We start from the raw sequence: 118,438 nt of genomic DNA, 5'->3' as shown, positions 1-118,438 counted from the left end.
AATGAACAAAATACCCAGCAAGGGGAAATTTGTAAATTAATGACAAGACAAGATCGAGCGCAGGTGAGTTCAGGGTGGTATGCGGGAGGCAACCAGTCAATGTGTTTTTCTCACATCAATGTTTCTGTCTCTCTCCCTTCCTCCCTCCCTCCCTTCTACTCTCTGAAAAACAATGGAAAAAAATATCCTGCCCCGCCAGCGTGGATCAGTGGTTGAGCATCAACCTATGGAGGAAGAGGTCTCGGTTTGATTCCCAATCAGGGCACATGCCTGGATTGCGGGCTCAATCCTCAGTGTGAGGCGTTAAGGAGGCGACCAATCAATGATTCTTTTTATTGATGTTTCTATCTCTCTGTCCTTCTCCCTTCTCTGAAATCAATAAAATATATATATATTAAAAAACAACTGTGCAATAAAAAACTATTTTATTTGCTTTTAAAAAACAAGAGGAAAATTAAAAATTTACTGAAAAAAAAGTTTTGTAATTCAAAATCATTTTAGTCTCTTCCAAAAGTCGTAATTCTCTGCCCATCTCTGCATTTTGACGATTCCTCCAATCTCCACTTAGTTCTCCTTGCACAGGGACACAAACATACAGCATCTGACAATTCTTGACAAGCTTCTCTAGACTATCTGGACTTTCAAACCAGAATCTCAGCCTGACCCCTCTCTTGGTCCCCAGTCTCCCCACTCAGCTTCACCCAAAGAGCCAGACAAAAGGTGACAGCTCCAATTTGTGTTATATAGTTCCCGAAGTGCAAGGCCAACTTTCTGGGTGTTTAAGGGAAGGGCAGGTGGGCCATTAGTTAATTCCTCCCCAAGTACCTTCTGCATACTGCCAGGCACCTCGATAGCCAGGCACCAGGGATATAGGAGTCAACTGGGTAGATCTGTCTTCCCTCAGTGATCCAGGTAATTAAGTGATGCTGTCAAAGTTGTCGGATCACTCTTACTATGGTGAAAGGTTCAGTTTTTCAGCTTGGTGAGAATGGGACAGCATCGTCTTTCTGAGGTTTAATAGAAGGCAGAGAAAGGTTTTCAGTCAGGAAGTCAAGGGAAGAAGACATGAATCTGTTTTCTTGTTCTAGATAGGCGAACATTTATACTAGTACATTCTGTCTCCTTGCACAGGGATCATTCCAATGCAGCAACAAAAGCCTTCAGAGTCTGGGTAACTCTGCCAGAACACCTACTGAACAGGGTTTAATAAAGTCTTTTATTTATTTTATTTTATATTTTAAATATTTTTTATTGTTTAAAGTATTACATATATTAGTACATATATCTCCTTTTTTTCCCCCATTGACCCTCCCCTACCACCTGTCGCATGCCCTCATCCCACCCCCCCCAGTGTCTTGTGTCCATTGGTGTGCTTATATGCATGCATACAAGTCCTTTGGTTGATCTATTCCCCGCCCCCCGTCCCCAACACTCCCCAGCCTTCCCACTGTAATTTGACAGTCTGTTCGGTGCTTTACTGCCTCTGTATCTATTTTTTATTCATCAGGTTATAATGTTCTTTATTTTCCATAAATGAGTGAGATCATGTGGTATTTTTGATTGCCTGGCTTATTTCACTTAATGTAATGTTCTCCAGGTCCATCCATGCTGCTGCAAATGGTAAGAATTCCTTTTTTATAACAGTGTAGTATTCCATTGTGTAGATGTACCATAGTTTTCTAATCCACTCATCTGCTGATGGTCATTTAGGCTGTTTCCAAATCTTAGCTGTGGTGAATTGTGCTGCTATGAACATAGGGGTGCATATATCCTTTCTGATTGGTGTTTCTGGTTTCTTGGGATATATTCCTAGAAGTGGTATTACTGGGTCAAATGGGAGCTCCATTTTTAGTTTTTTGAGGAAACTCCATACTGTTCTCCACAGTGGCTGCACCAGTCTGCATTCCCACCAGCAGTGCACGAGGGTTCCTTTTTCTCTGCATCCTCACCAGCACTTGTCGTTTGTTGATTTGTTGATGATTGCCATTCTAACAGGTGTGAGACGGTACTGCATTGTTGTTTTGATTTGCATCTCTCGGATAATTAGTGACTTTGAGCATGTTTTCATGTGTCTCTTGGCCTTCTTTCTGTCTTCTTCTTCTTCTTTTTTTTTTTTTTCATGTATAGGGCATAATGTCACAGAAGGCCATAGTATTCTGCCACCCGTGAGGAGTAAGCCCCAGGTGCTGTTGGATGTGTTATACACAGAGGAGCCATTCTTCAGGCATTCTGCTCTCGCCACACCCAACCTTCTGTCTTCTTTTGAAAAGATTGTATTTAGGTCCGTTGCCCATTTTTTTATTGGATCATTTATCTTCCTTTTATTAAGTTGTATAAGTTCCCTGTAGATGTTGGAGATTAAACCTTTATCAGTGATAACATTTGCAAATATGTTCTCCCATACAGTGGGCTTTCTTGTTGTTTTGTTGATGGTTTCTTTTGCTGTGAAAAAGCTTTTTATTTTGATGTAGTCCCATTTGTTTATTTTCTCTTTAGTTTCCATTGCCCTAGGAGTGGTATCAGTGAAGAAATTGCTTCGGCATATGTCTGAGATTTCTCTGCCTGTGGATTCCTCTAGTATTTTTATGGTTTCTCATCTTATGTTTAAGTCCTTTATACATTTTGAGTTTATTTTTGTGTATGGTGTAAGTTGGTCTAGTTTCATTTTTTTGCATGTATGTGTCCAACTTTCCCAACACCATTTATTGAAGAGACTGCCTTGACTCCATTGTATGTTCATGCCTCCTTTGTCAAATATTAATTGAGCATAGTGGTTTGAATCAATATCTGGATTTCTCTATTCTATTCCATTGTTCTATATGTCTGCTCTTCTGCCAGTACCAGGCTGTTTTGATAACAATGGCTTTGTAATACAGCTTGAAATCTGGTATTGAGATCCCCCCTACTTTGTTCTTTTTTTGTTTGTTTGTTTGTTTTGTTTTTGTTTGTTTGTTTGTTTTGTTCTTCTTTCTCAGGATTGCTGTGGCTATTCAGGGTCTTTTTTTATTCCAGATGAATTTTTGGAGAGTTCTTTCTAGGTTGGTGAAATATGTCATTGGTATTTTAATGGGGAGTGCATTGAATCTATAGATTGCTTTGGGTAGTATGGACATTTTAATGATGTTGATTCTACCAATCCATGAAAATGGTATGTTTTTCCATCTGTTCACGTCTTCCTCTATCTCTTTTTTCAGTGTCCTGTAGTTTTCCGCATATAGGTCTTTTACCTCCTTAGTTAAGTTTATCCTAGGTATCTTATTTTTTTTGGTGTGATGGTAAATGGGATTACTTTTTTAGTCTCTCTTTCTGTAAGTTCACTATTGGTATATAGAAATGCCATAGATTTCTTGGCGTTAATTTTGTATCCTGCCGAATTCACTAAGTCTATTAGTTTTTTGATGGAGTCTTTCAGGTTTTTTATGTACAATATGTCATCTGCAAATAAGGACACCTTTACTTCTTCTTTTCCAATTTGGATGCCTTTTATTTCTTCTTCTTGTCTAATTGCAATGGCTAATACTTCCAGTACTATGTCGAACAGGAGTGGTGAGAGTGGGCATCCCTGTCTTGTTCCTGTTCTTAGGGGAAATGGTTTTAGTTTTTGCCCATTGAGTATGATGTTAGCTGTGGGTTTATCATATATAGCTTTTATTATGTTGAGGTATGATCCTTCTATTCCCACCTTGTTGAGAGTTTTTATCAAGAAAGGGTGTTGGTCCTAGCCGGTTTGGCTCAGTGGATAGAGCATCAGCCTGCAGACTGAAGGGTCCCAGGTTTGATTCCGGCCAAGGGCACATGCCTGGGTTGCGGGCTCGATCCCCAGAGGGGGGCGTGCAGGAGGCAGCCAATCAATGATTCTCGTCATTGGTGTTTCTATCTCTCTATCCCTCTCCCTTCCTCTCTAAAATCAATAAAAATATTTAAAAAAAGCGGTGTTGGATTTTGTCAAATGCTTTTTCTGCATCAATTGATATGACTATGTGATTTTTATCTCTCAATTTGTTTATGTGATGTATCACATTTATTGATTTGCGGATATTGTACCATCCTTGCATTCCTGGGATAAACCCTACTTGGTCATGGTGTATGATCTTTCTGATGTACTGCTGGATCCGATTTGCTAGAATTTTGTTGAGGATTTTAGCATCTACATTCATGAGGGATATTGGCCTGTAATTCTCCTCCATTGTGTTGTCTTTATCTGGTTTTGGTATTAGGGTGATGCTGGCTTCATAGGAGCATGGAAGTGTTCCTTCCTCTTGAATTTTTTGGAATAGTCTGAGGAGGATAGGTTTTAGTTCTTCCTTGAATGTTTGGTAAAACTCTCCTGTGAAGCCGTCTGGCCCCGGGCTTTTGTTTGCCAGAAAGCTGCTTTGATTTCTTCCATAGTTACTGGCATGTTGAGCTGTTTAGATTCTTCCTGATTGAGTTTTGGAAGGTTATATTTTTCTAGGAATATGTCCATTTCCTCCAGGTTGTCCAGTTTGTTGGAATAGAGTTGTTCGTAGTATTTTTTAACAATCCTTTGTATTTCGGCGGGATCTGTTGTTATTTCACCTCTTTCATTTCTGATTTTGTTTATTTGGGTCCTCTCTCTTTGCTTCTTGGTGAGCCTGGCTAGAGGTTCATCAATCTTGTTTATCCTTTCAAAGAACCAGCTCTTGGTTTTGTTGATCTTTTGTATTGTTTTTTTTTTTTTTTTTTTTGTCTCTATGTCGTTTATCTCCACTCTGATCTTTATTATTTCCTTCCTTCTGCTTACACTGGGCTTTTCTTGTTGCTCTCTTTCTAACTCTTTGAGTTGTAGGGTTAGGTAATTTATTACCATTGTTTCTTTTTTTTTGCAGTAGGCTTGTAGAGCTATGAACTTCCCTCTCAAGACTGCTTTCGCTGTGTCCCATAGATTTTGGATTGTAGTGTTTTCATTGTCATTTGTTGCCATGATGTTTTTTTATTTCTTCTTTGATCTCTCTGGTAACCCAGTCATGGTTTAATAGCATGCTGTTAGTCTCCATGTGTTTGATTTCTTTGGGTTGTTTTTATTGTACTTGATTTCCAGTTTTATGCCACTGTGGTCTGAGAAGATTCTTGATATGATTTCTATCTTCTTGAATTTGAAGAGACTTTGCCTATGTCCCAACATATGGTCTATCTTTGAAAATGACCCATGTGCACTTGAGAAGAATGTATATTCTGTGGCTTTGGGGTGAAATGTTCTGAAGATGTCAATTAATTCCATCTGGTCTAGTGAGTTATTTAGGATTGATGTTTCTTTGCTGATTTTTTGTTTAGAGGATTTGTCTAATGATGATAGTGGGGTATTAAAGTCTCCTACTATGATTGTATTGCTGTCAATCTCTCCCTTGATATCCTACAGGAGTTTTTTTTTATGTATTTGGGTGCTCCTGTATTGGGTGCATATATGTTTACCAGAGTTATTTCTTCTTGTTGGATTGCTCCCTTTAGTATTATGAAGTGGCCTTCCTTATCTCTTTTTATGTCCTTCACTTTGAGATCTAATTTGTCAGGTATAAGTATTGCTACCCCAGATTTTTTTTTCATTTCCATTTGCCTGAAAAACCTTTTTCCATCCCTTCACCCTCAATCTGTATGCATCTTTTTTTTCTGATGTACGTGTCTTGTAGAAAGCAGATATATGGGTGGTGTTTTCTTATCCAATCCATTACCCTATGTCTTTTGATTGGGGCATTTAATCCATTTCCATTTAAAGTTATTATTGATAGGTACTTATTTGTCGCCATTTTTATTCTTTACCCCTGTGTTCCTTCTTCACTTCCTATTTCTTTTTTTTACAGCAGACCCTTCAGCATTTCTTGCATTGCTGGTTTGGTGGTAATAAACTCCCTTAGTCCTTTTTTGTCTGTGAAGCTCCTGATTTCATCTTCAGTTTTGGTTGATAGACTTGCTGGGTACAGTATTCTTGGATTCAGACCCTTCCTTTGCATGACTTTGTATATTTCATTCCATTCCCTTCAGGTCTGATGAGTTTCCATTGAGAAACCAGTCACTAGTCTGATGGGGTTTCCTTTGTAGTTGACTTTGTCTCTCTCTGGCCGCTTTTTAAGATTCTTACTTTGTCATTGGTGTTTGCCAATTTAATTATGTGCCTTGGTGTCGGTTTTTTGGGGTTCATTTTGTTTGGGACCCTGTGAGCTTCTTGGATTTGTGTGGGTTTTTTCTTCCCTGTATCAGGAAAGTTTTCTGTCATTATTTCTTCAAACAGGTTTTCCATTCCTTGCTCAGTTTCCTTTCCTTCTGGAACCCCTATTATGCAGATATTGTTTTGTGTTGTCCCAAAGTTCCCTTAGGCTCTCTTTCTGCTTTTTAATTTTTTTTTCTAGAAGCTGCTCTACTTGGGTATTTTTCCTACCTTGTCTTCTAGCTCACTGAGCGGTCCTCTGCTTCTTTTAGTCTACTCTTGATGCTTTCTATTGAGTTCTTTACAGCAGCGATGTCATTTTTCATTTCTTCTTGGTTATTCTTCATTTCCTCTTGGTTCTTACACATATTGTCGAATTTGTCTTCCATTCTTTTCAGCCACCTTATGACCATTTCTCTGAATTCTTTCTCTGACAGGTTGCTTGCCTCTATTTCGTTTACTTCCTTTTCTGGTGATGCCTCCTTTTCTTTCCTATATGGGCTGTTTCTTTGTCTCCCCATGGTCTCTCTTCTCCGGGTGTCTGGTTATGTAGTTCTCTCTCTCCTTTCCGTGATGGAGTGTAGAGCTCCTCTGAATCCGCGTGTTTGTGCCAACTGGGGACCGGTGCTCTGGGGTTCACAGCTGTTTGGTGGGTGCTGCAGTTGTAGATTTTCAGGCTTCCGATAACATCCACTTTCCCCTTCAAGATGGCACGGTCTCTGCGTCCAAACCAGTCGCTCCGGGAGGGAACCCAGCAGCAGTGGGGGCTGCCTGGTCAGGGGAGCCCCATCCAGCAGTCACCCACCATCTCCTGGAATATAGCTGTCCTTCACCTCACCAACAAACACTCCCCGTGCGACCCTCAGCTGTTCTTTCTATCTGATCCGGGACAAGGCTCAGGACATGTCTGTCTATTCCACCGCCATTTTTTCTGCCACAAATGAATTTCGCTCTGAGCAGTTTATTTGGGGCTCTCCGAGTAACAGCCGCCGTCACCATCGCCATCAGTGTGGGTGCTTGCTGAGGTGGAGAAGGGAGGCCCAGCCACTCCTGCACCTCATGTAGGTCTTCTAAGGCAGTTGCTTTTCTGCAAGCTCCCACCTCTCGGTGGCCGGTTCCCATCTCTTACGTCACGGTCATCGCCTCCATCTGCTCCCCAGATGCTACCCCCACTTCCAGGTTGGGCTCCCTCCCTTTCTTCCTCACTCCCCCGGCAGCTGGCTTTTTCCTAGCCTTAATAAGGTCTTTTAAACTATAGGTCCCGGGATTTTAAAGCATGTTCCTGACCACACCCCTTGAAGTGGGCAGGCCCCTGCTCTGCAACTAGATCTAAGGCATACCGATATAGTGAAGTAGGGAGGTGCCAGAGGGGGTGGGATTTGAACCTGCACTTCTGGACCTAGCATTCCAAGGAGGTGGCAGTGGTGAGTCCAGCCCACATGTCCCCACTCCTCTACTCCCCCACCCCCCTACACTGCTCGAGTCTCCTCCCCCCCCCCCCCCCCCCGTCCAAGGTCCTGGGTCACAAAGGCGGTTGCCAGGCGCCTGGTGGAGAAAAGATGTGGCTGGGACCAGCAGCTGTCACTCTGGAGTGTATGGCCGTGGAGTGCAGCAGGTGAGCTCCCAGCCCGGATGGTGGGACCGGGCCTGGGCTCCCACTGCCACCTCCACCTCTTCAGCCAGAGCCCTCTGGCCCCGGCCCGGCCCGGGGTAGGGACTCCCAGGGAACAAGCCTGTGTTCCTACTGGGACGGGAAGCTCCCCCCACAACAGGCAGCTTCAGCCCCTCGGATTGCAGTTTACCAGGACCTCAGCGGCACTTTGACATTGCCTTCCTCTTTCCCAGGTGGGGACGTTGGGGGACCTGGTTCCTTGGAACCAGAGGATTAGTATAAAGGGGAACCCTTTTTGGCCAGAACACGGTGTTTCCTATTGGGGAGTTATTAGAGTAGCTTGAATAGACTTCCAAGGTTCAATCCCCCTTGGAGTAGATGACAGTGAGTTCTGGATGCTGGGAATGGGGATGAGGTGAAGGGGGTGTGAAACATCTTTATGTAAACCTTGCCTGAAAGTGGTGGAAAGACCTGGGATGAGAAGCCCTTCTCATCCCATGTTGGTTCTGCTGAATACTTAGGCTGGACATTTGACAAAGGCTTTTTTTTACTTTTTTAAACACCTCTAGCCACTTTTGCTCTTAGGAGGTGAGTCAGGAAAAGGATACTTATTTTGGTCACCCCACCTTGCCATGGTTGTGTATCAGAGTAGCACTGATCTTGGTTGTATACTCTCAGGGTCCTGATCTCAAGCATCAGACGCCTTTGGTAGTCTGTTTGGAATAGATAAGTATCCCTGGGGTGTCAGTTTCTCATCATAAAGCAGCCCAGACATTTGAACACAGTATGCAAAAGGGCCAGCATACGTCAGGAGACACCAGTTGGAGGAAATCAACAAATCTCTATACTAACCACTGTTAGGGCAGGTCTTCTGGCTTGAAACGTTACCAATTCCTTTTAAAAAATGAACTTTACTGTCTCACAAAGGATGGTGGAGGTGTTAATTTGTCACACCATTACTGGATGGAATCAAATCTGCTGCTGTTTCCTTTTGGAGAAAAGAGAAGGGACAGAGAAATACATTTGGATAAAAAGAAAAGGGATCTTCTATGTCCCTTAACATAATAGTGCATGCTCAATAAATGTTAGCGTCTCCTGAATTCAGGAAAAACCTTTCTATACTGACAATTTTAAGGTAGACTAATGGAAAATCCAAGTTCTACTTGAGTACATTTTTGAGTTAGCAGCATCCTCCCAGACCTTCATCTCCACAGGGAACAGAAAAATAATGTTCTTAGCCAGTGGGTCTCCTGTAGGTAAGAAAACAAAAAACAAAACACATCTAGAAGAACCAGAAAAATCTTTAGAAATCTTTAAAGATTGGCCTTCGGAAACTATTTTCCTACCAGCCTGGTTTACTTCCTCTGAGATGGTATAAGTAGCTCAGGGTTCTGAAAGAACAGCTCCCTTGTGTCAGAAAACAGGTTTTTAGGGCCAAGAGACTGTCTTGATAATTAAAAATAGTGAAAGCTGAAGTTCCTTAAGAGGAGCAGTATATGTTCTCAAACTGTAAGTACATCAGAAGCCCCAGAGGGTTTACTTAAGCACAGATTGCAGGCCCTACCCACAGAGTTTCTGATTTTGAAAGGTGCTAGTCCCGGGATCATATTTTGAGAATGACTGGTTTAAGTACATGGGATTCAGAGTCCCACATATTTGGTAAGATGGGGCCTTTCTGAGCTTCTAATCACAATTAATGTCTCATCATGAAGTGCCAGCAGCCTCTGCAACCTCAGAGGTGTATTTAGCAGTTATCAACACAGCACAGGTCCTAATGGTGAACTGGGATACTCCATTTAGGGCAAATATACAGGGGTGGGCAAAAGTAGGTTTACAGTTGTGGATACACAAGTTTATTCTTGTATTACTTATTAACTATTGTATATTTATTATTATTATTGCCCACCTCTGTATTCCTCATCTGTAAACTGGGTTAAAACCTACATTCAAAGACTTGTGATAAGGTTTAATAAAATTTTAGTACACATGGCACTTGACAGATTCAAGACTTGTTACCATCCCCTACTACTCTTTAGAAATACTAGTACCCTAATATCTATTGGACTCTGTTTATGGGGACTAGAGTAAGTTAAAGTCAATGTGAAAAATATGTGAATTTGAATGGCCATGCCCTCACCAAAACCATGCTAGGGAAATTCCATGTTCTGATTCCTTTCCTTTAGACTATCAATGGCAGGATACCAGCTCTGGTCACCATGGACCCCACTGGATGAGAGCTTCCAATGGCTGCGGCACACAACACCTACACCTTCTTCCAAGCACCCCTTTAGGGCTTCCCCCTGCTTCCCACACACCCCTTCTGACCTTGAAGTGCAGCTATGCTTTCAAGAGGTCACTCTAGTCCTAGACAGCCCATTCCTGGAATCTGGGGTGAGTCCCAAGTTACCCTGCCACACATCAGAGCTCCGAACCATAAACAACAAGAAAGGGCTGGTCAGGAAGCCCCAGCCTGTCCGCCTCAGTGGAGTGGATTCGGTCTTTGGCAGGGTCATCACGGCTCAGCCTCCAAAGTGGACTGGGACCTTCAGAGTTTCAGACAAGTCAGCCTTTTGCAAAATCATCAGCCGGGAGCACCAGTGGCCCACTGGACTTAAGGAACCTCAGATTCAGATGACAGTGACCATGTGCAAACAGATGCTGCGCTCTATCCTCTTGCTGTATGCAACGTACAAGAAGTGTACCTTTGCCTTGCAACACTCCAAGTAAAGGGTCCTCCACCTGTTCCCTTTCCTCACACCATTTCCTTGGCTATGTGCCTAAAGCTTGCAGAAACCTTTTCATGTAAAGGACACTGACATTGCCCCAACCATCTTGCTTTTCTGTAAAGTAGTGAAAATTCAGGAGCCTCTTTCCTCCCTTCCCCTCCAAAAAAGGGCCAGTGATAGAGCAAGGAAGAACAATTTCCATTGAAATGTTGAACAACTATTTAAAAGAGTCAAATTAACATTGACATGTACATGTGATAAAGAACCATTAAACAAACCATATAAATAAGCCTAGTGTGAACTCACTTGACCATAACGAACTGGGGAAACAAAGGTATGTCAAGGAAGGAGACATCAATTTTGATATACCTGAGAATGAAGGGGTCAAAAATCTATATGTGGGTTAAGGATTAATTTTAAAAACCAAAAACCTCCTCTACTAAAACAAAAAACCCCAACACCTAACCAGCCACTTCCTAATACCACTGGAGAATACCAAAGTGGGTAGAAATATTATAAGGAAGTACCAAAAAATGTTAACAAATATTAAACACTATTTGTAGCCTAGCAAGAACTTGGTAGCAGCACTGAAACTGGGCTTTCTGGCCGAAGATGTAAGACTTTCCATTTTAGCTCAAGTGTACCCCTAATGTTCCATTTCTAAGAAAATATAAGTAATTTTGTACATAGTTGTAACTAGGTAATTAGATTATAACTCAGAATAATGTGGAAATAAACATTACATATACAAATTCAACATGAGAGTTTGATGGTGCCTTTTCCCCCTTTGTCTTACATGTACATGATGAGCAAACTTTTTTTAAAAGCAGCCAAAATATTCACTTTTACCTTATTTGGGCATTGACAAGAAATTTACCACTCCTCTAAAAAGAACACAAAGATCTTATCTCAAAGAAAGAGAATTCTTACAATAGAAAACATGATTTTCATTGGTAGAACTAATGTTGGCACCGCTCTTATTTCTCTGCCGAAAACCCAATTCAATTTCATCTAATTCCTGACTAATTAAAGGAAATCCAGAAAGAGGAAAAGAAGTAGCTGAAGCAGAACTTAAAACAATTTATTTGTAAAACTGGTATAAACATAAATTATAAAATAAATTCAGAACTAGCTCCCCAAGTCCAGAATCATGACTACTCTGCAGTAGAGCACTGAATACTACACTGGAATCCCGAGCCAGGGCCTTTGATGTTAGACGATCTATAAAATTCACTATTAAGTTGAATGAATAAAGCCCTCACTTTAAGGAAAAAATAGGATAATTCTGGTGAGAAAGGTAGACAGATTTCAAATCCTGAACACAAAATGCTAAGAGGCTGGCAGAGATAAGGACACGGCATCCATCTTTGTGGTCTAGTCAGAGTCGTCGTCATTGTCACTCTCATCACTATCTTCATCTTTTTCTCTATCACTTGCTTCATCTTCTTCACCATCCTAAGGGCAAAGGATAATTAAATACTTTAGGTCATCTGGGTGAGCCTATATAATACTGCTCCCACAGGACTTAAAACTATACTGTATCAATGTTACCAAAATTAATAGGTTTTAAATCATTCATCTGAAAAATGAGTCATTTTTTATCATGACCTCTAATCTAAGACCATGGAGGGAGGCCGTTTGAAACTGATTATTGCCACTGTGCAACAACCAAATTTGCATAATTCAAAAATAAGCCATGGTTCTTCTGCACTACTGCACGTATGTGACATAGGAACATAGTGGGTATCTATATATATAAAAGGCTAATATGCAAAGTGTCCCCTCGGGAGTTCGACCAGGAGATTGGGAGTTCGCACGCTCGCTATGATGTGTGCTGACCACCAGGGGGCAGCATGGAACGAAGGAAGGACCTGGCTGGCAGCTGGAAGGTTCTAATTGTCCCTGATCGCCGGCCAGGCCTAGGGACCCTACCTGTGCATGAATTTCGTGCACTGGGCCTCTAGTTTAATATAGAATGAAATGTTTGTTAAAATTAAAAATTCTGGCCCAACCAGTGTGGCTCAGTGGTTGGGGGTCGACCTATGAAACAGGAGGTCACAGTTTGATTTCCGGTCAGGGCACATGCTTGGGTTGTGGGCTTGATCCCCAGTGGGGGACCTGAAGGAGGTAGCTGATCAATGATTCTCATCTTTGATGTTTCTTTCTCTCTCTTCTTCTCCCTTCCTCTCTGAAATCTGTTAAAAACCTGAACAAAAAAAATTTTTGAATTCTGGCCCTGGCCAGTTTGGATAAGTGGTTAGAGAGCATCAGTCCACGATTGAGGGCTCGAGGGTTCAATTCCTGGCCAAGGGTATGTACCTCGGTTGTAGGCTTGATCACTGGCCCCAGTGAGGGCATGTGTGGGAGGGAACCAGTCGATGTGTGTGTCTCACATCCATTTCTCTCTCTCTCTCTCTCCCCACTCTTTCCTCCCTTTCACTCTCTCTAAAAAAATCAATGGAGCTCTAGCTGGTTTGGCTCAGTGGATAGAGTGTTGGCATGCGGACTGAAGGGTCCCAGGTTCCATTCCAGTCAGGGGCACGTGCTCGGGTTGTGGGCTCAATCCCCAGTGGGGGGTTGTACAGGAGGCAGCCAATCAATGATTCTCTCTCATTATTGATGTTTCTATCTCTCTTCCTCTCCCTTCCTCTCTGAAACCAATAAAAATATAATTTTAAAAAAATCAATGGAAAAAATATCCTTGGGTAAGGATTAAAAGAAGAAAAAAAAATTGTAAAATAAAAATCTGGTGTACCTCAACAGTAATCCAGCATCAAATTTTCTCTGACCTGTAACTCTAATCTGGGAGGGATGTTAGGAGAAATAGGATATTGTCTGTCTCAATTTTTTTTTTTAATGAGAAAAAGGTATAGAGGCATACTATACAGAGGACCATATAATAAAATAATTTTTTATACTAAATGATCTTTCTGCAGCAGCCTCAAACTGCATTATAGAGATTCCACAACAGGGGTTCTTAAATCTGAGTTTTTTGGTGTCTATGACTCAGCTGAATTGTACCAGAAACATACTAAATCCGTGCACCAGTATGATCCCTTGGCCTGGTCCGGGGATCAGTGGACCTCCGTGCAGCCATAGCCCAGCCTTACCCGCCAGCTTGTAGGGCTCCAGCCTGCTGTCCGCGTTGATCCCGCACAGCACAAAGTAGTGCGGGAAGTGGCAGGCAGCCTGGGAGGAGCTGGAGCCCAGGCTGGGCGCCTCACTGCTCCCACTTATCCTGGCCCCACTGCACTCGGGCACACAGGGGGAGTGTCTGTGGGACAGGCTCACAGCTGCACTCGCCAGCTGTCAGCTGGGCGTCTGGCGCCCATCAGCTGAGTGGCACTCCCACTGTGGGAGTGCACTCACCACCAGGGGACAGCTCCTGCGTTGAGCATCTGCCCCCTGGTGGTCAGTGCATGTCAGAGCTACCAGCCGGTTGCTTAGGCTTTTATATATATAGACTAGAGGCTTGGTGCATGAAATTTGTGCACTTGGGGAGGGGGGAACCTCAGTCTGGCCTGCACCCTCTCGCAGTCTGGGAGCCCTCAGAGGACGTCCGACTGACGGCTTAGGCCACTGCCACTGCCACCGCGCTCACCATCCGTGAGCCCGGCTTCTGCTGAGCGGTGCTCCCCCTGTGGGAGCGCATTGACCACCACGGGGGCGGGGATCCTGCGTCGAGCGTCTGCTTCCCGTTGGTCAGTGTGCATCATAGCAACCAGTCATTCTGCCATTTGGTTGATTTGCATATTAGCCTTTTATTATATAGGATTCCTTTTTCTCTAGCTTTCTTTAAAGTTTTAAAAGTATCTGTATTATGCTGGTGTGGGTCAGGGCATATGTCCAGGTTGTGGCTTGATTGCCAGTGTAGAGTGTGTAGGAGGCAGCCGATCGATGATTCTCTCTCATCATTGATGTTTTTTATCTCTCTCTCTCTCTCTCCTTCCTCTCTGAAATAAAAAATATATATATATTTTAAAAAAGTATCTGTAGTAGCCCAGAAAAGAATAAGGACCCCTACTTTTATTTTAGACCTCAGTAGTGGCAGTTTTTTATTCTGTGCTTCTACCAAATGTATTCACATTTCTATTTTATATAGTAAAACAACATTTAAATGGTTTAACTCAATCTTCTCAATATTCACAGAACATTCTGTCCTTTCTCCCTTCTAAAATGATTTTAGACATGAGTTCAGGGAAAATAGGTTATAATGGAAGGGAATTTTCAACTCTGTAACACATGCCACAACTTGAGATACTCGAGAATGATTTTAATTGGGAGGGTTTTTTCCTGGCCCCCACAGAACTCATAGAAACACAGAAGCTTTTTTGGAGGGAGGGAATGGAGATAGGCATAGAAGCCTTTGATTATAAACAGAAACAGAGAAACTTCTGCACTTTACCAACTCAGAATAATTAAGGAAGTGCAACATCAATGCCACACTCTGGTTCCTTATGCCGAGATACCTCTGTTGCTTTGCTCTTGGAGACCTGGGATGATGTGTCATCCTCACTCTCATCTGCTCTGCTTTCCTGGGAATTCTGGGATACAATCTCTTCACCCTAAATGTGGATGGGCCAAGATTAATGGTGGGGTTAAAGTGATCACATGTGAGAGAAATGCTTAGCTTACGGGCAATACAAAGGACGATATTCTAGGCATTCAAATGTCGTCAAACATGGCACCAAACTGGGACTCAGCATCTAGAGAAGTGATCATCCACCCAAGGTTTCTGAGATATGTGTGGCTCTGATACAACATGCAGTTTTTACAAAAAGTCCACCTTTGTATTCTAATATCATACTAGATTTTACAAGGCCAGACTCTCAGTTAATGTTGAATATAGTTATAAAATTTCCCAAATACCTTAAGGCAACACACCAACCATGGATGGCCATGTAGAGGCTGAAGGAGAGTACACTGAAGTGATTTCCAACTCTGGAACAGGACTGTATGGACTCAAACCTTGAATCCACTCACCTATTGCTGAATGACTTTAGGTAAGTTACTTAACCTCTCGGAACTTCAATTTTCTCATGGAAACAATAGTATTTATCTCATAAGGTTGATGTGAAGAAAGGAAGCTAATCCTACAGGGTGCTATTTTTTTTCACATATAAGATTATAAAGCTCAGATATTATAAACATGATTAAAGGCTTGGTCCAGCCGGGATGGCTCAATGTTGAACACTGAACCAGGAGGTAATGGTTCGATTTCTGGACTGGGCACATGCCTGAGTTGTGGGCTTGATTCCCAGTAGGGGATGTGCAGGAGGCAGCCAATCAATGATTCTCTCTCATCATTGATGTTTCTATCTCTCCCTTCCTCTCTCTGAAATCAATAAAAACATATATATATGTATGTGTGTGTGTGTGTATACACACACACACACACACATACATATTTAAAAAAGGGCTTGAACCCTACTTCAAAACTGCTATAACTCCAAAGCAGTACTATAAGCAACACGAGATTTCAGTCAGTCAAGACAACTGAAAGACCTTGGAAATGCTCACTTGTTAAAATTAGCCAAAGAATACTTTTAGGAATAAGACTGGTTTAGAAAAAACCCCAAAACAATTTTTTAAAGTTTGTCCATATACAAAAATGTTATTATGAATCTACCCTCAGTAGGACTTATAGGTACCTCTCTGGCTGAGGAGAGAGGTTTTATGGATCTGGCTTCTCTATATCTGAAGCCTTATTTGTATCAATGGCATGTTTTGGTGCCTTTGCTGGCTGGGATGAGGGGTGCAGCCTGTGACCAGGGCCCATAGGCAATATACCCTAACTTAAAGAGCTAAATGGCCCAGACTTAAGAGAAAAGCACTCTTATTGACAGGGCAGGGCTTGGGCATCCTCCCTTACATACCTCCCAATGTTCTCTCAAAGAAAGGGACTAGGAGATTATCGCTGGCAGGGCCCAGGCTTACCTGCAAGTCCCGGTTTTTGAGATTACCCAGCCAGAAAGCCTCCCTGCAATTGTTGAGGATAAGCATGGCTTTCACTCTGCAAACTAACAGCTCCAAGGTCTTTTTGAGAAAAGGCACATGCTTGGTGAGTTTCATGTCCTGATGAATCTGAATGGAAATAAATGCACCTAACTCATCTGGTTTCTCATCATGCTTCCACATTTCCTATACAGAAACTTTTGCATTCCTGACATTCTGAATACTGGATAGAAGAGCATAAGCCTTGCCAGTATAGGCCAGAGACATGTCCCATCAAACAGCAGTAGTTTGGCAGAGTACTCCAAAGAGAGTGGCAGTTGTCTTTCAAGCTAAGAGAGCTTAGAACACATACCACCTCTAGGTTCCTCTTCATAACCTCTCATTGACTAATCATTAATGAACTGACCTAAAATATTCTTGAACATGTATTACACTGATATTAAACAACAGATATCAGCCCTGTTTAGCTCAGAGAGTTCTTAAAATTTCACTGTTCAGGACCTTCTAAAGTTAGAACCAGGGGAGGAGGTAATAAAAATTGAATCCAAAATCATTCGGTTTGCCAGTGACTGCAGAACTCTATGGTTAAGTATGAAGGTTCTGTGCTCCTTCAGACAAAAAGAGACAGTGGTTCAACTGTAGGCTGCAAGTGGAAAAGTCCTTTAATGCTAAAATGTTCTCACAGGAGATAGATGTGTTTCCTGACAAGCAGTACAGCTGAAAAGTGCTAAGGATAGCTACTTTTAGAACCACCTCTTGTCTCCCACCGAGTCATCACTTACATAATTCCTCCTACCCCATATATTTTGCAGCAGTAACACATACACCAATATTCTATCTCTCTCACCAAAGAAGGAAATAGAGCTATGGAGTTTGGGTCAAATTTCAGATGCAGAAAACTCTCTAAATGATTGTCCCTTCTTAACCAGCACCTAAAGATTTGATCACTTTGAAAAAACTGCCTTTGGGCAGATACGGTCCCAGAAATAAAGACTCTAGACATGTAAAAAAGGAAGAAGAAACTGAAGCCTCTGTATCTCCCAATCACAGCTGTTGTTGAAGCCAACAAGCAGGCGGGTGATGTGATCTGCTTTCCCTCTTACCTTGGAATGCCCACACAGGTGATGAAGCAGCCTTGTGTTCAACTGGAAGGTCCCCAGTAAGCTCAGAACATCTTCCTATAACCAACAAAATTCCCAAGTACCATTTGAAATACTCTCATTTCATTTTAGATGCAAGATACCCTTGCAATCAAGGGCTCTAAAAAGTATAAACTCCAAAAGTTCCAATTGTATATTAATAATCATCTTAATTTGGCCCAAAATAGGAGAAGTGCTTTCTAACTGTCCTCCCTCCTTTCTTTCAGAGTTGTGAGAGAGCAATCAAATACTGTAAGAGTGTTCTGCAAAGTTTAATTTGATAAATATATGTAAGAAATCATCTGTTTCTATCCTGATTTCACTACTCTAGCCCTGGATCCCACTTGGCTAAATTAAAAACAAAACTCTCAAGACTATCCATTATAACAGCAAAGAGTATGACACAAACTAGAGGCCCGGTGCACCAAATTCATGCACGGGTGTGTGTGTGTGTGTGTGTGTGTGTGTGTGTGTGTGTGTGCGCGCGCGCGCGTGCCCATGTCCCTCAGCCCAGCCTGCACCCTCTCCAATCTGGGACATCCCTCTCACAATCCAGGACTGCTGGCTCCCAAATGCTCGCCTGCCTGCCTTCCTGATTGCCCCTAACAACTCCCCTACCAGCCTGATTGCCCCTAACTGCCCTCCCCTGCAGGCCTGGTCCCTCCCAACTGCCCTCCCCTGCTGGCCTGATCACCCACAACTGCCCTCCCCTGCAGGCCTGGTCCCTCCCAACTGCCCTCCCCTGCTGGCCATCTTGTGTCCACATGGGGGCAGCCATCTTGTGTGTTGGAGTGATGGTCAATTTGCATACTACTCTTTTATAAGATAGGATAGAGGCCTGGTGCATGGGTGGGGGCCGGCTGGTTTGCCCTGAAGGGTGTCCCGGATCAGGGTGGGGGTTCCCTTGGGGCGTGGGGCAGCCTGGGCGAGGGGCCTGTGGTGGTTTGCAGGCCGGCCACGCCCCCCCTCCCCCCCCACGCGACCCAAGCGGAGGCCCTGGTATCTGGGATTTATTTATTTTCTATAATTGAAACTTTGTAGCCTTGAGCAGAGGCCAGGGCAGGCCAGGGCAGGCGGGAAGCTTGGCTTCCTCCACCGCCAGGGGCAACCCAAACCTCCTACTCTCTCCAGCTCTGTGGCTGCCGCCATTTTTGTTGGGATTTATTTATCTTCTATAATTGAAACTTTGTAGCCTTGAGCAGAGGCCAGGGCTGGCCAGGGCAGGCGGGAAGCTTGGCTTCCTCCATTGCCGGGACAACCCAAGCCTCCTGCTTGCTCCAGCTCCATGGCCGGCCGCCATCTTGGTTGGGTTAATTTGCATACTCGCTCCTGATTGACTGGTGGGCGTGGCCTGTGGGTGTAGCAGAGTGATGGTTAATTTGCATGTTTCTCTTTTATTAGTGTAGATGAATTCTTAAAAAAAATTATTCTTGAAAGTAGACCAAGAGAAGCACAAAAGAATAAGCAAACAACAGTTCCTGGGAGTGCAGCAACACAATAAAACCAAGCTATAGGGAACGACCACCCCAAGATCTGGAGTAGAAGTAGGAAGGTGGGTTTCAACCAGAAGGGGTCTCAGCTCAGCCTACTTTGGAATATTCCTTCTAAATGGGTGATAGGTGAAGTGGACCAAAGGTGCCCAGGTAGAACTGTGGCCCAGAACCTGGACAAAGGTACTGCCCCCATGCCCAGCCCAAGAGTCACCATGCATTTATCTTCTGAACAAACTGTACAGAGAATGTTTTAGTTCTCTGCCCTCAGTTCTTACCCGGTGCTTTCTAAAACTGAAGTCTAGGAGCGGCATACACTGCTTCAGAAATACTTCCACAAAGAGACGCCCATACTGAAGAAAAAGAAACACTGGTGATGACGCTAGCTGAGGTCTTTCACCTAAAAAGCCCCTGCCTGGAGCAACATAACACCATCCAAATACTTTATTTTTGTGCATAAGAAATAAATTGGGAGGTGTCCAAAAGGTTAATTTGGAAAATGTAGCTTAGTAAAACTAAATGGGCCTGCTAACTATGCCCAGAATTAGGGAGATTTACCTAACCTAGACACAGCTAATGGGCAGGGGCCTTGCTCACCTTAAGAATGAGGGTACAGAAGAACAAAGGGGAATCCCAGCTCCCTGAGGACAACTTACTACCAAGAAGAAAAAAATTGGGTAGAGCTAAGAAAGCACATGCCCAATTGCCAAATTTACCAATCAGATAAATCACTCCCCCTACTCACCCATCTCCTACACTAGCATCAGGATGGAGTAAAAAGGCAGAGGCCAGGAGATAAGAATGTGGTGACATCCACTTTGAAGGAACCATCAGGAATGGGGGAAAAGCATTCTCCCCATAACACTCACTAGCTCTTAATCCACTTTAATACCATCATATCTTGGGCTAATTTGGGCTACTCAATTGAGAGAGGAGTTCAGCAGTTATGAGGATATCAGCTCTCACATTCAAGAAGCCACCCATAGGCTTTAATTTTTATTTTATTTTTTTTACCCATGGCTTTAAAAAGAAGAATCATGTATTCCTCCTTCCTCCCTGTTGCCTGGGAAGGAATGGCAGGGAGTGATTATTGTTCCTGAAGCCGCTCCTCCTAGTTCTAAGACTTGAACCAAAAGTTTTCAAACTCATAGGAAAATTGGTTTCTCTTGTTATCCAACTAGTATAAGAAAATGTATCCACTGTCTTTTCTACACTACCATCTGTTAGCACAGATTCTGGAGACTCTGGCTTGTGAGCAAAGTATTAAGCAATTCTTCCCAGCTAATGCCCTGTCCAGAGAAGAGTAAATACCAAAGTGGGCTTTGGTCAACCTCTCACCTTCAGACAGACATGCAGAACAGGACGATTATCAAACACCTGGAGAGATGAAAGGCAAGAAACCAAAGCTGAGGTCTGCTCCATTGAGCACCCCAGCTTCTTTCTCATTGTGCAAAGCACAACTCTGGCTATGGTAGAGAATTCTAAAATGAAGAAGGCCTGTCAACAGTTAAATTAATCACAAAGAATAAAGTAATCATCATAATTAAAGTTTGAGAAAAGGAAGAGGGGAGCAAAAAAGAACAAGTAATTGATTCCAAGTGGGATGTTAAAAAGAGGGCATTATAGAGATTCAAAACCTTGATCTGAAGCCTTAAGAAAGAGTGGATGAGAGGTGGAAAGGAGAGTCCGACATTATAAGCTCAGAGAGTATCTTGAGCAAAATCCTCGAATACGTGAGAGCAGAGTGTGTGCCAGGTAATGAAGGCATTCAGGGTTGGAAGAGGGAGATAGTAGGGTATGTGGCAGATTACAGAGGACCCATGATGAGGGGGGAGAGAGTAGGGGAATGATATGTGCAAGGAGCCATTAAATAGCAAGTATTGTGGCACAGATGATAAGGAGGAAGGGACAGAAGGAAAAAGGTATCACCTGGGGAGAGAAGAAGGTGTGATCCAGGATGGGTAGGGCCACAAGGGAAGACGACAGAGAGAGCAGGTCCCCAAGGGAGAGGAGCAGGGACAGTCCATTTGGAAACCAGGACTCTTGTTGATTTCTGCAGTCAGCCAGTGAGATGGGTCAAGGAGTCTCCATACACACCTTTATCAGGTTGATGAGGATACTGAAGTCTCGAACAGCCATGTTCCAGTAGAGGAGCTTCTCTTCATGAATCTGGGGACAGCCAAATATACAGGCACCTCCGAATCACAACAAAATATGTCTCTTTTTGTATTCCTACTAATACATGGTTCTTGAATCATACAAATATTCAGAGATATAAGCCAATTATCCTGCTAAATAGATGTGACAACTAGTGCACCCCCCAGATGGATCTGAGGCCTGTGTATATATAATATAAGGGTACCTTATGAGACTTTCTAATAAAATGACTCCTCTTCAGTAATTTCCAGGTGGAGAAAAGCCTCTGAAATATACCTACTGGCCATCAGCTCCCTGTGGCTTCTGTGATTCCCTATGCTAGCCTGTGCTCTTAGTGGTTCTAGTTTAGTTCTGGTTAGCAGGACACCAAGGCCCCAGATGACTGCATCTCAAACAGGCTTGTTCACCTCAAGCCGGCTCACGAGCAGCACACTGCTGGGCACATGAAGCTGCAATCAGAGACATTTTTTTTCCACAGCTAGGGCCTATGGAGCAGTCCAGGCTTTTCCCTGTGCAGTAACCAGGGAAAACAGAGCCCAATTCTCACTTCCAATTAGAAGGAAAGGATATTAAGCCAGAAAAAAAAATCCTGGCTCTCAGTAAATCAAAGGAAATAGCTTAGGAGAAACCCCGGACCCAAGAAAGTACAGCAGATCCTTGAATAACAGAATTATTTTGTTGTAGCAATGGGGGGAAAAAAATCAATTCACAGCCAGGGCCACTTTCTGTGTGTCGTTTGCACATTTTCCTCATGTCTGAATAGGTCTTCTCCAGCACTCCAGTTTCCTCCCACATCCCAAAGATGTGCACATTAGCTTCATTGGAATATCTAATGTTCCAATCTGAGTGTGTGCGTGTGTGAGTGTAAGAGAGCCCTGATGTGGAAGGGCATCCTGTCCAGGGTGGGTTCCCTCCTTGCACCCTGAGCTGCAGGATTGACTCCAACCATCCTGACTCTGAACTGGTATACATGGGTTGGAAAATAATTATCTTACTTTTTTTTTTTTTTTTAATATATTTTATTGATGTTTTACAGAGAGGAAGGGAGAGGTAGAGAGAGTTAGAAACATCAATGAGAGAGAAACATCGATCAGCTGCCTCCTGCACAGCCCCCACTGGGGATGTGTCCGCAACCAAGGTACATGCCCTTGACCGGAATCGAACCGGGGACCCTTCAGTCCGCAGGCCGACACTCTATCCACTGAGCCAAACCGGTTAAGGCTATCTTACTTCTTTTTATTAGTCTTTCTTAAATATATATATAGCTCACATTCATTTCAATGTTTAATATTAGAAGTACTATAGGTCTTTATTTAGAAGTTTGGTTTTGTGATCAGAAATATGATGTAGAAACTTAACTCTTGTATATATCAATTAGCCTACGGTAAAATTGGTTTAGTTATACAAAGTTTCACTTAAAGGTGTAGTTTTGAAGAACCTATCAACGATATTGAGGACTTAGTGTAATCCAAAGTCTATTTCTTGGGGTGGGAGTATTTGACTCACCTGCTGAGAGTCTGCTGCTGTGCCAGCCTGAAGGCCTTTGACTGTCTTCACTAGTTCAGCCATCATCACACGGAAGAAAATGACAAAGGTGTGCCTAGGAGAGGGAAAGGCATGCATGACCACACAATGATGCACTGGTTAGAAAGAGCTACCTGGGAAGAAGCCAAGGAACCAAATGTCATATCCTTTCCCACCTCTCTGAATGTCCTTTCACCAGGGTTGACTGTGAGAGATTGGGGAATTAATAAGAATTTAGAAATGAGCCAAAAAAGATGGCTTGTGAAACAATGGAATTCACTTTATCAAGGGAGATAGTGTGGTGGTATGGAAAGAGCAGGTGAGAAGTGGTGAGAAAATCCAACTTTAGGTTCCTAGTTCCATATTTACTTTATTGCCCAAATAAGGTTAAACAAGTTCCTCCTCTAACCTTCCTTTTCCTCATCAGTAAAATAAGATTAATATACACCTCACAGAATCTTCAAAAAGATCATATGAGATAAAGAATGTCAAAAGTGCTTTATAAACTGTAAATACTATACGAATGTAAGATAACTATTAATATTACGAGATACAAAACCCATTAAGTGAGCCCTGGTCAGTGTTACTCAGTGGTTAAGAGTGTTGCCCGTGCACGGAAGGGTCGTAGGCTCGATTCCTGGTCAGGGCACATGCCCGGGTTGCCAACTCAAGCCCCAGTGAGGGGTGTGCAGGAGGCAGCGAATCGATGATTCTTTCTCATTACTGATATTCCTATCTCTCTCTCCCTCTCCCTTATTCTCTGAAATCAATAAAAAAAATCAGGTCCTCCCACATAACTAGGCTGAGAGCCCCTTAGAAAGAATGCATAATGAATATTCCATGTGTTAACTGAACCTACCACCTCTATCAGGATCAGATGAAGAGTAAGGTAGTTATTTGGAAACTACATATATTGGACAGCATGATTCTACTGTAAAGAACTGGAGGAGAGAACTCTCTTACCTGGTCAGTGTAGGGAATGTGGAAGAAGATGCATCTTTAGAAGAGTTGATCAGTTCTGGAACACCAACACCAGCAATCTCCTCTATGGCCTTCAGAACACTGTCTGTGTGCTCCAGATAGATGCTGCATTGAGAGCCACAGGAGTATGAACACATGTTACAGAATTTCTAAACCAAGATTTTTTTCTTGAGCTATTACCAGGTATTAAGCTTTAAAACAACTACTGACATTAAAAATATTTTTTTTAAATGTATTTTATTGATTTTTTACAGAGAGGAAGGGAGAGGAATAGAGAGTTAGAAACATCGATGAGAGAGAAACATCAGTCAGCTGCCTCCTGCACACCCCCTACTGGGGATGTACCCGCAACCAAGGTACATGCCCTTGACCGGAATCGAACCTGGGACCCTTTAGTCCGCAGGCCGACGCTCTATGCGGTTAGGGCTAAAAATATTTTTAAATAAAGTTAAGATTCCATAAACATGACAGGAGGCAAGAAAAAGATATCTCAATTAGAAATACAGTTAGACACCTTGGAAGTGATGAATATGTCTTGGATATGGTAGGCAATAAATAATTGACTTGCTGGTTAACAAAGGAGGATATAATTGCAGACTCCTCTTCCTCATAGACTCAATAATAATAATGATAATGGAAAACAGAACTAAAGGATCTTATGATCCACCTTTCCTAAATTTTGTTAATTTCAAATCTACTTCATTGCTTCCAAGTTCTCCCTAACCAAGGTAATTTCTTAGTCTTTGACCAGGTGAGGGACCCCAACAATGGCAAATGGAAGACTGCTTGGCTCATGGAGAAGAACGGAGCACCTCACCTCAGCAAAGCATGGAGCTGGTCATTAGGAATACTGCTCTTCTCTTTTTCCCCACTTGGCCATATCCGACAGAGGAAATGTCTGGCAAGGGAAGCTGTTGGAGAAACAAGACAAAGTTCTCATGCATGGAAAATAGACCTCTGTTTTTCAGGCTTTGGGGGATCATCATTGATCAAAAAAATTATTCTTTTCTACTTACTATAAGGTTCCTGATCTAAAAAACAATTTGAAAAAAAGTTGTTATGGGTTCCTGTTCCATTGACCATTCTATCAGAAATAAACACATTTGTCTAAGACCCAACATGTCCCACCCTATTACCCCATCTTAACACACACACAAATATGAACTACACAGACACATACAGAGAAAAGGAATGATGCTAGGCAATGGGAAAGCCTATTTTGTTCCTCCTGGACAGGCCAAAAAGCAGTAGCCTCATGGATTCAGGCTAAACTTTCCCCTTTTAATCAACAGGAAATAACAAAGGATTGTTTTGCATTTTCTGCCTGCTTTCTGTCTGTGTTGCCTATTAGGATGTGTGATCAATGAGTTGCATTCCAAGAGCTATGACAAAAGACAGTTAAAAGAAAAAAAAACATGGATGGGACCATGCCTTTTTTTACCCTTAATCATGATTTCTCCTTTTTCTCCCATTTTATTAACCTCATGGTTTATGTTCCTGTTTGTCAAATATCTCACATAATTATAAAAATAAAATAAAATGACATGAACAAATGGAAGTCAAACAAAATTAGCCAACTGAACTAACCAAATTCACATTAAGCAATGTCACCAGAGAGTATTACTAGTATATAGCTCTTTCTAGGGAAATGTCCTTGGCATAGCAAGCGGGCACATCTGCAGTTATGGAGGGATCTATATCTCTATATTTAAAAGCCTAAGCAACCATTACAACCAGTCGACCAGTCGCTATGATGTGCACTGACCACCAGGGGGCAGACACTCAACGTAGAAGCTGCCCCCTGATGGTCAGTGTGCTTCCACAGGTGGAGCACCACTCAGCCAGAAGCCAGGCCCACAGCTGGCAAGCTCAGCTGCAGCAGCAGGAGCCTCTCCCAACTCTAAATGGTGGTGGTAGGCGCAGCGGGCCGAGATGAGCATGAGTGGTGCAGCAATGGCTTGGGCTCCTCCCTGGCCTCCTGCTGCTTGGCGCACTGCTACATCCCCCGAGGGGTCCCGGATTGCGAGAGGGCGCAAGCTAGGCTGCAGGACCCCTCGCACCCTCCATGCACAAATCCGTGCACTGGGCCTCTAGTTTACATATAAGGTCCTAGGAAGCCCCAAGCTTACCAGCTTGAGATATTAATCCTTTTTGTGAAGGGGGGAAAAAAAAGAGGATCTGAGTACATCACCAATTTTTTCTTTGTTCTGAGTAGGAACTCTAGATTTCTCCAAAATGACCATCAAAAGTCTGATGAGATAAAGAGCAGATTGGAAACTAGGAATGCTGTGATGGAAATTCTGCAAGTAATGGAAACTTTGGCTGTAAGGAAAAAAGAAAAAAAAAAGGCATCACAAGTATTATCTAAATTCATGAGTTATCCAAGTCCATTTAAGTGATGGTTAATCAGAATCCTCATTTTCAGGTGCTTTAGTAGCAACGTTCTTTCCCTGTATTGATAAAGCCAGAACAGTACAGAGTCCAGAGGGTAGAATGCTGGCCTTGAAGGGGTCATGTATACAAAGATTCCCATGTACTAGTCTAGGCCATGTTTATATGTGAAACCCTGGATCAATTACTTGCTCTTTAAGGCCTTAAGCAACACATTGAAAAATGTTTAAATTCTGGGTTCATAGGGAAAAAGCAAAAGAAAATTATAAAGCAGAGCTTTTAATAAATATACCATATATGGTCAGCTTTCAATACACTGAGGTAACGGGAGATGGGAATCACAATTAACCCAAAATTTTAACTGACATAAAACTAAACTCAACTTCTGATTGATTGGTAGGAAGGAGGTCAAACAAATTTAAAAGTAGCATATTTAAAATGAAACAAAGTCCTGCCTTAAAGGTAGAGATGACAAGTATTGATTGCAGATCCAGTGATGGCCTAGGCCAGTGGTCAGCAAACTCATTAGTCAACAGAGCGGCAAACCGTGGCTCGTGAGCCACATGTGGCTTGTGAGCCGCAGTTTGCCGACCACTGGCTTAGGCTCTCAGGGGAGGTGAGAGAAAGAATCAATTAACTCTGGTTGAAGTTGGGATAAGAGTCTGGGAGTCATGCCCCTTAGATCTCCTCAGCTCCCTCCTCCACTGCCTAGCACCCAACCTAAGCTCTTTTTCTGCCAAGATTGGGGGAAGGATACAGGCAATCAGTGACAACTAGCTGCTATCTAATTACTCAACACTACTGGGAGACAGAGCAGGTCTCAGGATAGTCAAGAATTGACTGTAGATGGTCAGTGCTGTCATCGTCATTACCTGAAAGGCAAACTTTACATAATGAAAGATGCATGAAGATTTAGAATGAATCTGTTCAGCAGTTTATAATAATTCAGGATTTATCTGAATACTGTACATAGGAAAGAAAGCTTATATAACTAAGGAAAAGGAGCTAAAAATATCAATTTCTCTCTCTACCAAGCGACACCCAAGTTATTTCCAAGAAATCTTGTTCCTAGAAGTGTCCTGGGAAACTCTCTGGGATATGTAGTTGGACCCACCTAAGCAGTTCCTCCAAGGACTGGTCAGGCTCTCTCGGCTTCAGTCGGTTAGTAAGGACCTCGAGGGCTGAGTATAGTAAATTCTGATTTTCAGGCTGAAAAAATCCACTCCTAAGGGAAAATAAAGGTAAGATGGTTTAGCTTAGTTTTAGTAAGATTGCTTGGACATCATTTGAGAATCCTGGCCTCCAGTCTGTACCATCAGTAAGTCAAAAGAAGAAAAAGCAGAACTAAAGTACTGAAAGTAGTGAAGAGCCAAATTCAGTCACAGCTCTGAATATTAGACTAGAAGTTGAAATGTACCTAAAACAGTCTTCCCATCAAAACCTAACAGTTCACCTAGGTTTAATTTCAAGTGAAAATGTTCTTCTTCATTCCCTGCCTTTTAGGGCTAAGTAAGAGTCTTCTCTAAACAAACAAACAAACAAACAAACAAAACACCAGGAATAATTTTGTCAAATTGCGAAATCAATGTCTAATCCATTATAGGCACTCAATAAATAACTTATTCCTTCTCCAAGTCTTAACTATTCTATCTTCAGATTATCTTTCCTTCAGTCCCTTCCTTTCCAAGCTAAGGCCATCACTCTTGGCCAGGTCCTTATCATCACATGCCTAGATCATGGCAACACCTTTTGACTGGTCTTTGTGCATTCCTTTCCAGTCACCCTGAACAATGCTGCCAAAAGGATTTTCCTACAACACTGCTTTCATTATATCATGGTGTGATCATAAAACTCCAAAACGGCTTCCCTGGACAACATTCAAGTTATTCTGCCTAATCTTCAAGGCCTAGAACAATCCAACTCCCTAGATCTGCTCCTCTAGAAAAATGTCCACATCACCAGTGACAGTCAGTTTTTCTTCCTTTCAACAAGTATATTCTGAGGGCCTATTATCGGTCAGGTTCTTTTTTCTTTGGACAGCTTTATTGAGGTGCAATTGCCATACAATAAACTGCATATATTCAAAACATTTAATTTACTAGTTGACTTACATATAAACCCATGAGTCATCATCACAATTAAAATAATGAACATATCCATTACTGCCAAAAGTTTCCTTATATTCCTTTGTAAACCATCCCTCCCTCCATCCTCCCGCCCAATGCTAAGCAACCACTGACCTGTATTCTGTCACAATAACATGCTTTTTCTAGAATTTCATATAAATAGACTCAAATAATACATACTCTTTTTAAATATATTTTATTGATTTTTTACAGAGAGGAAGGGAGAGGGATAGAGAGCTAGAAACATCGATGAGAGAGAAACATCGATCAGCTGCCTCCTGCACACCACCCACTGGGGATGTGCCCGCAACCAAGGTACATGCCCTTGACCGGAATCGAACCCGGGACCCTTCAGTCCGCAGGCCTACGCTCTATCCACTGAGCCAAACCGGTTTCGGCTATACCTACTCTTATGGTCTTGTTTTTTTCATTGATTTCAGAGACAGGAAGGGAAATGGGGAGAAAGATAGAAACATCAATGATAAGAATCATCAATCATCTGTCTCCTACATGCCGCCTACAGGGGATCGAGCTGGCAACCCAGGCATGTGTCCTGAGAGGGAATCAAACCGTGTCCTCCTGGTTCATGGGTCGATGCTCAGCCAATGGGCCACAACGGCTGGGCTCTTATGGTCTTGCTTTTAATTCAGTATAATTCTTTTTTCTTTCATATTGTTGTATGTAGTATTCCACCACAGGGATATACCATAATTTGTTTATCCATTCACTGATTGATGGACATGGAGCGGTTTCTAGTTTGGAGCTTTTACAAATGAAGCTGCTATAAACACTTGTGCACAAGACTTTATGTAGACATATGCTACTATTTCTCTCGGGTAAATACCTAAGAATGGAATGTCTGGGTTGTATGGTAGGTGTATGTCTACCTTTTTATTTTAAAATTTTTTATTTGTTGATTTGGGAGACAGAGAGAGGGGAAGGCAGGAAGAGGGAGAAGGGAAGAGAGAGAGAGAAACATTTATTTGTTGTTCCACCTATCCATGCACTCACTGGCTGCTTCTTGTATGTGCCCTGACCGGAGAGTGAACCCTCAATCTTGGGAGTATCAGGAGATGCTCTGACCAACTGAGCTACCTGTCCAAGGCTAACTTCTTCTTCTTCTTCTTTTTTAAATATATTTTCACTGATTTCAGAGAGGAAGGGAGAGAGAGAGATACAAACATGAAAAAAATGACAGAAAATCGATTGGCTGCCTCCTGCATGTCCCTCCACCGGGGATGGAACCTGCAACCTGGGCATGTGCCCTTGACCAGAATTGAACCCGGGACCCTTCAGTCCATAGGCTGATGCTCTATCCACTGAGCCAAACCAGCTGGGGCTCCAGGGTTAACTTCTTTTTTATTATTATTTTTATTCTTATTGATTTCAGAGAGGAAGGGAGAGAGAGTTCTATACTTCAGTTCCTTGGTGACTGTCAAATAAAGCAAGTACATCAATGATGAGAGAGAATCATTGATTGGCTGCCTTCTGCACGCCTCCTACTGAGATTGAGCCCCCAACCAGGGCATGTGACCTTGACCGGAATCGAAGCCGGGACCCTTGAGTCCACAGGCCGACTCTCTATCCACTGAGCCAAACGGGCCCATGCACTGAAGGATTTCAGGTTTGATTCCCAGTCATGGGCAAGTACCACAGTTGGACCCCTGGCTCCAGTGGGGGCATATGTGGGAGGCAACCAATCGATTTCTTACATTGATGTTTCTCTCTCTCACTCCCGCCCGCTTCCTCCTTCTCTAAAAAAAAAAAAATGGGGAAAATATCCTCAGGTGAAGATTAAAAAAAAAAGGTAGCCCTAACCGGTTGGGCTCAGTGGATAGAGCGTAGGCCTGCGGACTAAAGGGTCCCAGGTTCGATTCCGGTCAAGGGCATGTACCTGGGTTGCGGGCACATCCCCAGTAGGGGGCGTGCAGGAGGCAGCTGATCGATGTCTCTCTCTCATCGATGTTTCTAACTTTCTATCCCTCTCTCTTCCTCTCTGTAAAAAATCAATAGAATATATTAAAAAAAAAAAAGTAAATCTTTTTAATTTAACCATGCAATGATTTTTAATTTGTATTTCCTAAATAATTAATGCTATTGAACATCTTTGCATGTGTTTATTTGCCAAAAATATATTTCCATGATGAAGCATGTATTCAAATCTTTGTCAGGCATTGTTCTTAAGTACTGGGGATACAACAATGACTGGTCTTGGCCCTCAAAAAACTCATAATCCAGAAGGGAAGATGAATGAACAAGTAATTATAATACCAAGTAATAAGTTTCATCGTAATAGGATACCAGAATAATAGAAGAGAACTGGGGGGTCAGAGAGGCAGGAAGGAGGCTTACCTGGCGTGGGGTCGGAGAAGACGCCTGAGGAAGTGAATGCTTTTCTAACTCAAAAATCCGAGTTAGAAAAGACTGGGGATCAAGGAAGGTGGGGATCCTGGTAGAAGGATGAGTATGTGTGAAGCCTTCCAGGTGAAAGCTATATAGGGTGTAAGACAAGTGGAATAGCAGTCAGATAATAAAAGGTCTTAGAATCTAGGTAAAAGAGTTTGAACTCAAGAAAAATCTAAGGGGGTCCTGGCTGGGTAGCTCAGTTGGTTAGAGCATCATTCTGATATGCCAAAGTTGAGGGTTTGATCTCCGATCAGGGCATATACAAGAAGCAACCAATGAATGCAAAAACAAATGAAACGACAAATCAATGTTTCTCTAAAAATCAATCAATAATAATAATAATAATAAAAAGTAAAATCTAAGGGCAATCAGAAACCAAAGTTGGGACAGGATAAGTCTGGGTTTGCATTGGGAAGATCACTCTGACTGCTGTGTAAAGAAAGGACCTTGGGAGGGCAACTGGAGGCAGAGGGACCAAATGTGAAACTAATCTAGTCCAGGTGAGAGATGATGGGAGTCTGGAAACAGTGGAGAATGAGATGGCTATTAAGATGCTATTTAGAACATAAAACAACAGGATTTTATGATCAGATGTGGGAGAGGAAAAATATGGACAGTAAAGGAAAGGACAAAGAATAGCTTCTGGTGTCTGCCTGAGACAGCTGGTGGTGCCATTTACCTAGCCAGGCAAAGCTGAAGGAGCGGTGGTAAAGATGAAACACTTCATTTTAGATGTGATGAGTATGAGGTGTTAATGACACATCTAACAGACTGTTGTGTAGGCAGTTGGATTTAAGTGCCTGTAGCTCAGAAGACAAATTTTAGCACAAATTTAAGCTTGGGTGAGATTGCCCAGGAAACTTATAAAATGAGGACAGAGGAGTCAGGGCCCAGCCCTGAGGAACAACAGCATTTAAAAACACACTTCCCTCATTTCTCCTTTCATCCATGCTGTGCCTTCCCAGAGGCCATCTACATTCAAGGGCCTGAAGAGGTCCCATTGCTTCCATGAAGGCACCTATAAATACCCCAGCTCCAACTGTGCTCATTTCCTTACCACATAATCTGGAATTTATCCAGAGCTTGTTTAATGACAACTTCTTAAGTAACAATCTCTCCAGTGTTATTACAAAAAGTTTGCCCCTACAAACTCAGCTAAGAATCTGATGGTCAAATTGGCTAGCCAAAAGCAAGTCATCTAATTTTCAAATAAGTAAATAATAGCAACTCCATAAGATACAGAGGATGCGAGATCAAATAAAATGATGCAGACAAAAGCACTCCAATAATAAGCATCATATTTACCTCCGTCTTTTGGAGCCTTTTCCTTCTTTTCTATACTTCAGTTCCTTGGTGACTGTCAAATAAAGCAAGTACATACTGGATTGTCTCTACCCTCCATACCTGCCACATACTCACCAAGCAAAAAGCCCATGAAAAATCTGCAGCAGCCTCTGATAACAGGAAGACATTAGGCGGTACTCCTGAGCTTGCATTCCTGGACCATCAACTACTCCATGATTCTCAGCTGGTAAGCACTTAAAGGAAAAAAATGCTTTTAGGACAGTTGCTTCAGCAATTGCCCTCATTTTCTTTCAGTATTTCTTAGCCAAAAATGAAGTATCTTGTTAACTTAGTAATTTCTAAGTCTCCATAATAATAAGATAGGCTTCTGACCTGAAAATAGTTGTGCATGTTCTCCAGATGGTTACACATTGGGGTCAGCAGTTGAACAATACAATGAACAATTTCTTGGCCAGTTCTCTGTTGGACATGTGACAACCCAATATTCTGGCTTCCTTTACCCTATAATAAATCCAGAGTTACTGGGGAAGAAACTGCTGGATACCTTCTCTGAAATTAAAAGTTCACTATGGGGTTAGTTAAGCCTACGCCACCAGGTAGGGTGGATAAACCACTTAATTGCTTGCCTAAGACTCTATTCTGAAAAAGGGATCTTTGTCATCAAATAACAAAGATATTAGCTTCTGTAGAGTACAAATACTGTTTGAGAAGTATAGACCCATAATTACTAATGAGATAAAGCTGACACAGAAACAGAAATAATTTAGGCTGATAAGAAAATAGAACAAATAGTAAGTACAAACAAGAAAGAATCAAGTAACTGGATGTGTTAATACTTAAATGTTTATACCTAAAATTTTCACATTTTGTTGTTTGCACCATCCAATTACTTCACCAGATGCTATGGCACATTTGTATGGACATGGACTTAGTTTGGGAAGCTGTTAAAACCAAAACCCAAGCACAGAAGAGGATTCAGGAATGCTTGGGCACTTAGAAATATACTTCCTGTTTTGGGTGGCTTTTTTGTTTTGTTTCAGTTTCTTTCTATACAAGGTGAATATGGTCTGGCAATGAGGCTGCCACCATGCTACCCAGTGACCCAAACACTATGCCAGAGAAAATGCCAACTTACTCACTACTAAGACATACTTGTTTTCAAGTTCACTAAAGTCAGGGCCTGTGCTTCTGCCTATACTAACCTTGAGGAAGGGGACTCTCCTGGCAACAGAAGGTGTCAGCATATTCTCCACCTTGTGGGAGAGATCTTCCAGCAAGAAAAGCAGCTCAGGGGGCTGAAGTTGCACAACTTCTGTAGCCTGTCACAAGGAATAAGGAAAGAATAACTACAACCATGTCCTAACCATCTACTTAGGGGAGCACATTTTTATGTTTAGTCTTCCCAATGGGTGAAGAACCTGACCATTAAAAACAAAGGGGGGAGCCGAAACCGGTTTGGCTCAGGGGATAGAGCGTCAGCCTGCGGACTGAAAGGTCCCGGGTTCGATTCCGGTCAAGGGCATGTAACTTGGTTGCGGGCACATCCCCAGTAGGAGGTGTGCAGGAGGCAGCTGATCGATGTTTCTCTCTCATCGATGTTTCTGACTATCTATCCCTCTTCCTTCCTCTCTGTAAAAATTCAATAAAATATATTTAAAAATAAATAAATAAATAAATAAATAAATAAATAAATAAATAAATAAATAAATAAAATAAAATAAAATAAAAACAAAGGGGGGAAATTTCCCCTACCTCAAATCAATAAATGGCTGTTGTGCTATGTCAACAAATCAAAAAGTCAAGCATTTCTAAAGTAAATTTCAAATGATCAAAGTAAAATTTTAATAGGCAGTATAGTTTTGGAAGACGTAACTTTTCCCTAGAAATAAATGCCTCTGTGCATCTTTCCAGCAGTGGACCCGAGGTACATTTCCTAAGTACCCTAAGATAAAAAATGACTAATTCAAGGGAATTTTACTTTTCTCTGTTCATTAAATAATTCTTTCATATTCTTTCTCCTAATGTTTTGCTGCTGTTAACTCTGGGCAGGATCCTTATAAGTGTAGTACATTTCCAGAAACAGAATAGGTGAAATACATTACTTCAAATTGTTCACTCAGTATACATTTATGGAAAATCTCCAAGTACAAGCTATGTAGAAAGATTGAAGAGTGGGGGGAGATATTGTCTATTCTGAAGGATCTTACCTTCTTGTAAAAATCTGCTATTTCTCAATTTACTAAACTTGGAGAACCTCTACTCTGGTGAAATCCCATATCAAAAATTAGCTTTTCTGTGAAAATGTCCTCCATTTCCAACTTCCTCATAAATACCATTCTCTCCTCAGTTTCATTGATACTCAGTTCAGTTCAGACCATCAACATAGCACATAGTGCTAGTTATGTCTACTTCCTTTATTAGATTATGAACTGTCTGAAGGCAAACATCATGTGGTATGAACTATTGAAGTGTCAATGTCTAGATTACTGGCAAACACAAAAAGTGTTGATAAGCATCTCATGGATACAGATCAAATACCATGAAAATAGCACTGACCTCTATAAATCAAGACAGAGCTGCTCTACAAAAGTAATCTAAACAGCTTATAGTTAGTAACTAAGTAAGGATCACCTCATTAGCATGATCTTTTATAACGTCTAGCACATTGTAAAAAACTCAAAACTTATAAACATCAAGATGACTATTCATCATTACTTTTACACGTAAAGGTTTTGGAAGCCAGGGTCCAACTATTCTCAATGTCATGGTGTTCTTTTTGAAATAAGAATAGAGCTGAGGCACTTTCTGAACGAAGATTAAATTCTGGGATCGCAACGCTGTCACTTACTTCAGTGTGCATTTCAGTATCTAAGATGAACTTGGTCAGAAGCCCACAACGCAGAATACAGAAGACCTCCATGTCCAGCTCTCGGAATAATAAATGGTAATTCTGTAGTGACACTGTCTTTTCTTCTTTCCCTTTGAACTCCTAAGGAGAAAGTAGCAGCAACCAACAGAATGAGGATTCTACTTAGTCTAATTTTTAATGAAGATTGTGAAGTGCAATTATGCATTCATCTTATGCAAAAAGTTACATTTTCATCATATCACTAATTTCCTTTCACCAAAGTCTCTAAATATTCCTAAGACAGAGCACCTAATTTATATTGGGATATACATCACACATCGAGGTTCTTGGTTGTTTTCTACTTAGAGATGAACTATTAGACAGAGCAAGGTATTATGGTATAGTACAGAAAACTATGAGCTTAATGGCCAGAAAGATTTGGCTTCTTCAAACTGATGGTCGCCAGATGGAGTGGGGGTGAGGGGTAGGGGAAGATGGGTGAAAAAGGTGAAAGAAATTAAGTACAAACTGCCAGTTATAAAAATAGTCATGGGGATGTGAAGTACAGCATAGGAATACAGTTAATAATAATGTAATAACTATGCATAGTGTCAAACGGGTACTAGACTTATTGGGGAGATCACTTCATAAGGTATATAAACGTCTATTTTGCATACCTGAAACTAATATAATTTTGTATGTTAACTGTAACTGGGAAATAAATTAATTTAAAAAAATGTTTTTATTGATTTTAGGGAGAGATAGATAGAAACATCTATATTGCTCAATCAGCTGCTTCCTGCATGCCCCCTGCCGGGGATCAAGCCTGAAACCAGGGCATATGCCCTGAATGGGGATAGAATTGGTGATCTCTTAATACATGGGTTGCTGCTCAACCACTGAGCAACACCAACCAGGCTAAATTAAAAAAAAATTTTTAAAATATATTTTTATTGAATTCAGAGAGGAAGGGAGAGGGAGATAGAAACATCAATGATTCTGAATCATTGGTTGGCTGCCTCTTGCACGCCCTCCCACCCCAACTCTGGGGATCGAGACCACAACCCGGGGGCATGTGCCCTAGACTTGAATCCAACCTGGGACCCTTTAGTCCATGGGCCAACACTCTATCCACTGAGCCAAACCAGCTAGGGCTAAATTAAATTTTTTAAAATAAGATTTTACTTCAAGCCCTTGATTAAGCACTTATTAACCATGTGACCCTGGCTAAGTCACTTACCCTCTCTGGGTCTTAGTTCCTCATTTATTAAATTTGAATATGATTATTAACCTTGGATTTTTTAAAAATTTATTTTTACTTATTTCAGAGAGGAAGGAAGAAGGGAGAAAGGGAGATAGAAACATCAATGATGAGAGAGAATCATTGATCGGTTGCCTCCTGCACACCCCACACTGGGGATCAAGCCCGTAACCTGGTTCATAAGTCGATGCTCAACCAATGAGCCAAGCCGACTGGGCCTAATGTTGAATTTTTAGGAGGATTAGAGGAATTATACATAATAAATACTTAATAAACATCGCTTCTCAGCTTTTGGCTAAGATCAAGTGTAATACTCAATAAACAGTAGCTAAGAAACAAATAATTGGGATCCATGTGGTTCAGGCAATATCACAAACACATAAAACCTACTTTGTGAGTGGCAGAGTTATAGGAAAAGGGAACTACTGTTTATTAAGTACCAGAAACTGTACAAAGTATTTCATGTTATCTCAATCTATCAAGAAGTTAACAATCTGGATTGGAAGGGGAAAAAAGCTAAAAGGAGTATATTTACAACTATGCCTAAAGACAGAAGCTGATAATTACTACAAGGAAGAATTCAAAGTACTGCTAGGATGCAAAAAATGAAATAAAATATTCAAGAAAATAATTAGGAAAACAATGTGGTTGTGGTAAGAACATGGAGTCTAATGTGAACTCTGCTACTGACAGGGACACTGTAAGGCCTACAGAAGCTTGTTTGCCTCTCCTTTCCCTAATTTTTCTCTGTGAAATGCAGACAATAACGCTGGTCCTCTCTTAATATCACTGGGCAGTCACACACCTTCATGGATATGCATCATTCCAATACCTTTTCCAGCTGGCCTCTATTAGATGGTGTAGGGTCGCATTCTGAACCATCCTCCTTTGAAATCATGTCATGGGGGGATGTTTTGTTGCCACCTGCTTTTCGTTTCCTTTTTCCTTATGTTTCAAAAAGAGAAAAGTGACTCAAGGAATCAATAATCATATTTAATAAATATCACTGCCTTTAGGAAACCACCTGCTAAAAACTCCTTAGAGGCAGAGGAGGTAAATTTCTTAAAAAACAGATTTCAGAGAGGAAGGGAGAGGGAGAGATAGATAGAAACCTCAATGACAAAAAAGAATCATTGATCGACTGCCTCCTGCAGGTCCCCCACTGGGGACTGAGCCCACAATGCTGGCATATGCCCGCATCAGGAATTGAACCATGACCTCCTAGTTCATAGGTCGATGCTCAACAAGTGAGCCATGCCAGCCAGGCCAGAGGAGGTAATTTTATAACCCCACACTATAGTTCATTATAAATGCTAAAGAAAGGGTTCAATTACATAATCTCTCCAATACTGATGCCTTGATGCATATAACCTCTTAGGTCAATTCAATGTGACTCACATGGAGACAATAATATGTAAGAACTTACCTGTAATTCCTTGTTTTTTTATTTTTGCTGAAAATACAGTGCTGGCATGAGGTGTTACATCTAAAGTTTCCAAGTCAAAGGCTGCAAGGGGAGGACTACAGTCTGATGTCACTGAAATAAATAGCAGGCAGAAACTCAATATATAACAACCATATACCACTGTTAGACTGGGAATGCTAATTACCGAATTGGCTAAAAACTAGTTTCTAGAACTACCAAGCATGGCCAACTTCCTATAAGATGCATTCAAGTTATCTGGCTGTTTTGGCATAGGAAAATGGCCATAGATAACTTAGGAAGCTCCATGTTTTCCCCAGAGAACCAAGCTAACACTTTAAAACGACAAGTTTACTTAATGGTCAGAGGTATTATGAACTTTCAGCTCTACTCCTGGTTCATAACTATGTTTAGGAAGTCAAAGGGCACTGCAACTTACTAGTTGACCTCCAAAGAAGCAATGTAACTTTACTAAAACCTAACCAATGTTTTATATTTTCTTAAGCAGAAAGAGCTCTTGGAGATAATGATGGAAGGAAAATGGACACACTCATTGCTATCATTAAGCCTGGCTTACAAGCTAACTTCTTTATCTCCTCACTGCTGTCCAAGTAGGGCTACCAGGATATTTCCCTTACCTGCCAAGTATTTTTCCAGGATTCCCTGCAGCTCTACAATGTGCTTTAACCGGGTGAGCACTTTCCCCTTCATCTCAGGTGACATTTGCTGGCAAAAGGCATTTACAACCTGCAAAAGTACAAATTATATTCTCATACATTGAACTATTCAGATTTTAACCTTATTCATCCAGAGCTAAGATGATGCCATTCAGCAGCAGAATCTGTAAGTTTAGTCTGTAATGTAAAAAGTGCTCTCAGCAAGATGCTGTAGAGGGAAAAGTCCTGGGCCACTACATAAGACCTGACTTTTAATCCTAGTTCTATTTATTACAAGTTAAATGACAAGGCAGAATAGCACAGTGGCTAGAGAGCATACACTTTGGTGAAACAAGTCTTATTCCACTACTTACCAGTTGTGTGACCCTGCCAAATTTTTAACCTTTCTGAGCTTTTATTTCTTCAACTATAAGATAGGAATGCAACTGTTGTATGAATTATACTATACGATAGGAATGCAGTTGCATGAATTAAATGAGTCCAGCATTTGGCATGGTAGAGTGCTTGATAAATTTTAATGACCAAATTCTCTGTACCCACAATTCCATATGTGTAAAAAGAGGATAATACTCATTGGTGCCTCTGACATAATATAATTGTGAAGATAAGAAGAGATAATTCAAATAAATAAATTTTCTCAGAGATATTATGCATGAGAAAAAAATGAGATGTAGATATAAGATGATACCATCATTTTCATCATTTCATTTTTCTTATATTTCATACTAGTGGCCCAGTGCACTAAATTCATGTACATTAAAAGGGAATTAACTGGAGGAAATATTTTAATATTGCTATTTAATATTTTAATATTTAATATTTGCCCTTTCTCTATAATAGAAGTGTCAGAGATGAAAGAAAATTAGCAAAATGTATATGGAAATCTTTCTCCTGTCAGAGTCTGGGGCGCCATGGGACCCAGACCCGGCTGGCCCCACCCCCGTCAAGCCCCGCTGGGTGGTGGGGCACAGCCTCAGGTCCCCGGTCAAGCCCCGCCAGGCGGGGGGGCGCGGCCTCAGGTCCCCTGCCCCAGCCCGGTGCCACGCAGCCTCAGGTCCCTGCTGATCGCTTGTTTCAGCTCCTTACGGGAGCCCCGCCTCCACTGTGGGCACAGCCATCTTGTGTTATGGGAACCCTGCCTCTGCTGTGGGCGCAGCCATCTTGTGACAGCATGATGGTTAATTTGCATATTACCACTTTATTATATAGGACTATTGTGCATTTCATTAAGCACAAATATGTTCTAAAAGAAGGGGGAAACTCATTCAATTGATCTCACTTATTTGAAACAGGTGTGTACTTAACCAAGGATAAACAGTATTTTTTCACAGTGAAGAAGATAACATTATTCCAGGCAGAAGTAAAAATACTGTGAGAAAGGGGTGGAGGTAGTAAAGCATAGGCAACATTAAGTGAATTCTAGTATTTATTTTCATTTGGCTGCATCAGACGATACATATAATTAGGTGGGGGGGACATACAGCAAGAGAAATACACTGAGGTTAGTGCATGGAAGACTTTTTAGGGCATCTTGTGGGAACCAAGAAAATAGTTTCCTTTTGAAACTAACTACAGATAATAGGTGAAATGTTCTAAAAACTCTGCTCACCTCTCGGAACCAGTTGAGAGTAAGACATATGAGTGAACATATGAATGAACGTTCTTTATCAGACATGGACTCCAGCCTCTCTCCAGGCTCCAGGTCAGTGAGCATTATAGGACAATCTGAAAGAAAACAGATTTTTTACTCCCTTTGGTTCAGGTTAACAGAACCTGGATGCTGCCCCTAGAGCTAACTTTCCTTCTGTGTAGTTTCCCCTTTAACTTGTATGTGAAGATCAAGTCCCCAAATACTTCCATATTAGCAGTAGTCAACAAATATAATTAAGAAGTATTAGCAACAACTATAGAAGCAAAGACCAGAAAGTAATATGAAACTATAACAATTGATTGTTAACATGTTGGGAGTCTGGTATGTATTATTTTGTCTTTGGAACTCTATTATTACTGCTATACTATTCTGCGAAGTTAGAAAATTCCTGCCCCAAATACCATATACTGGTCTGCCCCTTCCCTAAGTTTACCAAAGAAAGTTCACAAAGAGGACAGGTTGATAACTTTGTCCTATACCTAACAAACCATCAATCTCCTCCAAGTTTCCATTATGTTGTTTTTCCACACAAAGTCTCAGTAACCGGAAATAGGGAGCCAGGCACAATGGGGAGACCAACCTGGGAAGGAAAAATCCATTTCCATATCAGACTTTACAGGCATATTAGTTCACATTTATGGGGAGCCCCGCCTTATAATTAAAGGAATTTTGCCCAAAATAAGTGTCTACTTTTAAGAACATATGACAAGGAATTTAATGGATGCACAGCAGATACATAATGAGCTGAATTGGAGGAAGGCAGAGGTGAGTAGAATGAATGCCATGTGTTAGGAAGGGGGAAGTGAAAATGGCAGAGGTAGACAACTATGTCCCTGGGAGGGAAACAGAAACAGAAACAAAATAGCCTCACAAAAACCTGCTGGCTGTCATGAGGCAATGCAAATTCCAATCAAAAGGTCCAAGAGGAAAATAAAGATTCTGCTAACCCATCCAAACACTACCTGTCTTGGGAGAAACCCTTTTTAATTAAGTTCCCCACAGATTGCAAGAACTGTGGAATTCCTGTGAACATTCAAAACATCAGCAGAGGTTTTAGAAAAGAAAGTGTACTGACTTGTGGTCTGATTCCTGGGAAGTCCTTCTACCCTCATCTTCTGCAAAGTCCTGAGAGAACAACAGTGGCAGGAGGTTGATAGCAATCCCATCTTGACTACCGTATTCTTCTAGTCCATAGAGAGCTTTCACAGGAAATGGATAGTTACTGTGGAGAGAAACCAGAATCTGATGCCCCAATTCAAGGGCATACAAGTCTATAGGGGAAACCACTAGAACAAATCAATCTCCCTATTATGAGAAGAAATGAGAACCAGGAGAAAGGATAAAGTAGGGAAACATTTTGCAATTCTGGAGCCGGGAGTGCTGGGTTTGGGATGAAAGAAGTTGTGGGAATGGGCTAAATGTGCCTGAGGTCAAGGGCATTCTGATATCTGTACTAGCTACTGACATAATTTATTCACCAGTATAATCAAATCAGGGAGTAAATAGTACTTACCCTTGTGGAATAGCACACAAGTCAACCACAAAGGCATCTTGAAAATCGTTAAAGATGGTCTGCCCAACCCATTCCTTCAGGAAGCAAACAAAAGAGGCTGTGTAGCCCACAATGTACGTGCAGTGGAGCCCTAGATAAACTATTGACCTTTCTAAGCCTCAATTTCCTCATTTCTAAAAAGGAAATAACAATAATACCTCATTATTATGAAGTTGAAAAGACATAATGCATGAAAAGTGCTTAACACACTGCCTAGCACTATCAACAACATCATCAACACTATCAACACCTCATGCTTACTATTATTATGTGAAGAAAGCCTCAGAGGAGAGGTCTGGGGCAGGGGAGTCAGAACAGCCTTCCCACTTAGAACTCATAGGATAATTTATTTTTGCAGCACAACAGAGAGAGGTATTGAAGCAGCACTTATGCTTTCCTGCTTTAAGAAAAGATACCTGGGCCCTAGCCCAGTGATCGGCAAACTCATTAGTCAACAGAGCAGCAAACCGTGGCTCACGAGCCGCAGTTTGCCGACCACTGCCCTAGCCGGTTTAGCTCATTGGATAGAGCGTGGGCCTGTGGACTGAAGGGTCCCTGGTTGATTCCAGTCAAGGACACATATCCAGGTTGTGGGCTCGATCCCCAGTAGAGGGCATGCAGAGGGCAGCCCATCAATGGTTCTCTCTAGTCATTAATGTTTCTATCTCTCTCTCCCTCTCCCTTTCTCTCTGAAAATCAATAAAATATATTGGAAAAAGGAAAAGATACTTGGCCTTACCAGGACTTTTGGAGCCAGCTTTACTATTTGAATCATGTTGGCAAATTCATCATAGTATAGTACAGAGGCCTGAGGAGACTGCTTACTGCAGGAATGAACCAACTGCAACAAGGAGGTCACCTGGAGCACCCAAAGACAAAGAATGGTTCAGCCCTTGAGCTGCCACTGCTTCCCTAAAACCATTCACCCCACTTAGTGTGGTTTTTCCCTTTCCAATTTCACTGGCAAAATGCTTATTACCTCTCACCTAAGGTTTTCCTGAGCATCTGAACCAGTCTGTCTTTGTCTAATCTCATCTCATTTCCAATCCACAAGACACATGTAGCCATTTGTTTTTCTAAAGCAAAGCTTGGATTATGCCATTTCCAGGCTAAGAAACCCTTAAGGACTACCTTTGAGTAAAAAAGTAAAATGTTTTGGTTCACATTCAAAGCCTTGTTTACTATCTCTAATATAGCTTTCTTTCCAACTCTCCAATTACACATTGACTATGCTCTGATCAATCTGCTATTCTTCAAACACGGCCCATCTTTATCACTCTCAGGGAATTCATGATTTAATTGGGGAGATTAGACAGATGCAGAAATAAATGCAACGCAAGCCAGTAGATTCTAAGTGCCACAAGAGTGGTATAAATCTCTGTAAGTTCTGAAAAACATATATTGAAAAAAACCAGCACACTTTCTGATAAACTGACAGTGACCAGAATCAATTCCTCAATTACTCATAAACATATCTAATTACATTACAATAACTCACCTGTGTGTACTGTTCATTGCTCAGGTCTGCTTTGCCTTGGGTCAAACTTGAAAATCTACTTCTAAAAAGAAGAAATTTTAGCTTCACTTTTATAATATTTTGTAATAACCGGCAATTAAGTTTAAGAATCTCAACTTCCCCGGGATGAGGGTGATGACAAAAATACATGAAGGGCCCTAGCCAGTTTGGCTCAATGGATAGAGTGTTGGCTCGAGGACTAAAGGGTCCCAGGTTGCAGGCTCAATTCCCCTGACCCCTGGTTGGGGTGCATGTGGGAGGCAAGCAATCATTGTGTGTCTCTCAGATTGATGTTTCTCTCTCTGTCTCTCCCCCTCCCTCTACACTCTCTAAAAATCAATGAAAAAATATCCTCAGGTGAGGAATAACACAAAAAAAAAGTGCATAAAGGGACAGAGGAGTATTTATTTAGGTCACACAAAATGTGGATTAGAACAAACAACGGCTATCTTAGATTTTTTAAAAAATATGTTTTATTGATTTTGGAGAGAGGTGCACAGCAGAATGAGCTGAATTGGAGGAAGGCAGAGGTGTGTGTTTATTGATCTCTCCAAAATCAATAAACACACACACACACACACACACACACACACACACACACACACACACACAAATAAAAGAAACATCAATGGCCTGGCTGACATGGCTCAGTGGTTGAGCGATGACCTATAAACCAGGAAGTTACAGTTTGATTCCCGGTCAGGGCACATGCCTGGGTTGCAGGCTCAATCCCCAGTGTGGGGCGTGCAAGAGGCAGCCAATCAATGATTCTCTCTCATCATTGATGTTTCTCTCTCTCTTTCCCTCTCCCTTCCTCTCTGAAATCAATAAAAATATATTTTAAAACAAGAAAGACAGGAAGAAAGAGAGATCAATGAGAATCATTGATTGACTGCCTCCTGCACGCCCCTACTGGGGATCAAGCCTGCAACTCGGGCATGTGCCATGACTGGGAATTGAACTGTGACCTCCAGATTCATGGATCTATGCTCAACTGCTAAGCAACATCGGCCAGGCTTAGATTTTTCTTTTAAGGGCACTAAAACTAGTAATAATCATAAAGTGAGCACTTGGCATTATTCTAACCATTTAATGTTCTCAACCATTTAATGTTTCTCTCTAGAAAGTAAATACTATTATCTTTATTTCACAGATGTGAGAATACAAAAGCATAGAGAGGTAAAGTAACTTGCCTAAGATTATTAAGCTAATAAAAAATAGAGCTAGTATTCGACCCCAGGCAAACAGTATAGCTCTGGAAAATTAACCAGTACACTATTCAGCCTCTACAAATTACTAATGCTGATTCTAAGGATGTCTTTTGAGGTCTTAGGAATTCCTGACAAATCATTTCCAGGGATAATGAACTGAACTCCAATGTCATTTTGGCAGTGGCAATGTCTTATCAAGCGCCAAAACAAATATTCCTTTAGATGCTACAATTGTGGCATCAAAGTGCAGGGGGGAAGAGGCACCCACAGAAAGACTTTGTGTTAAACATCATGTCCCAGACAAGAATAACACAGCAATGAAGAAACCTATATTGTCTAGTGCCCAGACGAGCAGATACAGAAAAATGCACTCCAGGGGAATCAGGATTTCCCTTTTGTAGAAACATTTCTAGAACTTTATTTCTTGGCAATCCCTAGTTTTTAACCATTAGATTGCAACGACTATCATCACAATTCTGTAAAAATCATATGTGGTATATACAGTCAAGATTGGAAGGGAGTGCCCTAGCCGGTTTGGCTCAGTGGATAGAGTGTTGGCCTGCAGACTGAAGGGTCTGGGGTTCAATTCCGTTCAAGGGCACATACCTGGGTTGTGGGCTTGATCCCCACTGGGGGGGTGTGCAGGAGGCAGCCAATCAGTGATCTCTCATCATTGATGTTTGTATCTCTCTCTCCCTCTCCCTTCCTCTCTGAAATTAATAAAAATATATATCCTATGTAATAAAGAGGTAATATGCAAATTGACCATCACTCCAACACACAAGATGGCCACCCCCATGTGGTCAAAGATGGCCGCCACAAGATGGCCGGCAGGGGAGGGCAGTTTGGAGGGACCAGGCCTGAAAGGGAGGGCAGTTGGGGATGATCAGGCCTGCAAAGGAGGGCAGTTGGGGGTGACCAGGCCTGCAGGGGAGGGCAGTTGGGGGCAACCAGGCCAGCAGGGGAGGACAGTTGGGGGGAATCAGGCCTGAAAGGGAGGGCAGTTGGGGATGATCAGGCCTGCAAGGGAGGGCAGTTGGGGGGGGGACCAGCCCTGCAGGGGAGGGCCGTTGGGGGGGGGACCAGGCCTGCAGGAGAGGGCAGTTGGGGGGAATCAGGCCTGCAGGGGAGAGCAGTTGGGAGCAACCAGGCCAGCAGGGGAGAGCAGTTAGGGGTGACCAGGCCAGCAGGGGAGAGCAGTTAGGGGTGACCAGGCCTGCAGAGGAGGGCAGTTGGGAGCGACCAGGCCTGTAGGGGAGGGCAGTTGGGGGGACCAGGCCGGCAGAGGAGGGCAGTTAGGGGTGATCGGGCCAGCAGGGGAGCAGTTAGGCGTTGATCTGGCTGGCAGGGGAGTGGTTAGGAGGTAATCAGGCTGGCAGGCAGAAGCAGTTAGGGGCAACCAGGCAGGCAGGCAGGCGAGCGGTTGGGAGCCAGCAGTCCTGGATTGTGAGAGGGATGTCTGACTGCCCATTTAGGCCCGATCCATAGGACATACATCGAGGGGTCCCAGATTGGAGAGAGTACATACACCACCCCCCATGCATGAATTTTGTGCACCGGGCCTCTAGTATATAAATAAAAAGATTGGAAGTTAACATAAAAAAGCATAGTATGCAAATTGTCCCCTCAACCAGGGGGCGGGCCAGCCAGGGAAGGGAAAGAGTACCTGGCTGGCAGCCAGCAGCCACTAGGGACCCTACCAGTGCACGAATTTCATACCCTGGGCCTCTAGTGGTTTTAATATCTGCTATTACAATGATGTCTACACAATGTAATACTTTATTCTGTAAGGCAGCAACTTGGTTAACTGACCTTGAGTGACAGAAGTCAGAATTTCCATGCATACCTGTCTACTGCCATGATGCCAGCCATGGTGATAGCACCAATAATACCAATGAGTTTGTACTTGAATATGGTGCTAGACAGCTGCTTCCTTATCACCAGATGCATGTCATCCTACAAAGAGACAATGATACAGGAAAGAAAAAGAGGAATGGTACAGCAAAAGAACCTACAGATATCAGAGCCAAAGAACCTAGAATAGCAAGGGTTCTATCATTCACTAACTGTGTGGCCTTTGTCAAGTCGTTTCATCTCTCTGAGTCTCAATTTTTTTCATCTAAAAAAGGATCAGAGACAAATTATGAAATTTCCTAGAACAGTGCCTGGCACATGGTAGACATTCAATAAAAACAGTTACTATTGTTACTATTAGATAGTTGCTCAATAAGCATATGTGAATTGTCATAATGCTATTTACTGTTCAGCTAATAAAATAATGAAATAGAAATAGTTAAGATATGCACATTCAATACAATCCTTATTAAAATCCCAATAGCATTTTTTGCAGAAACAGAAAAATCCATACTAAAATTCATATGGGATTTCAAGGAACCCAAACAGCCAAAACAATCTTGAAAAAGAACAAATTTGGGGGCTCACACTTCTCAATTTCAAAATTTCTACAAAGCTATAATAGTTAAAACAGTGTGCTACCAACATAAGGACACACATATAGACCAATGAATAGGATCCAGAAATAAACCTTCATATTCACATACATGGTCAATTGATTTTCCACAAATGGTGCCAAGACCATTCAATGGGGAAAGGATAGACTTTTCAAAAAACTGGATACCCACAATTAAAAAAATGAAATTGACCCAGCCAGTGTTGCTCAGCATCAACCCATGAACCAAGAGGTCACCAGTTCAATTCCCGGTCAGGGCACATGTCCGGGTTGCCAGCTTGATTCCCAGCAGGGGATGATTCTTTTCATCACTGATGTTTCTATCCCTCTCCCCCTCTCCCTTTCTCTCTTTGAAAAAAAAACCCACCAAAAACAAGAAAAGGAAAAAGGCAACCCCCAGAATGGGAGAAAACATTTGTAAATCATATATCTAGTAAGGAATTAATATGCATAACACATAAATTATTACACATTAAAAAAATAAAAACACACCCATTTAAAAACTGAGCAAAGGATGTGAACAGATGTTTTTCCAAAGAAGATATACAAATGACCAATAAGCACATAGATGTTCACCATTAGTCATTAGGGAAATGCAAATCAAAACCACAGTAAGATACTCCTTCACACCCAGTAGGATGGCTATAACTTAAAAATTGAGAAATAAGTGTTGGTAAGGGTGCAGATGAATGGAAACCCTCAACTATTCATAGGAATGTAAAATGGTACAGTCACCGTAGAAAACAGTTTGGTGGTTCTCAAAACATTAAACATAATCACCGTATGACTCAACAAATCTATTCCTAGGCATATACAAAAGAATTGAAAATAGGGACTCAATGAGAGACCTGTACTCTTAATGTTCCTAGTATCATTATTCACAAGTCAAAAGATAGAAAAAGCCCAGTGTACATGAATGAATGAATGAATGAATGAATGAATGAATGAATGAAGTAAATGTGATATATACATTAATACACATAAAATGGACTTTTATTCAAGCCATAAAAAGAATGAAGTTCTAATATATCCTTCAACATAGATGAAACTTGAGCATATTATGCTAAGTGAAATAAGACAAACATAAAGACAAATATTGTATGATTCTATATAAATGAGGTACCTAATATGCAAATTCAGAGACAGAAAGTAGATTAGAGATTACCAGGGGCTAGGGCAGGGGTGGGCAAACTTTTTGACTCGAGGGCCACAATGGGTTCTTAAACTGGACCGGAGGGCCAGAACAAAAGCATGGATGGAGTGTTTGTGTGAACTAATATAAATTCAAAGTAAAGGAGCAGAGGGGAGAGCAAGAGAACCGGATAGAACAGCCGGATCTGGCCCGCGGGCCGTAGTTTGCCCAAGGCTGGTAGGGGGAAGGGAAATGGAAGATTATTGCTTAACGGGTACAGAATTTCTGTTTTGGATGATAAAAAATTCTGAATATAGGTAGTGGTGACTGTTGTACAACATTGTGAATGTACTTAATGCCACTGAATTGTTTATTGAAACATGGTTAAAATAATAAAATTTATGTTATGTATGTATCACAATTTAAAAAAATAATGACATAGCTCGATCTCCAAAATGTACTGCTACATGAAAAAGATGTTCAGGATGTAAAACAAGAGGGTAAGGAGTAGAATAATAGATAAATACAAATTTGTAAATGCTCAGAACATCTCAGAAAGCTATAAAATAGTAACGGTGATTGTCTTTAGAGAACTAGGTGTCTAGAGGACTGAGAGACTTATTTTTCACTACCTTTCCATACCTTTTGAATTTTGTATCATGTGCATATTACCTAGCCAATTTATTTATTTTTTAATTTTAAAAGGGTGTTGGTTGTTCATAATTTAGTATGGATTACTGCCACAGGGTGGCACCAAAGATACAAAAGAGCCATGTGTTATGATTCTACCTAATCTCTTATTTTAGTCCTTTGCCTGGCTTTTTCACAAAAGAAAACAAGCTCAGATGATGTAGAATGCTGTGCCCCCTAGGCACTAAGCACAGAATATAAATTACTTTTCTTACTCAGTTGCATAATTAGCTGATTACAGACCCATTTCCACACAGGTCTCAGTGCTTGCTCCACAGTAGGCACTTAATGTTTGTGGTAAGAAAATAATAAACAAATGCTGGGACTATGACTATGTACTCTATTTCTACTACAACATAGGCTGTATTGATTTTTTTCCCCCAGTAAATTGCAATTAAAAAGGTTTAAGATTCTTTCTCAACACACTGCCTCTTACCTGGATGTGACTGCTGCCTTCATGCTGTTTGCTAAATGCCAGTGTGCTGAGAATATAGAAGAGTTTCCGTATTTGCCGAGGGGACATTTTATCCAGATAATCTAAAATGCCCTGTGACCAAAAAAAAAAAAAAAAAAAAAATGCAAATGATATGGATAAGAACTAACATTTTTTTCCTTTAAAAAAAAAATTAAATCCTTATAAGAAGCATATACAGATAGCCAGACATCTATTCAACAAAAACCTCAGGTTCTCTAAAGCTATGCTAAGACCCCAAAGGGCAGAAATTATTAGTCATCTTAACATGTCTCTTCATTCTATTTTTTCTCTATTCTCCCTTTTTTCTTAGTGAAAACAATATTCTGCCAAAAGTTATATCTCTGACCTTTTCCCCGTATCAACTCAGGTTCTATTGCATAAATTATTCTTTCTGGAGAATCACAAAGGGATTATTTATTTACTTCTTCTTCTGTTTTTCTTTAATCCTCACCCAAGGATATTTTTCCATTGATTTTTAGAGAGAGTAGAAGAGGGAGGGAAAGACAGAGAGAAATATTGGGCAACAAATTAATGTGTTTCTTCTCTATGTGCCCTTGACCAGAATCGAACCCTGGACCCTTCTGTCCTCAGGAGCCAAACTGGCTAGGGCAGAATTATTTACTTTTTGACCTTGGGTAAAACCTCAGCATTCTCATCTCTAATATGGGGATGACAAAGCCTACACAGTTACCTTTCAAAGCCCAGACTTAACTGTGTTGGCTCTCTCATACAAACCTGGAATAGATTCCTACTGCCTGTAAGATAAAGTTGAGCCCAGCAAGCGTGTGGTTCAGTGATTGAGCAACAACCTATGAACCAGGAGGTCACGGTTGAATTCTTGATTGGGGCACATGCCTGGGTTTCAGGCTCGATCCCCAGTGTGGGGCATATAGGAGGCAGCCAATCAATGATTCTTTCTCATCATTGATGTTTCTATCTCTCCCTTCCTCTCAGAAATCAATAAAAATATATGTATTTTTTAAAAAGATAAAGTTGAAACTCTTAGCATGGGATTTGAGACTGTTCATAATCTGGTCCTGTCCTATGTCTTCTAAACCTCACCTCCCACGACCCCTCATCATATATCCTATTTGCCAAGCATGCTAATCTACTTGTCATATCCCAGGCACACCATGGACTTGGGTGCGAATCTGCTTCTGTTCAAACTGCCCTGTGCCTATATGCACTTTCTTCCTTTCCCTTATCAAATAATTCCCATCTTTCAAGAATCACTCAAATGTTATCTCCTCTTCGAAAACTTCTCCAGCTTCCCAGGTCAAATTAATTATTCCTGTTCTGGTGTATCTTTATTAGAGAATTCATCATGTATTTGTAATGACTATAAGTCTTACTTTATCATCAAAGGCAAGGACTGACTTTCGTATCCACGGACCAAATTAGAGCCTATCATAAATCATAAAAAAGTATTTGCTGGCCCTAACCGGTTTGGCTCAGTGGATAGAGCATCGGCTTGCGGACTGAAGGGTCCCAGGTTCGATTCCGGTCAAGGGCATGTGCCTTGGTTGCGGGCACGTCCCCAGTAGGAGGTGTGCAGGAGGCAGCTGGTTGATGTTTCTCTCTCATCGATGTTTCTAACTCTCTATCCCTCTCCCTTCCTCTCTGTAAAAAAGCAATAAAATGTATTTAAAAAAAAAAAAAAGTATTTGCTGAACGAATTAATACATAGATGAATTATTTTTCTGTATTATTTCAAATCATCTCACCTCCTTCTCACCTCCTCCTACCAATTATAATGCTCAATATTTAGAGTACGAAATAAATTATTGCTAACCAATAGCCGCTGTTTCTCAAATATCTGCAAGAAAGAAAAATGATTCGATATATGTCCATTAAGGGACTAGATACCTTCACAAAGACAGCATTCAGCCTCATAGCAGATAGGTTTATAACTACCAGCTCTAGGAGAACATCCAATGCAATATCAACTTCGGCTTCATTCCCACTGCAGATATGGGTCACGAGAGCACCAATCACTTCCTATATAGAAAAGAGTCAACAGGACAGTATGAAGCAAAAATATGGTAGAGCCATCTTAAAGGGGGTCAAGCCTGAGGGCTTCCAATCTCAACTTGGTCAAAATCTCAATCCACCCTATTCCAGCATCTAATTTTATTATCTGGTTTTCATTAATGTTGGATTCAGGAGGTTTAAGATTATGCCAAATCTAACTACACTACCATCCAGTCATTTCCCATAATTATCTAGATCAGTGATTCTCAACCTTTCTAATGCCTCGACCCTTTAATACAGTTCCTCGTGTTGTGGTGACCCCCAACCATAAAATTATTTTCGTTGCTACTTCATAACTGTAATATTGCTACTGTTAATGAATCGTAATGTAAATATCTGTGTTTTCTGATGGTGTTAGGCTCTACAGCAGCGGTTCTCAACCTGTGGGTCGCGACCCACAGGTTGAGAACCACTAGCAGGGTCGCCTAAGACCATCGGAAAACACAGATATTTACCTTACGATTCATAACAGTAGCAAAATTACAGTTATGAAGTAGCAACGAAAATAATTTTATGGTTTGGTGTCACCACAACACGAGGAACTGTATTAAAGGATCGCGGCATTAGAAAGGTTGAGAACCACTGATCTAGATAGTGAACATTATCTAAACCAGTGATTTTCAACTTGTGTGCCATAATAGCCGTCTGCTGTGAATGAATCAAAATTATACCTATTTTGCCCGGCTGGTGTGGCTCAGTGGTTGAGCATCGACCTATGAACCAGGAGTCGTGGTTTGATTCAGGTCAGGGCACATGCCCAGGTTGCGGGCTTGATCCCCAGTGTGGGGCATGCAGGAGGCAGCTGATCAATGAATCTCTCTCTCCCTCTCTGAAATCAATAAAAATATATTTTGGGGGAAAAAATTATACCTATGTTTTTGTCAGATTGGTAAAAAACATGTTTTGGTGTGCCACAGAAAAAGTTTGAAAATTGCTAATCTAAACCCTCCTGATTTTTCTCCGTGGCATAGTCTTTCTCTTTCTCATATGGGTTAAATATTACCCTTTATGCTGTGATTATATTTAACTTATTTAAATTTACTGAAAAGATGGCTTTTGAGGATCTAAAGATTTGGAAGTTTTTATCTGTTAAACTTCTATGTTTCAAGCAACATGTGCCACGATAGTGTTTTTAAGATGGTTCAAAAAAAAAAGTCTTAGATGCCATTCTCCCTTTCCTTTATAATGCTGCTCCATATAGAGTCATCTGGCTTCCTCAACTGCAATAGCTAGCTCACGTCAACTGAATCTATTGCTGGTGTAAATTTTTAAAACTTTTTCTTCATTTTTTTTAAAAGATCCATTCATTCAAATGTGTTTTAACATTTTAATCATAGGTATCCTATATAATAAAGAGGTAATATGCAAATTGACCATCACTCCAACACACAAGATGGCTGCCCCCATGTGGACACAAGATGGCCGCCACAAGATGGCCGGCAGGGGAGGGCAGTTGTGGGCAATCAGGCCAGCAGGGGAGAGCAATTGGGAGGGACCATGGCCTGAAAGGGACGGCAGTTGGGGGCGAGCAGGCCTGCAGGGGAGGACAGTTGGGGGGACCAGGCCTGCAGGGGAGGGCAGTTGGGGGGGATCAGCCCTGTAGGGGAGGACAGATGGGGGCAATCAGGCCTGCAGGAGAAGACAGTTAGGGATGACTAGGCCAGCAGGGGAGGGCAGTTAGGGGCAATCAGACTGGCAGGGGAGCGGTTAGGCGTGGATCAGGCTGGCACGGGAATGGTTAGGGGGTGATCAGGCTGGCAGGCAGAAGCAATTAGGGGCAATCAGGCAGGCAGGCAGGTGAGCAGTTGGGAGCCAGCAGTCCTGGATTGTGAGAGGGATGTGATCGGGCCTAAACGGGCAGTCGGACATCCCTCGAGGGGGTCCCAGATTGGAGAGGATGCAGGCTGGGCTGAAGGACACCCCCCCATGCACAAATTTTGTGCACCGGGCCTCTAGAATATATAACAAATACAAAATAAGACACTTTGTTCTTTGATTTCATAATCACTTCCTACAAGTACAGTCTTCCCTCCATGGATATGTGTTATTATATTTTGTGTCGGGGGCTATGCCCTCAGCCTTTCTCCTTTGTTTGTTTTTTGCCATATTTTTTTCCTAGGAAACTCCAGGATCAACTGGCAGTTGATTATTTGCAGCTAAATTTTAAGACTGCAATTCCTATACTGTGAAGCTTCCTGACCACAGCTCATTTGGAGCATACTGGATCTGAATCTTCATTTTAGACTCAGAGAATTTTAGAGCTCAAAACAGAGTTTGATCCTCCAATCCAGTCTCTTCCCTTTATCGAGACTATCCACTAGAACTAAGTTTTCCCAACTCCCAGTTCAGAGCTCTTTCTCCCTCAATGCCTTCAACCAACAAGCAATAAACATCAGATCATATGCAAGTCACTTGGACTAGCATTTCTTCCCTTTTCCCTGTTCCCTCTTTTCCAAAATAAATATTTCAACATACCTGTTGGCAGTAAGTATCAAAAAACTTAAATGCATATTTGTATAGGAGACTGCCAAACAAAATTATACTCTGGTCTAGGGAGTGCAACAAATTCTGAGCCAGTGATAGAATGGATGGACAAACATCCTTAAGAACCTTGAGGGGGAATAAAAGAGAGAAAAAAGTTTTAGCACCAAGAATTGCTAACCCTTTTGGAATGTGAGATATCTCCCAGACAACTCTCATGTTAAATAAAGAAACCTTAATCTTTGCTTTACCCAGAATAATCCTTCATCATTCTGAAGATCAATAGCATTCAGCATATAAATAAGAATTGGCTTTGAAGCTCAAAGAAGTTAAACTACAAGCCTAATAGCACTGTTTGTATCTGCCCAATTTGGGACTAGAATTCAGATCTTCTAAATCCCAATTTCCTCACTCAATTATACCACCTCCCCCAAGTGAAATATTAGGCTTGCTCTGCTTTGGTTATGATTTGAAATCAATCTACAAGGTTCAATGCTAATTAAATGGATTTCTTTAAAAGATCAAGAAGAGAACTAGTCTTGTCTTACCAAGAAGGCATTAATGGATGCAGAATAAAAACAAAACAAAAAAAAAAATAGTTATTAAGTCCACCTTCTTTACCAATATCATTACAATAAAAAGAAAATCTTAAGCAATAAACTGCTTTACTGAGAAAAATACAGTATAAAATGATATATGGTTTCTGCTTTCTGGAAAATTATAGCCCAAAACACATATTATTGCCAGAAATAAGCACAGAAAGAACTGCAAGATAAAATAATACAAACACTGCCCTGGCCGGTGTCCTCAGTGGTTAGAGCAGGGGTGAGCAAACTTTTTGACTCGAGGGCCACAATGGGTTCTTAAACTGGACCAGAGGGCCGGAACAAAAGCATGGATGGAGTGTTTGTGTGAACTAATATAAATTCAAAGTAAAGGAGTGGAGGGGAGAGCAAGAGAACCCTCCGCTCTTTCAGCTCCGCGGGCCGGATAGAACAGCCGAACGGGCCGGATCCGGCCCGTGGGCCGTAGTTTGCCCATGGCTGAGTTAGAGCATTGGCCTGTATATTGAAGGCTCTTGGGTTCGATTCCCTGAATTGCAGGTTCGATCTCCGGCCCAGTTGGGGTGCATGTGGGAGGCAACCAATCGATGTGTCTCTCTCACATCAATGTTTTTCTCTCTGTCTCTCTCCTTTCCTCCCTCCCTCCCACTCTCTCTAAAAATCAATGGAAAAAATATCCTCAGTGAGGACTAACAAAAAAATATTTATAATAATAAAAGTGTAATATGCTAATTAGACCGGACGTCCTTTCGGACAAAGCCGCGGCAGTGGGGGCCGAGCCCCTTGCACGAATTTCATTCATCAGGCCTCTAGTATATAGTGTGTGTATACACAGACACACACACACACATACACACACACATGTATATATATACATATATGTGTGTGTGTGTGTGTGTATAAATATAAACATTAAATCCATTTCTAAATATAAAATCTTAAGGCCCAACTATATATTTTCATTAGTTTCTAAGTCAAGCCCCAAAGCACTGCTACCATTTCCTAAGAAGGCATACACTTAATATCCTAAATATTCACCTGAAAACATCATTCCTAGCTTACAAAATCCTAATTTGAATAGTTTATATTTCAACAGGAATGATCACCTAAGGTCACAGTGTTGAATAGTCAAATAGTAATGGTTCAGATGCACGATTATGTCTCTATTAGCATTTCTTTGGTTCTGTATGCTGGGGGGTTTTAAAAACTACTTAGGCCCTGGCCGGTGTGGCTCAGTAGATTGGGTGTCATCCTGTGCACCAGGAGGTTGCTGGTTTGATTCCTGCTCAAGGGCAGATGCCCAGGTTGCAGGCTTGATACCTGGTAAAATGAGTCCAAGAGGCAGCCAATCAGTGTTGCGCTCTCAGATAGATATTTCTCTCTCTCCCTTCCTCTCTCTCTAAAAATCAATAAACTATTCTTTAAAAAAAACAAAAAACACAAAAAACCTTAAAACAGATACACAAGGTAAGTTTGTCAAGTTGCAGGTAACACAGAGCTAGACAGTTAAGATTCGAAAGTCTCAATCAGCTTAAATAATGGGCTGAAATTAACAAGATGAAATATTAGATGGGAGCTGTAAAGCCTTCCATTTTAGGTTAAAAATCATTATACATTAAGTATGTAATTAAAATGAGAATTAAAATACCTTCTAGGAAAATGAATTTGGGGTTTACGTCTAATAAGCTCAACATAAACGAATTTTGTGACCTTTTCACTAAAAAGTTAAAAAACAATCTTATGTTGGTTTTATTAACATCATAATGTCTCCATCAAGGTAAGTAATAATTCTACTAGGTTTTGAAATATACCAAGCTCCCTGTCAAAGATCAACACCCAGGAAAGGTAGTGGTGTTAAGATTCCCACAATGGGTAGGAAAGGTTAAAATGACATCTCTATACCTTTCACAATAATGTTGTCTGATTCTCTGACACTTACCAAGTAATGAACATAGAATGTACCCTGCAGCAGATCTTTGTGAAAGCAGCCTGATCGAATCTTATTTCTTAGCACCCTCTCAATGTACTTCTTTGCCTGAGTGTTGGTGCTATAGATGATTAGAAGCATCACGAGGTCAAAAGTCTATTGTCAATAAATATGCAACAATAGGAAAAGAGTTTAACAAATCAATACATTTACTACAATGAATTAGCAGTTTTCAGTTTTCCCCACTAAAACAGAATGGATGACACTCATTTGCTCAACATACCCATGGGAGTACCACCTACATTTCCACAAATCCCAAAATATTTTTCAGAGAAATAAAGTGCCACAACTATTAACCACTGGTATATTTTAAGAAAACACTGGGATACAAGTGAAAATTATATTATTACAGAAAGAACTTTAAATATCTTCACAGTTCTTAAAGAAAAAAGATCTAACAACTTGCCAACTTCAGTATATATTTTCATTATTAGAAAAATTACTGGTCGAGAAACCAAGATGGTGGCATAGGTAAACACCTAAACTTGCCGCCTCGCACAACCACTTCAAAACTATAACTAAAAGACAAAACGGACATCATCCAGAATCACAGGAAGGCTGGCTAAGTGGAAATTCTATAACTAGAAGGAAAGAGAAAAGCACACTGAGACTCAGAGGAGCTGCAGAAGTACAGGGCAGAGGTACGGAGGCGCACACACAGAGAGGGCTGGCAACTGAGTACACGGCTGGATTTTTCAATCCGCAGGGAGACACAAGCTCCCGACTGCTCTGAACTCCAGTTCCAGGCGAGACTCTGGGGACCCAGACTCATACGGGGAGAAACTGGACTGTTTGTCAGCGGGCGGAACTCAAGGGTGGCTTTCTCTCAGAGGTGCTTGCAGCGATTACAAAGGAACACTGAGACATGGGGGCCTCTTAGGTCAGGGCTGACAGGAAGCCATTGCTGTTTGCTCCACCATGAGACTCCGCCCCATCCAAGCTGTGCACAGAGGCTTTTGCATATGAATGGCCTGCCCTTTTGAAATCTAAACTTACCTAACAAACTGCAGCTGAGTCAGACCCAGAACATTCAAAAGAAGGCCCCAGGCTCCACAGCAGCTTGCACTGCTTAACAGCTGGGCCTCATCTGGGCACCTCCAAAACCCAAACAAAGAAGAGGAATCTGCAGATCTCTCCGTAGCTCCTGCTGGGTGGCCTCAGGCAGAGGCTAAATTAGCACCTCCTTGGAGATCCAAGAGCCAGTGTACCCAGGGGTCAGAGTGGGACCATCCAGATTACAACTCCTCAGATCCATAAAGGACACACTCAGGGGGCAGACTCAGTGAGCACCAACGCCCCACCGAAGCAAGTCTTGCCTCATAAGGGTGTCTCCAGCACAGAAGTTCTCCCATCATAGACACATCTGAGCCTCACAGCCAATTGGCCTGGAGGTCAATTCCTCCCAGTGATACCAACAACAATCAAGACTTAACTACAACAAGGCTGTACACACAGTCCACAAAGGGGTGCACCAAGAGTGTCCACCTCAGGTAACTGGGGAGGCTGAGCCACTGGGCCATATAGGACACCTAGCACACAAAGCTACTCTAACAACTCAGGGAAGCAGTGAAAATGCGGAGCCAAAGAAACAGATCACAAACGAAAGAAATGGAGGAAAGCAAACGACTGGACATAGAGTTCAAAAACATGGTTATAAGGTTTTTGAAGAATTTCCTAGAAAAGGCCAATAAATTTAGTGAGACCCTCAAGGATATGAAAAAGGACCAACTAGAAATTAAGCATACACTGACTGAAATAAAAAATATTATACAGAGACCTAACAGCAGACTAGAGGATCGCAAAAATCAAGTCAAAGATTTGAAATACAAAGAAGCAAAAAACACTCAACCGGAAAAGCAAAAAAAAAAAAAAAAAAAAGAATCCAAAAATTTGAAGATAGTGTAAGGAGCCTCTGGGACAACTTCAAGCGTACCAACATCAGAATTATGGGGGTGCCAGAAGAAGAGAGAGAGCAAGATACTGAAAACCTATTTGAAGAAATAATGACTGAAAACTTCCCCCACCTGGTGAAAGAAATAGACTTACAAGTCCAAGAAGCGCAGAGAACCCCAAAAAAGAGGAATCCAAAGAGGACCACACCAAGACACATCATAATTAAAATGCCAAGAGCAAAAGACAAAGAGAGAACATTAAAAGTAGCAAGAGAAAAACAGTTAATTACCTACAAGGGAGCACCCATACGATTGTCAGCTGATTTCTCAACAGAAACTATGCAGGCCAGACGGGAGTGGCAAGAAATTTTCAATGTGATGAATAGCAAGAACCTACAACCAAGATTACTCTACCCAGCAAAGCTATCATTCAGAATTGAAGGGCAGATAAAGAGCTTCACAGATAAGAAAAAGCTGAAGGAGTTCATCACCACCAAACCAGTATTATATGAAATGCTGAAAGGTATTCTTAAAGAAGAGGAAGAAGAAAAAAGTAAAGAGAAAAATTATGAACAACAAATACATATCTATCAACAAGCGAACCTAAAAATCAAGTGAATTAAAAACCTGAGGAGCAGAATAATCTGGTGAATATAATAGAATCAGGGGCATAGAAAGGGAGTGGACTGATAATTCTCAGGGGGAAAGGGGTATGGGGGGTTCATGAAGAGAATGGACAAAAATCATACACCTATGGATGAGGACAGTGGGGGGGAGGTAAGGGCAGAAGGTGGGGTGGGAAAGGGGTGGAGGGGAGCTATGGGGGGAAAAAGGAGAAATAATTGTAATAATCTGAATAAAGATTTATTTAAAAAAAAAAAAAAAAGAAAAGAAAAAGCTAAAGGAGTTCATCTCCACCAAACCAGTATTATATGAAATGCTGAAAGGTATTCTTTAAGAAGAGGAAGAAGAAGAAAAAGGTAAAGATAAAAATTATGAACAACAAATACATATCTATCAACAAGTGAATCTAAAAATCAAGTGAATAAAAAATCTGATGAACAGAATAAACTGGTGAATATAATAGAATCAGGGGCATAGAAAGGAAGTGAACTGACAATCCTCGGGGGGAAAGGGGTGTGGGGGGTGCGGGAAGAGACTGGACAAAGGTCGTACACCTATGGATGAGGACAGTGGGGGGGTGGTAAGGGCAGAGGGTGTGGTGGGAACCGGGTGGATGGGATCATGGGGGGAAAAAAGAGGAACAATTGTAATAATCTGAACAATAAAGATTTATTAAATTAAAAAATAAAAATAAAATAAAAATCAAGTGAATAAAAAATCTGATGAACAGAATAATCTGGTGAATATAATAGAATCAGGGGCATAGAAAGGAAGTGAACTGACAATCCTCGGGGGGAAAGGGGTGTGGGGGGTGCGGGAAGAGACTGGACAAAAATCATACATCCATGGATGAAGACAGTGTGGGGGGGTAAAGGCATGGGGAGGGGTGGGAACCGGGTGGAGGGGAGCTATGGGGGGAAAAAGAGGAACAACTGTAATAATCTGAACAATAAAGATTTAAAATTTAAAGAAAAAAGAAAAATTACTGTGTGAAAAGTTGGACTGTAAATATCTGTCAAATGAAAAAGGTTAAATAAATTATGATAGGCACTTTCAGAATATTATACAGCTATTAAAAATAAGACTCTCTCTCGCCTCCATCCTTCCCTTCCACTCAGTTGAGCATCATTCCAGTACCAAGAGGTCAATGGTTGAATTCCCAGTCAGGGCACATGTCCAGGTTGTGGGTTTGATCCCTGTTAGGAAGTGTACAGGAGGCAGCTAATCATTGTTTCTCTTTGATCAATGTTTCTCTCTCTCTACCTTCCTCTCTTTCTCAAATCAACAAAAACATATTAAAAAAAAAAAAAAGAAATTCAATCATCTGGCTTCTTAACAGAAGATGACATTTCCAGAATTAAGAGAGATTCAGTATCATTGCCTTGACAGTGGATGGATTCACTCTGGTCAGATTTACATACGCAAAGAGAAGTAAAACATGGAATGCCATTATCTTGAAAATTCTACTTGGTGGGCGGGAAGACAATCAGACAGATACAGGGACCTGACTGATGATCCAGGTGACTCTAGTCTTCAGCTCCTTAGCAGTAGGACTTGGCTTCTTTGCAACTCACTGTGCTTATTTGGAATGTTAACATTTTCCCTTATGGATATTTTAGGCTTAGTTTATTGCCAGAATAAATGAGCAGGGAAGACCATCTGGCAAGTCCCCCCCTCATATCATCTTCCCCAGACAGCTTGTTTTTATTAGAGTAGCTAGAGAAGGCATAGAAGGGATGACTGGAGAGAGCAAGGAAAAAAGCAGGAAAGAAAACACTAGCCAATTTCACTAATTTTAATACTTAAAATTCATAGTATGTGAACATTACCTTATATTCAGACTCTGGTGCAATGTGTTCAATTGCCTGGAAAAACAAGGGTCACAAATATATTATAACACATTAGTAGAATACTTCTCATTTTATTCAGCATGCCTTGTTCTCTTATTTGAGAACCAAGCAACCACCATCTACCATTTCTTCTTGAATGACTTTTAAGACTTTTATTTCAACTTACCTTTACTTATATATCTATTACTAATTGCCACCCATTTCCTCTTTAATATTTAAAGTTCCAAAGAGCTCACTCACCTTAATCCAGGCTTCAGAAATGGTTTTCTCATATCTAACAGCTGACTTTATTATGTCAAAAATAAGAAAAACACAGTCCTCATCGCTGTTTTCTTGGTTTCCTGAAGAACTATAAGAAGCAGAAAGGGAATAAAATCATTCTTCCACTTAACAGAGAGGAACCTGGGTTCCTGTTTACTATCCATGTAGCCTGGAACAAATCACAACCTCATGTGTAAATGGCTAATGAACTTGTATAGCAGTCTATCTGGGATTGATGTGAATATCCAAGAGAATACACACACACACACAGTATATACACTAGAAGCCCAGCGCACGATTTGTGCACTCAGGGTGGGGGGGAGGGGAGTCCCTCAGCTGGGCCTGCGCCCTCTTGCAGTCTGGGAGCCCTCGGGGGTGTGTGTGATATCCTTAGTGCTACCGCAGAGGCAGGAGAGGGTCCTGCCACTGCCGCTGCACTCGCCAGCCATGAGCCCGGCTTCTGGCTGAGCAGCACTGACCACCAGGGGGCAGCTCCTGCATTAAGTGTCTGCCCCCTGGTGGTCAATGCACATCATAGCAACCGGTCGTTCTGCCGTTCAGTTGATTTGCATATTAGCCTTTTATTATATAGGAGGATAGGACTTGAAAAAATGTACAGTATTCCATGAGTATAATATCACTGCCATTCTTTATAGTTGTAAATATTAAGATCTACTGTCCTGGCTTCAGGATAAATGTCAGAAAACTTTCCTTGCTTATGTGAGAAAAAGGATAGTAATAGTTGATGAGCTTATACCGTGTTTGGCTTTTATTTTTCATCTTGCTTTGGGAAGCCAGAAACTGTGGTGGCAAAATACAATGCTGCAGATCCAACCTCTCCCGAAGCTCAGAAATTACCTGCGGAAAATAAATATTAGCTATGTGTTCTGTTCGTGCATAGCAGACAGGCACAGTCCACTCTCTCAAAGGAACTGTAACAATGTCCTGAAATACTGAAGAAATAGGATTATTAAATATTAAACAAGGCATTTTGAAAAAGAGTTGATGAAAGTAGCTAATACAAGTATAGAATGTCATATCACTCAAAATTCCAGATTTGGAGACATTACACTGAAATAGCAAATATATCCTGTAGCAGCTTATATACAGCAATAAATCTGGTCAATAGCTCCCCTGCTTACCATCTGGATTCATGAGCTTTATAAATTAGTTTGGACAGAAAAGAGCAATTAGAACCTATTAATTTAAATAATTTATCTTCATCTAGGTTAGTCGTTTATATATATACTAGAGGCCTAGTGCACGAAATTCGTGCACGGGGGTTTGTGTCCCTCAGCCCAGCCTGCACCCTCTCCAATCTGGGACCCCTCGAGGGATGTCCGATTGCCCGTTTAGGCCCGATCCTACCGGACTGCTGGCTCCCAACTGCTCGTCTACCTTCCTTGCTGATTGCCCCTAACCACTTCTGCCTGCCAGCCTGATCACCCCCTAATCACTCCATTGCCAGCCTGATTGATGCCTAACTGCTCCCCTGACAGCCTGGTCACCCCTAACTGCCCTCCCCTGCAGGCCTGGTCACACCTAACTGCTCTCCCCTGCTGGCCATCTTGTGGCGGCCATCTTGTGTCCACATGGGGGCAGCCATATTGTGTGTTGGAGTGATGGTCAATTTGCATATTACTCTTTTATTAGATAGGAGGATTTACATACACACACACACACACACATATCTGTGTGTGTGTGTGTGTATGTAAAGAGAGAAACATCAATGAGAGAGAATCACTGATCGGCTGTCTCCTACATGCTCCCTACTAGGAAACAAGCCCAAAACATGGGCATGTGCCCTGATTGGGAATCGAACTGTGACCTTTTGGTTCATAGGTCGACACTCAACCACTGACCCATGCTGGTCGGATTAGGTTAGTCTTTTTTTATTGATGAATTTCACAAGAGCACCACTGCACTTCTCTGTACTCTCTAGGGTCTAGCACCCTACTAATGTTTGTTGGGAAATAATAGGTTACCTCAAGTGCATCCATGGCTGTTATGGAATGAAGAATGAACTTGATTATCACAGGTAAGTCCTCTAATTTGACAGATGACAGCTTACCCATTACCAACTGGCGGACCTAAACATAAAAAACATGAAAGCATTAAACATTTCAGATTAATACTTCAACCTAATACTGACTTGGTAGGTAAAATCAGAAAAATCACTTCTCTAAGTTTTCTCACATACTGTAATTCAGTAACAAAAACTCCAATGTTTTACTTTGTTCCAAATTACAAGCTTTCAATTGTTAACACCACAGTTCCTTGTGATAAATGTGTGCTATCATGTTATATTTTGGAGCCTGAATTTTCCACTGGTTAGAGGAAAGTATAAAAAATTGTTATTTCTATTGAGAGCAGCTTGTAAATATTCAAGCAACATAGATTACTACTAAAACTTACTGCTTAAAACATAGCAGTGAACCTGTCATAGTATGACACATGAAATTCATTGAAAAGAACAAAAAAGATCAAATGTCATTCAATATTGTTTCAAAAGGAAATTTTCATTACATATGATTGCTCCCAGGCAATGACTGACTGACACTGGCTGTGGAAGGTGAGAGAGTTGGCTGTGCTCTGGAGAGCAGAATCTTCCCTACCTTAGACAGGAGCTGCGGGTCAAGTCGGAGGCTAGAAAGGACATCCAGGATGGGGACAGTAAGTGAAGTATTCTCTGTTAGAAGGTCACTGTGAATGGTAGAAAAAAGAAAAGTTGTGCAACTTTTATCAGAGCTGGGCAGATAATACCTTGGGGAAAAATCACTCAGAGTATGGGAAGAAAGGCTATACTTACTTCCCATTAAATCTGTTAATATTATGTTTCATTTAAAATTGTTCTGGCCCTAACCAGTTTGGCTCAGTGGATAGAGCATTGGATTGCGGACTAAAGGGTCCCAGGTTCGATTCCAGTCAAGGGCATGTACCTTGGTTGCGGGCACATCCCCAGTAGGGGGTGTGCAGGAGGCAGCTGATTGATGTTTCTAACTCTCTATCCCTCTCCCTTCCTCTCTGTAAAAATAATAGAATATATTTTTAAAAATTATTCTGATTGCCCTAACCGGTTTGGCTCAGTGGATAGAGCGTCGGCCTGCGGACTGAAGGGTCCCGGGTTCGATTCCGGTCAAGGGCATGTACCTGGGTTGCGGGCACATCCCCAGTAGGGGGCGTGCAGGAGGCAGCTGATCGATGTCTCTCTCTCATTGATGTTTCTAACTCTCTATCCCTCTCTCTTCCTCTCTGTAAAAAATCAATAAAATATATTTAAAAAAAAAATAAAAAATAAATAAAAATTATTCTGATTAAAAAAATACGTGTTCATTATAAAAAATTCAAACAGAGTAGAAATAAGATGTCCTCCCTTAGCATCCCCAGTACCCAAAACAAAGGAAACCCACTATTGAGTTTGGTACATATCCTTCCTGAGAAAAGGAAAAAGAAAACTTACAATTATAATGGCATGTGATAAATATGATAGATATATGTGTAGGGTGCTACAGGAACAAAGGGTAGAGAAGGACAGTGATAGATTCTAAGAGAAGGTTACCCGAAAGAACAAGCTGGAATTAAGCAGGCAAAGTGGACAGTACAGTGCTATACCCAGAGGGAACATCCTGCCCCAAAGCACAAAGACAAGAAATCCCTGAGCATTTTTGGAGGTAGCTTTGCAGACAGCTAGAAAAAAGGAAGTATTACAAACCAGATTTTTAAAAACTACTACTTCCAGGATAAATGAAGTTGCATTAAAACAGAAACACTAGTCCTAGCTCATTTAGCTCAGGGGATAGAGCATTGGCCTGTGGACTGAAGGGTCCCAGGTTTGATTCCTGTCAAGGGCACATGCCCAGTTTACAGGCTAGATTCCCAATGGGGGTTGTGCAAGAGGCAGCCAATCAATGATTCTGTCTCATCATTGATGTTTCTCTCTCTCTTCCTTTCCCTCTCTGAAATCAATAAAAATATATTTAAAAAACACACAAACTAGAAATACTATTACATAAGGATACTGTTCTCCTCTTAATGCCCTAGCACAATTACTGTTTTTCACATGATAGTAAGTAATGAATCTTGGCAATGGATCTAATGCAGCAATGTGCATTAGAATGAATCATTTAGGAACCAAAGAATGTAGATGTTTAATAAGCTTCACAAATGATTTGGATATGTACTCATGACTGAGGACCCCTGGGGTGGAAGAAATGCTAAGGTAACAAACGGAACATGTTAAAGTCTCCATAGACAAAATTTATATAACTTATCTTAAGCCAGATTGCATATTCACAACAGATAGACCTTTAAAAGAAAGTAGATAGGTCTACTAAATATATACTATTAGAAAAATAAGTCAAATCCTGCATCCTACTTATTGTAGGCAGGTATCATCCTCTTTTACATAAAAAAGAACACATTACTATTACTGTTTTCACAATGCAGTGATAAAGCTCCCAGAGTGGAGCCTTGCTTAGAATGGCAACAAGGTGCTTACCCACCTGAGTTCTTTCCCCACATCAGCATGCTGAGAATCCCCTAGGATCTCAGGTAGGCTGGTGATAAAGTCATGCTGAAGGTACACTGGAGCAATACTGATCAGCTGCATGATCTTGGTGGTGAGATCCTACAGTGGAGGATACTATTAGAATTGGAGCATATTACTAGGAATAGAGAAAAACTTCCTACTCATGAAATGTAGAGCTGAAATTATTTTGTGACAACTACACACACATTCAAGCTCAAAGCTAAAATTCAGAGGTTAATGACCCAGAAATTTTCATACAAGGGGTGGTAAATGGGAAAAAAAGTAGGGTGGATGGTTTATCTAACTGGTTTGTTATACACTGAGTGGCCAGATTATTATAACCTCTGAACGCATAATAATCTGGCCACTCAGTGTATATCCTATATAATAAAAGGCTATTATGCAAATTGTCCCCTCGACCAGTTCAACCAGAAGGCAGGCTGGCCAACCGCCCATGTCCGCTCCCCCTGGCCAGGCTGGCCGGACCCCACCCATGCATGAATTCATGCACCGGGCCTCTAATATATATATATATATATATATATATATATATATATATATATATATATATATGTGTGTGTGTGTGTATACACACACACACGCACACAAACACACATACACACACACTGAGTGGCCAGATTATTATCCGTTCAGAGATCATAATAATCTGGCCACTCAGTGTATATTTTACTAGAGGCCCAGCGCACGAGAGACCCAGACCCACCGAGCCTGTGGGACCCAGAATGACTCCTGCCATGCCTGGCCGGGCGGGATGTGGAACCCACGAGGTTGGCCGCCCAGCCCCGCCCTCTATTGGGGTGGGAGTATGTGATCAGGGACAGGCCAGCTGCGGGGAGGGGCTGCAGGCCTATCGTGGTAGGCTGGGCTGATGGGGGCACAGCTGGCGGGGGGGTGGGGGCATTTGGCTGGCAGGCCCAGCTCTTGATCTGGGTGGGAGAGTCCGATCAGGGGCAGGCCAGCAGTGGGGAGGGGCTGCGAGGTTGGCGGCCAGCCCCACCCCCTGATGGAGCCGTTCACTGGCCACAGTGGGCGTGATAGCGACTGGTTGTTATGGCTGAGAGGTGCTCCATGCACCTCCTTGTGACCAGTTGTTTGGTGTGACACCTCTTGGCCTTTTATTATTATGATTTCATTTAATCTTCACAACTTTATGGAGTTTTTGCAACAATTCCCATTTTAAAAATGTCAGACCCCAAATTCTAGCCCAGGTGAGATTCCCAAAGCCATGTTCTTCCAAATAAAGATTAAGCCTTGGAATATCTGACAAAAATTAACAGAATGATTTTAAGAATGTTGAAAAGAAATGGGCCTTAAGCACTAGGCTCAAAATAAATTCAACTTCTGGATGAAAAAGTTGAAGAAAAAAAACAAAACAAAAAAACTCAAGACACAGACAACAGTATGGTGATTATCAGAGAAAAAGGGTGTGAAGGGGAGTAAAGAGGATATAGGGGGATAAATGGTGATGGAAGGAGACTCAATGCAGAGTGATGAACACACAATACAATATACAGATGATGCATTATAGAATTGTACAACTGAAACCTATATAATTTTATTAACCACTAGAGGCCCGGTACACGGATTTGTGCACCACTGGGGTCCCTTGGCCTGGCCTGCACCCTCTCACAATCTGGGACCCCTCGGGGGATGTTGGACTGCCGGTTTCGACCCGATCCCCACAGGCCAGGCCAAGGGACCCCTCCAGTGCACGAATCTGTGCACCGGGCTGGTTCCAGTACATATAAGATCTTTGGTTGCTCTCTTCCCACCCTCCCCGCTGACATTCATCAGTCTGTTCCATGTTTCCATGCCTGTGCATTGAGCGACTGCCCCGATGGTCAGTGCAAGTTATAGCTACCGGTCAAAAGGTCAAATGGTTGCTTAGGCTTTGATATAGTCACCCCAATAAATTCAATAGAGTTTTTTAAAAGTACTATAATATTAATTCAAATTTATTTGATCAATTATTAATGATGTTGAACATTTTTTTCTTACATTTATTAAACATTTGTATTAGCTTTCTTGGGAATAACCTTTTATAATCCTAGCCTAGTTTTCAACTGACCAATTTAGATTTTTCCTTTTTTTTTTCAGAATCAGTCAATATTTTTCTCAAGTTTGTCATTTTAATTCATGAGACATACTTGTGACAGAAATTTCTACTTTTTATGGTCTTAATTCAACCACTTTACACTTTGTGATTTTATTTATGATCTCTTCGTGCATATTTAAAGATCACATGACACATGCAAAATTTACTTTCTGTATTTTTAATCTAAATTTTTAAAATTCAATAAAATAAAAGGTAAATTTTCCTAAGGAAAAAACAAAAAAGATTCACCTTTATCAAAGTGCTTGATAACAAATAACATAACGGCAAAACTTCCTGAAATTTCCCGTTTTAGTATAATCCCCCCTCATCTCTGATAGATGCCTAAAACCATGTATAGTAACAAACCCTATGTATGCAATGATTTTTCTAGTACATACATACCTATGATAAAATTTAATTTATAAATTAGGCACAGTAAGAGACTATAATTTTAAAAGTTATGTGCTTGGCCAGGTGGCTAAGTGGTTGAGTGTTGACCTATGAACCAGGAGGTTGTGGTTCAATTCCCAGTCAGGGCACATGCCCGGGTTACGGGCTAGATCCCCAGTGGTGGTGTGGAGGCAGCCGATTAATGATTCTCTCTTATAGTTGATATTTCTCTCTCTCCCTTTCCTTTCCTCCCTCTGAAATCAATTAAAAAAAAATTATGTGGTCTAGCTGGTTTTTCCCTTTCATCAATGTTTCCATCTCTCTAAAATCAATAAAATTTTTTGTTGTGCAGATAAGTGGAAACAACTGTATGTAATCAAATTAAAACATTTGCAGTGAGTACAGTGGTTTGGGATCCTATCGCTTTTGAGAATTAAAACACAGAAATTTATGTGCTTTGAAAAATTAAATTTCTTTCCAAATATTTAATTTAATAAATGATACCTAGCCATCATTAAGTAAGTAAATGTCTTTCTTTCTTTCTGAAAATGTAAAGGTTGAACTACCAAAAAAATCTCAAAGCTGAAAAAAGTAAATGAATGAATTTAAAAATGTAAATTTTTCTGTTTAGAAAGGGAAGAAAACACTGCAAATTCCAAAAGTTTGGTTAAGTATGGAAAACACACTCTCTAAATCTAAATCCAAAAGCCTACCTTGCCATCCACAACTCTGTCAAGCCATTTCAGTTGACTGATGATGAGTCTAGGCATGTTGATTCCATCACTGTTCATGCTGAAATGTTAGTATGAGAAGACAAGGAACTTAGCCTTTCTGATTTATACAACAGTGAGCATTTCAGCCATTCAATTAACATTTACTGAACACTTACTATTCTTTGTGCACTGGGCCAAACACACAAGTGATACAAAAAAAGCATGATATATGCTTATATACCTTGAGAAAGATGTCAGGAAAAAGAAGCACTAACCATGTTAATCATGGGTATATCTGGGAAGGCTTACAGAGACAGAAAGAAAGGTCTAGGGTGTTATCTTTCTCTCTTGTTTTGTGTTTTTTTTTTAAATATATTTATATATTTTTATTGATTTTAGAGAGAAAGGGGGAGAGGGAGAGAGAGAGAGAGAGAGAGAGAGAGAGAGAGAGAAACATCAATGATGAGAGAGAATCATTCACTGGCTGCCTCCTGCACACCCCCTACTGGGAATGTGCCCGCAACCAAGATACATGCCCTTGACTGGAATTGAACCTGGGACCGTTCAGTCCGCAGGCCGATGGTCTATCCACTGAGCAAAACCGATCAGGGCCTCTTTACAATTTTTTAAAAAATAAATCTTTATTGTTCAGATTATTACAATTGTTCCTCTTTTTTGCCCCCATAGCTTCCCTCCACCTGGTTCCCACCCCACCCTCTGCCCTTACCCCCCCCCCACTGTCCTCATCCATAGGTGTACGATTTTTGTCCAGTCTCTTCCCCCCACCCCCCACACCCCTTTTCCCCGAGAATTGTCAGTCCACTCCCTTTCTATGCCCCCGATTCTATTATATTCACCAGTTTATTCTGTTCATCAGATTTTTTATTCACTTGATTTATAGATTCACTTGTTGATAGATATGTATTTGTTGTTCATAATTTTTATCTTTACCTTTTTCTTCTTCTTCCTCATCTTAAAGAAAACCTTTCAGCATTCCATATAATACTGGTTTGGTGGTGATGAACTCCTTTAGCTTTTTCTTATCTGTGAAGCTCTTTATCTGCCCTTCAATTCTGAATGATAGCTTTGCTGGGTAGAGTAATCTTGGTTGTAGGTTCTTGCTATTCATCACTTTGAATATTTTTTGCCACTCCCATCTGGCCTGCATAGTTTCTGTTGAGAAATCAGCTGACAATCGTATGGGTGCTCCCTTGTAGGTAACTATTTTTCTCTTGCTGCTTTTAATGTTCTCTCTTTGTCTTTTGCTCTTGGCATTTTAATTATGATGTGTCTTGGTGTGGTCCTCTTTGGATTCCTTTTGTTTGGGGTTCTCTGTACTTCCTGGACTTGTAAGTCTATTTCTTTCACCAGGTGGGGGAAGTTTTCAGTCATTATTTCTTCAAATAGGTTTTCAGTATCTTGCTCTCTCTCTTCTTCTGGCACCCCCATAATTCTGATGTTGGTACGCTTGAAGTTGTCCCAGAGGCTCCTTACACTATCTTCATATTTTTGGATTCTTTTTCTTTTTGCTTTTCCGGTTGGGTGTTTTTTACTTCTTTGTATTTCAAATCTTTGACTTGATTCTTGCGATCCTCTAGTCTGCTGTTGGATCTCTGTATAATATTTTTTATTTTAGTCAGTGTATGCTTAATTTCTAGTTGGTCCTTTTTCATATCCTCGAGGGTCTCGCTAAATTTATCGACCTTTTCTAGAAAATTCTTGAAAAACCTTATAACCATGGTTTTGAACTCTATATCCAGTCGTTTGCTTTCCTCCATTTCTTTCGTTTGTGATCTGTTTCTTTGTCTCTGCATTTTGGCTGCTTCCCTGTGTTGATAGAGTGGCTTTGTGTGCTAGGTGTCCTATAGGGCCCAGTGGCTCAGCCTCCCATTACCTGAGGTGGACACTCTTGGTGCACCCCTTTGTGGGCTGTGTGCACAGTCTTGTTGTAGTTAAGCCTTGATTGTTGTTGGTATCACTGGGAGGAATTGACCTGTGAGGCTCAGCTGTGTCTACAATGGGAGAACTTCTGTGCTGGAGACACCCTTATGAAACAAGACTTGTAAAAGCCTCTGTGCTCAGCTTGGATGGGGCGGAGTCTCAGGGTGGAGCAGACAGCATTGGTTTCCCATCAGCCCTGCCCTAAGAGGCCCCTGTGTCTCAGTGTCCCACGGTAATAGCTGTAAGCACTTCTGAGAGAAAGCCGCCCTCAAGTTTTGCCCGCTGCCAGACAGTCTAGTTTCTCCCTGAATGAGTCTGGGTCCCCAGAGTCTCGCCCGGAACTGGAGTTCAGAGCCGTTGGGAGCTTTTGTCTCCCTCCCGGTTGAGAAAGCCCAATTGAGAAAGCCAGCCACATACTCAGTTGCCAGCCCTCTCGGTGCGCGCCTTGTTACCTCTGCCTTCCGCAGTCCCTCTGAGTCTCAGTGTGCTTTTCTCTTTCCTTCTAGTTGTAGAATTTCCACTCAGCCAGCTTTCCTGTGGTTCTGGATGATGTCCGTTTTGTCTTTTAGTTGTAGTTTTGAAATTGTTGTGTGAGGCAGCAGTTTAGGTGTTTATCTATGCCACCATCTTAGTTTCTCCTCTTTATAATTTTTTAATATCCACATGATATTCTGTTGTGTGGATGTACCTAATTTACTTAACCAATCTCTTATAGTTGAACATCTCAGTTATTTACAATTTCTTATTACTTTAAACAGTAAATCTTATTACTACTTTAATTCACAAGTATTATCTTAAGGTAAATTAGAAGACATGTTTGAGCATGAAAGGGTGTGCAAAATCTAAGGTTTTGATACATACATATAATCTACTATCCTTCAGAACGAATGAACCAATTTATATGTTCATCAGCAATGTATGCGCATGCCTGTGTATTACACTCAATAGGGAAGATCCTCTGAGAATGGAAAAAGTGTATTTACTGTTTTAAATTTGTGTCTTTCATTATTAAAGAAATTCAACATTTTAAAAAAGATCTGATGCTCTTGTGTTTCTTCTTTGTGAACTGTCTGTTTATGACCTTATCTACTTTTCTATTAGGCTGCTCATTTTTCTAAGTAAAAAAAAATTTTTTTTAATGTACACTATAAAATTGAAAAGGTAAAGAACAGTATTCAGGGAATATCTGACTCCAGCCAACTGGCTCCCTTCCTTGGAGATAACTACTATTACCAGTTTATTGTGTATTTTTCTGGCACTATAAGTCAAATAAATAGGTGGAAATTTTTTTTACTGATTTAAAAAAAATCCTCATACAAGGGTATGTTTTTCATTGATTCTAGAGAGTCAGGAAGGGAGAAGGAGAGAGAGAAACATCAATGTGAGAGAGAAACATAGATCGGTTGCCTCCTGTGAATTGAACCAGACACCTGGGTTTGTGCCCTGAATGGGAATCGAACTCGAGACCCTTTGGTGCACAGGACATGCTCCATCCACTTTGTGATACTTGCCCAGACTAAGTAGGTGAAATTTCAAAGAAAGACAACCCAATAAGTCTTAGTAGTTATTTAAGAATATGGCATCATGATAAATATGACCTTCAAAGAAATCAATGATGTTTCAGAGTAATCTTTTCAGAAACCTAAGTACACTAGGATAATTTAAGCATTCCAGAATAACTCCACTTACCTTTCAAAAAGAAATTCTGGCAACTTTTCAAATAAGGTTTTAATAATGGCAGGCTGAAAAAAAAAGACATAGGAAGTTAGGGAATGGTCTCAAAATACACAACAGAAATGTATAATTAGTCATAATTCTCTTGGAGGAAAAACCCCTGCTATAATTGAAATCCTATTGTTATTTTTTTTAATGAGCACTTTATTTTTTTTATTTGTTTATTTATTTATAATCCTCACCCACTCACCGGAGGGTATTTTTCCATTGGTTTTTAGGAAAAGTGGATGGGAGAGAGAGGAAAAGACAGAGAGAAACATCAATGTAAGAGAAACACACCGATTGCCTTCTGAATGGGGCCCAACCAGGACCCAGGCCGGAGCCTAAAACCAAGGTACATGCCCTTGACCAGAATAAAACCCTGGACATTTTAGTCCGCAGGCCGACGCTCTATCTACTGAGTCAAACCCACTATGGATGAAATCCTCTTATTATTAGAATGTCCACATGAATATTGCCTGTATTTTCAATATAAGCTATTGGAACACAAAGACTTATCAATAATTTATCTTCTGAAACACTGCAAAATATCTATCAAAGCAATATTAAAATAATCAAATAATAAAAATGATCAGCCCTGGCCAGGTGGTTCAGTTGGTTGGAGCTGTCGTCCATACACCAAAAGGTTGCAGGCTTGATCCCCAGTTGGGGCACGTGTGGAAGGCAAGGCAATGGAACAATGTTTCTCTCTCTAAAATCAATAAAAACATATCCTTGGGTGAGGATTTAAAAGAAAAATCATTAAGTGTGATGAACCCATGAAATGCAGACTTTAAAGATTATCAAATAGGTTGCAAGATTTCTTTTCAGATGCCCTAACCCGTTTGGCTCAGTGGATAGAGCGTCGGCCTGCGGACTGAAAGGTCCCAGGTTCGATTCCGGTCAAGGGCATGTACCTTGGTTGCGGGCACATCCCCAGTAGGGGGTGTGCAGGAGGCAGCTGATTGATGTCTCTCTCTCATCGATGTTTCTAACTTTCTGTCCCTCTCTCTTCCTCTCTGTAAAAAATCAATAAAATATTTAAAAAAAAATAAAAGATTTCCTTTTCAGAGAAACAACAGGGCTCAGCTCTTAGATTTAAGCTAACTACATTATAGTCAAGATTCCCAATGAAGCTCTAGCTGCGTAGCTCAGTTGGTTAGAGCCGTGGACGGCAAACTGCGGCTCGCGAGCCACATGTGACTCTTTGGCCCCTTTGAGTGTGGCTCTTCCACAAAATACCATGGCCTGGGGGAGTCTATTTTGAAGAAGTGGCGTTAAAAGAAGTTTAAGTTTAAAAAATTTGGCTCTCAAAAGAAATTTCAATCGTTGTACTGTTGATATTTGGCTCTGTTGACTAATGAGTCTGCGGACCACTGGGTTAGAGCATCATCCTGATACTCCAAGGTTGCAGTTTCAATCTCTGATCAGGGCACATACAAGAATCAACCAGTGAATGCATAAACAAGTGGAACAATAATTTGATGTTTCTCTCTCTCTCCCCCACTTCCTCTTTCCCAAATCAATAAAAAAAAAGAAGAAAAATTTTCAATGAAAAGGAAAAGATAACAGTGGGAAAGAAAATAGAAAAAATGGAGGATGGGATGGGATGGGATAGGAGGCAGACTTTTCATTGCATACACTGTTTTATAACTTGAGATGTTTAAACCATGTCAATGTATTGTCTACTCAATAAATTAAAAAATAAAGGGAATAATGGCCCAGCAAGAGATGAAAACCTGAAATTATGCAAGAGGATGAGGACTTATTTATTTATCCAGTAAAGACTTGGCTTAGCCAAAACCGGTTTGGCTCAGTGGATAGAGCGTCAGCCTGCGGACTGAAAGGTCCCAGGTTTGATTCCAGTCAAGGGCATGTAACTTGGTTGCGGGCACATCCCCAGTAGGAGGTGTGCAAGAGGCAGCTGATCGATGTTTCTCTCTCATCGATGTTTCTGACTATCTATCCCTCTTCCTTCCTCTCTGTAAAAAATCAATAAAATATATTTAAAAAAAAAAAAGACTTGGCTTAACATTTACTATGTCCTCACTCAGTTCTAGGCTCTGGGGATCAATAGTGAAGAAGACAACATCCCTACCTTTAAAAAGCTTATAATAGAGATTAAAAATGGCAGCAGAGTAGGAGGATGCTGCACGGACATGCTCCCAGGAACAAGCTGGAATTACAACTGAAATACGGAAAGGCTTCCTGAATAATCAATGGAAACTCACAGGAGAGAACCCTGATACCCAAGGATCAATGGTGGAGACCACATAGAGATTGGTAGGAGGGACGGAGGTGTGAAAGGGCTGGCCCTGCACACATAGATGGCAACTGAAGTGCCATAGAGATATCTTAGCTGTGGGGAGTGCCACTGAGAACTCTGGGATCTAATCCTGAAGCTGGGCTCCCCAGCAGAGAGAACCAAACTGAGGAGGGTACCCACACAACATCTAGCTATGAAAAGCAGTGGGGTGCTGTCTGCCAGGGCGTGGCAGCTGAAAGTTCGGGCACGCTCTTAAAGAGCCAACACACAAGAATTCCCTGTGGAGCCATGCACCTTGTGTTCTGGCAGTGGACTGGAGCTGTGAGAGCAGAACCCAGGGGATAGAGTTCAGAAGGAAGACACCTCAAGTTTCCTGGGCTGAGTCATTCCCTCACACAGAGGAGGACATCTTTCCCACACAGACATTTGCCTTGCCTGAGGGGAAGACAATTGACACACCCTATAGCACAGGTGGGCAAACTTTTTGACTCGAGGGCCACAATGGGTTCTTAAACTGGACCGGAACAAAAGCATGGATGGAGTGTTTGTGTGAACTAATATAAATTCAAAGTAAAGGAGCGGAGGGGAGAGCAAGAGAACCCTCCACTCTTTCAGCTCCGAGGGCCGGATAGAACAGCCAAACGGGCCGGATCCGGCCCAAGGGCCATAGTTTGCCCACGGCTGCCCTATTGGAAAACACCTTGCCCTGAGGCCACTTAAGAGATTAAAAGTAACAATTAACCTCCAGGCAGAAGTAACTGCCCCACCCTGTTGAAAAACTCTCACCACACCTGAGCACGATTGCCTGGGGGCAATTCAAGTTGGAATCCTATCAGTCTGTAGACAGAGGCCATCTCTGGAGGCTTTGAGTCTTTGACTGATCCAATTAGTCAGAAACTGTCCTGGACTAGAGATTGAGAGGTATAGAGGATCTACCTAAAACATAGTCACAAACCCAAACAGACAACCAAAATGAGGAAACAAAGAGACAACCCCAAATGAAAGAACTAGCAAATTCTCCAGAAGAAGAGATAAATGAAGCAGAGATAAGAAATTTTTCTGAAACAGAGTTCAGAGTAATGATGTTAAAAATGCTCAACAGTATGAAAAAAGATATAAACTATGAAAAAAGAACAGTCTGAGATAAAGAATGACATAACACAAATAACACATTGGAAGGAACACACAACAGATTAGGGGAAGCTGAGGATCAAACAGTGAATTAGAAGACAGAGTTGAAAATATCACTCAGAGAACCAAAAAGAAAAAAACAATTAAAAAACAGGAGGACAGCTTAAGGGAGCTGTGGGACAATGTAAAACGTAACAATATTAGAATAGTAGGTGTTCCAGAAGAGGCAGAAAGGGAGAAAGGAATAGAGAAGGTGTTTGAAGAAATAATGGTAGAAAACTTCCCTAACCTGGTAAAGGAAAAAGTCACACAAGTTCAGGAGACACAGAGAACCCCAAACAAGAAGAACCCAAACAGATCCACACCCAGACACATCATAATTAAAATGCCAAAAATTAAAGACAAAGAGAGAATCTTAAAGGCAGTAATAGAAAAGAAAACTGTTACCTGCAAAGGAGTTCCCATAAGGCTGACACCTATTTTCTCATCAGAAACTCTACAGGCCAGAAGGGAATGGCATGAAGTACTCAAGGTAATGGAAAGCAAGAATCTGAGACAAAGATTACTATATCCAGCAAGACTATCATTCAAAATAGACGGTCAAATAAAGAGCTTCCCAGACAAAAAAAAGGCTAAAGGAGTTCATCACCACCAAGCCAGCATTACAAGAAATGCTAAAGGTACCGCTGTAAGGGAATGTTGATAAGAATCAGAGAGAGAAACCTAGCCATACAGAATTAAAATAGCTATAAATAAGTACCTCTCAATAACCCTAAATGTAAATGGATTAAATGCTCCAATCAAAACGTGTAGGGTAGCTGAGTGGATATAAAAACATGACCCAACTATACTGTATGCTGTCTACAAGACACCCACCTCAAAACAAAAGACACACACAGGATGAAAGTGAAGGGATGGAAAAATTTTTTTCCATGGAAATGGAAAAGAAAAAAAGATGGAGTAGCAATACTCATATCTGACAAAATACTTTAAAAGCATCATGCTAAGTGAAATAAGCAAGTCGGAGAAAGATAAAAATCATATAATCTCACTCATTTGTGGAATATAATGAACAACATAAACTGATGAACAAAAATAGAGCGGGGAGGGGGGAATATTCTAGAATATAATAGAAGTAATCCTGCTATTTGCAGATTTTTAATATTTCCTACAACTTTTGTGATATCATACTATGTTAGTACAGTTTTGGTAATATTATTATACTTAAAATCCTTTTATTCTTGAAATATTAATGCTTGCCAAAACCGGTTTGGCTCAGTGGATAGAGCGTCGGCCTGCGGACTGAGGGGTCCCGGGTTCGATTCCGGTCAAGGGCATGTACCTTGGTTGCGGGCACATCCCCAGTGGGAGGTGTGCAGGAGGCAGCTGATCGATGTTTCTCTCTCATCGATATTTCTAGCTCTCTATCCCTCTCCCTTCCTCTCTGTAAAATATCAATAAAATATATTAAAAAAAAAAGAAATATTAATGCTTATTGCATGTAATATTATTCTAGTAAGATCATTTTTCTTGAAAAAATAAAAATAAAGAGACCACATGATGAAAAAAGTAATAATAAATTTAAAAAAAATAAAGGAGAGGAAAGGGCAAAATTAATTTAATAAGCAAATTAAGAGCTAAATGGGAGATGACGCAGATGTGAACATGGTTGAGATACAGAAGGGTACTCAGGGCACACGGGATGAAATTTTCCAAATAGAAAACAGGCCAAAGGAATAAATGAGACATCGAAATGTATTGGGCTAATCAGCTCAGTCCAAAGACAAAGACACTGCCCTACCAGATGCATTTCAGCAACACGGCTATGGTAAACTCTTGCAAACCCAAATACTCTCATTAAGCCTACTCTACCCTGTGTGCTCCAACCACTTATGCTTGGGCATACACCACAGATCACATCCAACAAATGTTCACAAAAAATGTGGCACAGTCTCACCTGTAGTATGTCAATCCCCAGAAGCAATTTAATGAGGCTCTTAGAGTAAGATGTGCCCATGCTGTAAAAAGAAAGAAATTTGTTTTCTATTTTGCTTTTCTTGTTTTAATATGCTTCTTATTCTTTCTCCATAAAATTGGTTAATATATAACCTTTATAGAGAAACTAACCTGATAGATAAGAAATACAGAACATCAGAAGATGGCTCTTAAGCCAGGGAAAAGTAGAGTTGAAATTTTATCAACACAAGTGAGAAACATTCTAGAAAACACTCTGGTTCTTAGTCTCATAACTATAAACTTAATAATTTACAAGTCAGGATAAAACTCTGAGGAAAGGAGAACTATAAATCAAAAGTGAAATTCCAAAAAATTGCATTTTGCACCCCCACCCCCACCCCCACCAGTTAGTGTAAAAGACTAAATTTCAGCACTGTTCCACGCCTCCTCTCCACACCTGGCTTCCTCATTCTGCAGACGTTCACAAGACAAAAGACAGTTTCTGAAAATGTCTTGATCCTCAATGTAAGACTCCAGGCCATTAACAAATTCTTCTATTATCTTAATGAAATTAAAAAAAAAAAAGACAGGGTAAGATTTTTAGTTTAACATTTGTTGTGGGTTAGCTAAAAATCATTCTAGCACATTCAACTTTATGCCAATGCCATTAAATTTTCAATTCCAGAGTACTGCTAGCAAAAGTAATAGTACCAGGGAGAAAATACATACTTTGGGATAAGAAGGATGTTTCCTCAGAGTCTGAAACAGCTTTCTTTGGAAAACGATTTGATCCACAGCTATGAAAAAAGAATAGCTGGTCACCAGAGTCTTTAACCTCTCCTACCATAGTTTATTTTCCTCAAGACCTAAGTTTCCTATCTGATGAAATGAATAAAGATATTTACAACCTAGCCCTGGCTGAATGGCTCAGTTGGTTGGAGCGTTCTCCCATACACCAAAAGTTTGCAGGTTCGATTCCCGGTCAGGGCACATACTTATGTTGCAGGTTAGATCCCCAGTCAAAGTGCATAGGGGAGGAAACTGATCGATGCTTCTCTATCTAAAATCAATCTATATATATAAAACCTTAATATGCAAATAGACCAAACAGTGGAACAACCAAACCAGGTCGCTATAATGTGCGCTGACCATCAGAGAGTGTGTGCGGAACGTGGCAGGCATCGGCAGCAGAGCGCAGAACATGGCGGGCATTGGCCGAGGCGGGATGGTGGAACAAGTGAGTGGGGGCGCCAGAGCAGGGTCGCTGTCATCAGGGCAAGCCTCTGGTGGTTACTGAAAATTCTTTGCTCCTGCGTGCCGCGGTCTCGCTGGGCGCTCACACCTGCTGCTGGCACCAGCCCCGCTCGCATCTGCTGCTGGTGCCCAGCACCAACCCAATTGCTAGGTGCTGTCAGCCGGTGCAAGCGGCAGCTACCGGCCTTGATCACCCCTCAGGGCTTCTCTACCTCCCCTGCTCCTGCTCCTGCTCCTGCAGTGGTGATCAGGGCTGCAGCCGCCTCTCACACCTGCTGACGCCAGCCCTGCTCATACCCACTGCTGGCGCCAGCCCCAATTGCTCCGGTGCCATCAGCACATGTGAGTGGTGGCGGTGGGAGTGGGACTGCCGGCACAAAGGGGACTGGGGGCTGTGGTGGGAGGGGCTAGGCGGGGGCGAGGAGGATGGGCCAAGACCTACCCCTATGCCCACTGCAGCCTCACGGCCCACAGTTCCTTTCAAGGTGCAGGAAATCATGCACTGGCCCCTAGTAAAAACATATGCTCGGGTGAGGATTAAAAAAAAAAAAAGATAGTCCGGCCAGCATGGCTCAGTGGCTGAGCACTGACCTATGAATTAGGAGGTCACGGTTCAATTTCCACTCAGGGCACATGCCTGGGTTGCGGGCTCGACCCCCAGTACAGGGCAAACAGGAGGCAGCCAATCAATGATTCTTTCTCATCATTGATGTTTCTATCTCTCTCTCCCTCTCCCTTTAAAAAAAAAAAAAGAAAAAGAAAAAGATATTTACAACCTATTTCAAAGCCAAATCTTCTAAACCCACAGTAAAACAAAGGCAGCTTTGACAAGAGAATAGCTACTAAGTGTTCTAAAAATGACATGCTGTTACCTTAGCAGGATGAAATGATCAATGCCCCAAAAGCAGGCGCTTACATGTTTATATGGATACTAGAGGCAAATTCGTACACTCAAGCGGGTCCCTCAGCCCGGCCTGCGCCCTCTTGCAGTCTGGGAGCCCTTGGGGAATGTCCGACTGACCGTCTATCTGCATATTAGCCTTTTATCATATAGGATATAAATTTTCTTCTAAAATTATTCTGACACAGATCTAACTGTTCTAAGGGTATTAATTTATTTTTTCATAAGAAAACACAAAGCAATACTATTATATAACAGTTTTCTATAAAAGGAGACAGGGGGTCAGAAGTACTTTACTTAACATGTATTTATCAGGACCAAAGACTATAATAATATTCTCTAAAAAGCAATTTCAATTTTATCTTTGTCTCAAGACAAATGGTGCTCCCATTTCTAATCTTCATTCCTTTCTATTTAGAAAACCCATGATTCACTATACCCAGAGAAAAAGAGTTATATTAAAATATCACCTAGCTGATTCTGACTCTCTCCTGTTTTAAGAATAATTCCTGATGTCTTAAGAAGCTTTATAAATGCACTGTCATTTTCTTCAACTTCATAATAAACATGTGATTTCTTTGTCTTTTTGGAGAGTGGTTGCTTCCTGGCATCTGAAAATAGACAAAATTTTCAAGATTGTGAAAAAAAATTAAGAATGTGACAAATAGTAAAGCAAAGATAAAACTGTAAACCCTACAATAATAACCCTAAAAGGAAAGTTGATAGGTTCCTGAAGAATTATATTAGAATTGACAGTGTAGTAAATTTTATTTCTAACAATGGTCCAATAGTGGCTTCCAAACAAACAGAATAATCTAATTGTTTTCATCTATTAAGCTTTCATTAGAATAATTCAAAATGTGCCATTTCTAACAATAACCATGGAAATGTTTCCACCCAAATTCTAAAGCAGTTAGGGTCCCTCAAGTTGATTTCTGCAAACCATTGCGAGCCACTGGAAACCTTATTAAAAGTCTATTCTTCAGTCACATCCCAGAGCTTATGAAATAAAAATTTTGGGAATGGGGCATGGGAGTCTGATTTTTTTAATAAGCTCTCTAGGTAATAATCCTGATGCACTCCAAAGTTTGAGAACCAATTATCTGTATCTAGCTGTAGGGGTAGAAGACTGGGGCAGATTCTCCTGCATCATATCTTTGAATACAAAGACCAGACTGGTTCCATCCCAAGGATTTCAACCCATGAGAAGTAATAAAACATAATTAACAAACAAAACAAATAGATATTTGATGTTAAACATGATTACATTCCTACTCTTCTCCTGGTACAAGTTAGAATCGCCATAATAGGGTAGATGAGTGTAATAAATGGAAAAACTATCAACTTCTTATCAGAACTCTTGGGCCTCTGTCAGCCACATTCTCACACGCACAGAGTCTATTTCTTTGCCTCTGGTATGCTTTCTTTGATATGAAGCCTTTCTTTATATATCACTATCAGAGCATTTATCTAGACCATAACTTTTTTAAGGCAGGGGACCATAAGTTTTTTTTAAAGGGTTGGGACTATATTGTATCTTAGTATCCCAGCACCTAGATAATGTATAACAGATAAGCTCTATAATACTAACTCCTCTTATAGATGTGGAAACTGATACTCAAGAGACTGTAGGCATGCCCAAAATCATACATGGAATCAGAGGCAGAAATTCAATCCCAAATCTTCTGATATAAATTCTGTGTGCTCTATCCATTAAGCCTTGATGACTCCCAGCATTTGAAAATAGGAACATCATATCTAAGTGCCTCACATGTTTCTTTTATTTTATTAATTTTATTGTGGTGACTGGTTAATAAGAGTATATAAGTTTCTAATGTACAATTCTATAAAACATCATCTGTATATTGCATTGTGTGCTCACCATACAGTGAAGTCCCCTTCCGTCACCATATATTTGACCTCTTTTACCCTCTTCAACCTATCCCCATCCTCATTTCCCCCTTTGATAGCCACCATACTGTTGTCTATGAGTTTTTGTTTGTTCATTTGTTGCTTTCTGTTTTATATCTCACACAACTGAAATCATATGGTTCTTATGCTTTCAATATGACTTATTTCACTTAGCATGATACTCTCAAAATTCACTCAAGTTGTCACAAATGCAGTACTTTATCTTTTCTTATGGCTGTGTAGTATTCCATTATGATTGGATAAAGATGTGGTATAAAGGAAAAGTATTCAGCCATAAGAAAAGATGAAATACTGCCACACACATCTGCTATAGAAAATACAGCAACAAATGAGTAGATACTTACTAGAGGCGTCTTCTGTCAGGGTCTCTTTATCATCAGATTTTGATAGTCGTCTTTTGGAAACCATTTTGATGAATTTTCTGCAGTTAAATTATTTTCTACAGCAAAATCAGAGAACAGAAGTGACCCTCTCAAAGCTAGATAAATTCTGAGAGGTTAAAGCTATAGCTCAAAGAAAACTATTCAAAACTGAAGTGGTTCTAGTGTTTACACTAATGCTATCTAAATTCAGGTGTTGAGAAAATTTCAACCCCTAATCTGGTCAATCCTCTCTTGCTTTCAAGACTTGTTTACCCAGTTGCCTTTTTAGCCAGACCACTTCCTTTTTTTAAATCCTTACCAGAGGACATGTTTTTATTGATTTTTAGAGATAAATATCAATGTGAGAAACATCGATTGGTTGCCTCCCATATGCACCCCGACCAGGAATCGAACCCGAAACCTAAGTATGTGCCCTGACTTGAAATCAAACCTGAAACCTTTTGGTGTACAAGATAACGCTCCAGCTAACTGAGGCACCAGGTCAGGGCCAGACCACTTCCCTCTTACTGAAGGACAAAACCCACAGTTCTCTGGCAGTCAAGATCCTTCATCTTCTAGCCCAGGGGTGGGCAAACTTTTTGACTCGAGGGCCACAATGGGTTCTTAAACTGGACCGGAGGGCCGGAACAAAAGCATGGATGGAGTGTTTGTGTGAACTAATATAAATTCAAAGTAAAGGAGCGGAGGGGAGAGCAAGGATAGAACAGCCGGATCCGGCCCGCGGGCCGTAGTTTGCCCACGGCTGTTCTAGCCCCAAACTATACCTCTCATATAATTTAATAATACAACACTACATATTAAAGACTGTGCTAGGTGCTGGGGTTACAATTATGAACCAGACATGATGCCTGACCTCAGGGAGTTCACAGTATAGTAATGAGTAGTCTTCATGTAATTATTTAACTACAGTCATACCCTGCACAAGGATGTTTCAGATGACAGACCACATATACCACAGTGGTCCCATAAGATTATAATGGAACTGAAAAATTCCTATTATCTGGTAACATAAAAGCTGTTATTATGTCATAGTGCAACACATTATTCACACATTTGTAGTTTAAACAAACCTACTATGCTGCCAGTTATAGAACAGTACAGTGCATACAATTATGTATAGTATATAATAGTTGATAATGATAATAAGCAACTATGTTATTGGTTTATGTATTTATTATACTATAATTTTTATCATTACTTATACTATTTCTACTTATTTAAAAAAAGATTTGCTATAAAACAGCTGTGTACACAGCAGCAGCCTCATACATCTGGTGTTTACCACTTGATGACCTCATTTTCTTTTGTGCTTGATTTAATCTTGTGTTGTGTTGCATAGTAACATGCAATATAGGCTTGTAGCCTAGAAGCAAGAGGCTATAGCATATAGCCTAGGTGTGCGGTAGGCTATACCATCCAGGTTTGTGTTAAGTACACTCTATGATGTTCGCACAATGATGAAATTGTCTATGGATGCAATTCTTAGAATATATCCCCATGATTAATCAACACATGACTATACAGTTGTGTGCTATAAAAGAAAAGCACAGGCTGCTATGAGGGCTTACAAGGAAATTTAGTCTAGTTAGGGTGTCGGTGATGAAGAAAAGTAGTGACAATTTCTCAGGGATAATCTCTTTGAGAAAGTGACTTTAAGCAGGGACCTGAGGGCTGAAATAGGAGTTAGTAGAAGAGGTACGAGAAGAGTAGTCCAGGCAGAGAAAAACTCCAGTGAGACAGGAAGGAGCTTGTAGAATTAGAAATGAGGCTGCAGAGACAGGGGAGGGCCTGAAACACAGGGCCTTCTAACCTATCCTGTAAACCAGAAAAGTGTTCTTTTCACCCCAAATGCTCTTATTTGCCTGGAAACTACTATTCATCCTTAAAGACTCAATTAAATGTCACCTTCCTTGAAAAATGTTCCTCTAGCCCGGCTGGCGTGGCTCAGTGGTTGAGTATCAACCTATGAACCAGGAGGTCAGGGCACATGCCCTGGTTGCAGGTTCCATCCCCAGTGTGGGGCGTGTAGGAGGCAGCCAATCAATGATTCTCTCTCATCGTTGATGTTTCTATCCTGTCTTTCCTTCTCCCTTCCTTTCTGAAATCAATAAAAATAACAAATTAAGAAAAAATGTTCCTCATGCCCTGGTTGGAGTGTCCTCCCATACACCAAAAGGTTGCCAGTTGGATTCCCAGTCAGGGCACATACCTAGGTTGTGGTTCGATCTCCGGTCAGGGTGTATACAGGAGGCAACTGACCGATGTTTCTCTCTCTCTAAAAGTCAATGAAAACATGTTCTCAGGTGAGGATTAAAAAAGAAAAGAAAAATGTTCCTCCTATCCCCAAGGAAGTTTGCTATTCCAGCTTTTCTGCTCCACTGAGGTATCTAGGAGCCCTTTCCACATCATACTAAACTGTAGATCTCCTTGAAAGCAGGAACCCAGTGCCATTTATTTGAGTATCCCTAGTACCCAGCACAATAACTGGTATAAAATTTTTTTTCTGAAAAACGTTTTTTTTTTCTGAGCCCCACCAGCGTGGCTCAGTGGTAGAGCGTCCACCTATGAACAAAGAGGTCACTGTTGAATTCCTGAGCAGGGCACTTGCTGAGGTTGCAGGCTCCATCTCCAGTAGGGGGTGTGCAGGAGGCAGCCGATTAATGAATCTCTCTCATCATTAATGCTTCTGGGTCTCTCTTTCCCTTTGAAATCAATAAAAAATATATTTTTTAAATGTTTTCCTGCCCTAGCCATTTTGGCTTAGTGGACAGAGCCTTGGCCTGCGGACTGAAGGGTCCCAGGTCCCAGGTTCCAGGTTCCATTAGGGTCATCAGCCATTTTGCAGGCGGAAAAACTAAAGCCAAGTCAGGACCCGCTGACTTCAGGGCCCGCCCTTAACTGTATTCCACCTTCTGGTTTACAGAGAAGCCTAAAAGATGGGAAGATGGGGCCGGCTACCGGGCATAGGCCATTGGAGTAGGGGTTGGGGATAAAAGTCCTTCTCATTTTGTCATTTTAACGACGCAGGGAGGTACCTGAGGGTCTATCCCACGATAGGGCGGGTGAGGAAGCCGAGATAGGGCGCGGAACCCCGGAGGGAAAGGCCGAGCTTGGCCGGGGCCTACAGGCCAGGCCGCAGGGGAGCGAAGCCTCGAGGAACGACGACCGCAGCTCCAAACACCCACCGACAGGCCGTCGCCACCCCTTCTTTAAGACTTTCCCGCCCGGCGCGACGCTACCTTGACGTCACCGAGGCGCGTCGCGTCGTGACTTCAAATTTCCGCGCCGGAAGTAGGCGGCCGCGCGGCCCGGCGAGGGTCAGTACGCCGGGCCTGAACCTGCAGTAGGGTCCCGCGCCAACCAGGCTGAGGGCGTGAGAAGGCTCGGAGGCGAACTCGAGTGGGAGCCCGGCACCCGTGGGAAGAGAAACCCAGCTACACCTGGTCAGGAGCTGGCGCTTTGTGAAGATGGCGGGGCCGGAGCTGCTGCTCGACTCCAACATCCGCCTCTGGGTGGTCCTGCCCATCGTTATCATCACCTTCTTCGTGGGCATGATCCGCCACTACGTGTCCATCCTGCTGCAGAGCGACAAAAAGCTCACCCAGGAACAAGTCTCCGACAGGTCAGCGCCCTCCGGATCCGGCGATCTCACTCCCCCGTGACCTTGAGCAAGGAAGTGCGGGGGTTCTGTCAGTTTACCCCGATTTCAACATCGCGCTCCCACGGGCGGGGTGACCTGGGCTGTTAGCTCTGTGTTTGACTTTTGACATCTGTCAAATGTGGATGATAACAGGATATGCCTCATAGAGCAGGGGTGGGGATTAAATTTTAGATGATGTCTATAAAGCCTTTAGCTGGGACGAATTAAGGGTTCAAAATGATGTTGCTATTAATATTGTTAGGCTAGTCGCCAGCCTTATCTATGAACTGTAGATACGGTAGGTGTGTTTATACTCGTTTTACCAAACTACAGTGGTGGTTAGCTGAGGTACCAACTATCCAAGAGCTTGGCAAACATAAAACTACTATAGAGATGTGAGGGATTGTGATTATCATTTCCCCCACTGGAGTGAAGGCAAATTCTTCCTCGTGTGCTTCATTACAATATTTGCGAAGAGAGGTAATTTGAGATGATTTTAGGTGGTATCTAGACGTGTGCCCTCCATATTAAAATAAACATTTTCAGTCAATCGTTCCAACTATTTTCAGAGTTTATCTTAGGTAAATGTTACTATGTCTTTAACACTTCCTTAGGATTTATTAATCTCCCTTTTTAACAAAGAGCAAGCTTCAGGTTCAGGACTTTCCACAGGCAACAGTATGTAGCTAAAATTTAATAATTTTGTTTTGTTTTTATTGTATTTATTTTAACAGTTACTTCCTATTTGGGGCAGGTAATACTGATTTTACATTTGCTGGTAATTTGAAGATTTCTTTTAAAACTTATATAAGTAGAAAAGTTGATACATAAGAAATACTAAGTTTTTAATAGTATAAGTGCTAGGTAAATAAGATAAAAATAATAACCATGGAACGAGAATACTGAAGTTTGGAAAGGACTAGTATAATTTTCAGTTGTGCTTTCCAGTTATGCTGAGAATAATAAAAATAAACCAACATTTATTAAGCACTTAGTCTATGCTAAGCACTTATATTCATTAACTTATTTAAAATTCAAAACAACTCTGTGGTAGATGCTATCCCATTTTTTAAAAAAATTTGTTTTAAACGTATTTTTTTTTATTGATTTCAGAGAGAGAGGGAGAGAGAGATAGAAACATCAATGAAGAAAGAGAATCATCAATCAGCTGCCTCCTGCATATCCCGCACTGGGGATCAAGCCCACACCCGGGCATGCGCCCTGAACGGGAATCGAACCATAACCTCCAGGTTCATAGGTCAATGCTTAACCACTGAGCCATTTTATAGAAACTAAGGGTTAAGAGGTTCCATGGTCACACACAGTGGCATTCAGGACTTAACACCAAGTCTTCTGGTTCCCGAGTCTGGAGCTCTTTCCACTATGCCACAGAAGCCACTCACTTTTCTTTGGCATCAGTTTCAGAACTGACAGAACCAACCTCCTATAGATAACCTTAAGAAGTCAGTTCACCACAGGAAGGGAGGCTATAGAAAGATGTAAAGTAGCCCTGGCCGGGGTACCTCAGTTGCAGGCAGTCAATCAATGTGTCTCTCTCACATCGATGTTTCTCTCTCTCCCTCCCTCTCTCTCTTTTCCTGTCCACCCCTTCTTCCCTCCCATCTTCCTTCCCTCCCTCCTCCCCCTTCCTTCCACACTCTAAAAATCAATGGGAAAAATATTCTCAGGGGAGGATTAAACACACACACACACACAAAGATGTAAAGTGGAGAGAGCTCAGTCAGCATTTATTTATGTATTGATACCAATAAATAGTTCTCATTTTACCCTCAAATTAACACTGAGATAGATAATCCTGAACCATTTTTACATTTGAACAAAAGGGAGCCTGGGAAAGTTAAGTAGCCTTCCCTAAATAACCAAATAGTAAAATATTGTGCCTGTACTTGAACCGAGGACTGTCTCACTCCCAAGTTAAATTCTCTTGACTACAATTCCTGCTGTCATAGATTCTCTGCCACAATTTTTGCTCCGGGTTCAATATGTGATTTCAGAGTGACAGTACTGAATGACATCAGACCCAAAACTCCCTTTTATAACCCAAAGTGAAATTCACAGTTGATGCACTCTATACAAGAATATTAAAAAAAAAAAAAAAGGCAACATAATGCTTTACATCAAGCATGTCAAACTTGTGGCTGGTGGACCACATGCCTAGTTTAAATAAAGGAGGCATGCGGCCCGCCAGCCATGAGTTTGACATGCTTTACATAAAGGCAACAATTGTGAGAAATAAAAGGAAGATAATTTAAATTCTGTTTCATAAGTACTTGTGCATAACAGTCCTAAAGAAGGTGTACTGGAGAAGTCAGGTGCAATCACCTAGCTATAAAATCCCTATAAATTGGGGCAGATTCAATTGTAGGCTGATACATTGTGTTAGCTACTTACCGGTAGATGTAACAGAAGGCAGTGTTTGGATGTGATTTTCCTAAGTGGTAAACTACTCTTGATAAAGTTCTGAACACAACAAAGTGCAGTTTTTCCTATATTTACATGCTGGTTGCATATCTGGAAATTCAGTATATATAAAAATCATCCCTCCCAACCATTGCAAAAAATGGAATTAGGTTTGAGGCTCAGATAATTAAAACCAGTTTGATGAGATATCACAAGTAGTGTGAGACATGGGACAGTTCTTTGTATTGCACATCTGTCCCCAGCACTGAGGAATACTTAGTTGTGTGCTTTCTCTCCATCCCTTAACTTTGACACTCTAAAAAATTCCACAGGTTTCCATTAGGCCCTCTAGAGGGCAGTGCCGCCTACAGGAAGAACCACTGCTTGAAAGAAAACTCAACATTTCTGGTCATAATTGCTCCTTCACTTAAGTGAAGTCATGCCATCTCTGACAATGGTGTGACTATACCCCACCAGGTCATCATTTGAACTTGAGTCGAATGCTGACCACATGATTCTGAACTGGCTGAAGTCCAAGGCAAAAGATGTCTTTTAGTTGCAAAACATTCCTCTAAATACAGTATAAGTTTCCAGTAACCTGAATGATCACAAAATGGGATGTTGGGTTTCATAAATTATTAACTGTTACTGCCTCAAAACTTACTAAATTTTTCCTAAAATGTATTAAACCAAACCTGAAATGTACATAAATAAAATCTATTAGACCATATTTAAGGATAGAATGTATGTAAAAAGTAGTTCTCAAGCTTGAAGAATATACCGACTCTTTGAAAGGAAAAACAAAACAAAAACACCCCGATCTTTAAAAATATGGAACTCGACTTTGAGAAATAATAACTTTAAAAACTGAACTTTTGGGGGTGGGGAAGGGAAAAAAAAACAAACTAAACTTTTATTTTAAGAAAATGTCTTTCAGTTGCAAATTACCACTGTGAAGAAAAGCTTTATCTCTATAACCAGTACTAGGACTTATTTTTAGATATTAATGGAAATGAAAATGCAAAATTAAAAATTTCTTGTAGAATTTGCAAATCTCAGAGAATACATCTGTGGATCTCAGTTTAAGAAAGTGGGTACTTATATAGGATAATTAAAGCTTATCTTGATTTAATTTTTTAATTTCCAATCTATCACAGACTGATGCTTTTATAAAATATTTTGATCACATATTTGGATCTTGTAACAATGTCAAATTACTATAAACGTTTCTAAACCCTTATCACAGATCAGCATTGGTACATAGGCCACACTCTGAGTAGCTTTAGACTAGCTCCCAGGGAACAGAACATATTACATGTCACCTCTAAGCCTGTGCATGGAGCAGTCAACCAGACGGTACAACGAGGCCAGGAGGAGGAAGACCAGAGAGAATTCCATGAGGGCACCAGGCATTGGGAAGAGTTCCATAGAAAAGGTGGAGCTTGAAGAAGGTGAAGGAGAGGGGCACTAGAGAATTCCCAGCATATGGAGAAAGCTAGAATATGACAAGGAGATCCTAAGGGTATTGACCTACTGCTTAGAGCAGGTAGTTTATACTGAGGAGTAGAGAGAAAACCAAGCACAGTTTTCTTGTGTTAATTTCTGTTACAATCTTTTTCCCCCACTTTTCAAGAAAGATTTTCATTTAGCTAAGTAGGCTCCCCCTTCAACCCCTCAATTAAAACAACTTTTGAATGCCTTTGCCTGGTAGCTCAGATGGTTAGAGTGTTGTTCCAATACACCAAGGTTGCTGGTTTAATCCTTGGTCAGGGCACATATAAGAATTAACCAATAAATGCATAAATAAGTGAAACAACAAATCAATGTTTCTCTATCTCTCCCTTCTCTCTAAAATCAATAAATTTTTGTAAAAAGCTTTTGAAAACCAAGAAAAAATTAGTATTTTGATCACTATTCAGTTTACTATTTGTAGCTTAGCACCACCCACTTGTATTGCACTGTTATCTTTAATGATCAATTATGTTAAATTATCACCAAATAATTTGACTTGTTACTTTAATAAATGTTTATTGAGAGCTTACTAACAGTCTGAGTACTGGGTGAAATTTCTATTTGTTGTCTGTCCCATAGCAACCCTGTCAAGTCCTGTACTCATTTCTCTTTGGGACTTAAAAAGTTCCTTCAATCCTCACCCTTCCTCCCTCCTCCCACCTCCAAATCATCTGAGAAGCATCCAACTGCTACTCTTCTCACTCAGAGAAAGTGCCTTCTTAGCTCATAAATTAAGAGAAAGGTGAGTGTTCCAAATGTGCCTTTTTCAGAAATCTTTGTTCAGAAACACAGTCACTTCTGAAAAATGCTCTTTTGAAAACCTGATTTGGGGGTTGTTAGATTGGTTTTAAAGATACTTGTAGTTTGAAAAGTTTCCATACCGGACTGTTGCCAAATAGGCCCTCTCTTGTGTTTAAATAGGTCTTCTACTTTATTCTCTTGTTTTCTTCTAGTGTTTCGCTTTTATAAAAATCTCATTGTCTTGGTTGTATTTTTCAGTCAAGTCCTAATTCGAAGCAGAGTCCTCAGGGAAAATGGAAAATACATTCCCAAACAGGTACTCATTTATCTTTTATTTAAAGTCCCACGATTCACTGTTGAAGGCAATAGATATCGGAATGTTTTATAAGGGGACTCTTTGGGGAAAACTGAAGGCTGGCAAGTCAGAAATTAAGCTGTGGCCTGATGGTGTTTGTTGTCATTGTGACCTCATCCTTCTTAGGAAATTGTTTTTAAATGTGACTCAGCTAAAATGTCAGCTCAGCTGCCAAGTGGGCTGTCAGCTCTTAGTATAACAGCATATTCCAAGGGCCTTCTGACCAAACCTCTAGGGAATAATTTGACAATTTGCTATGTCACAGTTTTAAGATTTAAAAAGCTCTTTTTTTCTACTAGTCTTTCCTGACACGAAAATATTACTTCAACAACCCGGAGGATGGATTTTTCAAAAAAACTAAAAGGAAGGTGGTGCCTCCTTCTCCTATGACTGGTATGTTTATTCTTTTCTCTCATCTTGAAGGAAGATTTTTAACATGAGTGGGGGGAGAGGGGGTTAAAATGTGTCATTTGATTTCAATGTTAAACTGTTGAAGATAGTAATCTAAGGGACTGGATATCATCTAGTACAGCAATCTACAGAAGTAGTGTTCTCTTTTCCAAATAAATGTTCTGGGAACTCCAAAATATAAATGGGTTTAAAAAAGAGCTCCCGGACCCTGGCTGGTGTTTCTCAGTGGTTAGAGCATCAGCCCGTGCACCCAGGGGTCTCAGATTCGATTCCCAGTCAAGGGTACATACCTGGGTTGCAGTTAGCTTCACATTCCTGGTTGAGGTGTGTGGGAGAGGCAACCAGTCAATATGTGTCTGTCACATCGATGTTTTTCTCTTTCTCTCTCCCTCTCCCTCCCTCCCTTCCACTCTCTCTGAAAAGCAATGGAAAAAAATATCCTTGGGTGAGGATTAACCAAAAAAAACAAAGAGTAAAAGAGAGAGAGAGAGATCTCTCAGGCCCTAGCTGGGTAGCTCAGTTGGTTAGAGTATCATCCTGATAACACTGAGTTTGTGGATTCGATCCCCGGTCAGGGCACATACAAGAGTCAACCAATGAATGCATAAGCGGAACAAAAAAAAAATTGATATTTTTCTCTTTTTCCCTTCCTCTCTCTCTCTCTAAAATAAATTTTTTAAAAAATAAATAAAGAAAGAACTCTCAGCTAAGGAATTGAAGAGACTAGAGCCATTGTCTCTGGGTCTCTTCCCTTTGCTGTTACTCAGAACCCAGGGCTCCATTGAGCACAGTTGGAAAAGCTAGGGCTCCCACCCAGTGCCTGGCTCCTGTTGCTGACAGATGGCCACCCAGCTTCTGCTTGGATGAGGAAGAGCTCTCACTACTTGCCCAGACCAGCTATTGGCCATCCTACAATTTTTACTCGAACATATTTCTTACTTTCACTAATCCCTGTCATGTGAAAAACACAGCATCTTTAAAGTTAAACAAAATTTATTATCCCATATTGACTGTCCTCTCATTTTAGTATACATTTCTTTTTTTTAATTTAATAAATCTTTATTGTTCAGATTAGTACAATTGTTCCTCTTTTTTCCCCCCTAGCTCCCCTCCACCCGGTTCCCACCCCATCTTCTGCCCTTACACCGAACGCCCCCCCCCCCCCGTCCTCATCCATAGGTGTACGATTTTTGTCCAGTCTCTTCCCACATCCCCCACACCCCTTTCCCCCCAAGAATTGTCAGTCTACTCCCTTTCTATGCCCCTGATTCTATTATATTAACCAGTTTATTCTGTTTATCAGATTTTTTTTATTCACTTGATTTTTAGATTCACTTGTTGATAGATATGTATTTGTTGTTCATAATTTTTATCTTTACCTTTTTCTTCTTCCTCTTCTTAAAGAATACCTTTCAGCATTTCATATAATACTGGTTTGGTGGTGATGAACTCCTTTAGCTTTTTCTTATCTATGAAGCTCTTTATCTGACCTTCCATTCTGAATGATAGCTTTGCTGGGTAGAGTAATCTTGGTTGTAGGTTCTTGCTATTCATCACTTTGAATATTTCTTGCCACTCCCGTCTGGCCTGCATAGTTTCTGTTGAGAAATCAGCTGACAGTCGTATGGGTGCTCCCTTGTAGGTAACTAACTGTTTTTCTCTTGCTGCTTTTAATGTTCTCTCTTTGTCTTTTGCTCTTGGCATTTTAATTACGATGTGTCTTGGTGTGGTTCTCTTTGGATTCCTTTTGTTTGGGGTTCTCTGCGCTTCCTGGACTGTAAGTCTATTTCTTTCACCAGGTGGGGGAAATTTTCTGTCATTATTTCTTCAAATAGGTTTTCAGTATCTTGCTCTCTCTCTTCTTCTGGCACCCCCATAATTCTGATGTTGGTACACTTAAAGTTATCCCAGAGGCTCCTTACACTATCTTCATATTTTTGGATTCTTTTTTATTTTTGCTTTTCCAGTTGAGTGTTTTTTGCTTCTTTGTATTTCAAATCCTTGACTTGATTCTTGCGATCCTCCAGTCTTCTGTTGGATCTCTGTATAATATTTTTTATTTCAGTCAGTGTATGCTTAATTTCTAGTTGGTCCTTTTTCATATCCTCGAGGGTCTCGCTAAATTTATTGGCCTTTTCTAGAAAATTCTTGAAAAATCTTATAACCATGGTTTTGAACTCTATATCCAGTCGTTTGCTTTCCTCCATTTCGTTCATTTGACATCTGTTTCTTTGTCTCTGCATTTTGGCTGCTTCCCTGAGTTGATAGAGTGGCTTTGTGTGCTAGGTGTCCTATAGGACCCAGTGGCTCAGCCTCCCCAGTTACCCTAGGTGGACACTCTTGGTGCACCCCTTTGTGGGCTGTGTACACAATCTTATTGTAGTTAAGCCTTGATTGTTGTTGGTATCACTGGGAGGAATTGACCTCCAGGCCAATTGGCTGTGAGGATCAGCTGTGTCTACGCTGAGAGAACTTCTGTGCTGGACACACCCTTATGAGACAAGACTTGCAAAAGCCTCTGTGCTCAGCTTGGATGGGGCGGAGTCTCATGGCAGAGCAAACAGTAATGGCTGACCCTCAGCCCTGCCCTCAGAGGCCCCTGTGTCAGTGTCCCGTGGTAATCGCTGCAAGCACCTCTGAGAGAAAGCCGCCCTCGAGTTTCACCCGCTGCCAGACAGTCCAGTTTCTCCCCAGATGAGTCTGGGTCCCCAGAGTCGCGCCCGGAACTGGAGTTCAGAGCTGTCAGGAGCTTTTGTCTCCCTCCCGCTTGAGAAAGCCAGCTGCATACTCAGTTGCCCGCCCTCTCCACACACGCGCGTGCCTCGGTACCTCTGCCTTCCACAGTTCCTCTGAGTCTCGGTGTGCTTTTCTCTTTCCTGACAGTTCAGTTTCAGCCCGTATGAGTCTGGGTCCCCAGAGTCTTGCCCGGAACTGGAGTTCAGCACAGTCAGGAGCTTTTGTCTCCCTCCCGCTTGAGAAAGCCAGCCGCGCACTCAGTTACCAGTCCTCACTGTGTGCATCTCAGTACCTCTGCCTCCTGCAGCTCCTCTGAGTCTCAGTGTGCTTTTCTCTTTCCTTCTAGTTGTAGAATTTCCACTACATATCCTAGATATTTTCTAGGATATTCTTGAAAAGCCTTATAACCGTGATTTTGAATTCTATATGCAGTCATTTGTTTTCCTCCATTTCTTTCATTTGTGATCTGTTTCTTTGTCGCCGCATTTTCACTGCTTCCCTGAGTTGGCAGGGTAGATTTGTGTGCTAGGTTTCCTATATGGCCTAGTGGGTCGGCCTCCCCAGTTAACCTGAGGTGGATACTCTTGGTGCACCCCTTTGTGGACTGTGTGTACAGCCTTGTTGTAGTTAAGTCTTGATTGTTGTTGGTATCACTGGGAGGAATTGACCTCCAGGCCAGTTGGCTGTGAGGATCAGCTGTGTCTAAGCTGGGAGAAGTTCCGTGCTGGAGACAGCCTTATAGGATTAGCCTTGCCAGATTGCAAAAGCCTCTGTGCTCAGCTTGGATTGGGTGGAGTCTCAGGGCGGAGCAGACAGTCTTGGCTTCCCGTCAGCCTTGCCCTTGCGCACGCGCTTTCAGACCTCTGCCTTCCCCGGCTCCCGAGTCTCCACCCGAGAGTCCAGATTCCCCCCACAAGAGCATGGGTCCCCAGGGGCTCGCCTAGAACTGGGTTCAGTGCAGTCAGAACTGGGGTTCAGTGCAGTCAGGAGCTTCCGACTCCCTTCTGCTAGGGAAAGCCTGTGGCAACCTCTGCAGTCTTTGTGCACACTGGCGCGCGCGCCTCCAGACCCCTGCCCGCCAGGGCTCCCCCGAGTCTCCCCCAGATCTCCGAGTCTCCGGTTGCCTTTTTCTCTACCTGACAGTCCAGACTCCCCCTGTATGAGCCTGAGTCCACGGGGTTTTGCCCAGAAGTGGGGTTCAGTGCAGTTGGAACTGGGGTTCAGTGTAGTCGGGGGCTTCCTTCCCCCTCCCGCCAGAGAAAGTCAGCCAGGCTCTCAGCCGCCCTTCTTCTCTGCGCGCACAAAGACCCTTTGCTGTACCTCCAATTCTATGTGAGCTTTTCTCTTTCCTTCTAGTTGTAGAATTTCCATTCAGCCAGCTTTCCTGTGGTTCTGGATGGTGTCCGTTCTGTCTTTTAGTTGTAGTTTTTTGAAATTGTTGTGTGAGGCAGCAGTTTAGGTGCTTACCTATGCCGCCATCTTGGTTTCTCCTCCGTTTTGTCTTTTAGTTGTAGTTTTGAAATTGTTGTGCGAGGCAGCAGTTTAGGTGTTTACCTATGCCGCCATCCTGGTTTCGCAGTATCCATTTTTTTTAGGTGAGATTACCAGCTAACTATTTTAAACCCAGACAGAAGTTACTATAAATCTTTCAGAAAACCTACAATAAACAAAAGACCAATAAATTTACAAAAAGATGCTTGACTTACTAAAATCTATGGAATGCAAATTAAAACAAGATGTCCTTTATAGCCCATTAAATTGGCAAAGATTGAAAGCTTGACCAAAGTTGCTACTGTCAAGGTCATGGGAAGTGAGGCTCTCTCACTATTGTTGAAGGACAATCTGACAGTATCAACAAAAATATGCAGACTTATGTACAAGGTAGTTGTTGACGGCAATTTTTATTGGGAAAAAAAAATTGGAAATAATCTATAGGTTCACTCAGTAGTGATGACTGTGACCACATTGTGGATTTCTATGCAGACATTAAAAATAATGAGTTATTATATCAATGTGGAAATATCATTCACAATATACTAATTTTTTTTAAATTAAGAAGCACAATAGTGCCCTGGCCTGGTGGCTCAGTTGGCTGGAGTGTCACTGTGTACACCAAAATGTTGTGGGTTTGATTCCTGGTCAGAGCACATACCTAGGTTGCAGGTTTGATCCCTGGTTGGAGTGCTTATGGAAGGGAACCGATCAGTGTTTCTCACATTGATGTTTCTCTTTCTCCCTCTCTCTCTCTCTAAAATCAATAAACATATCCTCGGGTGAAACTAAAAAACAAAACAAAAAGAATAGTAAGCATAGTATCCCTCTATTGTATATATATATATGAGAGAAACTCCTCTGTGTGTGTGTGTAAATAAAACAATGGAAGGATATGCAACAGTTAAAAATGTTAGAGAGTGGGCTCAGGGGAACCATCTACATCCTTTTTGTATGTCATTTGAGTTTTTTACAATGAACTTGTATTTAATTACCAAATAAAATTTACAGCCCTAGCCGGTTTGGCTCAGTGGATAGAGCGTCGGCCTGCGGACTGAAAGGTCCCGGGTTCGATTCCGGTCAAGGGCATGTACCTTGGTTGCGGGCACATCCCCAGTGGGAGGTGTGCAGGAGGCAACTGATCGATGTTTCTCTCTCATCGATGTTTCTAGCTCTCTATCCCTATCCCTTCCTCTCTGTAAAATATCAATAAAATATATTAAAAATATATATATATGAACATAAACTGAATTTCCTCCTTTTTAAAAAAATAAAATAAAATAAAATAAAATTTACAGAAAATCAGGAGGAAGCCCCTGCCAGCAGTGGTAAGATGTAGTGGTCTCCTGTGTTTTTGTCTTAGATCCCACTATGCTAACGGACATGATGAAAGGCAATGTAACAAATGTTCTTCCTATGATTCTTATTGGCGGATGGATCAACATGACATTCTCAGGCTTTGTCACAAGTAAGTCACCACTGACAAGACTTGGGTTTATTTCATCTGTGCTCCTTTCCCTTTTCCCTGTTCAGAGAAATCAAAGTGCTAACATCATGAGTCCTATGTTCTTTAGTGGAAACTGGTAACAACATCCTTTGAACAGCAAAAAAGTTAATATGCTATGATTTTATGGCTCTTATTACAAACTGATTGTAAGTTCATAATGTTGATGCTTTTTTACTAATAGGGATTCAAACGAGTGGCTTGCTAGTTTGTATCTGAAACTAATTTAGTGTTCTAGTTGAGTAGGATAAAGGGAAGCCTATTTATATTTTGACTTCATTTTCTAGGTGTTGGGGTGAGTCGTTTGTCTACTTGTTTATAAGTTGTTTTGATTTGATTTGAATTAATTTGGTTTCTTAGTAATGTAGTTTTCTGTGTATATATATTCCACTTTAGGTTTAACAGATTAGTGCACGTTTCTTTTGAGATTTTAGGTCACAGCTCAGTTTGAGTCCCTGCTTCTTAAGCAATAGAGAAGCTAGTATTCAAGGAAGAGTGACATTTGATGTATTTCTTCAGAGAGTGACAAGTTTGCCCAACTCTGTATGGTCCGGAGTTCCCACCTCTTCAGGGAAAGAATATATGCATTCACAGTTTTACTATTCTAAAAATAAAGAAGCTAGGACTGATTATGAACTTTTCTTTCTTTGCAGCCAAGGTCCCGTTTCCACTGACCCTCCGTTTTAAGCCGATGCTACAGCAAGGAATCGAACTACTCACATTAGATGCATCCTGGTAAGAACTTTCTTTTGAGTCTTACAAAAGGAGAGAATGTTTTAGCCTCTTTTCTCTAGGTGCTTGGGTCTTTGAAGTGCAAGGGTATATGTGTGTACTCCCAAAAAGTTTTAAAAGATAAAGCTAGACAAACCTTTTAGCAATGCCCTGGAGCATAGGGGAGTGGATGTTTGTATTATTTTTTCCAAAATAGATTACTACTGATAATAACATTAAACCTTTTCATTGGTACCAGGCACTGTACTAGGTGCTTTCTATATAATATCTTATTTTTATCCTCATAGCAACCCTATGAAATAAGTGGAGAAATTGAGATTTGACCACACTGTCCAAATCCAGCACTCATGTCTTATTTACCACTGTTTTTTATAGCAGAGTAATAAAACCCAAAATTTGAAAAATTCTTAGAACACTGGTACCACATGTAGAACCCAGTAGTGCTTCTTCATATAGTCTCTCCAGACTGTTTTGTCTGTGGCTTCCCAGAGACTGGCATTAAAAAGGAAGCCAGCCCTAGCCGGTTTGGCTCAGTAGATAGAGCATTGGCCTGCAGACCAAAGAGTCCCGGGTTTGATTGAGTTGCAGGCTTCTCCCTGCCTGGGCCCTGGTCGGGGCGTGTGCAAGAGGCAACCAATCGATGTGTTTCTCTCACATAGATGTTTCTCTCTATCTTTCCCTCTCTCTTCCACTCTCCTTAAAAATCAATGGAAAGATACTCTCAGGTGAGGATTAACGACAAAAAAAGGAAGCCAGACAAGAGGTGAAGAATGCATAACTTACAGTGATAACTTCCCTGAAGTGAGCAGACCAGTGGTTGTATGGGAGGGGCAGGCCAAATTGAGTGCTAGAGAGTCTTGGCTGTGCACAATTCCACTAGAGGAGAAAAGCTATAGTTATTTTAAGTAGCGTGACTCTACTAAATCTCAACCTTCCAGACTCATTTGGGCCAAGCAAAAACTTTATGTGCAAGAAAAACTTTTTAAATCTTTTCTCAGCATCTGTGACTGACATGCTTGTGTGGACAAAGGAGACTGGAACGTGGGTATACAACTAGCTTACTGTTAGATGTAGATCTACAACTTGGGAGTCAGAACTTCTTATTGTATGTACTTCTGCATTGTTTGCATTCATTATTTATAGCAAGTGTGTTGTTTTTATAATTAAAAATAATGAATGGTTTGAAAACCCATTATGTAGAAAGGAAAATTAAGCAAAGCTTACAGTCCCTGATTAAAAGGAGGCACACCAGTTGTGAGTTCAGTTCCTGCTACTGAAGGCAGAATTTATTACATAGCTCTAAGTGGCACTTTACCTGCAATAAGCGATAACTATTTGTAAGATTGCCTTCACAACTTGTATTTCTTCTTTGGTTTTGCTTTGAAGGAATATAGCTTACCCCCGGTGATTTCTTACATACTCTGGACAACTTTGGGTGTTAGCAAAGTGTGAATTACATTAATTCTGACCTAACTACCTACGTTGCTTCACTTTTGCTTTAGGGTGAGTTCTGCATCCTGGTATTTCCTCAATGTCTTTGGGCTTCGGAGCATTTACTCTCTGATTTTGGGCCAAGATAATGGTAAGGAGCACATCAGGTTTAATAAGCAAATACTCTGATAGATGAATCATCCACACCAAAGGCAAAAAAATCATGTAGGCTATGCTATTTGTTAGCATAGTCAAATACAATCCTTCATTCTTTAAATTTACTAAGTTTCTGAGGTATTCTAAAAAGTCTTAAAAATTCCAGGGTCAAACTAAAGATCTGAGATCTCCCTGGCAATAATAGGGACAAGATGTAGTTCCTCACAGTCTGATACCCTCAAATGAGGGATCCACACCAGCAATGCAAGCCTTCAAAATGGAAGCTGAAAGAAGGCCTGGTTTGATTAGTTAGTGCATTTACGAGATTTCTTGCCAATACTTGTCCTGACTGTCTCACTTAATGGCTGGGAACTCAGGCAAGTTACTTAACCTCTCTAATCCTCTGATGTAAAATAGGGACCTTAATAATTACCTTCAGGGTTTGTTGTTAGGAGTAGATGAGGTAGAATCTGTAAAGTACCTAGTGAAGTATTTGGCGTATAGTAGTTGTTCAATAACTGGTGGCTGTTGTTATTGTTTAAATTTGAAGTAAAGTTTAGCGCTTTCTTTCGTTACCTTTCTTCTCCTATTATCATCCCCATTCTTCAAGAGAGGTAAAGTGACTTTTCTGGAGTCATATAGCCAGTGTAAGGTAGGGCCAGTCAGAGAAAGTGTCATATGGCTCTCTAACCCAGTACCGAGCATCTGCAAGTTTTGTGTAAGGACCTTTCCTCCCGAGCACACTGGGTGCTGCTGAGCCCTGGGGCTCATATAGGTGCATCTTACTCTGCAGCCGCTGACCAATCACGGATGATGCAGGAGCAGATGACTGGAGCAGCCATGGCCATGCCCGCAGACACCAACAAAGCTTTCAAGGTACACTCACTTTTTCTAGCTTCACTGAAGCTCCAAAAGGCATTCAGAGTTACTTTAAAGATGGGTTCTCTAAAGTGAGTGTAGTGTCCATTATTCCATTATTTAAATTTAGCAAAAATGTATTTTAGTTTACATGTCTCTTTCTCCTTAGAGATTCTTGGTATTTTTTCTAGTTTTTAAATGCTCACCAAATTCAATCTACACTAAACGAAGTTGTAAAAACAGTCCAATCAGAGACACCAGGTAAACGTTTGGAATATTTTTTAACTTTTGGACCCTGTAGACATCAGATGAAAATTTCATTTAAAAAATTCAGTACATAGAGCCTTTTCAGGAAATGATTTTATAATTTATAAAATCTAGTATAATTTTTGTATAGCAGAATTTCACTAATTTTTCATCATAAGAACTAGGAATAGAAGGGAACATGCTCATCATCTTGGTGAAAGGTATCTGTGAAATACCCATACTCATATTGAAAGCTTTTCCTCTAAGATCAGGAACAAGACAAGAATGTCCACTCTTGCCACTATTCAACATTGTACTGCAGGTTCTAGCCAGGAAAGTTAGTCAAGAAAAAGAAATAAAAAGGCAGTCAGATTAGAAAGGAAGAAGTAAAGCTATCTTTGTTTGTTAGAGCTAATAAATAAGTTCAGCAAGGTCTTAGGATATAAGGCCAATATATAAAAAAATCAATTGTATTTCTACACACTAATGATAAAGAATCTGACGCTGAGATTAAGAAAACAGTTCCATTTACAATAATATCACTGTAAAAATCTACGGAATAAATTTAACAAAATAAACATAAGACTTAGAGTCTTTGGAGGTGGCTGTGGCACTAGGATGAATGTTCCTCTTGCCTTGATTCATTCTTGTTGTTTGAAGGTGAGATGATTATCATTAACAAGGACACCAAGTATTTGGCGTATAGTAGTTGTTCAATAACTGGTGGCTGTTGTTATTATCATTAACAAGGACACCAAGTATTGGTACCTGTTTGTTCACCATCAACAAAGAAGACCATACACTAGGAAACATTAAATCACAGCTGTTGAAAGATCCACAGGTGCTGTTTGCTGGCTACAAAGTCCCTCACCCCTTGGAACACAAGATCGTTATCCGTGTGCAGACCACACCAGACTACAGCCCCAAGGAGGCCTTCACCAGTGCCATCAAGACCTCATTAGCAAGCTCTCTCTGCTGGAAGAGCGATTCCAGGTGGCCATCAAAGACAAGCAAGAAGAAATTGAATAGTGGGCTGGAAGCAGTCTTGCTTGGCCAGTTCCTATCCTGCACTAGGCCCTTCTCCAGGCACCAAGTAGAAAAGAGCAACTTCTCCCAGCCAGGGCCTCTGTGGAGATATCCCAGAGAACGCCTCACCCACGACACTGATGTATCCTGTACACAGATTCTGTGTCATCTTCCTAATAAAGTGTAGCAGGAAAAGAAAAGAAGACAAAAAGAAAGAAATACAAGACTTGTACAATGAAAATTACAAAACATGCTGACAAAATTAAAAATACCTGAATAAATGGAAAGGCATCCATGTTCATGGATTAGAAGACTTAATATTGTCAAGATGGCAATACTCCCAAAATTGATCTACAGATTCAATGTAATCCCTATCAGAATTCCACCTACCTTTCTTGCAGAAATTGACAGCTGATCCTGAAGTTCATATGGAAATGCAAGGGACCTAGAATAACCCAAGCAATGCTGAATAAGAACAAAGTTGGAGGCCTCAGACTTTCTGGTTTTAAAACCTACTTCAGAGCTACAGTAATTAAAACAGTGTGGGACTAGCATTATGATAGAATATAGATCAATGGAACAGAATTGAGAATTCAGAAATAAGTCCATATCAATTCACTTTTGACAGATGCCAAGATAATTCAGTGGGAAAAAAAGTAGTCTTACACTTAATTGGATACAGAATTTGGGTTTCAGGGGACTAAAAATTTTAGAAATAGGGCCCTGGCTGGGTAGCTCAGTTGGTTAGAGGATCATCCTGATATGCCAAAGCTGCAGATTTGATTCCTGGTCAGGGCATGTACAAGAGTCAACCAATGAATGCAGAAATAAGTGGAACAACAAATCTATATTTCTCTCTGTCTCTCTCACCTTCTCTTCCTCTCTCTCTCAAATCAATAAATAAAAAAACTAAAATATGTCTTATTAATTTAAAAATAAATAGATAAATAACAATTTTAGAAATTGTTAGATAAATAACAATTTAGAAATGTAATTAATGCCACTGGTTAAAAGTGGAAATTTTTGTTATATATATTTTACCACAATAAACATTTTTAAATGGGCCAAAGACCTAAATATAAGAACTAAACTATAAAACTGTTAGAAGAACACATAGGTATAAATGTATGTGATCTTAGATTAGGCACTGATTTCTTACATGTCACATTAAAAATATAAGCAGCAAAAGGAAAAATGTCGATAATTGTCAAAATGAAAATTTTTGTACTTCAATGGATATCATCAAGATAGTGAAAGATGTGTGGTGATTGGGAGGGTGGTGGTGGAGGGTAAAGGAGGAATAAATGGTGATGGGAGGAGACTTGACTAGGGGTGGTGAACACACAATATAGTGTACAGATGATGTGTTGTAGAATTGTATACCTGAAACCTGTAGACTTTTTTTTTAACCAGTGTCACCCGATAAATTCAATAAAAAGGAAAAATATATAATAAAGGGAAAGACACCCTATAGAATTAGAAAAAATGTTTGCAAATAATGTATCTGATAAGGGTCTAGTATTCAAAATAAAAAACTCTTAGAACTCAACAATAAAACGACAGTCCAAAAAGCTCATGAAAAGATGCTCAACATCATTAGCCACCAGGAAAATTAAATCAAAACCACAATGAGATACCACTTCACACCCACTCAGTAATAAAAGAAGATGGACAATAAAGTGTTGCTGAAGTGTTGACAAGATGTGGAGAACTTGGAACTCTCATGTATGGTGGTAATGATGAAGCCACTTTGGAAAGCAGTTTTTAGCCTTTCTTCAAAAAGTTAAAAATAGTTACCACATGACCTAGCAATTCCATGCTTAGGTAAATACCCAAGAAAATTGAAAACCTATGTCCACACAAAAACTTATACAAGAATATTCAAAGTACTATGTTATAATAGTCAAAAAGTATAAACAATCCAAATGTCCATCATCTGATGAACAGAAAAACAAAATGGAGCATTTTGGTATATATGCAGAATGTCTAGACAATGGAATGTATACAATGGAATATTATTCAGCCATCAAAAGGGATGAGTACTAAATCATGGTACAAACAGGGAGGAACCTTGAAAGCATGCTAAGTGAAAGAAACCAATAACAAAAGGGCATGCATGATGTGCAGACTAGATTAATCCAAAGATACAGAAAGTAGAGTATTTGCAGGGGTGGGGGGAAAGGGATAAAGAGGAGTGTCTGCTATTTGATAGGAAGTTTCTTTTTCTGAAACCGGATGAAAGTATTCTGGAATTAGGTAGTGGTGGTGGTTGCACGTCTTTGTGAATATATTAAAAACCACTAAATTGCATATATTAAATGGGTGAATTTTATGCCATGTGAATTACAGTTGTTTAAAAGAACACACCCATGAACTAACATTTGTATTGCATGTTAAATTTCATAAAGCATATTTTTAAAGCCCGCTAATTAAAGACAAAGTATTCAGCATTAATAGACTATTTGAGAAATGTAATTAGTTACTAGCTCCAGTGACCTTAAACAAATATTTTACCTTTCTTAGTTTTTGTCTGCTTGTCTGTAAATTGGGGATTGGGGTGGATGGCAGCACCTGAGAGCTTATACATGGAAACAGCCTCACCCAGCCCCTGGCCCAGAGTAGGTGCTCACAAAGGTCAGCACTGCTCTTAGTAACAGTCCTTCTGCCCCTCTCTCCCTGCCCTGGTGTTCTCTTTCTTTGCAGACAGAGTGGGAAGCCTTGGAGCTGACAGATCACCAGTGGGCCCTAGATGATGTCGAAGAGGAACTCATGGCCAAAGACCTCCACTTCGAAGGCATGTTCAAAAAGGAATTACAGACCTCTATTTTTTGAAGACCAAGCAGGAATTAGCTGTCAGGAACTCGGAGTAGCGCTTAACCTTGTAACTTTCGTTTGAGCAGGAGCCTCTCGGAATAAAAAGGAGGATGCATGAGCTGGCGGATGTGCAGCAAGGATCATTCTTGTCTGAGCCGGTTCCCCTTTATGTTTGAAACTAGAGGAATACAAGGAGGGTGTGCTGGGTGACTTACCCAGAAACAGCTATTTTAAAAATGTTTTAAATTTTCCATCCGGTGACTCTAGTAATGAAAGTCAGAGAAAGGGGGAAAACTCAAACTAGTGATAATATATAAAACTTAGCAAAAATACAGTCTTTGGAAAAGGAGTTTTCAATTATACCTAATTATTATGTGTAGTCAGCCTGACTTCTAACCACAGTAGACTCCTGTTTTCTTGGGATCAAGACACCCAGCATTTTACCTTTAATTTTTTGTTTGTATTTTTATAACTTTCTTTACACAAATAATACATTTTCATTACAGAAAATTTAAGAACTATGGATGAGCAAAAAGTGAAGCTCCCTGTGTTCATTTTGAGCCTACAGAATGATATAAAAAGCAAATGTGTCAAAACCTTATTCAGATAAATCTTTTTCAAGGTGAATACCCAGGGCCAGGACAGACTTAGGAAACCTTTGCTATTTCATAATACTGTCCAGTGAAAATCAGTGACTGTGAGACACTGCCGGATTCTTAAGTGCCTTTGGGATCATTAAAGACAGGTTAAATAATGTGAGGTCTTGATCTGGAGTTCAGAATATATCAAATCCATTGACAAATCAATGGTGCTATACTGTATTTGGCTGCCCAGTTGAATGAAAGACAGCATTTCCAAGTTATTCTGCATAAGAGAGTTTACGTATCACTGTAAAAAGTGAGAGAGGGCGATTGCTGGCAGACACATAGTTAAGGGTTGCCCAGGAAGAATTCTGTCTGGATTAACTCCCAGGGAAGTGGCAGGGTGCCATTTCTGTACCAAGAGGTGAATGTAATTTGCATGTTGAACGCTGTAATCAAGAACAAACAACTCTTAACTCTACAAATTAAACCATCTTGTTTTCTCTTCTTTGCCTGTAAAAATGTTGCCTCTGTGGGTCATTAACAGCCTTTGACAATAGGTAGGAGTGTCTATTGTGGAAAAGTGCTGAGGAGTCTAGGTAAAAAGTGTGATCCTTGCCCTCAGTGAACTTATAAGAGACACACATAAGAAATGGATGCTGTTGGTTTTTTAAGTCAAATTAAAAAAAAAAAAAGTATATATATTATGATTTCAGAGAGGAAGGGAGAGGTAGGAGAGAGATAGAAACATCAGTGATGGGAGAGAATTATTGATCAGCTGTCTCCTGCCTGCCCTTCACTGGGGATCAAGCCCACAACCCAGGAATATGCCCTGACCAGGAATTGAACCATGACCTGGTTCATAGGCTGATGCTCAACCACTGAACCATGCGAGCCAGGCAGAAATGGGTGGTTCTTAATCTTTGGGTCACAGAACATCTTTGAGAATCTGATGGAAGCTCTGATCCTCTCCTCCAGAGTAATACACATGGGCACAGACACAGATTTCTCAGGTAACCCCAGGGGTATTGATAGACCCTCCAAAGCCTATTCACTGTGACCCACAGATCCAAGGTATAAAATACTGACATTTAAAATAGTTGTTTTAAACAAAATATTCAAGGACCAAGCTTCAGTGTAGACGAGTATCCCAAGCAGAGGGAACAGAACCAGCAAAGGCCCACATATTAAAGTGTCCACAGTTCATTGCATACCCAGGAAGTGGGGAGTGGTGTGGTATGTATGGAAAGATCAAGGTTGGGATGGGATGTAATAAGTGACTGGTGATTGAGGAATGTCTCACCCTGGTTCCCAAAAGGTATCAGAGCATTTCAGTCTGTCTCTGCCCTGCCACACACGCAGTTTGTCTTTTTCCCTGTAGCAAAGTTGGGTGTGTAAAATGTGAGACTTCTGATCCATCGTGTTGGTGGTGAATGCTCATGTCCTTGGTACCAGCAAGTCAAAAGGCAAAGCCAAGTTTGTTTTAGCAGGCTTTTCCCAGAACCAGCATACAACTTCAGGGAATGATGCTTATCATGTGTGTTTCTTGGAGTTCAATTTGGGCCAAACTACTAAATGAATGTTTTATCATTTCCTTCAATCTGGATTGATCACCTGAAACCATTTAGGACAATCTGAAATGTCAACTTACTAATCACACTATGGAAGGAACCGTGCATGAAAAGCTAAATATTGACAGTCGACTGCACAACAACATTCAGAAAAATAATGACAGATATGAGGACAGTAGGTAAATTTGCGCTTAGAGGCAAGTCAGTGTGGTTCCTCTGTTCAATAAGGAGTGTTTTGGACGTGTGTATGTGAAAGACATGGCGGATTACTTATTACGTGAGGAACCTTGCAGTTGCAAGTGACAGAAACTAAACTCAACCTAGCATAAGCAGTTTTTTAAAAAAGTAATGTGAACTGGCTCAACTAAAATGGCCAATGGTCTGTTAGCTTCAGGTAGAGCTGCTTTAAAAAAAACACACAATGTCTTGAGCAGGGCCATCTAGAGAGCGGTTGCCAACTTTCGGACCTCATGGACCACCAGTGGTCCGCGGACCACCGGTTGGCGACTGCTGATCCAGATGGCAGAGAGCTTATAAATCATTCCACAGAGGAGAACTTGATCCCGATATGGCAGTGGAGGCCTCTCACTAGTGTGAGAGGATTTGCTGCTGGGTGGGGAAAGGAATGGAGGGGTAAAGTGGGCATGAGGAGTGTGAGTGTGACAGTGAGATAGATGGTAGTGAAATCAGAGGAGAGTGTGCAGGTGGAGTTGAGGCCATTTATATGATTAGCTCCTGCTCTGAGCATGTGGCTTTGCATAAGACACTTCCCCTCTCTGGGCCTCAGTCTTGTCTGTGAAATGGAGATTATATATGGCAATCACTTTGGAAAACAGTCTGGCAGTTTCTCAAAAAGTTAAGCATAAAGTTTCCTTATGATCCAGCAATTCCACTCCTGGGTAGATATATACCCATGAGAAATGAAAACATGTCTACACAAAAACTTATATACCAAAGTTCATGGAGCATTATTCATAATAGCTAATGTAGATACAGCCCAAATGTCCATCAACTGCTGAATAACAAAATATGGTACATCCAAACTGCAATATTATTCAGCAATAAAGAATGAAGTGCTGACTTAACCTATGATGTGGATGAACCTAGAAACACACTAAATGAAAACCAATCACAAAAGACAGTATATGTGAGCCTATTTTTTATGAAATGTTCAGAATAGGCAAATCCATAGAGACAGAGAAGGTAGATTAGTGGTTGCCAAGGCTTGGGGGGAGGAGAATGGAGAGTGATTGCTCATGGGTACAGGTTTCTTTTTGGGGTGATAAAAATGTTCTAAAATTGAATGTGGTGATGGCTGCACAACTTTGTGAATATACTGAGAACTGAATAATACACCTTAAGTAGGAGAATTTTATGTATGTGAATTATATCTCATTAAAGCTGTTAAGGGTGGGGCGGGATCATAAGCCCGTGGCAGCTGACATCAAGATCTCTCATGCACCCTGGCCGGTGTGGCTCAGTTGGTTAGAGCATTGTCCCGTACACTGAAAAGGTTGCAGGTTTGATTCCTTGTCCAGGCATATACCCAGGTTGTGGGTTCCATCCCCGATCAGGATATGTACAGAAGGCAACAGATTAATGTTCCTTCCTCTCTCACATTGTTGTTTCTCTCTCTCCCCTTCTCTTCCCCTTTCTCTAAAATCAATAAAAACATATCCTTGAGTATTAAAGAAAAAAGATTTCTCATGATCATGGCTATGAGAGGTTCTTGTAGGCTAGCCACAGACTGAAGATTGTGGGCATCAAGGGGACAGATGGGTGCAAGGAATCTCTGGGGTATCTGGAGTCTTGAGTCAGTCAGCATATTCCTGAGCCTCTCATGTTCTTTAACCCTCAGGGCCCTGCCACCATTCCTGCTGACTCAGCTCTCATCCCAGACTGGGAGAGTCAGCAAGCTTCAAAAAGGAGAATTTTATATCTATACCCCTCCAAGATGGGCTAGTACCCAATAAATAAAACTTCTTATTTCTGCAATCAACTCACATAATGCACAGCCAGCCCCAGGCAACATTTTTCTTTCTTCCATTTCTTTGTGAATTTCTTTTTCATTTTTTATTATGGAAAAATTTCAAACATGCACAAGAGTAAGGAGAATAGTATATTGATGTACCCATCACTCTGCTTTAATAATTATCAATATTAGGACAATCTTTCATATATCTCCCAAACCCTTTTTTTCCTGGAATGTTTTAAAAGTAAATCCCAGATATAACGACATTTCACACACACAAAAATTTTAGTATCTCTAACACAGTGGTCGGCAAACTCATTAGTCAACAGAGCCAAATATCAACAGTACAACGATTGAAATTTCTTTTGAGAGCCAAATTTTTTAAACTTAAACTTCTTCTAACACCACTTCTTCAAAATAGACTCACCCAGGCTGTGGTATTTTGTGGAAGAGCCACACTCAAGGGGCCAAAGAGCCGCATGTGGCTCTCGAGCCGCAGTTTGCCGACCACTGCTCTAACAGATGATGATTTTTTAAAAACATAATCCACAGTGCTATTATCTCACCCAATTAGACATTCCTTAGTATGTTCTAAGGCCCAATCCATGTTCAAATTCTCCCCATTATCTTTTTTTTAATATATTTTTTATTGATTTTAGAGAGGAAAGGAGAGGGAGAGAGAGATAGAAACATCAATGATGAGAGAGAATCATTGATTTGCTGCCTCCTACACACTCCCCACTGGGGGTGGAGCCCGAAACTCAGGCATGTGCCCTTGACCAGAATTGAACCCAGGACCTTTCAGTTTGCAGGCCTACGCTCTATCCAGAGCCACACCAGCTAGGGCTCTCCCCATTATCTTAAAATGCCTTTGAACAGTTGGTTTGTTTGAATGACAATCCCAACAAAGGCCCCCATGTGGCATTTGACTGCTAAGTCTCTTAGTCTCTTTTATAACACTTTCACCTTTGTGTCCCTTTTTTTGAGCCATCTATTTGTTTTATTTGTTGGAAAACCATGTGCTTGTTCTTAGAATTCTGTGAGTCTTTTTAAAAGTATTCTTATCTGGGTGGGAAATCATATTGCTTTTACTTCAAGGAAAGATTAAGGGGAATGATTTAGTGATAGATGAATAAAAAATCAGCCAAATAATAAAGATCAATAGGAGGTCCAACATGGTGGCAGCATAGGAGGATGCTGAACTCACATGCCCCCCCTCATAAGCAAACTCAAATAGACACATAGAGAACAATTACTCTTGCAAAACAAAAAACAACAACAAAGACACAACAAACTGGGGACTGAATGAATAGTTTCTGAACAACAAACTAGAGAAAGACACAATAGAGAAGGCTGGGAGGCCTTGGGAGCTCTCAGAAGCTGAGAGAACTCTGGACTGAGGAGCAAGTGAGCACCACTGTTTACTTCCCCCTCCACTTTGATAGGCAGGTTGGAGCCCTATTCAGGTGCTTTACCCTCAGAGCAGGGCTTTCTCAGCTACATTGCCCAGAGCCCTTTGTCCCTAAACAAAGGGAGCAAGCAGGAACAACAGGACATCACCACACACCCCTGGCCTCCCTGCCAGGAGGCTCTCCTGCTCAGCAAGCTACTGCCCCAGCTGCCATGAGCACCTGGTCTATACCCAGCACATAGAGCCTACAGAGAGGTCTCTTCTACATAGGACCACTTTCTCTACAACAAACAAGAGAGAGTATAGAGAAGGCTGGAGCCATGGGAGCTCTCCAGGGACCACAAGTGAGTGCCATTGTTTATGGCCCCCTCCAACTCCATAGGATGTGCAGGGGGCTCTATCCAGGTGTTCTGGTCTACCTGCCAGATTTATGCAGCACATTCCCAGGCACACCACAAAAAGGTCTAAAATATGACATCAATAACATAAAGCATGGAGGGGGGTAGGAGGAGGAGAAGGAAAAAACAAATACGTGGAGGGAAAACAACCAATGGATCAAAGAAGAAATCAAACAAGAAATCAGAAACTATCTTGAAACAAATGAAAATGAAAATACAGCTTTTCAAAATGTATGGGATGCAGCAATAGCAGTTCTAGAGGGAAATTAATATTTATATAGGCTTACCTCAAGAAAAAAAGGAATATCCCAAATAAACAATCTAACTCTATAACTAAAGGAACTAGATAAAGAAGAACAAACAAAACCCAAAGAAACAGAAGGAAATAGGTAAGATTAGAGCAGAAATAAACAGAATAAAAATTAAAAACAATAGCCCTGCTGGTGTTGCATTGGCCTGCAAACCAAAGCATCGCCAGTTGGATTCCCAGTCAAGGGCACATAACTAGGTTGCAGATTCGATCCCCAGCCTGGGTTGGGGAGTGTGAGGGAGACAACCAACCAGTCGATTTCTCTCTCTCTCTCTCCATTCCCTCCCTTCCACTCTCTCTAAACAAACAAAAAAAAAAATGAATGGAAAAAATATCCTTGGGTGAGAATTAACAAAAAAATTTTTTAATAAAAATAGAAAAGATCAATAAAACTAAGAGCTGGTTCTTTGAAAAAATAAACAAATTTAACAAACCTTTAGCCAAACACATGAATAAAAAGAGAGACCAAATAAATAAAATAAATGAAAGGGAAGTTACAGCTGACACCACAGAAATCTTACCAAATAATAGACAAACATGTAAATTGACCGCACCTCCGCACACCACCAGCCAATCAGGAGTGGTATGCAAATTAACCCAACAAATATGGAGGTTAATTTGCATACACAGGCGCCGAGTGACGGGGCGGGATGCTTGCGTCGTTGCCATGTTGACGATGCAGGCGTTCTGCCCCACCCCCGGTCTCTCAGGGCCTCTGAGAAGGCGGGGCTGGAGTGGAAAGAGGCAGCTCCCAGGCCTGAGCAGAAAGGGCCAGAGTGGAAAGGGGGTGCCAGCAGCCAGGGAAAGGAAAGCCCATTCTAGCACGAATCTTTGTGCATCCGGCTTCTAGTGTGTGTGTGTGTGTATATATGTATATATATATATACATATACACACACACACACACACATATATATACACACACACACACATATATATACACACACACACACACACATATATATACACACACACACACACACATATATATATTCACACACGCATATATATATATATCAAACAATACTATGAAGAATTATATGCCAACGAAGTTGACAATCTAGAATAGATACATTTCTAGAACTATATTACCTTTCAAGACTGAACCAGGTAGAAATACAAAATCTAAACAGACCAATTAGCAGCAATGAAATTAAAGCAATAATAAAAAAAAAATCCCAACAAATAAAAGCCCAGTACCAGATGGCTACCCAGGTAAATTCTACCAAACACTCAAAGAAGAATTAATACCTATCCTTCTTAAGCTATTTCAAAAAACAGAAGAGGAAGCTCTGGCTGGTATGGCTCAGTGATTAGAGCATCAGCCCTTGCACCAAAGGGTCTCTGTTCAATTCCTGGTAGAGGGCATGTATCAGTTGCAGGTTTGATCCCCAGCCCCGGTTGAGGTGTGTGCAAGGGCTACCAATTGATGTGTCTTTCTCACATTAATGTCTCTCTCTCTTTCTCTATCTCCCCCTCCCTCCCTCCCTTTTACTCTCTCTAAAAAAATCAATAAAAAAATATCCTCAGGTGAGGATTAACAAACAAACAAACAAAAAATTGAAGAGGAAGAAATGCTTTCAAACTCATTCTATGAGTCAGCATTGTGCTGATACCAAAACCAGTCAAAGACATTACAAACAAACAAAATTAGCCTGGCCAGTGTAGCTCAGTGGTTGAGCATCAATCTATGAACCAGGAAGTCACAGTTGGATTCCCAGTCAGGGCACCTGACTCAATCCCCAGTAGAGGGTGTGTAGAAGGCAGCTACAATGATTCTCTCTCATCATTGATGTTTCTATCCCACCCTCTCCCTTCTTCTCTGAAATCAATAAAAATATATTTTTAAAAATTATAGGCCAATATCTTTAATGAATTACATGCAAAAATTCCCAACAAAATATTAGCAAACCAGATCCAACAATACATTAAAAGGATTATACACCATGACAAAGTGAAATCATCCCAAGCATGCAAGAATAGTTCAACTTTCATAAATCAATCAACATGGTACATCACACTAATAAAGGCTAAAAACCATTGATTATCTCAATAGGTGCAGGAAAAACATTGACAAAATTCAACATCTTTTTATGCTAAAAATTCTCAACAAAGTGGGTATAGAAAGAACATATCTCAACGTAATAGAGGCTATCTACCTACAGCTAATGCTAAAAAGCTGAAAGCTTCTTCTACAATCAGAAACAAAACAAAGTTGCCCATTGTCACCACTTTTATTCAGCATAGTTTAAAAAAAATATTTTATTGATTTTTTACAGAGAGGAAGGGAGAGGGATAGAGAGTTAGAAACATCAATGAGAGAGAAACACCTATCAGCTGCCTCTTGCACACCCCCTACTGGAGATGTGCCCGCAACCAAGGTACATGCCCTTGACTGGAATCGAACCTGGGACCCTTCAGTCCGCAGGCCGACGCTCTATGCACTGAGCCAAACCGGTGAGGGCTTCAGCATAGTTTTGAGAGTCCTAGCCACAGCAATCAGAGAAGAAAAAGAAATAAAAGGCATCCAAATTGGAAAGGAAGAAGTAAAACTCCCATTATTTGCAGATGATGTAATACTATACACTGAAACTCTAAAGATTCCACCAAAAAACTGTTAGAAGTAATAAATAAATTCAGAAAAGGATACAGAGTCAATATACAGAAATCTGTTGTGTTTCTATACATCAATAACAAATGATCAGAAGGAGAAATTAAGAAAACAATCCCATTTACAACTGTATCAAAAAGCATAAAGTCCCTACGAATAAATTTAACCAAAAAAGTGAAAGATTTACACAGTGAAGGAAACCATCAACAAAATAAAGACAAGCTACTTTATGGGAGAATATTTGCAAATTATACATACTGTATATGTAATAGAAAATTATTATCTATACTAATAAAAGGGTAATATGTTAATTAGATCAGACGTCTTCTGGACGACCATCCGGACGTCCTTCCTGACAAAACCAAGCCTGGGAGAAGCCGCCCGCCCCTCAGTTCCAGGTGGGTGCCAGCGCCTGCGCCTATGGCCAGGAGAGGGAGAAAAGCTGCCCGCCCGCAGTCCCCTGTGGCTGTGGCAGGCCTGGGCAAAGCCAGCCCGGGCCCTGGGTACCTGCAGCTGGCCAGAGGGAGGGAAGCCCGGGTCCTGGGTACCTGTGGCCAGCCGGAGGACCGAATCCTGGGTCCCGGGTGCAGGGCTGAGGCAGAGGCAGTTAGGGGTAATCAGGTTGGCATGGGAGCAGTTAGGGGTGATCAGGCAGGCAGGCGAGTGGTTAGGAGCCAGCGGTCACAGATTGTGAGAGGCAGTCAGACATCCCCTGAAGGGTCCCGGATTGGAGAGGGTGCAGGCCGGGCTGAGGGACCCCCCCCCCCGTGCACAAATTTTGTGCACCAGGCCTCTAGTATATAATAATAGAATATCATTATACATAATAATATAGTATAGATTATATACAGTATATATATATATATATGTATATATATATATATGTATATATATATATATATATATATAAATTTAAATATATTTTTATTGATTTCAGAGAAGAAGGGAGAGATAGGAACATCAATGATGAGAGAGAATCATTGATTGGCTGCCTACTACACATCCCACATTAGGGTTTGAGCCTGCAACCTGGCATGTGCCTGAACCAGGAAGCAAACTGTGACCTGCTGGTTCATAGGTTGATGCTCAACCACTGAGCCATGCTGGCCAAGCTATGCTAATATATAAAAAGCCAGGGGCCATCACGACCAAAACAACCGGATGAACAGCCCAACAGCAGGCTGCGTGGGGTGACCAGGCCGGCAGGGGGCAGTTGGGGGTGACCAGGCTGGTGGGGGGGCAGTTGGGGGCAACCAGGCCAGCAGGGGGGCAGTTGGGGGTGACCAGGCCAGTGGGGGAGCAGTTGGGGATGACCAGGCCAGCAGGGGGCAGTTGGGGACAACCAGGCTGGCAGGGGGGGCAGTTAGGGGTGACCAGGCCAGCGGGGGGGGGGCAGTTGTGGGCAACCAGATCGGCAGGGGGGGCAGTAAGGGGCAACCAGGCCAGTGGGGAGGAGGCAGTTAGGGGCAATCAGGCCAGCAGGCAGAGGCAGTTAGGGGTGATCAGGCTGATGGGGGGGGCAGTTAGAGGGGATCAGGCAGGCAGGCAGGTGAGCAGTTAGGAGCCAGCAGTCCCAGATTGTGAGAGGGATGTCCGACTGCCGGTTTAGGACCAATTGGGCCTAAACCGGCAGTCAGACATCCCCCAAGGGGTCCCAGATTGGAGAGGATGCAGGCTGGGCTGAAAGGACCCCCCTACTGTGCACAAATTTCGTGCACTGGGCCTCTAGTGATATATATTTTTATATATAATAATAATGGAATATTATTCCGCAATAAAAAAAAAGAATGAAATCTTGCCATTTGTGACAACATGGATGGATCTACAGGATATTATTCTAAGTTAAATAAGTCAGGCAGAGACAGACAAATATAGTATGTTTTCACTTATATGTCAAACAAAAATAACCCACCCAAAACAAATGAATAAACAAAACAAAATAAAAATACACCCATAAAAAACAAGCTGATGGAGGCCAAAGGGGTGGGAGGATGGGAATAAAAAATAATTACACAAACTTAAAAAAAAAAGTAATGCTTACCCCAGGAAAAATAGACCATATATCAAAGGAATTATAATTACACTACACTTCTTGAATACTAATTGAATATTTGTTTAGTCAGCTTGAATAATTGTTTTTGCAGTTCTAGTATTGTAAATGCAGAATAATCATGTAAACAAGAGGTACAGGAAAATGTAGAAAGTGATATAGAGCTCAATCTTCATATTCCTTAATAAGCAGTCAATAGATAAATTTAAACCTGGAAAAAAAAACACTTAACATTAGCAGTATAAATCTGATGCTTACAAAATAGATATAAGACTAGAAGAAATAATCAGAAATACCAGAAAGAATTTAAAGGAATTGGAAGTGAGAGGGAATGGAATAGGGAACAGCTAATTTTAAAGTGTGTATCAAATGATCAATTAACAACAAAAAATATTTTTAAAAGTTTAGGTTCATTTAGCTGGTGTCCAAGGCGGCTAAAATCTGAGAAAAAAAAAAGTGAGCTAAGACTCCAGGAACCGTTGAGGCTTAATTAGGCCAGTTTAGGGAAAGAATGTGAGTCTCCAAGCCCTCTGAGTTCAGGATTGTGGGCACAGCATGGAGAAGGTTATCTAGGCTGCACCATCTCCTACCTGTTCTGCCTTTTGTTTCTTTGTTTACACCAGAGTGACCAGCCAGAAACAAAATGTCAGCCAACTCTCCTAGGCATTGTCTAAGCAGGAGACTTCATCACTGCCAGCCATATCACCTTTGCCTTTTCCTTCTCTCTCCCTTTCTTTGGGAGCTTCCAAGGTACTTTTGGGAGGGATCTCCCAACAACTCTCAACACTGTTTAAGTTCCTTCAACAGAGTTCCAAGTTGGAGGCCTGTTTTCATAGCTTCAAACCCCTAACACAGCAGGGACCACCTGGGAGGCCTGGGGTTTTCATCCCCTTCTTCTCCTTCTGAGGTTCTTCCAGAGGTGCAGAATGATGTCATCACCATTAAAGGCACTGGCTCTAAGTCAGACTTACAGCCCAGCCTCTTGTTTGCTGTGTGACCTTGAACAAATTACTTAACCTCTCTGAGTTTCACCTTGTTAGCTGTAAAAAGAAGAGCATAATAATATATAGGGTTGTTGTGATCACTTAAAAAGAATAATGCATGTGAGGTGGGTAGCATAGCTCCTGGCTGAGTGCTTGGTAAATGAAGCACTGACCATGCCCCATATACTTGGAATCACCTTCCAGCCATCCCCTGTCCCAGAGTCTCCAGAATGACACTGGCAGTCCTTTTGGAACCAGGGTACTCCTCACCTATACGTGGCACTCCATGTTAACATTTACCTCTACCCCAGCCAGTCTTCTCTTTCCATAAGATCAGCTTTCATCTTGTCTTCTGGCCAAAGGGGTTATAATCTCTCTTGCTTTTGTCTGGAATCTTAAAAGCCCTACCAATTGATGGTTCGAAAAAACAATGGGATTAGGGTTCCTGGTTCCAAAGAGGGAGCCAGGGAGCAGCTGGATGATGCTGCCTGAGGGGGGTGGGGCACTGTTAGGCCAGTGAGACTTTGCAGGAGCATGAATAGGGTGAACTGAGGAAGAGAACCTGTTGAGGGGTTCTTGACATCCCAAAGGAGGCTCACCAGAGAGTTCACAGGAGGCAGTGAGAGAAGGATCTATACCCCTCAGCTTCTGTAATAGGCCCCCAGAACTGTCCTCCCACGAGGGTTGCCCACACAGGGAAAAGACATGGTTCCCCCAAAGGAAATTAGGATCTTGGAAGAAAAATAGATCTTGGGCAAGGCCCTAAAATGCTAATTATCTATTATATACAGAACCAGGATCCAGATAACTTCTCACAAGATCAGAACAACTGGCTAGATCCAACAAGATAAAATAAACATTAAAAAAATGTTGACCCTACATTGAGGGTTAATAAACCAACTGCACACGAAGAGATGTGGAAAACCTACCAGATCAATAATGGGCAAGTGATGTGGCTGCCAGAAACATTAATTCAGTGTGAGGACATATTAACGGAGGAGTAGAATCTAGGAAAGGGGAGATGAAAGTTCAACTTTATTCCCAACTGAGTTCAATTCCAAGAGTAGTAATACTTTAAAGGGGACATTATTGACCTATTAAGAAGCAAAAAGAGGAGAGATGTCGCAAGGAAAACAGTAATGAAACTGGTCAGATGATATGGTAAAATGGAAAAAGCTGGAACCCTCTCCCAGAGTCAGAAAAGCTGGATTCCAACTCCACTCTTTATCAGTTATTAAAGATTGATCATTCTTCACATCACACACCATGTCAGACACAAGTGAGCCCTGAACTGCTTTTCTGTAAGAGCCAAGGGTAGAAAAACACTGGGAGGGAGAGTTCAGCTCAACCCTAGGAAAAAATGTCTTTCTTTTTTTTAGTGACATTTGTCATTCTTATCTCTGGTCACAAAAAAAATACATGGTTGTATAGAATATTGGTAAACAGAAAAGCAAAATTAGGTAAAAATCACATCTCAACTCCTACTTACTTTCTAATATTTAAGGATAAGATATATCGACAGACAGATATGAACAAAAATTATCAAATAATTATCTGATGTAATTCAGAGTACCAGCATGTAAAGATGTATGTATTTGTATGTAAGGATGTTTATTAATATTGTTTCTAGTAGAAAAAAACTTGTAAACCACTATCAGTAGGAGAATACGGGGAGTGTCTGAGTAAATGATCGTGCATACACATCATGCAATACTGTGCGGCTTGTTGAAAGAAAAGGGTGGAACTAATAGGTATTACCTTCAAAATGTTTCCACATATATTATTTGAGGCAAACAAAGTTATAGAATAATATGCATAGTATGATCCCATTTTTGTAAACAAATGCATGTACATATTTTTTAATGTTTTTATTGATTTTTAGAGAGAAAGGAAGGGAGAGAGAAAGAGAAACATCAATGTGAGTGAACATTGGTCGGCTGCCTCCTGCATGGATCCAGCCCGCAACCTGGCCATGTGCCCTGACCAGAAATCAAACTAGCAACCTTTTGGTGCATGGGACCATGCTCAACTAACTGAGCCACATCAACCAGGGCCACATATATGTTCTTGTAAGCAAAGGAAAGAGTATGTTGTTAACTGTGGGTACATTTTGGGAGGGCACAGTTGGAGAAGCCAATGCTAAGACAGTTAACATGTTCTTTGAACATTTCTGTGTTGTTTGAATTGGGACAATCAGGATATATTATTTCTAAAATTCAAATGACTGAAATTTAAATAATTAAACAACAATCTACCCTGGAAATTTCTCCATGCCATTAAAGATACTTTATCATGCCCTGACCGGTTTGGCTCAGTAGATAGAGCGTCGGCCTGAGGACTGAAGGGTCCCAGGTTTGATTCCGGTCAAGGGCATGTACCTTTGTTGTGGGCACATCCCCAGTAGGGGGCATGCAGGAGGCAGCTGATCGATGTTTCTAACTCTATCCCTGTCCCTTCCTCTCTGTAAAAAAATCAATAAAATACATTTTTTTAAAATAAATAAGGATACTAAATCACATCTAATGACCACATATATTCCTTGTGTGAGTTTCTCTAATGTATTGAACCTAATATTGGATATTTAGTATATCGGGAGCTGTCCAAAGAGGGTCCAGGAGCACTTTGACAATTTATATCAGAATTGGAAATGTGCAGACCCATAGATCTAACCATGCCTCAGGTAGGA

General features: G+C 41.1%; 3 protein-coding genes across 12 annotated transcripts; 2 read left to right on the top strand and 1 right to left on the bottom strand.

Moving 5' to 3' along the window:
• Nucleotides 1–9,928: 9,928 nt before the first annotated feature.
• FANCD2OS (FANCD2 opposite strand) lies at nucleotides 9,929–10,499 on the top strand (the record flags this gene model as incomplete). The annotated part of the gene is made up of 1 exon (XM_080673980.1): nucleotides 9,929–10,499. The coding sequence occupies exon 1, from the start codon at nucleotides 9,963–9,965 to the stop codon at nucleotides 10,497–10,499; it is 537 nt and encodes a 178-aa protein (XP_080530106.1). The 5' UTR covers nucleotides 9,929–9,962.
• A 1,055-nt stretch (nucleotides 10,500–11,554) lies between these two features.
• Nucleotides 11,555–85,566, bottom strand: FANCD2 (FA complementation group D2). Of its 9 annotated transcripts, none has more exons than XM_080671591.1 (45): nucleotides 85,031–85,566; nucleotides 81,753–81,847; nucleotides 79,947–80,087; nucleotides 78,051–78,118; nucleotides 77,779–77,882; nucleotides 77,323–77,383; nucleotides 71,945–71,997; nucleotides 68,315–68,393; nucleotides 65,070–65,194; nucleotides 63,183–63,270; nucleotides 62,553–62,657; nucleotides 61,325–61,425; nucleotides 60,547–60,655; nucleotides 60,286–60,321; nucleotides 55,893–56,036; nucleotides 53,385–53,519; nucleotides 50,745–50,876; nucleotides 48,840–48,950; nucleotides 45,958–46,067; nucleotides 42,883–42,943; nucleotides 42,124–42,243; nucleotides 41,346–41,419; nucleotides 40,908–41,054; nucleotides 40,312–40,412; nucleotides 39,791–39,906; nucleotides 38,143–38,251; nucleotides 37,508–37,618; nucleotides 36,914–37,026; nucleotides 34,821–34,961; nucleotides 33,175–33,291; nucleotides 32,345–32,473; nucleotides 32,087–32,205; nucleotides 27,250–27,360; nucleotides 25,936–26,066; nucleotides 24,761–24,775; nucleotides 24,562–24,655; nucleotides 23,727–23,849; nucleotides 22,746–22,839; nucleotides 21,180–21,251; nucleotides 20,421–20,459; nucleotides 19,361–19,435; nucleotides 17,557–17,631; nucleotides 16,436–16,582; nucleotides 14,968–15,063; nucleotides 11,555–11,953 (listed from the first exon to the last, which is right to left on the bottom strand). In XM_080671591.1, the coding sequence occupies exons 2-45, from the start codon at nucleotides 81,814–81,816 to the stop codon at nucleotides 11,873–11,875; spliced, it is 4,377 nt and encodes a 1,458-aa protein (XP_080527717.1). In that variant the 5' UTR covers nucleotides 81,817–81,847; nucleotides 85,031–85,566; the 3' UTR covers nucleotides 11,555–11,872. The 9 variants fall into 9 exon arrangements, 8 of the variants coding, with proteins under 8 accessions (XP_080527717.1, XP_080527716.1, XP_080527718.1 ...); XM_080671590.1 differs by having other exon boundaries at nucleotides 84,827–85,039; XM_080671592.1 differs by lacking the exon at nucleotides 85,031–85,566 and adding an exon at nucleotides 84,827–85,025 and having other exon boundaries at nucleotides 53,385–53,510.
• On the top strand, nucleotides 85,259–104,953 carry EMC3 (ER membrane protein complex subunit 3; the record flags this gene model as incomplete). Of its 2 annotated transcripts, XM_080671602.1 has the most annotated exons (9): nucleotides 85,259–85,413; nucleotides 90,364–90,421; nucleotides 90,760–90,853; nucleotides 96,462–96,566; nucleotides 97,256–97,337; nucleotides 98,837–98,916; nucleotides 99,715–99,797; nucleotides 103,755–103,845; nucleotides 103,952–104,953. In XM_080671602.1, the coding sequence occupies 9 exons, from the start codon at nucleotides 85,259–85,261 to the stop codon at nucleotides 103,981–103,983; spliced, it is 780 nt and encodes a 259-aa protein (XP_080527728.1). In that variant the 3' UTR covers nucleotides 103,984–104,953. The 2 variants fall into 2 exon arrangements, with proteins under 2 accessions (XP_080527728.1, XP_080527727.1); XM_080671601.1 differs by having other exon boundaries at nucleotides 103,755–104,019.
• Between the last annotated feature and the right edge of the window lie 13,485 nt (nucleotides 104,954–118,438).

This window comes from Plecotus auritus (assembly GCF_963455305.1).
Source record: "Plecotus auritus genome assembly, chromosome: 6".
Classification (NCBI taxonomy): Eukaryota; Metazoa; Chordata; class Mammalia; order Chiroptera; family Vespertilionidae; genus Plecotus; species Plecotus auritus.
The sequence above is the reverse complement of the archived record's forward strand: the minus strand, read 5'-3'. Positions and strand labels throughout refer to the sequence as shown.

Excerpts from the sequence above, each read along its gene's own strand:
- FANCD2 (XM_080671591.1), bottom strand. The coding sequence starts at position 81,816 with ATGGTTTCCAAAAGACGACTATCAAAATCTGATGATAAAGAGACCCTG. Across the intron at positions 80,088-81,752 it reads CCTGACAGAAGACGCCTCTA|ATGCCAGGAAGCAACCACTC; the intron begins GTAAGTATCTAC and ends GTCTATTTTCAG. Across the intron at positions 56,037-60,285 it reads CACCAGAGTCTGAATATAAG|ACTTTTGACCTCGTGATGCT; the intron begins GTAATGTTCACA and ends TATTGACAATAG.